Source organism: Juglans microcarpa x Juglans regia, chromosome 7S, assembly GCF_004785595.1.
Source record: "Juglans microcarpa x Juglans regia isolate MS1-56 chromosome 7S, Jm3101_v1.0, whole genome shotgun sequence".
NCBI classification, from domain to species: Eukaryota; Viridiplantae; Streptophyta; class Magnoliopsida; order Fagales; family Juglandaceae; genus Juglans; species Juglans microcarpa x Juglans regia.
This window is the reverse complement of record NC_054607.1, coordinates 6611549-6753305: the sequence shown is the minus strand read 5'-3', so window position 1 is coordinate 6753305 and position 141757 is coordinate 6611549. Positions and strand designations below refer to the sequence as shown.

General features: G+C 34.2%; 15 protein-coding genes across 28 annotated transcripts; 7 read left to right on the top strand and 8 right to left on the bottom strand.

Annotated features, from left to right (window-relative positions):
• Positions 1 to 9699: 9699 nt before the first annotated feature.
• LOC121240764 lies at positions 9700 to 10131 on the bottom strand. The gene has a single exon (XM_041138301.1). It carries the CDS (start codon positions 10129 to 10131, stop codon positions 9700 to 9702), a length of 432 nt encoding a protein of 143 aa, XP_040994235.1.
• Positions 10132 to 10472: 341 nt separating this feature from the next.
• On the top strand, positions 10473 to 16597 carry LOC121240571. 5 transcript variants are annotated; one of them, XM_041138043.1, is made up of 6 exons: positions 10473 to 10980; positions 11090 to 11296; positions 11387 to 11759; positions 12806 to 12916; positions 13095 to 13218; positions 16298 to 16596. In XM_041138043.1, exons 1-5 carry the CDS (start codon positions 10651 to 10653, stop codon positions 13199 to 13201), a joined length of 1128 nt encoding a protein of 375 aa, XP_040993977.1. In that variant the 5' UTR covers positions 10473 to 10650; the 3' UTR covers positions 13202 to 13218; positions 16298 to 16596. The 5 variants fall into 5 exon arrangements, with proteins under 5 accessions (XP_040993977.1, XP_040993974.1, XP_040993978.1 ...); XM_041138040.1 differs by having other exon boundaries at positions 12806 to 12913; positions 13086 to 13218; positions 16298 to 16595; XM_041138042.1 differs by having other exon boundaries at positions 10474 to 10980; positions 12806 to 12913; positions 13089 to 13218; positions 16298 to 16593.
• A 3130-nt stretch (positions 16598 to 19727) lies between these two features.
• LOC121240570 (copper transporter 1-like) lies at positions 19728 to 20788 on the bottom strand. Its single transcript, XM_041138038.1, has one exon. The coding sequence runs from the start codon at positions 20510 to 20512 to the stop codon at positions 20021 to 20023; it is 492 nt and encodes a 163-aa protein (XP_040993972.1). The 5' UTR covers positions 20513 to 20788; the 3' UTR covers positions 19728 to 20020.
• A 1571-nt stretch (positions 20789 to 22359) lies between these two features.
• Positions 22360 to 23055, bottom strand: LOC121240569 (copper transporter 6-like). The gene has a single exon (XM_041138037.1). It carries the CDS (start codon positions 22969 to 22971, stop codon positions 22546 to 22548), a length of 426 nt encoding a protein of 141 aa, XP_040993971.1. The 5' UTR covers positions 22972 to 23055; the 3' UTR covers positions 22360 to 22545.
• A 2466-nt stretch (positions 23056 to 25521) lies between these two features.
• Positions 25522 to 28364, top strand: LOC121240763 (cation/H(+) antiporter 4-like). Its single transcript, XM_041138300.1, has 3 exons — positions 25522 to 25641; positions 25796 to 26803; positions 27037 to 28364. The coding sequence occupies exons 1-3, from the start codon at positions 25522 to 25524 to the stop codon at positions 28189 to 28191; spliced, it is 2283 nt and encodes a 760-aa protein (XP_040994234.1). The 3' UTR covers positions 28192 to 28364.
• Positions 28365 to 36667: 8303 nt separating this feature from the next.
• On the top strand, positions 36668 to 42296 carry LOC121240567. 5 transcript variants are annotated; one of them, XR_005935562.1, is made up of 4 exons: positions 36668 to 37025; positions 38726 to 41244; positions 41338 to 41886; positions 42018 to 42296. XR_005935562.1 is itself a non-coding variant. In XM_041138036.1 (3 exons), exons 2-3 carry the CDS (start codon positions 38782 to 38784, stop codon positions 41380 to 41382), a joined length of 2508 nt encoding a protein of 835 aa, XP_040993970.1. In that variant the 5' UTR covers positions 36668 to 37025; positions 38726 to 38781; the 3' UTR covers positions 41383 to 41929. The 5 variants fall into 5 exon arrangements, 2 of the variants coding, with proteins under 2 accessions (XP_040993970.1, XP_040993969.1); XR_005935564.1 differs by lacking the exon at positions 42018 to 42296 and having other exon boundaries at positions 41338 to 41587; positions 41674 to 41929; XR_005935563.1 differs by lacking the exon at positions 42018 to 42296 and having other exon boundaries at positions 41338 to 41587; positions 41651 to 41929.
• A 12598-nt stretch (positions 42297 to 54894) lies between these two features.
• On the top strand, positions 54895 to 59585 carry LOC121240566 (serine/threonine-protein kinase BSK5-like). The gene is made up of 10 exons (XM_041138034.1): positions 54895 to 55308; positions 55430 to 55650; positions 55807 to 55942; positions 56437 to 56570; positions 56668 to 56773; positions 56861 to 56946; positions 57186 to 57374; positions 57640 to 57804; positions 58514 to 58627; positions 59059 to 59585. The coding sequence occupies exons 1-10, from the start codon at positions 55233 to 55235 to the stop codon at positions 59299 to 59301; spliced, it is 1470 nt and encodes a 489-aa protein (XP_040993968.1). The 5' UTR covers positions 54895 to 55232; the 3' UTR covers positions 59302 to 59585.
• Positions 59586 to 61130: 1545 nt separating this feature from the next.
• On the bottom strand, positions 61131 to 64191 carry LOC121240565 (mitochondrial import inner membrane translocase subunit TIM10-like). The gene is made up of 6 exons (XM_041138033.1): positions 64034 to 64191; positions 63900 to 63950; positions 63634 to 63686; positions 62659 to 62697; positions 62400 to 62469; positions 61131 to 61517 (listed from the first exon to the last, which is right to left on the bottom strand). The coding sequence occupies exons 2-6, from the start codon at positions 63942 to 63944 to the stop codon at positions 61467 to 61469; spliced, it is 258 nt and encodes an 85-aa protein (XP_040993967.1). The 5' UTR covers positions 63945 to 63950; positions 64034 to 64191; the 3' UTR covers positions 61131 to 61466.
• Positions 64192 to 71129: 6938 nt separating this feature from the next.
• On the bottom strand, positions 71130 to 77423 carry LOC121240564. Of its 2 annotated transcripts, none has more exons than XM_041138032.1 (2): positions 76775 to 77423; positions 71130 to 71582 (listed from the first exon to the last, which is right to left on the bottom strand). In XM_041138032.1, exons 1-2 carry the CDS (start codon positions 77161 to 77163, stop codon positions 71579 to 71581), a joined length of 393 nt encoding a protein of 130 aa, XP_040993966.1. In that variant the 5' UTR covers positions 77164 to 77423; the 3' UTR covers positions 71130 to 71578. The 2 variants fall into 2 exon arrangements, with proteins under 2 accessions (XP_040993966.1, XP_040993965.1); XM_041138031.1 differs by having other exon boundaries at positions 71130 to 71544; positions 76775 to 77414.
• Positions 77424 to 84475: 7052 nt separating this feature from the next.
• On the bottom strand, positions 84476 to 86819 carry LOC121240563. The gene is made up of 3 exons (XM_041138030.1): positions 86477 to 86819; positions 86127 to 86169; positions 84476 to 84880 (listed from the first exon to the last, which is right to left on the bottom strand). The coding sequence occupies exons 1-3, from the start codon at positions 86753 to 86755 to the stop codon at positions 84729 to 84731; spliced, it is 474 nt and encodes a 157-aa protein (XP_040993964.1). The 5' UTR covers positions 86756 to 86819; the 3' UTR covers positions 84476 to 84728.
• Positions 86820 to 92633: 5814 nt separating this feature from the next.
• Positions 92634 to 104962, top strand: LOC121240562 (neutral ceramidase 1-like). 2 transcript variants are annotated; one of them, XM_041138029.1, is made up of 11 exons: positions 92634 to 93013; positions 93492 to 93901; positions 94342 to 94550; positions 95778 to 96122; positions 97503 to 97767; positions 97889 to 98165; positions 98296 to 98421; positions 99514 to 99577; positions 99864 to 100021; positions 100625 to 101192; positions 104761 to 104962. In XM_041138029.1, exons 2-10 carry the CDS (start codon positions 93495 to 93497, stop codon positions 101171 to 101173), a joined length of 2400 nt encoding a protein of 799 aa, XP_040993963.1. In that variant the 5' UTR covers positions 92634 to 93013; positions 93492 to 93494; the 3' UTR covers positions 101174 to 101192; positions 104761 to 104962. The 2 variants fall into 2 exon arrangements, with proteins under 2 accessions (XP_040993963.1, XP_040993962.1); XM_041138028.1 differs by lacking the exon at positions 104761 to 104962 and having other exon boundaries at positions 100625 to 101387.
• Positions 104963 to 106706: 1744 nt separating this feature from the next.
• Positions 106707 to 108819, bottom strand: LOC121240561 (proliferating cell nuclear antigen). The gene is made up of 4 exons (XM_041138027.1): positions 108262 to 108819; positions 107592 to 107744; positions 107397 to 107494; positions 106707 to 107171 (listed from the first exon to the last, which is right to left on the bottom strand). Exons 1-4 carry the CDS (start codon positions 108578 to 108580, stop codon positions 106941 to 106943), a joined length of 801 nt encoding a protein of 266 aa, XP_040993961.1. The 5' UTR covers positions 108581 to 108819; the 3' UTR covers positions 106707 to 106940.
• Positions 108820 to 119859: 11040 nt separating this feature from the next.
• On the top strand, positions 119860 to 124142 carry LOC121240559 (mitochondrial uncoupling protein 2-like). 4 transcript variants are annotated; one of them, XM_041138024.1, is made up of 9 exons: positions 119860 to 120154; positions 120493 to 120711; positions 120802 to 120880; positions 121074 to 121207; positions 121287 to 121385; positions 121481 to 121585; positions 122336 to 122410; positions 122919 to 123005; positions 123794 to 124142. In XM_041138024.1, the coding sequence occupies exons 1-9, from the start codon at positions 120074 to 120076 to the stop codon at positions 123821 to 123823; spliced, it is 909 nt and encodes a 302-aa protein (XP_040993958.1). In that variant the 5' UTR covers positions 119860 to 120073; the 3' UTR covers positions 123824 to 124142. The 4 variants fall into 4 exon arrangements, 3 of the variants coding, with proteins under 3 accessions (XP_040993958.1, XP_040993959.1, XP_040993960.1); XM_041138026.1 differs by lacking the exon at positions 119860 to 120154 and adding an exon at positions 120356 to 120385; XR_005935561.1 differs by lacking the exon at positions 123794 to 124142 and having other exon boundaries at positions 122200 to 122410; positions 122919 to 122992.
• A 1924-nt stretch (positions 124143 to 126066) lies between these two features.
• LOC121240558 (zinc finger CCCH domain-containing protein 49-like) lies at positions 126067 to 130211 on the top strand. The gene is made up of 4 exons (XM_041138023.1): positions 126067 to 126408; positions 127597 to 127866; positions 128404 to 128627; positions 129075 to 130211. The coding sequence occupies exons 1-4, from the start codon at positions 126304 to 126306 to the stop codon at positions 130006 to 130008; spliced, it is 1533 nt and encodes a 510-aa protein (XP_040993957.1). The 5' UTR covers positions 126067 to 126303; the 3' UTR covers positions 130009 to 130211.
• An 846-nt stretch (positions 130212 to 131057) lies between these two features.
• LOC121240557 (alpha-glucan phosphorylase, H isozyme-like) lies at positions 131058 to 138895 on the bottom strand. Its single transcript, XM_041138022.1, has 16 exons — positions 138570 to 138895; positions 138240 to 138474; positions 137397 to 137576; positions 136551 to 136727; positions 136385 to 136470; positions 135998 to 136187; positions 135501 to 135593; positions 134837 to 135021; positions 134575 to 134692; positions 134365 to 134493; positions 133993 to 134211; positions 133672 to 133875; positions 133423 to 133581; positions 132853 to 133116; positions 131957 to 132147; positions 131058 to 131453 (listed from the first exon to the last, which is right to left on the bottom strand). The coding sequence occupies exons 2-16, from the start codon at positions 138450 to 138452 to the stop codon at positions 131327 to 131329; spliced, it is 2535 nt and encodes an 844-aa protein (XP_040993956.1). The 5' UTR covers positions 138453 to 138474; positions 138570 to 138895; the 3' UTR covers positions 131058 to 131326.
• Positions 138896 to 141757: the final 2862 nt, after the last annotated feature.

Here is a 141757-nt window from a genome sequence, read left to right as displayed (position 1 = left end):
AGCTTCAAATTTTGTTCCATGGGAAAGCGAGCAATCCGACCACCAAGTTGGCCACTATCAGAGAGAATATCAAGGGCATATTTGTGCTGACTGAGAAAGATGCATGTCTGAGAATAAGCAACTTCGAGGCCAAGAAAATATTTAAGAGAACTAGGATCTTTTGTTTTGAAATGGGTGGATAGAATGCTCTTGAAAATCTCAATCTGAGAGATGTCATTGCCAGCAACCAAGATGTCATCAACAAAAACAAGAACAATGGTGATGCTAGTATGGGTGACAAGACTAAATAAAGAATGATCTGCCTGAAATTGATGAAAACTGAATCAAGAAGCATAGTGATTAGTTTAAAAAAACCAGTTTCGGGAGGCTTGCTTGAGGCCATAGAGGGATTTTCTGAGCTAAAAGACACGAGTCTCTCCCTTAAGGCAGTACCCGGGTGGTGGAGTCATATAGACTTCTTCATCAAGATCGCCATGCAGAAAATCATTGTTGATGTCGAGTTGATGAATAATATAATTTTTGGTAGCAGCAACTGCCAATAAGCAACGAACAGTAGTCATTTTGGCAACCGGAACAAATATCTTATGATAGTCAAGGCCTTTAACCTGAGTGTAGCCCTTGGCAACTAGCCAAGTTTTGTACCTCTCGATAAAACTGTCGGCCTTGAGTTTAGTTTTGGAGACTCATTTACAGCCAATGAGTGTCTTACCAGAAGGGAGTGGCTTAAGCATCCAAGTAGAATTTTCTTCAAAAGCACGATGTTCAGCAGACATGGCTTCACACCAATAAGGGTGGCGAACAACAGTGGAATAACATGAGGGTTCAGAAGAAGTGGTGAGGGCAATTAAAAAGCAAGATGAGAAGGTGAAAAGCGAGAATAAAAAAGAAAATCAGATAAAGGGTGGGCAGTACCTGAGGTTGAAGCAGCCGATGAGTATGCAGTGGGCTCCATATGTATGGTCGGATAAACATAATCCTAAAGATATGCTGAGCGAGTAGTGGTGTGACGAGGATGGAGAGAGAGAGATGGTGGCTAAGGGGTGGGCCGGGAATAATAGTGGAGGTAGGAGGATAAAATGATGGTAATATGAGTTCATAAGCAAGGAGAGGAATAACAAGAAGAGATGTATTTGTGAGATCAGGGGTATCCTGGAATAGAAATACTTGTTCATGAAAAGTGACACCACAGGAATAGAAGATGACTTGAGTGTCGAGATTATAAAGCTTGTATGCCTTATGGGTACCAGGATAGTCGAGAAAGACACATTTAGAGGCACGTGGAGAAAAGTTTTCATGAGAAGCATGGAGGGTTTGAGCATAACAAAGGCACCCGAACACGCGTATAAAGGAGTTTAAAATGCGATTTATTTTGGAGAATGCGAGTCGGGATGCGATTAATGAGATAAGTAGCGGTGAGAACACAATCACTCCAAAATTTTAGAGGTCAGTGTACTTGAAATTGGAGACTACGAGCAACATTTAGGAGGTGCTAGTGTTTACGCTCCACAACACCATTTTGTTGTGGAGTTTCAACAAAGTACGCTCGTAAATGATATTGTGGTCATGGAGATAATTTTGAAATTTGTGGAAAATAAATTCTTGCCCATTATCAGTTCTTATTATTTTAATCATGGTGTTGAACTGATTTTGGATAAGTGCAAAAAAAAAAAAAATGCATGAGATGAGTATAATCTTCAAATTTATGTCCATGAGATATATCAAAGTGGTGCGAGAAAAATCATAAACTATTGTAAGAAAATAATGAGCACTACAAATTGAAGAAGTATGATAACCACCCCATATATCACAAAAAATGTGATTAAACGCAAAAGTACCTTTATTAGCAAGTGAAAGAAAATGAAGTCGAGTGTGTTTAGAATGAGCACAAACATCACAATTAGAAATAATTCAAGGATTATTATTAAAAATACTAGGAATATTTAAGCGGGAAGAGTGACCTAGGCGTTGGTGCCATTGGATCTTATTGGCAGTGATTTGAGTAGAAAGAGCCGTAATGGGCTTGGATCGGTACACATAAAGTCCATTGCAAAGCTCACCTACTCCAATCAACCTCGTCTAGTGTGGGTCCTGAAAAAAATTAGTAGAGGAAAAAGAAATAAGGCAAGAATTATTAGTAGTAAGCTAAGGGACAAAAAAGAGATTAAAAGTAAATTGAGGGACAAAATAGACATTGTGTAAAACTAGGGATTCGGTCAAGGGACATGTGCTGATTCCTTCTATTTGGAGAGCTTGACTAGTGGTTAAAGTAACATGCTACGTATGATGGGGTGGGGTGAGCTACATGAACAAGGTCCGATCATAACACATGTGATGGCTTGCCCCACTATCAACCACCCATAGTTGGCAACTAGTAGAAGAAGAGGGTGAAGAAACATTACCCACAAAGCTAACCGATTGTGTTTTCAGGCTGAGCAGATCTAATAATTTTTTGTAGAGATCGAGTGGGAGGCCAGGGACCAGCGACGAGAGATCGAAGGAGGAAGCTTGATGAGCCATCAGCAGCAACCTAGTGGGAGGTTTGTCAAGAATAGAGGGTTGCTGTCTATTGCGAGGTTCACAGCTTGCGCGATATCCGAATATGAGCCAACATCGGTTGCGGGAATGGCCATTTCTGCCACACTCGATGCATCGCATAAGGCCTTTCGTGGATCCAATGGACTAGGCAACAAAGATAGGAGCGTCTGATGCTGGTGGCTGGACATGGAGGAGGCGCTACTACTCTTCCTGAAAAAGAATGGAAATATTTTTTGTGATGGGGGTAAGGATTCCACAGCTAGGATTTGGGTTCTGAGTTGGGAAAAAGAATTGTCGAGGCCAAGCAAAAATTGGTAAACTCTTTCATCTTCAGCTTGTTGTTGCAACTCTTTGAGATCGTTGCTTTTCTGTAAATGACTGAGTTCATCCCAAAGTTGTCTGATTTGGTTGTAATATTCATGGACAAAGTGGGTGTGTTGTTGTAGGGAAGCTAACTCTTGTTTGAGGTGATATATGTGGGCGTTGTTGCAATGGCAAAAACGTGACTGAAGATCAAGCCACACTTCTCAGGGATCAGTATGAAATTCAAGGGAATTGACAATGGAGGGACTAATGGAATTAAAAAGCTAGGTAAGAACCGTATCTTTTGGTTGGTTCCATTATGCATAATCTGTAGAGGTGGGTTCGGGTGGGGAGAGAGTGTCATTAACAAAACTAAGTTTGTTTTTTGTGTTAAGGGCATGAGTCATGACTTTTTGCCATTTGAGAAAATTGTCCCCTGTAAGAAGGCCAGAGACAAGGATAAGGTTATGTGAGTTTAAGGGGTGGAAGAGATATGGGGAGGAATGAGGGTTTGAAGAGGAGGCCATTTAGGAGTGAGAAAGAGGATCGGTTAGGCTGATACCATGTCAAAATTGTAATTTTTGTATTTCTAAAACTTAATTTTTACAATGGAAGAATAATCAAATAAATACATATAAAGTCTAGGCTATCTGTGGTAACTGATGAAGTATGGAAATAAGTTACAAATATAATTTTATGACTAATTTCCTAAAATCAAGATGATGTTGATTTGGTAGTGATTTTCTTGATTTGGTAGTGATTCTATCAATACACACACACACATGATAATCTTATGAGGTACCCCATTTGTTTGTAACATTAAATTGATGAAGAATATGCTCTTTGATTTTGCAGAATAATCCAGAACACCTTCATGGCTTGGATGCTCAAGTGGTGAAGCAAGCAATGCTAGCTTGAAGCTATGCAAGAATTGGAGTGAAATAAGTGGGCATCACAAATAAATTTCACAGATATAATTTGCATCACAGTTCAATAGACATCACACCACAGATAAATTCACATACAACCATGAAAAATTTACATTTGAAAGCATAACCAAAGTGTAGCATGACCAAGCAAGTTCGCAGATATAATTTGCATCACTCACATACAATTTGCGGTGGAGAAGAAGGTAGAGAACGCTGTGGAGGCTTGGACTCCGATGGCGTCGGCTTCTATAACTAGTGCTGATACGAGGGAGGGAGGGATACGATTACAATGAAGACCGTTGAAATTAGTTCCTAGCTCAAAGAGGAAAGGGAGAGAGTAAGGGTTTCAGTCAAGGGGTTCTCACGAGGAGGGAGGGAGACAGGGGTGTCAAAATTCAAATACTAATTTTCATATAGTCCATTTTATAAAAACACATTTTAAAATTTAATTTTCATCAAACCCCTTAGTAGTTCTGCCCCTGGAGGGAGAGGAGAGAGACAGAGGGAGAGGGCTTCGGTGGAGGCTGTCGAAGTCTTTACTGGGAAGGAGAGAGGGAGGGAAGAAGGATCGGGAGTGAGGAAAATAGAATGTGGTGCGATGAGGTGCAAGATTGAGGGAATGTGGTGTCTACATGGCAGATCACCATTGAAGGCTACTATTTGTAGGAAAAAAACAAATGAGAAGATATTCTCTTTTATCAAACTTGAAGGAAATGAGTTTGCTCGAGAAGCCACTTCCACGGGAAAGAGAAATGGAACAAACTAGGAAAAGAGATAAAAATGAGAGAAGGAACGCCTGGGATAATTAGGACTGTTCATCCGAGTTCTGGCCTGGAAATTTAAGTATATCCGGACTGGAACCCAGTTTTCAAATCCGAATCGGAATTCGGATGAATTCGAGTTGTAAATCTAGAATCCGGATTCACAACCCGATACCCAGACTTTTTTTTTTTTTCATCTCAAATAAGCAATGTTTGCTTGTGACGTTGGTGTCATGGTGAAGTTGCCAAGAAGTTTTTTTTTTTTTTTTTTGGGTAAAAGCAATGTTTGCCAGTGATGTTGGTGTCATTGTGAAGTTGCTAAGAAGCCATCTTTCAATAAAAAATATAAATAAACAAAGCTTTTCTTTCTGACTCTTTTTGCCGTCTAATAGGCTAATAGCCAATGCCCTTGTAATCAGAGTTTTAAAAATCGTTTCGTACCGGCCGGTACGGTCGATATTTACCGTACCGGCCCAATCAAAGTTTTAAAAATCGTTTTGTATCGACCGGTACGGTCAATATTTGCCGTACCGGCCACTGGGCCGGTACAGATACTACCTGTATTTTGTACCGGCTTAAATACCGGCCGGTACCGGCCGTTTCGGCCTAAATTTCGGCCTGTACCGGCCTAAATTTCAGCCTTCATTTTTTTTTTCCATTTTTTCAAACTACAAGTTTATTTTTTGACCCCCAATTTAGACTAGACTATTTATAATTTATATATATCTATGTTTTTATATATAATTTATTCATATATAAACTATTATTTTATAATATAATTATTATATATATTTATATATATAATTGATTTATATATGACTATTCCGAAACGGTACACGAAACGGTACTGGTATCGAAATATTTCGTTCCAATATCTTGACCGGTATGCCATCCGGTACGATATTCAAAACATTGCTTGCAATCCTATCACACCTTTTTACTGTAATCTATTATAGTGTTTAAAGGTAATGACATTCACATGACATAAATGTACGATATATTATATAATAATATTATAAAATAGAGTATTTTTATAAAATTATATTATTTTTATAATATATTTTATAAAAATATTTCTCATTTAAAGTACAGTTATATAAAATATTATAAAAAATATTGTGTATAAATATTTTTCGTGATCAAAACTTCCTAACTTTTGTCATAAGAGAGTGTCTTCGGGCCGGACGGTGTTTAAGTGGAATTTACACCCTTCAATGAGACACAACCATGTTGCTTCTTTAATTTTATTACCATAGACACAACTGCAGCAGATAAAACGAAATGCGGAGCAACGTAGTCACGCAGCTTCACCATGAAGATTTCTCTCAAGCTCTCTCGCTCTCCTCAAGCCTATCGGCCTTTCAATAAAACTGCAAATTTATTAAGACAAATCCAAATCACCTAAACAGTTGAATAAAACTAAATGACCAGGAGGAGAAGGGATGCCATTTCTCCCATTCTACCCCTATAATACCACTCGTTCACTCTCTTCACAAACCAAAACACAAATACCCAGCCACCCAATAATAAAGTCCCAGTAATCGCCCACAACGAATTCAACTCTATCTATGAATTTCATATATTTTGGCTTAATTTCTCACAAAGTGAGAAGAGAGAGAGAGACTTTGTTGAGGAGAGAGAGACCAACAGAAAATCGAGGTTGAAGGGAGAGAGAGAGAGATTGCTTAGAGTGAGGAGAAAGAGAGCTCGAGAAAGAGGGAGTTTGCTGAGGAGGGAGAGAGCTTGTAGAGAGAGAGAGAGAGAGTTTGCTGAGAGCAGGAGACGGAGAGAGCGAAAAAAAAAAAAAAAAATTTAGTATTGACCAGTTTTAGAGTAAATTTATGAAATCGCTTACATGTCTATCTCTAATTTATGGGTGTAAATCTTAAATTTGCAACTCATCCGATTTGAAGCTTTTCTCTTATCATAAATGTTCTTGAAAGTTGGAACAATGTGGCAGAAGCAACAATGTCAGATTATATACAGATGATCATGCATAAATCCAACGGCTATAATTGATGTGATAATATCATCTTAGTCATATTTTCACAAGAATAGTAATTACATGGCACCATAAGTAAAGAATGCATGCATGATTTACAAACTTATCCGAAATGTGAAAAAAAAAGGAAGATTCAAACTAAAAAAAAAAAAAATTCGGGTATAGGGTTGTATATTCAAATTTTGGATTTACAACTTGGTATCCGGACTTTACAATTTGGTATCTGGATTGGGTGTATTTTGAGTTTTGCAACTCGGATTCCAGTTCGGATTTGTTCCGGGCCCAAACCCGAAACTGAAATTTGGTTTTCCGATTTCTGGATTGAGCTGGGAAACTTTGAACAGTCCTAAGGAGGAGGTGGATAATAATATTAATAATAATAATAATAATAATAATAATAATAATAATAATAAAAGTAAGATGATGGATAAATAGAACTAGCCAAATATGTTGAGCTTGGTCGACTTAGTGGAGCTAAAAGGTTGGATGGTACTAGAAACTAGAAAGTCTTAGGTTGTTTGGAAGATTGGATGATTTCATTTTATTTTATTTTATTTTTAAAAATCATCTAAATATAAATATTTTTCAATTTTTAATTTTTAAATTTTTTCATCTAATTATTACCTAACATTATAATTTTTTCAAAACAAAAAAAAAAACACAAAAAATAATTTAATTTTTTCAAATCTCAAAATAAAAATTATATCAAAAAAGTTATATTCTAACATTATTTTAACTTTATAATATTTTTATTTAACTTTTTCTCTCATATTTTTCAAAATCCCATAAAACATCATAATTCAAACCATTTTACCACTATTAATAGATTTCTCATCTCATCTCATTTTCCAAGCATTCCTATGCAAATTATTTTAGTTCATATTAAGCATTTAAGGGACTAAACCCACGTTTGGCTAAGCTAAAATTGCCAATCCTCTATGCATACTTGAGTAACAAGTTCAGATGAGATTATAATTTTGTAAATAGTAATAAAATGCTTTGTTAATAATAATAAAATAGTCTGAGTTAAAATGTTTTATTAGATTTTGAAAAATGAGAGAAAAAGTTGAATAAAAACATTATCAAGCTAAAAATTTGTTTGAGTATAATTTCTTAATATAATATTTTTTTAAAATATTTGAAAAAAGGGTATTACTTTTTATATTTTGTTTAGAATTTTGTGAAGTTGTAATGATTAGATATAAAAATTAAAAATTAAAAACTGAAAAATATTTTATGTTTGGATGATACTTTAGAATGAAAAAGTTATTCTACTCATCATCCTTATATTACATATCTGCTAAGTAAAAAAATAAAAATAACTATGTAGTATAGAGATAATGAGTAAAAATTTAAAAAATAAAAAATAAAAAATTTTAAAATAAGATAAGATATTCTCAATCTATCTCACTTCAAAAAATAGGGCCTAAGTTGCTAATATCTCTCACTTCAGTATCCTCTTTGAGAATACCGAAAAGTCAAATTTAGTAAAAAAAATCAACCATACAGTTAAATGGTCACCATGCATCCCTCGCACCAAACTAACGCATGCAGCGAACAAAAAAGCGAAACTAAACGCATGCAGCGAACAAAAAAGCGAAACTAAACGCATGCAGCGAACAAAAAAGCGAAACTAAACGCGTGCAGGTAAGTTCCAAACCTAGAACAGGACAGAGCTTCGGCGGCTCGCCCGTGCCAGTGGCACCCAACCGCACATCTGTGTGCAAAGGCATATGTAAATTTAGAGTAACGTATTCCCTACGTTCTTATCGATTATATTAAATAATATATGATATATTTATTATTATTAAATAATAATAAAATATATAATAAATAATTATTTTATAATGATAAATATACCACATCTTACTTAGTGAAATAATAGTATGATATATAGAATATTCTATTAATTTAAAGATAATGATACACAGGGCTAGTTTAGACAGTGAGACGAGATAGAAATAATTTTAAATAAAAATTAAAAGTTAAATAAAATATTGTTAGAATATTATTTTTTAATGTTATTATTATTTTGAGATTTGAAAAAGTTGAATTAGAATTTGAAAAAATTGAATTGTTTATTATATTTTATGTAAAAATTTAAAAAAGTTATAATGATGAGATGAAATGAAATGAAACCCTCTGAATCTAAACAAACTCATCTTTTTTATTATTATTTTATTAAATAATAAAATAGTAATAAAAGAAGTGTAAAAATATCATTATCTAAATTTAAAATAAATGTTATGAGGATAAAAAAAAATATTATAAAAATAAATTTATAAGTTATTGTCATTTCACATGATATATTATATCTATTTTATAATTTAACTTGCTATATCATTTTATAGAATCTCTTTAGTTAAAATATTTCTCTAAATTTAGAGTGGTAAATTTGGTATGTCTTCTGAAAAATATAAGACTTATTATAAGAATAAAGAAAATGCTTAGGCGACCGAGAAAGATAACTCCTTAAAGTGACCGATTTTATCTTTTTTATTTTATTATTATTATTTTTTAATGAAATATTTTTTAATGAATTTGTAATTTTCTTTAAAAATAATGTTTAAAGAGATTTAAAAATTGAAAAATGCTACTTTGCTCACTCAATTTGTCCTCTCATTTTGACACCTCATTTATTTTAATTTTTTTCTTTACTTAATAGTTAAGGAAGTGACTATTAATGTATTGATATTTTTTTTATATATTTTTTAAAAATGTTTGAAAATATTAAAAATATATGAAAGAAATTGAAAAAAAAAAAAAAAGAAAAGGCCAATTTGGCCTAGTTGTCAAATGGAGCTGTCTTAAAAAATATATATATTTTACACTATGGGTACAATGCTAGGGTCATTGTCCTAAAAATAATAGAATCTGACTAGTGGATATGCAAGGGACTTGCACGTAGTTAGCTTAAGCTTGCACAAATATTTTTTTCTGGTGTTACTTCGATTGTTCTCCTTTAAAGCGGATATGACATCTAACCTAAAGCCCTCAATTATTCAATAGTGTTCATAGAGAAAGTTTAAAGAGTATTTTCAATTAAAAAAACTATATTAATTAATCAAATCTTCTCACATGTAGTGAATCATATGCCCTTTATGTCAACCTACTTAAAAAAAAAAAAAAAAAAAAAAAAAAAAAAACAACTGATTTCATTAAAAAGAGCTTACAACATCTCCAGGTTTACAATTGATTGAATGCAGAAAAAACATTCTTCAATATCATATAAATCTTCTGAGAAATTTAGAGTAGACTTGGCAAGATGATGAGCAGCCATGTTGGCCTCCCTATAAGCATGAGAAGATGTCCACTCACTGCAAGAATCCATTAGTTGCCGTGCATCTTCAATCAGCAATCCCCCCATACTCCAATTAGAACACTGCCTCTGTAGCAAATCTATCACTTGCTTGGAATCGCCTTCTATAACGACATGCTTTAATCCTAGCTCCTTGCAGAAAACTGTTGCCAGTAAGAGGCCGTGAGCTTCAGCATCAAATGAGCTACCTTTCAGACATTTGGAGGCCATGAGTGCTCCTATAATCTGACCTTGATGGTCTCTAATTATCACTCCCACCCCAATGTTGTCTGTACCAACCATCAAAGCAGCATCCCAGTTTGCTTTATAAGATCCCTCTACTGGTTTTTTATGTCAACCTACTTAAACTATATTCATGACCATTGAGCCGAGTAAAAAATCGAAGAAAATTTTTAATTATAACTTATCTATATGAGTTATTTTATTTTTAAATCAATATATAAAATACATTTAAATGATGATATAAATTATATTATATTATTAAGCAATTTATAGAATCTTTTCACGTACTAATAATATAATAGTCTATCCAAAAATGGAAGGAAACGTTAAAAATTAATATTTTAATTATATTTTAATACCAACTCTCTCTCTCTCTCTCTCTCTCTCTCTCTCTCTCTCTATAACACACTGAAGTGAGGACTCTGTGACAAAGAAGCAAGTACTCTGGCTTATATATAGAGAGAGAGGGGTATCTCAACCGGCAACAACCAGAATTACAGCGAACAAATCATCAAGAACTCCACCTGATTTTCTCTGATCGCCGTTGGTGCAAAAAGTAACAGGTCCACAGTATTGACGATGGCTGTTGACCGACACACTCCAGATTTACTTCTTCCCTCTCAGTTTGATCCCTACGATGAGGAAGATCTCTTTCCAGAGAATCTCAAACCTTCCCACCTGCACAAAGACTTCTCGAGCAATTCTAAACCTTGGGAAGCTGATCCCCACGGTCACGGAAATGAATCGGTTTTCAGTAATTCCCCTGTTGAGTCGGACCTCGGTTCGGCCGATACGGAGAGTGACAGGGACGACGATTACATTGCCGAGTTAACTCGCCAGATGTCTCACTACATGCTCCAAGAAGATCATGACCAAAACTCCCTCCCATGCACTGAAAAAATGGAAAAGGTATGTTATTTTGTGCCCTACAAAATCGAATATTTTTCCCCCTTTTTGGAGCTGGGGAAGTACAACTACTACTGGAATTCGTGGTTTACTTATTGTTATGGTCTTTTAGACATGGGGTTTGGCCGGCTCGCCACAATCAACGCTATGGCCACCGCTGGGCTCGAGCCATGGAAGCCCACATATTGGTTCTTCTCAAGAAGACCCCTTTCGGGATGGCACCTATGATGAGGAGCTTCGGAGCTCTTCATTCAAACCAGGTGTTGGGTTGAACTCAAATCCAGCTCTCACTGACGATCAACTTCGTGCTATTCAAGTAGTAAAAACTTCTCATTTTCATCTGCTATACCCTTTCTATTTACTTATTTTGCTGGGTATTAATTTATGCTTGCTTTGTATTTGTCTAAAGTTCTATACGCTTAAACAGCGTGCTATGAAGCAACAAGGCTCTCCAAACTGGCCGGGAAGACAAGCTAAAGCGCCTACTCGCCAACCAGTGCAATCAAGAGAACAGCCTGATCAGCAGGTTCATGAGCAGAAAGGTGGATCATGTATTAATATTGGCCGGTCTCTTGATGGAGGAAAGTCTCGTACAACAAACCCCTGGACTCAGTCTCCGACTCAGAGAGAGCTACAGGTGAAGTGTAACCAGCAAAAAGGGTCGTCGGCTATGAGGATGTTTGTACTGGGAGGCGAGTCAAGTAGTGAGTCATCATGTACTGGGACAGGTGTTTTCCTGCCTCGAGGAATCTGGTACTCTTCGGAACCACGCAAGAAACCAGGTACTACGTTTATGTTTGTTACTTTGGCTGGCTTTGATTTGTTGGGTTTCAGCCCGAAATTCGATTTTCTCTTTTTGGGGTTCTTTCTTTTTGGTTCCATGGTTAAATGATTCCCTTATGTTCTGAAAATTTTCTTTTGGATGGTTGTGGTTCTGATCTGAATGTTTTCAGTATTCTTAGGATTCCTTTTCCTTCTGATCTCGGCCTGATAACAAGTTTGGTTTGTGACCAAAATTTTATTCTAACAACGTGTGAACTGGAATCTTCCTCTGTGGTTCATTTTGTTTGGTTCAAAATTGCATACCTGGAACTTCATTGAAAAAAGGAAAAAAGAAACAAGTGATGGCGGCGGAGGAAGCCTATTAATTAGTGCTTGAATTATTGATTCGGAAACGTGTCATGAGGAATAAGATATATCCAACTTGGGGCATCTTTATCACTCATTTCATTATCGAAATGAGATAAAATAATTTTAGATGAATTAAATAAAATATTATTAAAATATTATTTTTTTAATATTATTATTATTTTATAATTTAAAAATTTTGAATTATTTATTATATTTTATGAAAGAATTTAAAAAAATTATAATGATAAAATAAGATGAGATGAGAAAAGATGATGTGAGATAGTTTCTGAATTCAAAATTAGCCAAACTTGAAATTTTGATGCTAGAATAAAATGAGGGAATTTGTTGGATACATATCATAGAATTATCTAATTTCAAATATAGATGAATATATGGTATGCATCTTATAATATTAAATACTGTCCATTAATAATTTATGAACTAGAAATATTTTAACTATAAAAAGATTACATAAAAGTAATTTCACAGATTGATATAATTTGATGTAATTCATTAAATTGTAAAGTTATTTTTTTATAAAATAGATTTAACGAATCACGTGAAGTCACATTAATTTATAAGATTACTTTTATATAATCTATTTATAATATGTCACTTCTACTAGCTGTGATCTTGATTAGAATTGGTTGAAATCCCAATAGATTGATGTATTGGGTTTTATGGGATTTTTGGGTAGGTTGCTCCACTGTTTTTATACCAGCAAGAGTAGTGCAGGCCCTGCAACTCCACTTTGACCAGATGGGAGTGAAGCCTCGAACCAAATCTGGTGGTTGCCCTCTGCAGCATGGTACCTAATTTTACCAAAAACAAAACTTCTATACACTTTTTATTATGAGGTGGTATTATTTATTAATTTTTAAATTATTATTAAATAATAATCCAAAATATGATAAAAGTACTGATTAATTCAAAGAATTTACTCTGTACTTTTCTTGTTCATTTCCATTATGCTGGTTTACTATCAGATGGTTGGATTGGAAGGAGAGATGATTCAAAGCAGAAACGACAGCAGCGGACCGCACCAGTCATGAGCCAGCATGACATCGGGCTGCCTCAAGAATGGAAGTACTGATTTTTGACGCTTTAACAGTAAATTTATTCATAATCTATTTTTTTTATTATTGTATAATGTGATATTAAATAATAAATTTATAAATAAAATATAATAAATAATTTTTAATAATTTAATATCACATCATTATTTTTAAATATGTTTGTTTTTAGCTGAAGGGTGGAAAGTAAGGAAAAGAGGAAAAGAAAGGTGTTGAAGTCAGAAGGAACAGAAAAAGTGAATGAATGACACATGTTGGGTGAATACAGAGAATCTTCCCTGATGATAGGACAGATACAAAGCATTAGTCTTAAAATAAATATTAGAGAATATGTGTTTTTCTCTTGATTTGATTGGGGTCTTTGTTTTTTTATAATATAAGAGGAGAAAGTACTCAATAAAACCATGTTCTGGTCGTTTTTGTTGCTGTGTCTTGTCAAAGTTTTTGAGTAGTAGTGGTAATGGCAAACGAAAATGATGTTGGAAAATGATATACAACCGACAGTTGGTCCGACATGGATCCGGTATTTTCAACTTCTAAAAATGTTCTAAGGATATTAAAAAAAAAAAAAAAAAAAGAATTTAGACCTATCGAGATTCATCCTCGGACTACACATTCGGTGGTTTTAACACTACTCAATGTTATTTGGTCCTCTCAAAATTATCATTTAAAATTATTTTTCGAATATTTTATTTTATTATTTTAATATTTAAAAATATAACTATTAATGAAATCATATCTATTTTTATTTTTTTAATGATTAAAGATATTTATTTATTTTTTAAATTACACTAATAATGCGTGTCCAACGATAAACGCTGAACGACAAACTAGCACTGTCAACCGGTAAATTTGCAATGTCAAGGATGTCTTTGAGTAGTAAGGCAGCTTTCCGGTAGACAACTGAGCCACGGCTTGACTAGGAATAAATAAAAATAAAGAAAACATCGAGCCCACAGCTTAAAAGGTTAAGATGGTCTTATCTCACTACATTTTCTTAACATTCAAACATTATAAATATAAATATTTTTTAATATTAAATTTTTAATTTTTTCATCTTATCGTTATAATTTTTCAAAATTTTTAAACAAAATATTGAGAAATAATACAATTTTTCCAAATTTTAAAATAAAATAATATTAAAAAATTATATTCAAATAATATTTAACTTTATAATATTTTAATTCAACTCTTGTTCTCTAATTTTTTTAAAATCTAATAAAACATCTTTACTTAAATAAGTTCACTACTATTTACAAATCATTTTACAAAATTCTCATATCATCTCATTATACAAGCATGTCCCAGAACCTATTTGAGAACACAATTATTCTCAGATATTTTTAGACTATTTCTTACTATTTATAAACTATTTCACTACTATTTATAGATGATTTGATATACGCCTAACATTCAAACGAAGCCTCTTTTGTAAGTCTGAAAAAAAAAATTATGAGATTTGTTTTTATTTTAGTTTTTGTTTTTTCAGTGTAAATGTAGAGAATATAATACTAATACTTTGGTATATATCATGTTAGCCTATGGGTGATATTCTTAAATTTCTATGTTTTTTAGAAAACAAATTGTAGTTATTTCATTAAGTTTTGAAATAATAGAATAAACAAAGAGCTTGCTAGGCTAAACCAAATATACAATTTGGTGAAAAGGGCAAATAGGCTTTTTTGAGGAAACATTAATTGCTTGGGAGGAGTACTTAAATATATTAAAAAAGTAAGGCTAACCAATCTATGATTAGGTGGTCTTTCATTATAGTGATGAATAAATAGTCAAATTGGTGTAGCTAAATATTTAAATATGAGAAGGGGACCCCAAAATCTGTTTAAGACTGATAAAGAGACATTTTATACCCAAGACTATTATCATTAGAGGATTTGACATATTTTTCCAACTCTTTAATGCAAATTAGCCATACAATTAAAAGGATATATATATAAATATATATATATATATATATATATATATATATATATATATGCACACACCAATATCCAACTTGATGCTGATATGGCAAATGTCAGCATTTAAAGATTTTGATCTGATTTAAAAAAATAAAAATAAAAAAGAAGGTAAAAAATTATACAATAATGAGATATAATAAAGATAAAGAATTTTATATATATCCACTAGGATTATAGGTTTAGGGTTTTTCTTAGCAAAATGGCCTGAGAAGTTTTAGATTAGATGTAGGAGGTGAAGTAGAGTAGGTAGATAAAAGAATGTAGACCCCATAAATGGTAAACCAACGAATTGGCAAAACAAACCCATGGCAATAAATGATCATCAAAAGATGTAGACTAGAGCAACCATATATAGTCCAAGGATTAAGACCATAATTATAAGCTGCATATTAGGGGTGGGCTCCAACTTCGGAGGTAATGTCAGACTCCAACAACTCTAATCAGAGTTGGAGTCGGAGTTGGAGGGTCGAAGCCACAGAGAGAGAGAGAGAGAGAGAGAGAGAGAGAGAGAGAGAGAGAGAGAGAGATGGATCAGTCGGTGCATTTGTGACACCGTGCATCCTCAACACTGCCAAAGGCTTAAAGCCATCGTGCATTTGTCCATTTGGAAGATGCCTTGACAAAAATAGAATTTTAAAACTGAAAACAGAGGAGACGAATAGATGAGATCGAATATTTATATATTTGCATTGTATCTAAAAAAAAAAAAAAAGAAATCAAGTCATTGATGAAAAGGAGCGAGTAGTGGGGATTTGTACCTAGAACCAAATTTTTTTTTTCAAAAAAAAAAAAAAAAACCAAAACGACGGTGAAATTTGAACCCAAAACAAAGAAAGCAAATGTGACAAACGGCTAGCACACAGATTGACAGATTGATACAGATTGAGATAGATACAAACTGACAAATTGATGAGATAAACAGATAGACTTAGACAGACACACATCTGAGTTAGACAAAAAATGAAGACTTTCTTTGTGTGGAGTAGGAAATCGTAGCAAATATTATTTTGTTTAGTGGGAGTTCGGATTTTGGAAGTCGGAGTGAATTTTTCCTCTGACTTCGACTTGGATTTCAACTATTTTTTCACAATAACTCAGATTCTGACTCCAAACTCTGTTTTTTCCTACTCTAATGAAGTTGAAATCAGAGCAGATGTTGATCAGAGTTGGAGGTAGCAGAGTTTTTGCCCACCCCTACTGCATACATAAGACAAATTAAAAGGAAGTAGACCAAGGATACATGCATAATGCTCCAATCCCTTGATCGAAATTGAAAAGGAAGAAGATCATGCTTGAAATCCTCATTGGATACCTTGAAACAACGTGTTATAGTTTGCTCGGTGGTTCAATCTCCAAGCAAAATTGAAACGTGCATAAGCTTGAACTGACGATATTTAAGATACTCCATTTGCTACTATCCTAAGCGCGCGAACTCAATTGTGTAGGCATCTAAAATACTTGACATAAAAAGGATGAGATTGAGATGATATACAAAACAATCCCCTAGTTCAAAACTATGAAGAACGGGATATATAATAATATTCGATGCGCGCCCTAACCAGTGTCCTCGATCGTTGCCTTACCCTAGCCTCCAACCAAAGTGTATGACAAAACAGTGCAAGACATGATGGCTAGTTAAGAATGGCATGCAAGCATGCAACACAATCCAAATCAACATGCCCATCCAAGAAATTAACATGAGGTAAGTGCTCAGATTTGTTAGTCACTTAAAGAGTTTGCAGTTCATGTGCGTCAAATACAACTAACTAATTAGAACATATATACCTGAAATGAAAAGATACCGCTAATCATGAATTTTCACTACATATGACAGTACACATGATTTGTACAAATATTTTTCTTCCTTTGAAAAATATACAAAGTACATATGTTCCCAAAAAGATCGATAAACTCTATTATATAAATAACTTCCTTTTATGATCTTAACCAAGAATTTTTTTGGTCTGATTATATAGAAATAATTATTTTTATATAAGTGGGCTAAAATTGGGCTTATCATCCAACCCAACCCAAGACTGAGATAGCCCATATACATATTATATATGGCTAAACGTATTTGTTTCTCTTTTACTTTGAAGAGATACATATCTTAGAAGGACAATGCTATAGCTCCCGTTGGGGCCTCCCGTTGGAGTTCTAGCGTGTGTTTTCAGGTGTTTTTTTAAGTTATTTTTTTTATATATATTTTTAACACTTTTAAATATTTTTAAAAAATAAAATAAATTTAGAACATCATTAAAAACACTTCCTTAATTAGAAAGTAAAAAAAATTATTTAAAAATACTTCCTTAATCACAAAGTAAAATAAAAAATCATAAAAAAATATTTTTTGCTTTACTTCTTGATTAAGAAAGTATTTTTTAATAATTTTGTAATTTTTTTTTTCAAAATATTTAAAATTGTTAAAAAAATCTATATAAGAATATACTTTTTAATTTTTCATAAAAAGTTAAGCTCATCTCAATATACTTCATACATTCAAATACATATCTTAACCTATTTACATTCAAACACATCTCAATGAGACCCACAAACCACTAGTACTATTTACATATAAACTCAGATCATCTGAAATCACCCCAACATCCAAACGCAGCTAAATGATACCCTAATGAAGATGATTTTGTAAAAAAAAAAAAATTAATTTTGTGCTATTATGGAAATAATATTCATCTCGGATATTTGGATTATTAACTTCTGAATATATGATTTAAAGTTTTAGTTTAACATACCTTCTTAAATTATGAATGATAGGGCTTGGATCTTTTAGGAATTTAGCTCCTATTTTAACAAAACCCTTATGTATTATAAGAATAATTAAAAAATGTCTGTACTTCGATGCTTTCCGGATTAGAAAAAGGCATTAATAATGTGATTTCTTTGGAAATAAAAATACTCATCCAGCACAGAGTCGGCGTGTAGAATATATTATCCACATCACTTACACGCAGTAAGATTTGATTTGTAAGATTTAAATTTTAATATTTTTTTTTTCAATCAAATTATGTCATATATGTAATTTATTAGGTATATTATCCAAACCAACTTATAAATAAAATCTTCATTCTGCATTTATACATGCAATTGACATCCATGCACAATCCAAATAAGATGTTGATCTGCCCCTCCTAATTGAGACTTTCGCCCGAGCTGGCAACCCAATCTACAGACCAACCGAAGGGAAGTCCCTTAAGATCATTTGCAACATCTCAATCTAATCTTTTTCAATTTGAGTAACAAAATTAAAGTTATTTTACGTACTGACGACGTTAAACCAAAAAGAATTAAAATTTCTTACAATTTTCGATCTACTCCAAACATCCGAATTGTAGAAAGTGTTAAGAGTCAAGAAATTATAAGAAATCCTTTTATTAATTTATATGTATTTTCATGCAAATTATGCAATGAAAAGGAAGGCTTTGCATTAAGTCCTGAAGATATACATACATACATACATACATACTAAGAAATAAAGAAAATTCACATCTACTAAGGCATGATTATGGCCTTCAGCTTATAATGATCAATGTATTATTATACATAGAAGGCATTGAAGGGATCGATTAATTATTGTTTTTAAAACTAATGAATAATTTGACATTTTAGGATTGACATCGATGATCAGCTCATTATATTGTAGCTATTTATTTTATCTATTTATTTTATGGTATTGATAGGACAATCCTTGCCCACAATGGAAGGCACAACCACAAACATGGAGATTTTTCCAAATAATGATCTTCAACCTTATGATAGCATATTTAAATATCAATCATCTTGTAGGAAAGCTAATTATTTCTACTTCATGTAATGCTTATGTTCACAACTTCTTTCTCTTTTTTTATTTTTGTATATAGAAGATATCTTATATGTGAGATAAGATAAGTACTGTTACTATCACAAAGGGATTTTATAAAAATAAACATTACAAATTTATATATAATTTTATATAATACGTTAGATATATTTTTTAATAAAAATAATTTTACAATCTAATGTATCACATTAAATCACATTAATTTATAAATTTATCTTTATATATAAGCTAAATGATTAATCTTTGTATAATATTTTTCATCTCAACGTTTTTTTTTTTTTTTTTTTTTTTAAGTGGGAACTTGTTGATTTGGAAAAGGTATACATTGGGCCTATTCTTGAAAATATCTTCTTTGTTTCGGATAAGAACCGATCATGCACCAATTAATATTACCTTCCTGCATTACTGTTGTCAGGTCGACAGACGTGCGTACGTAGCTAGCAGGCCACCTTCAGATCCAATCGCTAATTTGGTCTTTGCTTTAATCATCTCTCACCGAACCGGCCGAGACGTCGCTTCCGAGAGATCAATTTCAGGCATATAATTTGGGTGCATAAAAATCTTATTAATAAAATAAAAATAGTTTTTTTTTTTCAGATTTTCTTATATATGGAACAATTCTAGCCTGAATTAAGATTAGAAAAATACAAACTTATCTCAACAAATGTATAAGAGAAATGATAATTACAGTACTATTAAAACGTACAAGTTTTATCAGACTGTATATAGTATTACTCTAAATTTAATTCCAATTCCAAGCTTTAATTCCTCCAATAGATCCATAATAAATCTCGGAGGAAAAGAAGTACATACAAGATTCATACAAGTTTTTTTGTTTTGGTGGGAGAAAAGCAATACACAAAACCCTAATTCCAGATCCCCTATATAATTATAGGGTTCTGCAGAGGGAGATTAACAGACGCTAATTATACCTCAAAAAGGAAGACAAAACACATGATGCACATGAGATGCAGTCTCAATCCCAGCTTGTTTGATCTTTTCTTGCATGTCCATCATCAGGATCAACAGCTTGAGGGAAGAACATCACCGCGCTTTCCAGTATCAGAGTCCTTGAAAACCCTACTGTGAAACAATAAGAACCCCACACTATGCCCAGCAACAGCAACCAAAAACACACCAACGTTGAAAGACATCACTGCCAGCATAACCATGAAACCCAACCCCACCTTTAAGCCATGCAACAGTGTCTGCAGCAGACCGGCCGTCACATGCTTTGGCCCGGTTTTGATCAGTGGGTAACGAGACAGCCACTCGACGATGATGCAGAGGACAAAGATAAATATCAAGGCCAACGCATACATGCCTGTGCTTGTGCCGGGCCACCCGGAGAAGAGTATGTAGGCGTTTTTGCTCCAGAAGAAGGTCATGTGCATCATGGCCATCTCATGATGGCCGTCCATCATCCCCATGGGGGTGGTATTCGTCGGTGATGATGATGGTGCCATCCCATCCATGCCGTGCGTATCATGAGCTCCATGATCCATACCATCCATGGCTTGCTCCTCTTTGTGTTTCTAGCACAAAGTCTTTGGCCTGATCCTTAATTATAAATTTGTGGTTGAATTCGGTGGTTGTGTGGTTGAGAGTCCCCTATTTATAAAAGAGGCTTTCTAACGCTAGCTGTTTGATGGCCTTGATCGTACAATGAAGGTAATGAGATTGTAGTACACATAAATGCTGAAATTGATTTCCTCTCGCGTCTCCGCCACAATATGTACAGTTGTTTAGTATATACGTTTGTCGTCACCATAGGATTAATAATTATGAAAAAGTCTACTTTCAATCGATTTGACGTATTAAATTGCGTATAAATATTAAATTTAAAACATTTGTTTTATGAAATAATGTGAATTAAAGTATATAATTATAATAAATAATTTTATACACTACACTCAGATCTTATTTTTATTATATTATATAAAATATGATATTTTTATTACAATTAATTGATAAAGAATCATCTAATAAAAGATTCATTTATTCATATTAAATGTGTTATATCTTACGTAATAAAATAAAAATAAGACGGTAATGTGACGTAAAATTTTCCAATTAAAAGTAATAAGAAGATGGGGAATATCACGTACTCTCACGTTGCAGACACGTAGTACATTCATCATATTATAAGATGCAATACCCATTAAAACAAATATTTATATAATATATGTTCTAAGTCTATAAAAGAATTTTATAAAAGTAGGTTCACACGTTTACATGTCTTGATCATGGGGCATATCAAATCTTCTATATATATGGTAAAAAAAATTATAATCTAATGTATCACATTAAATTACATCAATTTATAAGTTTACTTTTACGAGATACTTAAGTTAATAATAAAACATGAAAAAAAATTATTTAAAGTAGTCTACACCCTTCAGCTTAATTATTTAAATTCAGTTTAGGAGTAAAAAAAAAATAGTTACCTAACTCAGCAATATTAACGAATATAGCATGAATAAATATTTTATCCAGCCGGCCAGTGGCGTTGGGACTTCGTTAAGTGGGCACATGGGCCATCCTTGCAGGTTGGCTTATTCGTACTCATGTTTGTTCCTCTAATTATAGTCCCAATGAGATCGAGTAATGTTATATATAACTTATAAGTGTATTGTGTACTCTTTTTTTTTTTAAAAAAAAAATAAGTCTATTATTAAATATTCTTTTTTTTTTTATGTAGATTTCATATTAATCACTTTTTTACAAAGAGTGTACGATATTTATATACTCTATAATTATAAATATTATTTTTATTTTTAAAATAAATATACGACGCTTTATCTAGATGATGCGATTGTTTCATCCAATAAAAAAATATTATGCATAAACACAAATGTCTAATGATGTACCATCCTTCCTCGTTTGTTTTTAAAAAACATTTCATTTCATTTTACTTCATCATTATAATTTTTTCAAATCTTCACACAAAATAAAATAAACAATTCAACTTTTTTAAATTCTAAAATAAAAATAATATTAAAAAATATATTTTAACAATATTTTATTTAACTTTTTAATTTTAATCTTATATCATCTCATCTCTGAAAATAAATGAAAAGAAATAAGAAATATCCCGTGTCCGTATTCAAGGATCACCTAATAATTGTTGGTTCATGAATACTTGAAAAGTCGTGGTTGACGGCATTTATCGATGAATGGTAGTACATGAGTGATATATAACTCTCAAGATTTGGGAATACTACGTACAATTCGAATAGTAAAACAAGTTTTTGATCTTTTGCTCGTAAAACTCCTTAATGTCATATTCTCTTCTGAAATCTATTTAAATCTATTTTATTTAATTTTAAACTTTAATTTCAATTCATCTGATTTCATCCGTAAAATCAAATGAGAAATTTTTCTTATCATATTTATACAGATTATAATTAACATAAAATCTAAATTTGAATACCCCATGTCAATTTGAGTTTGGAAGCATCATGCATACAGCTTTCAGGTATAAAATTCACAAAACTGCAAAGGTAGCTAATCATGTACGTGCATAAATATTTCCTGATCATGATGATCAGCAATTGAAAGGAGGAAGATCGGGATCATCATGGAAAGGCAGCTGCATCGAAGTTGACGACATCTTAGCATTATAATTGATCACAAGAACACAAGTACTGCCAAAGATCAAGAACCCTACTGTATATCCTGCAATCGCAGCAAGCAGCACCCCAACATTCATTGACATGACAGCCAGCATTGCCAAATACGCCATTCCCACCCGAATCCCATGCATGCCTGTTTGCAGAAGTCCCGCCGTGATCTTATCTGTGGTGCAGCTGGATTTAATGATCTTCGTGTGCGAAAGCCATTCTACTGCAAAACCAAGCACAAAGACTAAAACCAAGGCTAATATGTAGGAGCTGAAGCTTTGTCCTGGCCAACCTGAGAAGATCACTTCAGTGTAATTGCCCCAGAAAAATGTAATTTTCTGGGTTTTCATTTTTCAGTGTATAATTTTGATTTATACCCTCTCATGAGCTCTTTTCTTCCCTATATTAATAATGGGTAGAGAGGAGATAATTAGAAATATAAGGAGGCCATGATGGGTGTGGGTTTTGGGTGGTGGCTTGTAGTACCGAAAGCTAATATCTCTGTACTTACTTGCTGGGATGTACTGCTTATGTATTGTTACTTGCTTGGATGTACTTCAAACTTCAATCTCATAGTTATATATAGCAAAACTCTATATAAAATGGATAGCCAATACCCACATACTATATATAATTTTTAAATTTTTAAATTTTTTTTCTTACCAAATATATAGTACATGGATGATGAGTACAATAAAAAAATTTAAAATAAAATTTAAAATAAAAATAAGTGTGTGATGTGTGGAGATAATGAATAACAAAACTCTTTAAAATTTATAAATTAACCATGTTAATTTGTCCGATGAGAGATGGTAAAAATTAGAATTAATTTTTCCAGACCAAACTTCATTATTACAAAGAGTAGTACTAGACCCACCGAGGGTGTAGTTCGGGGATGGGTCTAGATAAGGTTATTTGACCTTTTATTTTTAGTTTTTTTTTTATATCCTTGGACCTTACATATTTTTTTAAAAGAATTCACATTATTATTGAAAAAAAATACTTTTTTAACTACTAAGTTAAAAATTAAAAAAAAAAAAAAAATTGTCAGACCCATTTGCTGGACAAGTCTGTTACGAATAATTTTTTGTTTTATCGACCACTTTTTTCTCTGCAGTAAGCGCACTCTCTCGTAGTGTTGAGGATCGTGGTGCCGTCTGCATGTGTTGTACTACCCAAGAAATCCAGTCTTTATATAGTACACATTCAATTTTTCAACGTCATTTTTTCCGTTTTTCTAGATCTTTTATTTTTAATTTTTGTTGAGTAAGAAAACCGATATTGGTTTATACAAATTAACTGAAGGGAGAGAGGGAGAGAAAGGAAATAGACGCCTACGTGTTTAAGGGGGGGAGAGGAAGAGCGGTTTGGTGTTGTCGGGTGCAAGAGAAATGTGTATAAAATGTCTACGTGTCACGATTTTATTGATTAGTGTAAAAATCACTTTTAAACTCATCTGACTGGAAACTTTTCTCCTAATAAAGCGCTACTTATATAGTATAATATTTAATTGGTCGACCCTTGGTCTCTGGCACCAACTTCGCCACGAACACAAAGGTTAAACCACATATGCTTGAAAAAATTAAGAATGTTGAATTCAAAAAAAAAAAAAAAATTAAGAATGTTACTGTCAAAAATTAATTGAAATTAATAGTAGTCCAAACATAAAATAAATAGTAAGAGTGATGAGTACTGTACTTTGGTTGACCGCAACGACAGGTAAAATGAGAATGTAGTTAATAACAACGACAGGATTGTTTTATGGAAGGGTAAAATGGAGTTTTCAAACTATATATTGACATGGGTTTCGTGTTTTTCGTGCCTTCTCTCGTTCATGCGTTCTAGCGTTTTTCATATCTTTTAAGGAAAATGTTACGATGTTACTAATTTATATCATTCACGTTGATATTCACTTTGATATGCTTAATTAAAAAATTTTAAAAATTAAAAAATATATATTTAAAATAAAATGATATTCAAAAATATAAAAATGAAGAAGATCATTAAAAAATTAAAAAATTTCTTTTATTTTTTTATAACTATATTTTTAATTTTTTAATAAGTTACGTTGCACAAGGCAAATTGAGCTGTAGAAATTAGTTAGGGGGACATAGCATTATCCATGCCTCAAATGCTAGCTTGCATCTGATCAACCTCCATGCCGATGATTTCGTTCTGAGTAATCGTTTTATAGGAGTTTCGGTTGAAAACCTCTTAAACAGCTTTAGGATTCGGTACAACCAATTTCCCATGATACAATTCTTCTGGTTGCAAAACCCTTTCATTTCAGCAAAAATACCGCAACCGTATATATAAATGACAGATCTTGATGGTACCTGTGAAACATACATGAGTTCCATAATATTAAAGGTACTCGATGATCTGAACTCCAAAACAAGCAATGGCGTTCGGTTTAATCCATGTGTTGTGCAATGAAAGAAGACAATATGCCACTTTTCAGAAGCAAAAAGATCGCAGTAATAATATCCATGGCAACCTACGGTTGAGGTTGAACTTTTTTTGGTGTCTGAACTGATATTGTTGTTGTTGCCTGGAATTTTCCAGAAAATCATATATATATATATATATAAAACCCAACTATATATATATATATATATATATATATATATATATATATATATAGAGCTTTCCAGCTTGTACATACGTTCTTTTCTTTCTACGTATGGACGTAACCCTGTTATTATTCATTGTGTGGCCTGAGAAAAGAACAGGAGGAGAGTTACACGTACAGTAGTGCCGGCATGGCATTAAAATCTCCTGTGGCCATTGATCAAAGCCTATTTTATCATAAAAACTTCACCACTATCATAAAAGAATGTGTTCAGTTTCCCTACCAGGTCAATTCACCAGGCATGTGGCAAAACTTTCGTTCTGGAACCATGTCGTCGTTTTCATTGCCAGTGCTTGAGATGCAGTTGGTTCTTATATTCGCCATCACACAGGCCTCCTATCGCATTTTTAGGCCTATGGGAGTCCCTCCGTTTGCTTCACAACTAATTGTACGTACATGCATGTTCTGATCTTCTACTTCTGCATGATCTTTATATATTTTTTGTTCTCTTCCCAGGCCTGCAGTGTGTCATGATCATGTGTGCGTGTGATATGTTATTTCAAACTAGTACTGAATTGACTGTTAATTATGTGAATTACCAGACGGGCATGATCCTCAGTCCATCCTTCCTTGGTCGCTTCACAATATTCAAGGACTTGTTTACCATTAGAAGTCAAGAAATAATTGGTATTCTGGCTGGCTTTGGCCATGTGCTCTTTCTGATTCTGAGTGCGGTGAAAATGGATATCGGAAACATTAAGAGATTGGGAAAGAAAGCTTTGTTTACAGGTATTGCCTCCTTAATGGCACCTATGCTAATCGGCTCATATTTACTCCAAGCAAAACTTGCAAAATCTTGGCTAAACGGTGAAGAACTTCTGAACTTGTCTTTTCTATTGGCAATACATTCTCTAACCTCGTTTCCGGTCGTTATCTACCTTCTTGAGCACCTAAAGATGCTCAATTCTGAGCTGGGACAATTTGGCCTGTCGGCATCATTGGTTAGTGATTTTAGTAGCCTGACTCTCATGATTCTTGGCACACTTGCTAAACTTGCTAAGGTGAAAGGTTCTATGTACGCTATTAAAGAAGCTGGATCAATCATTCTGTTCCTTTTGGTTGTTGTATTTGCATTCCGACCCGCAATGTTCTGGATAGTGAGACAGACACCAGAAGGGAAGCCTGTAAAAAATATATATATTTACATCATCATGGTTGTAATGCTCTTTTCTGGGTTGTTTACTTTATCGCATGGCATGTCTATTTTCCTGGGACCATATCTTGTCGGATTGGCGATACCATATGGGCTGCCTTTAGGACCCGTTATGATCAAGAAGCTCAACTCCTTCACTCATAATGTGTTTCATCCACTCTTTGTTACAACATGTGCGATGAGGACAGATTTGCGTTTACTCAATTTCAATGGCAGACCCATGATATATAACGCAATCCTCGTTTCTGCCACCTTTTTGGCCAAAATGCTGGGGTCTTTCGTTCTTTCCTTGTACTACTCCAAAATGCCCTTCAATGATGCTTTAGTAATCGCTCTAATTATGAGTTTCAAAGGCGCCGTCCACCTGGGCTTCTATACATTCTTCGGATTTTACCCGGTACGCGAATATCCTTAATTAATTTCTATATCATGTTTTTTCTCCTGGAATCATCTCTTTTTTTTTCTCTGTTTTGATTGCCTAGCTCTGTTCTACAGCATAGAGACAGATCTAGAGGAAAGAAATTAACCACGCACTATATATGTTGAATCATTGCTTTTTTTGCCAATTTGATGGGTTGATTTTTCCTGCTAATGGTTTCATTTTCAACTTTTTTCTTTTTTGGTATTTAGACGGTGACCTTAAGAGACCAATCTCTCTCTTTCGAATGTGTTGTCTTGCTATTGAATGTGATTATTTTGCCAATTCTGGTGAAATTCTTATACGATCCTTCAAGGAAATATGCTTGTTATCAGAAAAGGAACATTTTGGGTTGTCGAAGCAACCAAGAACTCCGAGTCCTTGTGTGCATACGCCGGTCCACTAACCTTAGTGCTGTAATCAGACTGCTAGGAGCTGCATCCTCGTCTCCGGCAAGGCCCCGCCTTGCCATTTATGTGCTTCACCTTATTAAACTGGCTGAGGAAGCCTCTCGGCCTGTTTTTATTTCTCATCAAAAGCAGAAAAAGATTCCGTTCAGAAATTCCTATTCAGAGATTGTCATCAAAGCTTTCAGTCACTTCAAACGAGACATTCAGGGTACTGCAGTTTCAGTAAAATTCTTCACAGTAGTCCGTCCATCCAAGGTCATGGCTGAGGGCATCTGCTCCCTTGCACTGGATAAACTCGCATCCTTCATCATACTCCCATTCCACCGAAAATGGTCTGTTGATGGGTGTGTTGCATCCGAGGATAGTACTATCCAGACCTTGAATCGCAATGTCCTCGAGCATGCTCCTTGCTCCGTAGGGATCCTTGTTGACCGTGGAGATGATTATAATTTGGGTCGTTCGTCGACATTAATGCTTTCATCAGATTCATCTACTTACTCTGTTGCCATGATCTTCTTAGGAGGAAACGATGATCGAGAAGCATTGTCTTTTGCTAAACGCATGTCCAACAAGTACTCGAAAATCTCCCTGACTGTGATTCATCTTGTTTCTCCTGGCAGTAATGAATTAGATGTTACCAACTACCTGGAAAACGTGCTCGACTCTTTGGCATTGAAAGATGTTATTCTCAACAATGGGGATGATGAATACGTGAGATACTTGGAGGAGATAGTGCAGGATGGACCTCAAATGACATCGACGGTTTGTTCTATGGTGGATGAGTATGACCTTATTATAGTTGGTAGACGGCATAAGATGGAGTCCCCTCAAACATCAGGGCTTGCAGAATTGAGTAAATTTCCAGAGCTAGGAATTATTGGAGACTTGCTCGCCTCCTCAGATCTCAACACTAGAACTTCTGTTCTTGTGGTGCAACAACAAAAGAAGAGCATCTAAGTCCTTGTCGTTTTGACGTTGTAGCTAGTGGGGAGGTACTTCTCAAATATTAAAATGTACGAACATCGTCCTCTGCAATTTTATAATTTAAATACCCTCTATAATTCAATAGGAGATAGATACAGTTTGTAGATTTCACATTATTACATAGAGCTAGTTAGATTTCACAGTTTGTAGAATGTGTGTATGGTCTTCCTCCTCGTCTTCGAGGAAAGATAAAAACGCAAAACCTCATTTAATTACTTTGGAGCGTGACTCACGTGCTGTCTCGTCTCGATGTAGCTACATGAATAATATTATACATAGTCATAAGTTATACAAATACAACATATTTTTTTCTAAAAAGAATATGATCTATTATTAAAAAATTAATTTTTTTATATAAATCTTATATTTATTATTTTTTTTAAAAGAATATATAATATTTATACAATCTATGAATATAAATATCATTTCTTATTTTTGAAAGTAACGGCGTTCTCTAGGCCGATTTGCATTCTCCTCCTATCTCCCCTTTTATTTTTCTATTTTATGTTAGTTTTGTTTTGTCATTATTTTGTCTTTGATCTTCATACTTGTAAGTAATTAGGGTTGCGTTTAGATGTTGAGGTAATCTCAGTTATTTATGAATAATAATGAGTTGAATAGTAGAGAGAGTTATATGAGGCTCACCTAAACTAAGTTTAAAGTGTATTTAAATATTAAGATAAATTTAACACTTTTTTATAAGAAGTTAAAAAAGGTTATGAGTTTCATGTATAAAAATATATTAAGTTGAAAAAAAATTATGGATCCCACGTGTAAGGAGACCGTTTTGAATTGAGATGAGTTTAATAATTTAATAATTAAATATTTAAATATTAGACTCAATTTAAAATTAAACTGAACTCAATCTTGCAACCAAACGTAACATCTAGCACTATTTTTGTCCATGACCGACCATCAATCAAGCACCCCACCACCTAGGCATGCAATCCGATCCACCCATGGCTGATTTGGGACCGACCGGACACAAAATATTCGGGTCGGGTAAAAAACGAACGGTGGGTTTCTCTTTTATATTTTATATTTTTATTTTTAATAGAAAAAGGGAGTTTCCTAACTGTTCTCCACTGCGGTGTCTTCTAGAAACCGCAATGGTTGCACTGCCTCGGTAGCTGGGCCCTAACAGAGACTGAGGCTAGCTCCCCCGACATTGGTTTTTTCTTTTACTTCGCTAGTGGTTTTTCCACCGAATAAACTGTCCGGATCAGTCCCACCTTCAGGGCCGCCATGGGGTATATGAGCCAAGTACTTGAAGGAGATGAGGTAGAGGTTGAGGAGGTTGAACTCGAGGACGACTCGGTCAGCAAAGGGGACCTAAGGGACCAAACTTGACCTCCGGTTCTAGTGCGCTTGCTTCTAGCCTTAGCTGGAACAAGAGTCTTGAAACACTACTTTACCAGTTCCGATTCCGGCTCTTCTTTCTTAGGCTTTTCCGTTAAACTTCCGGCTGGGCAAGGTGTGCAGAATTCGAGAAAAGAATCCATGACAAGTAGTCATTCCAAGGGCTAGGGTTTGATATAGAAGTGAGAGAAGCTTAAAAATGAGTTTTAATAGATGGGTTCCATTGACATTCATCAGGTCCGATGGTTTTGAAACCGATTGTTATGTTAGTCCGATTTTATCAGATTGAATCTACTCGGGCTACACAGGTTGATCATCGGGCTTCTTGCTCAGGCCTACCACCACCAATGTTGTAGCTGTCGAATCCACCGGCTACTTCCATCCATTGTGCATGGATGTCTTGTGCCATCACTTCTAGTAATTTGTACACATATCTAGAGCTTCAAACTTATCAAGTACAATACTTTGTGTGAGATTGAATGCCTCTAATTTTGTTCGGAGCGATCTCGCTTTACCACTTCAACACAAACAGTTTCAATATCTATCCTATTGTTATAGAATTCTCCATCAACCACAAAAAATAGTACTTTTCCAATCTAGCTCTTTCTAGATAGTGAATCGATAAATATGAGACCGAAATAGTTAGATTTGATTTCTTATTTCCGTTTCTATTATATTCACCGTAACATGATTTACTTATTAGTTTGATGGGATCTCTCTCCCCATCTTAAACTTTTAATCTTAGTTAAATTCACTGTTAACACACGAAAATACCACGTCATCCGTATTCAGAAAGTAACTAATAATAATTTTTTTCTTTTTTCGATTAAGTCCCGTTTAGATGGTGAAAGTATTTCATTTCATTTTATCTTATCATTATAACTTTAATTCTTAAATTTCATTTTATCTTATCATTATAACTTTAATTCTTAAATTTTTATATAAAATATCATAAACTATATAACTTTTTCAAATTTTAAAAAAATAATAAAAATTAAAAAATAATATTTTATTTTATTTTATTTCAATTCATCTAGCCAACTCATTTTATCTTAACCTTAAAAAAAAAAAAAAAAAAAAAAAGGCCTTAACGCACGCCGCTTGGAAAAAGAAAGCGAACGGATCTCTAAATTAATATTTATTCTTATAGTTGGTCAAAGTTTTGCAGTGATCACGTGCTTTGGTTCAAAATTTTCAACTCGAAATTGATGTAACGTTTTGATTCTAATCGGCCCTCATTTCTTGACCAAATCCCCAAATTTCAAACCTAATTATTGCCTATCACAGTCATTTTCTTCATCACCATGTGCGTGCATGCATGCATGCTTGACACATATATAATTCATATATTAATATTCTTTTAAATCTAATACGCGTGCAAGAAATTGCCAACACTCTGATCATTTTCTTGAAGTTTTGCATTTTACTATATTCAGTTGATAAGTTTAATTTGCCAACAGTCCCAATGCATTCAAGTTTCGGTGCCTCTACAGCCCTCCCGCTGGTGTATTTTAAATTTTTTATTTTTGTTTTTTTTTTACATATATTTTTTTAATATTTTTAAATATTTTTTAAAAAAATAAAAAATCGACAACATCATTAAAAAATTCTTCATTAATCATTAAGTAAAAAGATTAAAAAATTAAAAATCACAGCAAGAGCTCCCAACAGGAAGATCAGCATTTTCCTTCCAGTTTTGCCCCAAATTGATGGTATTTTATTATATGTGTATATATTAAATATGAGATCCTTTTTATTATGAATAATGTTATATACATTTACAGAGTGTTTAAGTCATGCGCATTCCTTTTGAAGAAAATGGAGTTCACCTTTAAAAAATAATTTTTCACGTAGATTCCAGATTTATTTTTTTTTTTTAAAAGAAGTACCGTGTAGAACTTGCGCACTCTAAAAATATAAACATTTCTAAAATTTATCTTTCAAATCAATTTATGTCATATAAGCATTTTATTAAGTATACTCTACATACCAACTTGAGAATATAATTATAATTTTTATTTTTAAAAGAGTTATTATGTATTTTAAACTGGTGTATAGAACATGTCATCCACATCATTTAAATTGTAAGATTTGATTTGTAAGATTTAAATTTTAAAATTTATCTTCAAAATCAAATTATGTCATGTAAATATTTTATTATGTGTATTCTACATATTGACTTGATAATAGAGTTTTTCTTTTTAAAAAGATGGTTGCGTTTAGATATTGAACTGAGTTGAGTTGAGTCGAGTTGAAATGATAAAATATTGTTAGAATATTATTTTTTAATATTATTATTATTTTAGAATTTAAAAAAATTAAATTATTTATTATATTTTATGTTAGAATTTAAAAGAGTTGTAATGATGAGTTGAGATGAGTTTACCAAAAAAACCAAACTGATAGATAAAAGAATCAAAACAACTCATGTTTTATCCGAATGGATTATGTACTAAAGGTGAAAAGTCATCTTCCCTGTCCTCTTTCACCGTGATAAGATCATATAATATTCTGATAATTATCAAGAGCTTAGCACGAGATCTGGATGAATATACTAAAATACTAACTACTACAGAAATTATCAGAACTAGTAATTGGGGATATAAAAGCATCGCTATTACTAATCTATTGTATTTTAGAAGTTTCTGTAAGGTTGTCACCCTGTTCCATTCCGACAATCAAGTATTTCTTAATTTCCTTGATCATTTATTTCTTGCATAAATTTTTAATGATCATTTAACTATGATTACCATACATGTGGTAACAACAATATTTATTATTAAGTTACAAAAAAATTATTGAGAAAGTATTTTAGCAATGATAAGTAGAAGGTCTACATACAAGTCTTACACAATAAATTTTATATGTTGACGTGACTTAATCTAATACATTAGATATATCTTATAATTAAAAAAATTACAATCGGTTGGATTGCATTAAACCATATTAGTATATAAATTTATTATATAAGATTTATGTATAGAATAAACACTTATTTTGTTAAAACAAAAAATTATAGAAAACATTAGAGGTGTGCATCTGGATATTTGAAAATATCTAGATCCGTACCCGAATTTTAAAAACTAGATGAATATTCGCCTGGGTAAAACCAGTTACAATCTGGGCAGGTATCCAATTTTTAACTCTACTATTTTTTTAACTCTAGTTTTTGTATTTTGAATGTACAAAAACGATATTGTTTTTAAATAAAATTTTAATGTTTAAAAAAAAAACCCCAATTAGGGATGACCGGTTAAATAACCGAATCCATAATCGGATTCGGGTGAGGTAGAGTATTTTACCCACTTAGATCTAATTTGGATAGATAATTGTCCGAATTTATTTGAATTTTTGAGTTTTAGACTGGACCAAAAAAAAATCGGATCTGGATACTCACTCCTAAAAAACATTGATAGACAACATCGGTGGAGAACTATTTTGGAACTTTATTAAATCAGAATTCGGAGCATTATTGCATAATTGCATTAGAAATAAAATAGTCACTAGCAAAAAAATAGAGAAAGTTGATCAAGTCCCACAATCACCGTCCGATCATAACCAATCATGTGGTTGTAAAGTGGTGATTTGAGCACGAGGGGATCATTGAAATCTTAGATCGAACCTCGGAATGATGATGTCTAGTCTTTTAAGTTCTTTTTATTCATTCTATGCCCCAACTTTGTCCTGTTTTTTCTTTCTTCTTTTTCCCTTTTAATCCATGCTTTCTTTTCTTCTCTTTTTGAGCCAAAAAGTATTAACTTTGAACTCATCTCCGTCCCCAAAAAAATAAAATCATCTTTTTCCTTTTGTTTAAAAAGATAGATTAGGCCTCGTCAGCCTATTTCATCTCAACTCATTTAATCATTATATTTTTTAAATTTTTACACAAAATAAATTAAATAATTCAACTATTTTAAATCTCAAAATAAAAATAATATTAAAAATATATATTTTTTAATAATATTTTATTCAACTTTTTACTTTTATCTAAACTTATCTTATCTCATCTGTAAAAATAAACGAGACCTAAGAATTATTATTTTGTAATAACAAAAAAAAAAAAGTGCTACAGCTATGCACGAAGCCAGGATTATAAATTTTAGGTTTACAATAAATAATTGAACTGAAAATTTTTAGGAATACCTTTAACAAATTGAAAAAAAAAAAAGCGCTTGTAAAAAATAAGAAAGAAAAAAATAAATTCCAAATTTACATTCTTCCATGAATACCTATATTTTTACATCTAAACTTTTCATATTTTGTAATTAAAAGAAGATGTAGAACTATGTAAACGATCTATATAAGAATTATAAAAAACAAGTAATATATATGTAAATCATAAACTAAGTTTTGTATTTTGCTAAATAATGTATAGTATTAACGTCATATATTTAAAAGTTTTTAGGTAGAGCAATTGCATATTACGTATCCAGCTATCTAATAAACGTAAGCTTTTTTGTTAAATATATTTAATCCAAATAATTACAGACTTTAAAAGAAAAATAATTTAATGTGAATATTATATTTTAATTTAATATCTTGAAATAAAGCAGGAAACCAAAATGTAGTTATTATAAAATTTTAAATGAGACCAAATTCTACTTTGATGATATATAAGAAAGATTTATTAAACAATTATTGAGAACTTGCAGATCACCCCCTTAAGACTGGCCATTTAAGAGTATTGACCAATGCTAGTTATAAATTGTAGACAAAAACAAGATCAAAAGTATAAAAATCTAAGGAAGATATACAAATTATAAAAGGTTATAATATATATATTATATCTTTTTTTTTTTTTATTGTAAGACTCTTGACCTCCTTAGTCTCGCCTCTCGTTATAGTTATAAAGAGATCTTAAATTTAATTTATAATAAAAGTAATTTTACAATCTAACGTATCACATCAAATTAGGTTAATTTATAAATTTATTTTTATAAAATTTGGTTATAGTCAAAACATTTCTAAAAATACAATAATAATGCATGGGTATAAGAGCAACGTTGATGCACTTAACAATTGATATATGATAAAAATGAGTTTCTTAATTAAAAAGATTAATTCTAAACACAGGTTTAGGCAGTAAGTTCAATATAGATCATTTTAAAAAGTGAGTCGTATTACCTACAATTATTTTATAATTTATTTTAAATCAATCGATATAATTATGACATTTCATTAAAAAATAATTTATATTTTGTGAAAGTAACCTTCATCAATGGTAAAATAATTATCATTTTCCATTTATTTAACTAATTGCTGGAGAGTGGTTGCCATCAAAGCAACGTCAGCCACACGTCAATTGTCAGAGAATCGTACATAGAATCAAAGCGACAAATAGTATCTCAAAATTTGCATCTCTCCCCCAAAACGAAAGAAAATGAGACAAAACCGTAAAATACAAAAAGATTATTGAACGTAATCCAGTAGTCGTCCATCAACCTGCAAATGACATTTCAGCTCACGAAGGGGGAAATGGTAGGGAAAATGAAGAGAAAAGGATGTGAAATACGAAGGGAAAAAGGAGATTCAGAAGAAGACAAAAGGATTCGGTGGACTGAATGCATCGTTTTGACCGGTTGAATGAAACGGTGGCGTTTTAATTTGTTCACATCAATCACGGTTTCCCAACAATTCTCCCTCCCAATTACCTTCACATTTTTTGTGCATGATTATTATTAATGAGATATTTGTAAGTTTTTTACAAGATTTTTGTTTCTTAGAGTAATGTAATATGTATTTATAATTTTACCTATAAAACTCATTTTGTCAATTTTTTTTTTTAAATTTAAAATTTTATAATTTTCAACGTATCAATAATTAAAATATCAACATATTCTATTATGTGAGTAAAGATTATATACAAATAGCATTTTCCTTTTTATAATACTATTTGTCAATAGTACAATTAAGTTTTTAACAATAGATTAGAAGAGAGAGTGAGGTTTGGATAGTGAGATGAGATGAGATAATTTTAGAATATTGTTAGAATATTATTTTTTAATATTATTATTAGTTTGGTATTTGAAAAAGTTGAATTGTTTATTATATTTTGTGTGAAAATTTGAAAAAAATTGTAATGATAAAATGAGAGATATTTTTTGTATCCAAACCTAGGCAAGTATGGTTTGGTTTCACCAACTTTTGAAATCATCTCATCTCATTTCAACATTCAAATATACAATTAAACACAAATATTTTTCAATTTAGGATTTTTAAATTTTTCATTTAATTATTACCTAATCATTACAATTTTCCTAAACTTCCAAAAAATACAAAAAAAATAATTTAACTTTTTCATATTTCAAAATAAAAATTATATTCTGATACTATTTTAATTTTATAATTTTTTATCCGATTCTTTCTCTTATTTATCAAAATTTCATAAAAATATTAACTTAAATAATTTCATTACTATTTATAATTATCTTACTATTATTTACATATTTTTTTTAAGAATGCTAGGTACAGTCTCCAAATGGAGACTGTAATACAAGTTTAAGCAATTTTATCTTTAAAGTTTTTTAAAATTACAAAATTATCTTTCTTAAAATAATGTTTTTTTTTCATTTAATAAAGAACCTTCACATACAGTCTCCAAGTGAAGATTGTAAATAATTTTTATTTTTTTTATCTCATCTTATTTCTCCACGGACGACTGGATACTAAACACCTCTCAACTCATCGTTACAATTTTTTTAAATTCTAACACAAAATATAATAAACAATTCAACTTTTTTAAATCTCAAAATAATAATAATATTAAAAAATAATATTCTAACAATATTTTATCATTTCAACTCAACTCAACTCAACTCATTTTAACATCCAAACGCAAACTTAATTGTAAATTTATTAGAATTCAAGTATTAATTTTACTAAAAAAATAAAAAAAAAAAATACTCGGATTATAAAAATGTAATATCTCACGGAACCCAAGAACATTCCACGTCGTCCGCGCCTCTCTGATGTGACCACCTTATTATTCGTTCTCCCTTTTCAGCCGTCCGATGAAGGAGATCGTTTACCCCCCTCTCTCTCTCTCTCTCTCTCTCTCTCTCACACACACACAGATACACTGCTTGATTTGACTGAATGTTGCCCCGTAAGGAAACAAATGAGCTCCAGCCAGAATCACACTCACTCACTCACAGGCAGACTCTCTCTCTCTATCTGAAGGTTCTGTGGAGCTCTGGGTTTACATCTTTTTGCTAATATTCTCTACGGCTTTGGAGTTTGGCCAAGAAAAAGAGTCGCATTGGGATTACCAGCCGTTTATTATTTCTTTCATCTTTTTTCTTTACGACTCTTTTACTCGCTTCTGATCTCTGTAACGTCTCACCTTTCACTGACGCACATATGATGTACCGACGCGTTTTTCTTCATCGAGTTGCTGGAGCTTCCGTTAATGGTTGTTTCTCGCTTCTGCGTTTCCTACGCTGAGTCTGGTACGACTCTATTCTTAGTCTTTCTGAGAAATCCAGGGGAATGTTTTTCTGTTTGCTTGGATGGAAATCCCGATTGCCATGCCTGTTTATCATGTTTATTGCTCATTCAAGGTTTGGATTTGTTGTTTCTCTGATGTTTGAAATGATATAATTATCATTATTTATTCTACTTTTTTATAAGCTCTGGATTCGCATCTTTTTAAGTTGAATTTTGATGCAGAGATCTCGTTCTTTTTGCCGTTTGAAATTCTTTTACACTGTTTTGTACTCGGGAAAGTTGGGAGAAAAAGAAAAGAAAAAGCCTTTTGTTCTTTTTTATCTTTATTTTGAAGACCCAAACGATGCCTTGCTGTTTAGGATTTTGAAAAATGAGTGCGCTTTGGCTTTCGTATAGCTGGAGGATCTTTGTCTGTTCTGATACTTGTGGTAGTAAGAGCTAAGCAGCTACGACGATGACAGGTCGTTTTTCCTTATCGAACTACTTGAAAAATGGGTTCTCATGGACCACTCGATTTTTTTTCGTCTTTGGATGTATTTTTCTCCCTTGTTATCTTGGTCCATATACTGCCAATTGTCATCTTGTATCCCAAACTTCCACGCGGTGCGAGTTGAAAAAATTTGTTTCAACATTTGGATAAAAGTAAGACTAATGTAAGGGTGTTCACTAGATTGTAAGAGTCGCGTGGTTCTGAGCATGGATGAGCTATGTGGATGATAACTGACCGTACATACTTATTTCTTATGCATAATGAAGGGAAAAAAGCCCTTTCCCCAATGGTTTTGCGTTTTCTGTAGATGGGGGTTTTCCAGCAGCAATTTGTATTCTATAATATAACAAATTGTGGGATTTCTTTGTGGCTAAAGCATTTCTCTATAATAAATTGTGTTGCATGTTTTTGTTTTGATAAGTCATAAAAAATTCTCAGGCATATTGCAGTTTTTATTTTTTTGACTAAAGTTCTATTCCAATTTCATTAGGATTCTGTGATTATAACGCTTACATGTTTTCACTTTCTACTTCTCTCAATTATATTAAATGATCGATCCTTTAACCACTTATGATTAGAGATATGCTGCATTACTTTATGCGCTGTGGAAACTTTCAAGTACGGTAGAAAGAAGAATTCCCAATTTCCTTTTTTCTTTTTTTTTTTTTTAAACTTATTGTAAGGTGTTTCCTGAATAACAAAGTTAATAGAGACTTTCTGTTGTCAACTTATCAAAAAAAAAAAGACTTTCTGTTGTCGTTTTATATACTGTACAGTGAAAATGTGGTTTGGTAGTCGTGATCTATTGATGAGGTGAATTTTGGATGGTGGTTTTTTCCATGTCCTAAGAAAATTTTGCTTCTTGTTAAAGGGGTTGTGATCAGTTTGGTTACTTAGCTTGTTGCCTCACGAACAAAAGGAAAGTACCTTTTTTGTAGGATGAGTAAAAAGTAGGTACCCACGAGACGAGATTATCCATTCAATGAGGCGCAAAAAGGCCTAGTTCTTCATTTTTAGATGCATGCAAAATTATGGATGTCAATTTATTATTTTGTTGTATCTTTTTATCCTGTTCTTTTTTCTTAGAGAATGGTATTATAGTAAACCATTTTGCCTTTTATCTCCAGAGAGATCTGCTTCATTGTGAAACTGGTTTGACATTTGCAGCTGAAAAAGAAATATTAAAACATTCCTTGTTGCAAGTTTCTGCAGAGAGAATAAAACAATAATTGCAAATACTGGTGGAGTCCCCTAAAGATATCTGGTCTATGGAATATCCTTCAGAGCTTAAAAGCACCTCAAGCAATCGACAAGCTATAGGAACTTCTGAGAAGCCCTTATTGCCCCAGACATGTCGAGGTAGAAAGCTGCAAGGAAGATTAAAACCTGAAAAGCCTATTCTGTCATGTCATGATTTTCAACATGAAATTACCAACAATCCAAAGGAATTCCCACCTAAATCTTCTGAGAATATCCGAAAACAACAGAGTGGCAGGATGGCAACGGAAGAAGATGAACTAGTGAAGTTCATGTCAAATTTGCCTAGTTATCTGGAGAGAGGAGAGAATCTCAAGGAGAAAGCTTTAAATGTTGGGGTTCTTGACTGGAGGAGTCTTGAAAAATGGCACTATAGTAATAAGCAGATACCTGGTGAGAGTAGCCGCTATTGGCAATCTTGTAGCAGTACATCAAGATCATTTTCAACAGATGGGTCATCTGCTCTTTCTAGCAAACATCACAGTCGCTCTCCTGCTCATCCTAGAAGGCGCCGTCCTTCATTGCAATACCATCTGATGGCATCTCCAATAGAAGGTCATTCTCCAAGTCATGATGTCAAAGCCTTTGGGAGAAAGTTTGGAAATTTTCAAGATCTTAATCCTGCAAAGAATAACATCTTGAGCGGGCAGGGGAAGTTCATCAGAACAGATCAGCCTTCTTGTAATCCGGTAATCAAGCCAGCAGAGTACAAGAGAAAGGATTCAGGCACAAAGATTAATCAAGAAAGTGGTTTTATTGGAAATAATCAGAATTATGAGGCGGCGTCATGTACAAACTTGAAGACAAAGATTCAAGATGGTGAAACTAAGAAGAGAGTAGAGAAGTTACGACAAACAAATTCAATTGGTATGGACCATGATGTCAATGCAAAACCTGAAACTGCTGTTCTCATTTTGCCAAAAGATCTCCCCCAAAAACATCATTCTAGAATGTCCCAGTCTTCTTATTCGACAGCATCTTTAAGTCGTAAATCAGCAGAAGCAAGCCGAAGGAGCTTTACAGAGATTTTCCATGCAGAACTTTCTAGCATCCCACACTCGTGCCCACTGCCTTGTGAAGTTGACAATGAACACTCTTACTTAAAGCAGCCCTGCATTAAATCTGCGGAGAGTGTCAACTTTTTATCTGATACATCTAGCCCAATGCCATGGTCAGCTAAAGTAGGAATCAGTTCATCCAGATCCAGGAATTATGGAGAGAAACAAACAATCTTAACACCCACCAATAGAATAAACCAACCTTTGAAAGGGTTGGATGTGAACATAAACAAATCTATGGACGAAAAGGTACAAAACTCTTCACCTTTCCGGCGGTTTAACATTGGTTTGGGCAAGATAAGTAAAAGTTTCAGCTCCAAAGAGGGTTTAGATACGCAGCATATGAGCTCAACATATACTTTATCCAAATCTGGTTCAAAGAAAATTGGGGCTTCTACTTACTTGGATATGTCGAACAATGATAAACTCATTGCTACAGGCAGAGCCAGGTCCAGCCCTCTGAGAAGATTACTCGACCCATTACTGAAGCCAAAGGCAGCCAGCTGCCATCACCTTGTGGAGCCATTACAGGGAGAATCAATATCAACGGATAGAACTGCTAAAAATTCCAGCAAACAATTTGATTCCCAAGCCGTGTATGCTGCCAAACCAAAATTAGATACAACTGTTCAAGCTTTTCTGCGAGTAGCAATTAAAAATGGCCAGCCTCTGATCACATTTGCAGTTAGCAATGACAGTGATATTCTTGCAGCCAAGGTGAAGAAGTTAAGTATCTCAAGAAAAGGCGACTACAACTTGATTTATACCTTCTTCAAGATTCAAGAAGTCAAGAAGAAGAACGGGAGTTGGATAAATCAAGGAGGCAGAAGCAAAGGAAAAGGTCCTGATTACATTCCTAATGTCGTTGCACAAATGAAGGTCTATGATTCAGAGTTTTCCAATTTGATTGGACAGCCTTGTATGGATCATTTCAGTACGAGAGAATTTGTTCTTTTTTCTGTAGACCTAAAACAGGCAGATCATCAAACCTGTGACTTCCAGCCAAATAACGAGCTTGCAGCTGTTGTTGTCAAAATTCCAAAAAGTACCAATAAAACTCCAATCAGAGATGGGTGTAAAAGCAATAACCGCAATGACTTGTTAGGGGTTGGTTCAAAAGAGTGTGGGATGGGATGTTATTACAGCACTGGGGGACATGTCCAGAAGCTGCCTTTCAATGGTACTAGGAACTTTGTTACCCCAACAGTCATACTTCCAAGCGGTGTGCATAGTCTACCAAGCAAGGGAGGACCTTCATCGCTGATCGAACGCTGGAAAACAGGGGGATTATGTGACTGTGGAGGGTGGGATTTGGGTTGCAAACTTCGGGTTCTTTCTGAACAGAATCATATCAATAACAAAATGGATTCATCCAAAGCTTGTTCCATAACAGATAAAATTCAACTATTCTGTCAGGTACTAGTCTTTTACTTGGACAGAGCTGATGCCCACTCTATTATACCATCGACTGCCAATAATGATATCTTTTGTTTTATTACTTGACCGCAGGATGGTGTTCAAGTAATCCAGCCTTTCTTCAGTTTGGCCCTTTGAAGAACGGGATCTATTCAGTCGAGTTCAATTCTTCATTGTCGATTTTACAAGCATTCTCCATTTGTATAGCTGTATTAGACAGTAAGAAACCATGTGAGCTTTCCAAACCCAGAGACTCTATCAAAGAAAAAACTTGGGAGGAAACAAGATTGACACAAAGTGATAGAATAAGGACTCCAAATCGAATTGAAGTTGTTCCTGCAAGGTATGCCTCATATCCACCCCTATCTCCAGTTGGGAGGGTCTAATGTGCATAATCATCTTGCAGTTTTGGTCAATATTTTGTGTTAGCTTGATGGGCAATGTACAAAAACCTACAAGGGTTTTGCTGTGGATCAAAGTCAGTCTATCATTGGTGCGTTCAGCCAAGTAGAGAACGATCTTTATACTCATCATGCACACTTTAGTAGCAGGAAAAGTATCTGGAGCACCTTAGTTGTTTTGTTACTTTTGACTGGAGAAGCAACAGCAAATGTAATATAAAAGAAGCAGTCTTCTTCGATTGTAAGTGTGCATATTATGAGTAAATGGTATTTTGCTTTTCCCATTTGGACCCAAACCTTTAAAATTCTTGGTTTTACCATTGCATTGAGTTATAAGTTAAGAGAATAATAAATTCATGCATTATTCACAAGCTGGAACAGAAAAAGAAGTGCATTGCCGAGGTTGAAGTGTGGAGTTGCCGAGAACTTTCCTCTCTTATGGAAAGGTCAAACGTGCTGCATTTCGTGGGACAATGTGCTTTGTTTTCTACTTTGCTTGCTTCACGGTAAAAGCACCATACTCGTTTTACAAAGAAGACTGGTGTCAATGTCACGTAGATACAACTATTTTGTAATTTTTGTCCAATTCTTTAATAAAATAATAAAATGGGCCAACTGTGATTAGGCACGGTGTTGCCTATCTACGAGTTATTCATGGGCCACAAACATTTCAGAGCTCTAACTCTTCTCTTAGTGTGGATTGGATATTGAGTTGAGTTGAGTTGAAATGAAAGTTAAATAAAATATTATTAAAATATTATTTTTTAATATTATTATTATTTTAAAATTTGAAAAAATTAAATTATTTATTATATTTTGTATGAAAATTTAAAAAAAATAGTTGAGATTGCTTCTTAATCCAAACGGTCCGGCATGTTTTTAAATTGCCTCAATTTAATTAAATCCGCTGTATTTTCAGTATTTTTTTAATTCAAAAAGTAACATATCATTAAAAATGATGTAAAAATTGTATAATAATTGTATTTGTATCACTTCTGGAAAAATATAACTAAACTATCAAACCAAGCTTCAACTCGACAATAAATACAATCGGCTGGTTTGGGTTGACGGTTTCAATCCATTTTTCTCATGGACAGAAGGATTTAGAAGCATAAAATTTGAATCAATAAATCATCTATGTGATTGCTCTATGTATTTTTGGAGGTTTTCTTCCTGAGAAAGAGTTACAGCCACAAAAATATTCCATAGAAATAAATTCACAAATTTACATGATTTTATATGATACGTTAAATCTATTTTATAATAAAATTAATTTTATAATCTGATGTATCAATTCAAATTACGTCATTTAGTAAATTTATTTTTGTAAAATCTTGTTAGGATCTGTCTCGTTTAGATACAAAAACACTCTCAACTTATCTCATTTTACTATTACAATTTTTTAAATTTTCATACAAAATATAATAAATAATTTAATTTTTTTAAATTTTAAAATAATAATAATATTAAAAAAATATTTTATTCAATTCATTTTAAATCATCCCATCTCACAGTCAAACCAACCATAAAAGCTAAAACATTTTTTTTTCAGGCTTGTCAAATTCTTCTGAGCAAGTTCATGCAACTCAGCTTGATGGTCCAAACTACTCATCTCTGTTTGGTAAATTAAAGAAATTTGGCATGTTGCCATGATTTCTGGTCGGTGATGTGATCTTGTAATTAATCAAGTACATCTGTTGAACGACTATTTTTTGCTTTTTTTCTCCCTTACACCATTTCCATAATTCTGTAATCATTACACGAGCCCCTACGTGTTAAAATTATTCTTTTATAAGTTATTTTATAAAAATATGGCTGTTGAATGGCAACAGAAGGTTTCTGTTCTTTTCTTGAATGGAGTAATCCTATTTTTTATTTATATAATTACTAGTTGGAACTTGGAACTGGTCTATTCTTGTGCAGCCTGCAGGTGTACTGTAAATTTGGTAACACTTTTGAGTACTGCTACGGGTCCAATTCGGACCCAAAAAGTTCATCAAACAGTATAAATTTTTTTTTTTATATTTTTTAATCATTATAAATATTTTTTAAAAAAATAAAAAATTTATAATATTATTTAAAAATATTTTTTTAATCACTCGATAAAATAAAAAAAAAATTCCATTCGGGACATTTTTTGGATCCCAAATTCGGGATCCAAAGTATTTCTGAGAAATACTGTGACTATAAATGAAATTTATAAAAATAAATTTATAAATTGATATAATTTGATGTGATTATATTAATCTGTAAAATAAATTTAACATTCTATATTAATACACATAATTTATAAATTTATTTTTATAAACTTTCTTTATAATTAAAATATTTATCTTCTTTAATTATACACGAGTATATATACACACGTGCACCACCGTTGTCCAATGATTCACTTTTTTTTTTCTGGCACTGAACGGATGAACTTCAAAAACAACTATTTTAGCTGCGGCTATAGAATATACATATTCTTTGAAGGGAAATTCTTTGAGAAATAATCTTATATTGTCTGTAAATAAGATTTTTGACATATTTATAAAGAATGAGTAATCTTCTCTTATAGAATCGGTTTTATAAGATGAGTTAGATCCATAAATTTTTTCATGGTATCAAAGCCTGTCATAGGACGAATGTGATCCATACTACTTATCTCGTGATAAGGATAAAAAAAAAGTTAATGGCATGCACGTTAGGGAGGATATTGAGGAATAATCTCACATTGCTTGTGGATAAGGTCTTGAATATGTTTATAAGGAATGAACAATTATCTCTTAGAGAATCGGTTTTATAAGATGAGTTAAATCTATAAATTTCTTCAAATACTACTGTAGAATATTTAAAAAAATATGCATGTGTAAAGTTTAATTCTCAAACGATTTTCCTTAAAATTGATAAGTTGACGTAAGGATGAAGCAAGCAAGGATGGACCATGGTATTTCATGGTGCATGACACATAGGGGACCAGAAGGGGAGAGCATGTCATGCCTTTAATTGCCAAATGGAGCTGGCCATGGCAGGTCCAATGATGCAAACTTAATAATGGTTCTAGGATGATGTCCCCACCACGTCCAAACACCAACCCCTACTGCTTTTTATTGTGTTTTTGTTCGATGCATGTATATCCAGATCTTTTGGCAGCTAAGTTGAAGCATGATGTCTGAGACAGCATTTGTTTGCATCACATGCCTTTCCTACTTAATTTCTCCCTGTCAAAGGTACTGTTCCCATTGCCTTTTTGCTCTATCTTCTGTGCCAACGTGACATCTGGGTTGCTCTGCCCTACCACTGTCATGTATGGAGAAAAAAAAAAGGTGAAAAGGGGAAGAAGAAAGATGTCATTATGCCTGCAGGGGGCGCCTCCCTTTTGGTGCAAAGTGCAACCCAAAAGTATGGGTAAGAAGCTGCTGCACCAAGCTCTGAATAAGTTGCTGTTGCTGCGCTGCGCTGCGCTGTGGTGCTAGAGTGCAGCCAGCACAACAGGCAGGGCCTAAAAGGGGGAGCCATCAGAAGTATTCTTTTTGTCCTGAATTGTTGCATTTTATACCGGATTTGGTTTAACTAATAGAACAACAACACAAATATATTCCAAATTTTGGCCGACAAGACTATGCTTAATTTCATTTAGTATCCAAAAGAAATGTTTTCAGCAATCCATGTCAGGATTTAGGGGTCATGTTTACCGTATAGACTTAAGGCTTGATACAAAAAATATTTAATTGATCTAATCTAATTATTATAATTTTATCAAATTTATATGTAAAATATAATAAATAATTTAATTTTTTTAAATCTTATAATAATAATATTAAAAAATAATATTCTAACAATATTTTATTCAACTTTCAACTTTTATCTAAAACCTTATCATCTCATCTCACCGTTCTAACCTGCCTAAAAGTCTTGCTTCCGAAAGTTTTATGCACTCTTTTCTAAAAAAGTGATATTTATTATTAAAAATAATATATTTTTTTTATGGGTATCATATTTTTAAAAGAAAATACGCAAGTTTACATATCCTAATACTATAAATATCATTTCTCTATCTCAAAATTTTGGCACCTCAGAGTTATTGTTCAACTTTGTATGGATTTCAACTCTTATTTTGTTGTCTATTGTGGAGTGACAATAGCCACTTTATCTACTTTGATTAAAAATAATTCAACTCATTTCAAACCAATCATTGATGAAACTTAGATCTTGTTTGAATAATAAGTTGATCTAATTTCATTTCATCTAATATTACAATTTTTTTAAACTTTCAAACAAAATATAATAAAAAATACATTTTTTAACCAGGTGGTATGGATAAGAGGCAAATGTGCAAGAATGCCTTGCACATAGCTCCCCACTAGTGTGTGTGTATATATATATATATATATATATATATATGAGATTTATTATACATCAGTCATTATTCATTCTCACACTTCACACGTATAACTTTTTCATAGTATCTATGTTTTTTATCGGGTATGTGGATGTTTTCATAGAGTATAGAGTGTAGAGTGGTAGATAGTGACTGATAAGAAGAAAAATTCTTTTCCTCACACCTGACACGTGATAATTTTTTTCTATAAAATGTGAGGAATATGATAAATAGTGATTAGTATATAGTAAAACTCACATATATATATATATATATATATATATATAAAAGTAATAATATATGAGTAATAAATATTGTAAGATGAACTTTATGGAATCTTTTTACAGTACTTGAGGTTTCCGCCGAAATCTTGTAAAAAAATATGGACAGTAAAGGAGCAGAGAGCAGTTTTTGTTGCCCACGTGGGTTATCCCACGAGTGTGCTTTTGGGGTCGGGGCAGGCTGGGCAGGGGGGTATCCATGTTGGGTTGCAGTTTGAGTGAATGGAGGCATGTTTTCTTGAAGACACTCATTATTTAACAATTCATTTATTTTTATTTTTATTATTGTTATTATTATTACATATAATGGTCTTAGACACGTGCAATGTGCATAAATAATTTAATTTATTATCTAAAAAGATGTTTTATATAAACTTTAAAAAAGTTTCAATGATTCAATGTTAGTATTATACTATATTAATTTATTTTAATGATATACGTCATTTTATTTTTACTTAATAATAACAAAAATGAGAAAGTGGCTTAATAGTGTTAATTTTCATTTAATAATAATACTCTACAATGGGGTGGTTGAAGATGAGATTTTACAAGGGTAAAACTTCTTACTCTGAAAATTGTATTATATTATGTATATAGAAATAAAAAATTATTATTATTATTATCAATTTGGAAAATGCTTTGTGTCCCAACAAAGCATCACGACAACAGTCTTGACATTTTTTTTTTTACTTAATAATTAAGTAAGTATTCTTTAATAATATTGTGAATTTTTAAAAAAACATGTTTTAGATGTCTAAAAAAATGCATAAAAAAAAAGGCCAAATGGCTTTCTCGGTAACTTCTCTTGGGCTACACTCTCGGTGACTCTAGCCATCATCAAATCAGTGTCTTTTCATAGAAAGATCTTAGGTACTAGAAAATGATCAAAGTGTCCAAAGTTTTATGAACTTTAGAGACTAGAGGAGAGACATATATATATCTATATATATAATAGATTCATATTTGTAATTATTAGTGTAAACTTTTCATAAAGTATTGAATGTTTGATAAATTCTTTTATTCTAAATTGTAAAGTTTGGACAAACTTTTTTTTATAATCAAAATGGTATTTATTGATACTTATCTCCGCAAAAGAAATTCAATACGATGAGAAGAAGACTTCAAATCAATGATTACATTTGAAATAATCAATGCATCTTTGGCTAGAGCATGAGCTATTTTGTTAAGGTCCCTTCTAACATGATTGACAGACCAACTAGTAAATTTAGAAAGCAAAAGTTTAATATCAGATATTAACAATCCTGTGTTGTTCCAGCTGTCATGTTGCCTTGAATAGCATTGATTACTTGTATTGCATCCCTCTCAAGAATGACCTTCTAAAATCCTAGTTCATTGAAAAATTTTGTGGCCTGGAGTGCTGCAAACATCTCTACTAGTAAGGGATCTGAAACAAGGATTTGTTCATCCTAATTGTTGCCATTATATCTCCCTTCCAATCCTTGATAATGACTCCAACCCCAACTTCGCCCTTTTTTTTATCAACTGCAAAGTATCAATTGATCTTGTATACATCCTTCAAATGTGCCATCTAGTTGCATTTGTTGTCTATTTGAGTTGCACTCTGCAGAGTAGGCTTCTGATGCAGAAGTTTGAGGTCCTGCAGCTTCTCGGAGGTTAGTTTCAAGAGTGTATTAGGGTGTGTAAAAACCTTATGAAAAACAACTTCATTTCTTCTCTTCCATAATCTCCAAGCCATTACTGCAAATTCCTCCAAGCACTCTTTATTCATAGATCTGAGCATAGAAAGAATATTGTCTTCAAAATGCTGGGATATGATACTGCATTTATGAAGTGGCCTTGAACATTGTCCCCATATATCTTTGATTGTTTCACACTCCCACAGAGCATGTTCTATTGTTTCTTACTCTTGATAGCATATGGGACACATGTGATCATCCACCACATTCTTTATGAACACATTCAAATTGGTTGGTAAGGCCTCATGACAAGTTTTTCAATGGAACAACTTTTCTGCATTTGGGATTGATAGTTTCTAAAACTGCTTCCACTTCTCCTCTTGAGTAATGTTTCTTGATGGTTGTCCTTTAAGTCTATCTTGAATTTCCCCTTGTAAGTGGTATGTACTTTTGATCGAAAAGATTCCATTGGATGTGCACCTCCAAATAAGTTTGTTTACACTGCCACATTGACTTATTGGAGTTTTGCTTATTAAATAAGCTTCATTACTCGAGAAAACAACATTGACAAGAGTAGCTACCTTTTCCTCTTCCTGTAAAATATTTACTTCACTTTGGATCGTGTAAGAGGAAGGTTGAGGCAACCATTTATCAACCTAACTTTTGATTGACTCTCTATTCCCTACTCTCTAGATCAAACCTTCCTTAACCAGGGGTTTTGCTGCCATGAAACTTCTCCACAAGTATGAAGGTCTTTACCACAACTTGGCTTGAAAATCCCTCTTTGGATAGTGTTTGAGAGTAAGAACTTTTGTAGCTAGAGATTGAAGAGACTGTATCAACCTCCAACACTACTTAGCCAACATGGCCAAGTTAAAATTCTCCAATTCTCTGAATCCTAGACCTCCCGTCAATTTAGCCTTGCCCATAGGTTGCCAATTGACCTAATGAATCATCCTCTCTTTATCTTTTTGCCCCCACCAGAAGCCTTGCATCAATCTGTTAATCTCTTGTAGGATCGCTTTTGAGATTTTGAAAATTCCCATCCAGAAGTAGGGAGTGCTTGAATCACAGACTTCAATAAGATTTCCTTTCTTGCTTGAGAGAGAAATTTCATCTTCCAATTGCTAATCCTTGATCTCACTCTATCCAAGATATTATTGAATGACCTTACTTGAGATCTTCCCATTTGAGCAGGAAGCCTTAGATATTTATCATATGAATGTGTAGGTCTAATACTTGTTATTTGAGTGATTATGCCCTTTGTTTCTTCCCTTGTATTGCTACTAAAGAAAATACATGTTTTCTCTTTGTTGAGTCTTTGACCTGATGTTGTTTCATAGGCCTCCAATAGCTTTAATAATCTGTTCCACTTCAGTGACCTTGCCTTGCAAAATAACAAACTATCATCTACAAAAAAAAAGAAAATATGGTTGATGTTGATTTGTCCTCGAGCCAATGGAACTCCAATTAAGTGACCTGCAACTTCATCTTGATTAAGTAAATTACTAAGAGCTTCAGAGTAATTCTATTTCTCTAGTGGGATTGGATTTCTTGCAAGTTATTCTATTGATGATAATTAAATAGGATACTGCTATTACACATCTCATGGTGAGGTCAATCCATTTGTTTGCAAATTCCATCTTCTTCATTATCGCTTCCAAAAAAAGCCACTCAATTCTATCATAGGCCTTACTCATGTTCAGCTTCAAGGCTATAAACCATCATTTTCTTTCAAATGACATTTCATGGAATGTATTGACTCATAAGCAACAATCACATTGTTAGTAATTAGCCTACTTGACACAAATGCACTCTTAGTAAGAGATATAATAGAAGGAATGATAGACTTCAACTTGTTGATCATGACCTTAGTTAGGATTTTGTACAACACATTGCATAGGATGATGAGTTTAAATTTAGTAACTTCGTGAGGCTTTTTGACTTTTGGAACCAAAGCTATATGAGTATCATTGAGATCAAGAGTCCATGACGCTGTGTTGAAAGCTTCTATGACTACTTTGCACACACCATTTCCAACAGTCTCCCAATGACTTTGATAGAAAATCGTTGGGAATCCATCTGGCCCAGGTGAGCTTAGGGGGTTCATTTGAAAAATTGCTATTTTTACCTATTTTGTAGTGCATTCTTGAAGGAGTTTTTCATTCATATCCTCTGTAATAGTAGAGCCAAGAGTTTGTAAACATTTTGCTATCCTTGTAGGCTGAGATGAAGAAAACAGATCCTGTAAATAAAGTTGAAACATATAACTGACGTCTTCCTGTGATTCTATTGTATTGCCACTCCCATCAGAAATTGACTTAATGGTATTGACTTTGCTTCTCTAATTTGAACACGTGTGGAAAAATCTGGTATCTTATCCCCTTCTTTGATCCACTTTTGTTTAGCCCTTTGTTTCCACTTTAGATCCTCCTCCTCGAGTAATCCCTCCACCTCATTTTTCAAGTTTTTGATCATGTCAGTGTGTTCACCTTCATTTGCCTCTTGTAGATCTTTGATAAGGGATATTTTGGTATTAATGAGCTCCTTTTGACTCCTAGAAGCCATTTTGCTCCATTTCTGCAAAGATTCTTTGCATCTTTTTAGGAACCTAGTAGTTACTGTCATGTCTGCTATAAGAGTTGGATTCTGGGTCTATGTTTACTCTACAAGATCAATTATCATGGAATTCTTCTTTTTTAGCCCAACTTGCCTCATATCTAAAAATCCTCATTCTCTTCCTTTTATTAATCATCATGTTTTCCATTTCAATAAGGATAGGATAGTAGTAAGAACTTTGAGCAGCAAGAGTATTAACATTGGTGCCATTAAAGCTGTGGAGCCATTCAGAGTTACCTAGACCTCGATCTAATCTTTCTTTAGTGAAGCAGTTACCTTCCCTAATGGCTCTCCAAGTAAACTTAGCACCTTGATAGCCAGGTCGCCAATAGTTTCCTAAAATCCTCCATTTGTTTATAAGGTATTTGAGTAGCTCCTACGTTCTCGTACTAATGAAAGATCTCATTGAAGTCACCCATGCATAACCATACCATATTCTCAAGAGGTTTTAGTTCTTTCAATAAGCTCTAACTTACAGTCCTTTTTCCTGTTACTAGACTGCCATAAAAACTTGTAAACGACCAATTTTTATCTATGACAAGTTGTGTAGTCTTAAGGGATATATAACTCTTAGGGTAGGAATCAAGATCCACTGCCATCTGGTCCTTCCAAAGAAAAGCTAAACCTCCACTCCAGTTAATGCTATCCACTACAAAACTTATTTCATGACCCAATTTGTTTCTAATATTCTCCACCTTACTCCTGTTGCACTTTGTCTTTATAAGAAACAAAGTGTGGGCCCTTTGTGATAACCATATGGTGAATTTCTCGAACTGTTTGAGGGTTTCCAAGCTCTCGACTGTTCCAACGGGGACAAATCATTGCTGCTGGTGGTGCTACAAAGCAACCTCCGCCAATAGTTCCTGAGTTTGACTCCTTACAAGTGTGAGTTTGTTTTTTCTTAACAGTTGGACCTTTCTGAATGTCTCCCTCCACTACATATGAATTTATTAATTTTTCTGAGAGCACATAACTGACTCATTGTTGGCAAATAAAACTCCTCTAGCTCATCTCTTCCAACTGGACATTTTTTCCACCATTTCAGCACAATCACTAGGATTTAAGCCAACTTTATCATTGCTGACTTTGTTGCTGACATGGGCATCTTTTTTGGAGTATGGGCTGAGGAATCTATAATAATGAAAGATTCTATATCCATATTTACAAGAAGAATATTACCAGTTGGGTTGTCGGTTGCCAATGCTTGAAGGCTCCAAATTGTGCAAGTACTTCCTTTTCATAAAAGTTTCATTCGTTTAAGTCCCTCATCATTTTTAAATTCACACCTATATTGCTCTTTTTCCATCAAGTATCTTTAATAAGAGTTTCCCCATGACAATTGGCAGAGTCATCAACATCTTTAGTTACCTTATTAATCAAAGATTCCTTTCACTCCTCTAATTGCTACACTGATACTTCCTTTCATTTTTTGGATTCATTGTTTCCTCCTGTGCAGGAAAACTACCGTCTCAAGGTCTCAAATTGGTCAACTTCTGGCCTACCACCATATCTTTTGGAGCCATGAGAGCTGGTTAAAGTTGGTTGTGCTTTGAGCCATGGTCCATACTATTGTTAACAACCTGTTGCCGATTGATTGCCATGCTTTAGCAATGAACATCTCTTCCCCTTATGTATTAGCACTCCACATTGGAAGCAGAAGTTATGTAATCTTTTATATTTGAAACCAATCCACTTTTGTTATCCTCCAACATTCAATCACCTTCCTCGAGCAAGTGGTTTAGTAATATCCAAAGCAATTCTTACCCTAAGAAATTTGTTCCATCCCAGACCTTCTTTATCCACATCGACCATTACAGCCTTACCAATTAAGGAGCCTATTTGTTCACCCATCTCTTTTGTCATTCCAGCTAATGGTAAATTATGAATTTGTACCAAAAAATATTCATGTGAGAAATTAAACTCACTTGGAGAGTTATTATCTTCAAATTCCTAAAATACCACCAAGGATCAATCAAAAAACTTGGGTCTGCCTTCCACGATCCTGTATTTTTCAGTCACTTCTTGAAAGCCTATGATGAATTAGTTTTCTCCCACCTCTTTGTATGTAATCCAGCCTTTTGGTTTCTACACTTAAGACATGGTGGATTGAAAGGCCTCACAGTTCACACCTCTATGTGCTAATATCATAACTAGTATGCGATGTCTTCCTCGAGCAACTGCCCCAGAAATGGTCTCCTCTAATAATTGTATTACTTGTTCTTCATCCTCAATTAGTTTAAGGCCTTCCCCATATATTGGAAATGTCTTTATCTACCATGCTGGAAAAAACTCTACGGACACTAGGACTAAGAGACTAGTAATCTTTGCCACGGTAAAGAGACTCACACCTCACTCTTTAGAGAAGAGAAGGACTAGAGAAGGACTCCCATTTCTAGTCTAGACGAAGACTCACACCTCACTCTTCAATTCAGACAAGGATTTTAAGAAACCTTAATCCCCACAAGAAAGTAATGCTTGGGAAATAAACTAGATTGAAGAAATGAATATAAGTTATAACTCTTAGAGTTATTCTATTTTCAAGCCGGTATCTAGAGCATACTATTCACATCACTTAAATGATAAGATTTAATTTGTAAGATTCAAAATTTAAAATTTATCTTTCAAATCAAACAATGACATGTAAGCAATTTATTCGATGTGCTCTATACATCAGTTTGAAAATAGAATTTTTTTAACTAATCTTATTCTAATCATATTTAAGATTAAAAAAAATTATATTTATAAACCGTGGATAGCACACTTAGTAAAGTGTTTACATGATATAATTTGATTTAGAAGAAAAGTTTTAAAACTTGAATCTTATAAATCAAATCTTACCATTTAAGTGATATGAATGGTATGCTCTATATACCGTGTTGAGAATAGAATAACACTTAAGATTATAAAATAGTTAGTTCTAAATTCATTAGAGTTTGTATCCATGTTGTAAGGCCTAAAATAGGATAAAAATAAACACATAAAATAACTTTATACTATTTATAATTAATTAATAAAATTTTCGAATATCATTAAATATTTAATGATATTTATTAACTATTACATGTTATCTCCCTCTTACTAACTATTTAAAAAAACATATCCAAGAAATTAAAATCTAAGGTATTTACTTTTATCCAGCCATCATGCTCAACGATAGTAGCCTGAAAAAGTGACATCGTTTTCCACTAACCCATTACTTGATAGGTGTAATTATTATATAGTAGCCCATTCCATTATTTAATCCGAAAGATGGTAGTAGGAGTTATTATTATCAACCTATAGTCTTATTCCACACTCAATCCCTATCCCCCAACCAAGATAAGGTTAATCATTAGTCACGAATGGTCATTCTCGTTCGGCAAACCAAACGGGATAACCTAGGATTTTTAGAATGATAACATAGACTTACTACTTTCTATCACTATTTATTACTTCATGGTATATTTAAAATTTTAATTTTTTTATTATTTTCTTTTAAATATTTTTTAATATCTTTAATTATTAAGAAAAAATTAAAAAAAATATACAACTTCACTAATAGTCACTTTCTTAATCATTAAGTAAAAATAATAATAATAAAATTAAAAAAAAGTAAATGGAAATAGTGAATGAGTGGTAGAAGTTAGTAAGCCTATTATTATTCTTTTTAAAATTATGCATGTTTCATAAAGTTTTTTTTTTTTGAAAAATTTTATTCCTAAGCCAGTATATAGAACATGCTTAGTAAAATACTTATATAACATAATTTGAATTGAAAAATAAATTTTAAATTTTGAATGTTATAAATTAAATCTTCCTATTTAAATGATGTTGATGATGTACTATACATACCGACTTGCAAATAAAATAACTCTATTTAAAAATAAAAATAAAACTCCCAATAGTCAAATTCATATAAAAAAATTCAATAATGTAAAGAGATTTTGTGTATGATTTGTTTGAGTTATGTTATGCATCATACTCACATCTCAGTGTCCTATTTTCATTCTATTATATAAAATATAATATTTTTATCATTTTTAAATCATCATTTATTCTTTTAAAACAATTTTCTCGACTTAAAACACTTTTACGTGCAACAATTTCAAACAAACGTTGAATAACGTAAAAAACTACAAGCTCATTAAAAAAATAAAGAAAAAACTCATAAAATTATAACGTAAAAAACTCGTAATATTTTCGAAAATTAATTCAATTTTGACGAGACGACAAAAACACGTGAAACTATTATTAATGCAACCTTAGCTAAACCTTGCTTTTGTTCTTTGTCCTAAGATGTCGTTGTGATTTCCTTTCTTTGACTTTGACCCCTCCTATCCCCCGGCCCTCCTTATGTCTGAAAGCGATTAAAAAAAAAAAAAAAAATTCCGGGGGGAAAGCAGAAAGTGAGGAATGATGAGATCGTAAGATTTCAATAAAACATCGGTATCCAAAAGTTTCTTTTCCTCTCTCACTTTTTTCTAGCTGTCCAAACAACAAATCAAGTGCAGTAGCTGACTTTCTCCTGCTTTTTATCTATATCTCTACCTTGCTTTCCTCCCCTATCCTCGTCTCTCCGCCAAACAACCTAGTATCCCAGCTAAGTGAGAAATAAAAAGAGCAGCTTTAAGTGTGAGAGGAAGAGAGGTATTTATATTTTAGCTTTTTTCTCGGTGTAGGATTTGCAATGGGAGTTCGTTGCTCCAAGTTGTCGCTCTGCTTTTGGCCTTCAAGTACTAATCTCAACTACTCGTCAGACATTGGTAAGATCTTTGCTTTTTATTTTTTTATTTTTTTATTTTTTTTTTCTCGCTTTCCGGAGAAACTGTTGCTGCTCTAGATTTGTATGAGTTTTGGGGTTTATATTTGGCGCTGTGGCTGCAGAGAATGGGAGCAAGAATGAGAACGACTCGTTGCCTGGGTTCAGGGAGTTCAGCTTGGATCAACTCAGGGTTGCGACTGGGGGATTCTCTTCGGAGCTCATAGTCTCGGAGCACGGAGAGAAAGCTCCCAATGTTGTGTATAAAGGAATGCTCCAAGAAGATCTCTTTATCGCCGTTAAGCGCTTCAACAAGTCGGCCTGGCCCGATTCTCGCCAATTCCTAGTCTGTTCTCTTATTCCAATTCATTCTCCACGTTAATTCTTCAATTTCTACATATCTACATACATAAATGCATATATATATATATATATAGTGTATACGTCTCTGTGTATGTGTGTTTGTTTTGGTTTTGAACGGGGATTTTGATTCGGATTCTAGGAGGAAGCGAGGGCGGTGGGGCAGCTGAGGAACGAGAGGTTGGCGAACTTGTTAGGTTGTTGCTGTGAAGGCGAGGAGAGGTTGCTTGTCGCCGAGTTCATGCCTAATGAGACTCTATCTAAACATCTTTTCCACTGTAAGTATACCCGTTCTTTTGTTTCGTCGTGTACTGTATTCGAGATTCTTATTTAATTTGAGCAGATTTCTGTGCTACATTTGTATGTTTCTAAAATGGATGGGTTTTATCCACTATCTGGTTTGTTGGCGAGGAACGGCCGAGGCAGATATCATTTGGGATTTTGGGTTTTCTGGAAATGCTGGGCAACGATCTTGGAAAATGGAAAGCTTTTTTTATTTTTATGGGCTACTGAGTAATCAGAAGTGTAGACTCAAATTTTGTTTCCTTTTTTTAGAACTTCCCTGGAATTTTTTGAGCAACCAAACGGGGTGTGAATTGTAAGCTATTATTGCATACCGAGGGAAATGTACCTCATTTGTGGAGTTTATGGACTTATAAACAATTTAACATCTTATTTCTTGATTTGATACTTAGTTGATTCAATATGTGTCTGCACTTCACCTACTCAAAACCTTACTTTGCTCTTATTGTATTTGGGCAATATGTTCTAGGGGACACCCAGCCCATGAAATGGGCAATGAGGCTGAGAGTGGCTCTGTATTTGGCACAAGCTTTGGATTATTGCAGCAGTAAAGGCAGGGCACTGTACCATGACCTTAATGCGTACAGAGTTTTATTTGATAAGGTACTCATGGCTATTGCCATTCTTCTGGTTTCCTACTCTTTTTCAAGGTGTGCTTATTTTCACACTTCACTTCTTACAATGAGTCCTTACTTGACAGGATAGTAATCCCAGGCTCTCCTGCTTTGGCCTTATGAAGAATAGCCGAGATGGCAAGAGCTATAGTACAAACTTGGCCTTCACTCCTCCAGAATACTTGAGAATAGGTATTAGCTGTGGTTTACTTAGGGTATCCATGCATGCCTTTGTATATTTCTATAACCAAGTTTATTTGATGTTGTTTCTGTTTGCAGGAAGAGTGACAACAGAAAGTGTAGTTTACAGCTTTGGCACCCTATTGCTCGATCTTCTTAGTGGCAAACACATCCCCCCAAGCCATGTACATTTACTTACAGTCAATTTTATCTGTCTTTGAACTCTGCATAATTCTTGACCTTCCAAGAAAAACTCATGGGCTCCAAAATTAATTTATGCTCAACTGTGTTTAGAGTTGCCACTTTATGGATTCAGTATTTTCTAAGTAGTCAGCTATTGTTTCTTTTTAGCTGAAACATTATCACATGCTAGTTAATTGTAACTTTAGAAACTTTTGGAAGTAAACGCTTCTTTTATCTACAGGCACTTGACCTCATACGTGGGAAGAATTTTCTGATGCTGATGGACTCATGTTTGGAGGATCATTTCTCAAGCAATGATGGAACTGAATTAGTGCGATTAGCTTCACGCTGTTTACAGTATGAACCTCGTGAGAGGCCAAATGCTAAGTCTCTGGTGACTGCTCTCGCTCCTCTTCAGAAAGAAACACAGGTATGCTCAACTTCTTTCTACATAAATGGATCTCAGTAGGTTGATATAGCTTTTGAAAATATTTCCTTTATATACTTATAAAAAAATATATATATATTTGCTTTATATAATATAAATATTATGCATGACATTATGTTATTATCTCTCTGCAGAGTTTGTTTTCTAATAATGAGAGTTTGGTTAGCTGATTTCTGCTTTACAATGCTGGCAGTTAAAATTGAGTACCTTGATGATATTGTGTGATCGCATTCGATGGCATTTGTAGGTTCCTTCATATGTTTTGATGGGCATACAATGTGGAACGCCGTCCCCAAAGGAAGCAGTGCCATTAACACCTCTGGGTGATGCTTGCTCAAGAAGGGATCTTACTGCAATACACCAAATATTGGAAAAAGCTGGATATAAGGATGATGAGGGGGTTACAAATGATGTTAGTGATCTCCAATCCTAAATTCTAAAGGTTTCTGCCTTGAACATGTCAGATGGGGAAGAAAAATTTAATCTCTCATCTTAAAAACTATGCTTTTTGGATCTGTGTGCTCCTTAGTCTTTTATCATTTGAAATTTATTTAGGCAATAATGTATGTACACAAACCATTGTATGCTGAAATACCATTGAATGTGTTGTTTTCACTGTCTATTTTTTCAGTACTCCGAGAAATACTTTTGTGTGTTAATGAGTAATACTTCTCTAAGTTTTATTGCTTTCATCAATAACTATCAAGAAGGAAGGTTGTCCTTGATTCAGTTGTCAGGTGATTTGCCTTAATAAAATGGATAGTTTAACTGCTCAGGATCTCCCACATTATCATGGTGCTAAAGAGTGCTATTATGGCTTTTAACATAAGTTCTAGCTTTTCAATATAAGACCATGTGCACTTATAAACATATATACATGCACACACGACCATGCATATTCAGATGACCATTTTTTTGGTTGAGCGGGCTCTTTTGTAATAGCACTTGAAAGATCTAAATGAAAAATGCCTGCCAAAGATGCTGAAAATCTCATTATAGAAACCAGTTATATGACGCAACCTGCTTCGATTTCTCACATTAGTATTAGTTCTAGAATCTGATATTCCTCATGTACATATGCACTGTTGCTCAGTACCATGGAATTTTGTTTTGCCTTGCAGCTTTCCTTCCAAATGTGGACAAGTCAAATAGAGGAAACACTGAACTCTAAGAAGCATGGAGATACTGCTTTTCGATCTAAGGACCTAGCCACTGCCATTGATTGTTATACCCAAGTAAGTAATTTCTTTAAACTTGCAGAATCTTCCAGCTAATTGGTCATCAGAATCAACATGCAAACAAATGCACGGTAGTGTTGGAATGCTGACAACCTGACACATTGGTGCAGGTTGTCATATATTGTCAAACTCTAAAAACACAGTTTCATATACTTTCAACTTGGTGGATTGTAGGCTTAAAAATTGAATTGTAAGTTGGAAAAGATACAGTTATGTTTTAGTCAAAATGAAATTGGAGTGCTTATTTTTTAGTTAACCATGGAAGGAAATTGAAATGGGATGATAGCGTCTTCAGCTAACAAACCGATTTGGCCAACCAATCCCAATTTAAACTTAACAGCCTAATCATCTGTATTATAGAAATGGAGAGTTCTTCTGAACTTGCTCCAATTTAATTGTGTGATCTTATCCCTTGCTTGGATGTGTAGTTCATCGACGGCGGGACTATGGTATCACCAAGTGTGCTTGCTAGGCGCAGCTTGTGTTACTTGATGAGTGACATGCCACAAGAAGCTCTAGGAGACGCAATGCAAGCCCAAGTAATATCTCCTGATTGGCCCACTGCCTTCTATCTTCAAGCAGCTGCCCTCTTCAGCCTTGGGATGGATAATGATGCGCGGGAAAGTCTCAAAGATGGCACATCCTTGGAAGCCAAAACACTTAGAAACTGAAAGTGTATGACATTTTTTCTTCTCATTAGGGATAACAAAAGAAAAGAAGGAAAAGACAAAAATAAAGAAAAAAGCACTCCTTGTATATATGCATATGCATTTCTTCTTTGGCATGAGTCCCCCAGCACCTAAGGTGTGTTTGCTGGCTCATTTTTATGTTTTGATGTTGTTCTGTAATTTTAATCATCTCCTTAAGTTGCTTCTGCATTTCTTAGTTGTCATTTGCTATATTCAGATGGTGATAATAGCAATGAAAGGTAGAGTTCGTATTTTCAAAAGAAAAAGTATTGGCATAAGCCAAAACACACCCCACGTGTCAACTGGTTTTACCGTTTGATTTTTTTTCTCTCGTTACAATCGACAGTTTGATGTGAGAGAGAACACTGGAGAAGAGAGAGAAGTGAGAGACGTTGACGAGGCAGAGAGTGAGAGCTTGATGAGAGAGAACACTTGAGGAGGACTGATGAGAGGGGTTTGATGAGAGAGAGCTTGAGGAGAGAGGGAGAGGTCGAAGAGAGAGAGAGAGAGAGAGCTTGAGGAGTGAGAGAGGTCGAAGAGAGAGCTTGATGAGAGAGAAATGATGAGAGAGAGAGCTTGAGGAGTGAGAGGTCAAAGGGAGAGAAAGTTTGATGAGAGAGAGCTTGAGGAGTGAGAGAGATCGAAGAGAGAGAAAGCTTGATGAGAGAGAGAGCTTGAGGAGAGAGAGATGTAGACTAGAGAGATGATGAGAGAGAAGCATCTGACATTTAAAAAAAAAAAAAAAGGATATCACGTAAGGTGTGTGGAGAGTGCAATGCTACAATAGGCTGATTTCTAGTATTACTCTTTTCAAAAATCTGTCGTCCAGATTGTGACTCTAGCGGTTTACTCTGACGGTAATGTTAAATCATTATTTATCTCAAAAGCTAAATTAATAGAAATATAAAGATTTAATTATTTATATTATATATTAACAGGTCCGAGAGGAGGGGCTTTAAAATGGTCAATAGATGGCTTGGTTGAATCACTATTCTTCCTTGTTCCACAAAACAACTTCGTGGAGTAATGATACCCGCATAGCACATTTTATAACATATTTCACAACACATATTTTAAAATAAGGACATTTTTTGTAAAATAATATTAGTTTTATTATTTATAAGGTATTTTACAAAAGTATTATCCTTTTAAAACATTGTTGTGTAAAATATTGTGAAAAGTAATGTATTTATCATTTTTCAATAAATTAAGCCCAGTGCTTTCTTTTGTGTACACACAGAGTTGGGTTGTGTAACAAAATTGACTGACTCGTTAAGAAAGTTTCTACTTTGAAGTGTAAATTAGAGCTAGAGAGATCAAATCCAATGAATCAATTATGATAGTTGGGGTGGTACAAAATTCCTACTTAGAAGTGCATTTATCTCAATCTTATCCTTCGAGTTTAATTCAATGGAAATTTGCTTTAAAAAAAAAAAAAAAAAAGACAAAAACAACAACAAAAAAGCACCAACATCAATCTTAGTGTTACAATAAGTCACGGGTGTTCATAAAAACGAATTCACACCATGCAATTCCCGTCAGTTTCTTTCATATGAGCTGGTAACAGAGATGAAAAAGGAACTTTGTTGGGCAGAGTTGTGCAAGCATAGTGTGATAACAATTTTGTAAGCTCACTGCGAAGGGGGAAGAACGTGGCTTCTTGAAACCCAATAAGCAGCAAGAAGCCAACCAAAACAATTGGAGATGCAATAAAGCATCATGGAATAATAAAAAATTCAGTCATCTATTCTAGAGTAAAAGATATATCCTCAAAACACATAGATAAGATGAATCTATATAATGACATCATATACTATAAACTATGAATGTCTGCCCGTATCCATTTATTTGTATCAAGGATGCTCGCACAAATTAATCATGTGCCAAGAACCAGATTTGAACTGGTAAAAAATGCTCTCTCATTAAGAAAAGCATATACTTTTTCAGACTTGCAACTAGGGGGCAGCATAAATTCAAAATGCTGCCTTTTTTCCCCTCTCAAACGACAAAATGGATATCACCTCATAATTGTTGGGAACAAACAAAGAGACAAAAGAAAATAATTTTAGCGTCCACCTTCTTTCATAGCCAGCCAAGTTAACATGTAACAAATGCAGAACGGCTTTCAGATGAGAGCAGCCTTAATTTCACATTGGAGGCCGACCAGAACCGAGTAGCTGGCCAATTAGATTAGTCACCTGGAACATACAGAAAAGATCTTGCTTTTATCTTCCATTAAATGATAGTCATCTACATGCAACCATAAGTGAAGAATTATGAAAAATGGAACCAAGAAGCAGCTCATTACTCAAATATCTATGTTTCAGATGATCATGTGGCTATAAGTATTTAGGTTTTTTTTTTTTTTTTTTTGATTAAGTGTTTAGGTCATCCTAACGCAAAACCAGGACTGTGGCCCTCACATACAGAGTTAAAAACATTGTTAACAAGACCAAAACCAGCAAAATACGGATACTGAAAAATAATAAAATAAAAGAATGGGTAAAGAAAAGCAAATAAAGCAGCCAGGGAGAACACGAAAGAAAGTAATATGGTAAACCTTTCTTTAAAAAAAAAAAAAATCCAGGCCAAAAGAATTCCCCAATATATTACAGTCATCACGGTAACACAACTTCTTCACCCCTTGTACAGGGATATCTGAGTTATTAGATGTCTATAAACTTATGGAGCAATATTATAGTGTGGGTATGACTTAGCCACAGGAAGAAAAATAGTAGCTAATAAAGGAACAAAGGAAATATCCCTCCGCCAAACCAAGTGCATGTGTATGCAGCTTATGGTAAACTAAAACTTATATTTCCATCAGTTAAGAATCGGCAACTATGCAAACTTTTTTTTCGAAAACAAAGGCCAAGAGAATAATGCAACCATGAGAGTAAATATCATTCCTATCAAAAGATATTTACACCTCCCCCAATAAAACAAGTCAAGAGAATTGATAATAACAATAAAAAATAAAAAACTGTTTCCCTTGTTTGTTGATATAAAAAGAAAAGATAAGAGAATCAGAAGTTCACAGGAAGTACTCTAAACCATGCCTGAATACATCAACAACTTACTTGCCAATATTTTGAAACACAGCGATCAATGCAACTATTTTCGCCCATATTTAGTTCAGACTCCTTGTACCTGAATAGTAAAAGAAGATATTTGATACAGCTTTTTTTGGTACAAGAAGAGCAACTGGGTAGTTTCCGGAATCATTTATTTAGAAAACTTGAACTAAACTTCTTGGGAAAGTCTTCAAAGGAGAAATCAAAATCTACTTAGAAATGTTCATGGAAATTGTTGGAAATAAATGAACACAAATTCTTGTACCTTTTCTCCACGCACTTATTAAAACATGTGTGTGTGAGCCTGAATAGGTAAAAAGAGAAGAGAAAATACATTAGCCTCAAGAAATATTTTATCAAGAATGGAAGCTCATAAGCAATGCAGAGTATTTTCATATACATATCAGCAAGCAAGTTCTTCAACTACATCAGTCCATTCCAATTCTAAATACAGCAATTCAAATCCATTATAAATATGCTTAATATGACAGTTTAGGTAGATTATACTCGTCCAAAACTTAAAAATAAAATCAAGATAGACTGAACCTATGGCAAACCTAAATAATCCAGAAACTAGTAGTACCTCATCCCACCTATAACTAATTAAAGTGTTTTTGGAATTAAATTATTAAATAACAAATTAACCTCTTTCAGTAGAATGTACATTAAGATTTAATTTACAGATATGTTTGCTCTTGTCTTTACTTAACATGAGAAATATATATTTTCTTGATCCAACGAGAGTATGTATGAATGGAAATTGATGATGATTATTTTTCAACAGATAACCACATTTTACTGCAATATTCAACCCAGCTCATTACAAAGCCTTTTTTTCTTTCCCATGAGATGTTTACAAGCACACTGAAATTCAATAACTTGGATCACACCGGGAAAGCAGATTATCATATACATGCACCCATGGTTGCTCGAATTTTGAAGGCAGGTGCCTAATCATGCATGGTACACCCGACAGGAAATAAATGACAGAACACTCAAGGACCGTAGTCCAAGAGACATAAAAAGAATAATATGCTCTGCACTGTGTCTTCTCAAGAAGCTCATAAATCATATGCAAGACCACTGTATAATGGCTTTAGCTTCACAAAAATTTTCAAATATTGACCGATGAGCATTGACAACAGTATCAAATACACTTGATATCAAATCTTAGAAAACCCTATTGTTGAATGGACGACATTTCTAGTATGGAAGGATATATACAAGGCAGAAAACCTACTTGTTGAACAACTCGACCCTATACTCCATCTCCTTTTCCGCCATTCCAAAGATCTGTGGAATTACAATAAGCAGAATTTATAATCTAATTGTCAACAACTTAGAACAAGAGTGCCAGATATACATAGATACTTGATGAATTCGGTTCAGAGAAAAACAGAAATGCCATGCTCAGAAACACTAAAAGATAAAACTAATTTTTAAATTTCATTTCCACAGTTAAATTCAAGATCCAAGTATCAAACAATAGTTAAAAAAGGTACCCACCTGTTCTTTCTCCAAGCCCGACGGCGGATTATTGTTGGCAGCCATTGGACCCTAAAAAACCCAAATATCCAATTTTAAGCCTATGCGCAATAGAAAAAATTAAGTAAAAGCTTCGAAGGTTAAAATAATCTTACTTGGTGAGGGGGAAACTAAGATCCTCCTTATCGGAAGCTCTCTGTTGAGGGTCTAGAGTTTAAAATCTTTGGGCGTTATGAGAAGTGAATACGATTTAGGGTTTTAGAAGTGAGCCTACAGTGTGAATGTGATGGACAATGCTAAATGAATGAGCGGTCATAACAATACTGACTATGCTAAATGAATCAAAATCAACTTATATCAAATCAATCATTGATATGATCTATTATTTTTGTAACTTCCGATAAAAAAGTGAAATTTATTTCAATTTACTTCATATATTTCAACTTAAAAAAGTTAAACACATCTTAATGAAACTTACAAAATATTACTATTCACAATTCAATTTAACTCATCTCAACATCTAAATATAATCTACTTTCAAGAATTATGTAAAAGAAATTTTTTCTATTATTTCCATTGTACTTGGTGACGTGAAATATATTAAGTGATTTTTATTCAAGTATTTGGTAGAAGAAGCCATTTTAAACATGGAAAAATCTTGGTATTAGTCGATCGTTGGGTGCACACCCCACACCCCATGTGGCAGACTAAAGTCCTGCGCCTATCCCCAACCCCTCTGCGTCCCGAGCCCCTCTTTCCTCTACTGCGATTCCCCCCCTCCCCCCGAAGCCCCCAACCACTCTGTTATGGTTTCGAGTTCCCGAAGCCCCCAACCCTTATGCACTGCGATTTCGAGTTCGCCTCCCCCCGCGGAAGCCCCAACTCCTATGCACTGCAATTTCAAGTTCGGGATGCGATTTCGACTTCTTCTGCAAGTGATCCTAACGACTTATTCTTTTGATTTCTTCTTATTCTTCTTCTCTGAGATTTCTTATTCTCCTCTAAGATTTATTCTTCTTCTATGTCAGTTCGATACACACAGATTCTCACCACTCAGTCCACCGACATGAAGCCCTCAATCCACCGACGTGAAGCACTCATATCTGCGGGAGGGGTAATGTATCTTTTCTTGTAAATAATCTTTTTCAAAATTTTCCATGTATTATTCCTTTTTTCTTTGTGATTCTAGGGTTTAGGCATACATTTCTTTTTTTCTCCGTGTCTACATCATCTATTTTTTCCTCTAGGGTTTACTTATATTAGCCATAAATTAATGGTATTTTGCTAGAAATTGGATATTGCTATAAAAGCAATGATGTTTTGATGTGTGATTGATGTTTTTAAAGTAGATGTAAGCAAATGTAAACCATTAAAAACGTCCATCAAACAGGTGCAATGGTGCTGGTATACATTTGTTGTCACAACCTAAGCCGACAACAGAAAACAAATCCACACTATAGTTGTTCTCAATCTAGGACCACTAAAGCCACTTAGCAATACACTAGCGTCATATTAGGTAGCAAACAACATTGAACCCACCCACGTGCAATATTGAACACAGACATCCTCAAAACCCAAATATTTACCATGCAAAATTCACATATAACGAATTGAACATATGTCCATGCACAAATATTAAAGATACACACAAATGGAACAACAAATAGATGGTCTGGAGAGAAGCAAAGGGCTCACTTAAGGTTTCTCGATTTTTCTCTCTTCATTGTTGGGGCCATAGAACTAAGGGGTGCTTTTGTCTTTGCAGGTGAAGAAGTTGCACGTGAGCAGCACGTGCTTGACTTTCCGTGCATTTTACGTTGATGGTAGACAAAAGATGAGATTGATAAGTTTTGAAAGTTAGAGGGTCCACTATGACGAAATTATTAGTTGGGGAGCAAATTGCGAGTCGCGTGAAGGTTCGAAGGGTCAAAGTGAAATTTTCAAATTTCCCCTAAAATTTTATTATTTAAGTGATGAATAATTATATTTGAAGGATTTTACACCACATACCATTTACGTGACATAATTTAATTTGGAGGATTCTAAAATTTGAATCTTACAAATCAAATTATGTCATGTGACTAGTGTATGATATAAAGCCATTCAATTTGCAATATTAGTAATAAATAATTCTATTTTGAGTGATATAAATAATGTACTCTACACTGACTAAAGAATAAAATTATTCGTACAAATTTTTTTTTTTTTATACAGGATTGGAAGATTTGAACATAATTATACTATTTAGAGATAAGACCTTCTGTAAAGTAGCTCGGCAAATTAGTCTTTACATTAATAAATAATGAGTAATGCTAGATTTAAGTTCCAAATAGACAAAGCCTCACGTAGACCCTTTGTAAAAAAGTGGATCATACTAATAAAGAATAGATTTTTAACACTTTTTCATTGTGAGTTTCACTTTTTCATAAAGTGATTGCGTGAGACTTGTCTATTTGAGACTTATACAAATCATTACTCATAAATAAATAATAAGGTAGTGTGTATGTGTGACAATAATAAATTGGGCATAGTAGGAAAGTATGAATGGGTGCAATGCTCTTTCTATTATGCTTTCGAAAAATTCTATTCATCATCCTACACACTATATTTTTTTATTTTATTTTTTTTTCTCTTATCAAATGTGTGATATATAGATGATGAGTAAAAGAATTTAATTAGTTTAAGAAGAATATAACTAAAAAAAATTAAAAAAAGTGTGGTGTGTGGAGATGATGAGTAGCAAAGCACAGTAATTTCAAAATGAGATTTTTTCATCAATCTTGTCCATTTATTTTTCACTAGAAACTAGAAAGTATCAAATGAAATTTTAATAGGATGTAAACCAAATTTCTTAAAATATGTGACATCATGAAGTATAACCAAAGATGATAAAGTTTACAAAAAAAAAATAGCGTTATTCATTTAAAAAAAGTTTCATCCCCTAGCCATAAAAAGATTAAAAAAAATTAAATAAAGTTGTTTTTACAGTCTTCTATTTGCAAATCGATGCAAACAGATCGGAAGTTATATGATATTATAATTACAATGTTGGCATGATAATAGCTAGTTTTCAATTTAATATGTGAGTCGCATCATAAATTTATTTGCCACAACAACTTGCAACTAAGATTTATTTTTAATTTCTTTCTCAAAAGTATGCTTTACCAATCAAAATACTCACTTTTACGAAGATCAAGTATTATTCTTAAGTAAATCAAAACTTCTTGGATTTATTTGAGATATTTAAGATCATAATTAAACAAAAAAGATTAGTATCATTGCTCTAGTTAAAAATTTTAAAAGTTTTTGTAGTTGTAAAAAACTTTGTGATGATGTGGCATCGTGTCACATCCAAGCTGACACGTGGTAGCCTATTTTGCCACCTCACCAACAATAATCCCTTCCTCTAGCACCATGTGGAAAATAACCCTAGCAGCCCCAAACATATATGGTTGTGCCATTTTCCTTCATTTCATCATCTTGACATACACCTGGCAAAAAGATTTTTTAGAAAGAATGAGATGGAACTAGTGGCCTATACCAAGTCTTCTCTTTTCAGATTTTTTTTTTTATCCCCATGATCCTGATGTGTGCCGCCCATCACCACTAATTATATTCGAGAAATTTTATTTATAGTCTCTATTTAGAGATTGTATGTATAGACTCTTTATTAAATAAGAAAAAACATCATTTTAAGTAGAATATTTTTGTAATTTAAAACAATTTTAAAGATAAAATTATCTAAATTTATATTACAGTCTTCAAAATAGAGACTGTATATAGTATTGCTCATTATATTCACACATTTTGATAAGCCATTTAAATAGTTTCTAGACGTCATACTCATTGAAACTTCAGCCCATTCATTCGTCACAAAAGAGCAGGAAAATTGAAAGAGAGAGAAAGAGTTAAGAGGCCTAGCCCTACCTTTAGCATCACTTCACTTCTTTTTGCATAAATTTTCCAACCACCAATGAAACTCACACTATTTGGTCAGTTATTTTATTAGTGTTTGGACAACACAATCATTTGGAACCAAGTCCATACATTTGGTCACAAAAAGTTGGAAACAGCTTGAAGGAGAAGCCATGGAAGAAAATTGAGCCTCTCTTCAGCTTTTCTTCACTCATTTTTCTTCTGCAGAAGTCAACCACCTATCTAACATTCAATGGCTTAGTCTGCACCTCTAGGGAGCCTCAAGGTTAGCCCAACCATTTAAAGATCTAAAGTCATCTATTTGGCATTAAAGTTGAAACAAAAGAGAGAGCTTGGGCGAGTTTAACTCAAAACCAGCAACTCATTTCCTGTTTTCCTTCTTGTTGCCCAAATGACTAACTCAAGAGGGGGTGCATTGGGTTCTTTTAAAAAAATAACAATTATAAATCAAATACATAATATAAAATATGAATAAAATACTAAGTATTAGTAAATATAAAAAGTAAAGGTAAGAGAGATGCTCGATATTTTAACAAGGTTCAGTTCCACTACTTACATCCTCGTCTCAAGCTACCATTTGAGAATTACCAAATTTACTATTCAATCTTTTTTAGGTGGAGATAGCAACATATTACATGTTTGAGCAATACTACTTCAAAGAAATCGTGTAGAATACTTTCTACACTCACAATCATCTTTCGAATAGTGATTCAGTTATTCTTCTTGTAGAACTTCTACTGCACTCACAAGGGTTATACATAACCTTTTACTGTTTATACAAGAGTTGATAGTGGGTAAGTTATTAGTGTACAACCCTCAATGAGTAAAATGAAAACAGTACAATGCAAACTATATCTATTTTCAAAATGAACAAGTGTTAAGGCTCAATGTTAGAAAAGAGAGATTGAAAGGTTTTTATGAATGAGTGGTGTAACGCTTGTAGTTTATGTGTTGTTGAAAATCTCAAATGAGCTATTTATTGACATATGAGACTTACTTTTCAAATTTAAAAAGATTCAAACCTAAAAAATGAGCATCATTCATTTTTCAAAAATTTTAAACAAAGGTTTCTCCTTTTGTAATTGTCAAATACAACATCATTCATTTTTTAAAATTTTTAAAAAATCTTCTATTTTTCGCATTTCTCTAAAAGAGCATCAATTACTTTTCAAATTTTTAACAAATCATTCACTTGTGAAAATCAAATATTTTCATAATTCAAATTTTGAATCATATCATGCACATGTAAAAGATAACAATCACTCATCCTTCAAGTTTTTAAAATTCAAACTTTCAATCATATCATGCAAATGTGAAAGATGACAATCAATTATTTTTCAAATTTTAAATTTTCAAATATATCACGCACATATGAAAAATACAAATTGATGTCTCATGAGAAAAGATTTCTTTTGAGCCTTAAAACTTTTTTCAAATTTGAAACAAACATACAAATTTACTCTAAGAGGTTCATTTGTAAGATTGTTTACTTTCTTGCCCATGCTTGATTTGTTAATGTCCTTAACTCCATTTTGTGGACAACTTGAGGCTCCTCTATGCTTGAACTCGTTTGTTATTATCAAAATCTATAAGTAGATATATAGTTATATGATGCTTGAAACCTTGGGTTCAACACTTCTATATACCGAGAGCTACCTTGTCGCTTGCCATTCCTTTGCTGCTCACTTTACTCACATACCATCTCCAGTTACTTTACACAAGATCATAGCTCACAATCACCAAAGTCCTAGAGCAACCGAGAGAGTTTTTGTTAGTGCTTGGTGTAGAGGGAAATCAGTTTTGCTCCAAGATTTGACCTTTGGTGAGTTAAATACATTCTCTCTTTATTTCAGTACTTGTTAGATGATTATGTTAAGAAGTGGTTTGAAGCATTTTATGGGAGCTTATGTTGGATATTTGAGGTAGATGTTAGTTGAAAGTCATGGTTAGCATTAATGCGGTTAGTCTTGTTACTTTGAGATTGAACTTTGTAAATGATGGAATTTAATGACTTAAATGGTGTGCACAGATCTTTGTTTGGGTTTATAAATGAATTATATCATTCTGATGTATGATTCTTGCATGAGATTTCAAGTATAAGAGTTCAGAGTGTCATTTAGATCTATTGCACGTCTCAATTAGTACCTTGTTGTTGCATATGGTTGATTTTGAGTTTGATCTTCATAAATGTTAAATTTTTATAAATGACATGATGTTAAGGACTCACATTAGGTTGTAAATGATGTGCATGGTCCAAATGTTTAAGAAACCTTCAAAATATAAGTAGATGAGAGATATGTTAAAAGACTTTTCTAAGTGTGTATATATATATATATTTATCTCGGTTTCAAGCCTTAGTCTTTGCAATTGATTTCCTCTCAAAAAATATGTTTTAGTTTAGGTGTTTATTTGGAGTTAGTATCTTCAAGAAATGATTTTGAACCTGTTTATGTTTAGAACTTTTAATGGTTTTGATTATCTATGCATTAAAAGCATAATAGGAACAAAACAAACTTGATTAGGTCTCGGTTCTTGATATTCATGTTCATATACATGTTAGTTGATATTTTCTTTAAATCTTTCATGTATCAAGAATGTAAACATGTATAGAGTATAATCAAGTATTTATTTTCGGTTAGATTGATTGCAAGTGTGAGCTTAGTCATGAATTTCAATTAAGTAGACCTTAATTGCTTATTTTTCTACCATACAATTTATGTTGAGTGCGGAACTTCTCCCCTCAAAGCATCCACTGGCGAGGTAAGAAAGGAACAACAAATGTGTTATTCCTGTTTGAGATTTAGATGAGTTGAATAAAATATTGTTAAAATGTTATTTTTTAATATTATTATTGTTTTGAGATTTGAAAAAAGTGAATTTTTTATTATATTTTGTATGAAAATTTGAAAAAATTATAATGATGAGATGAAATGAAATAGTTTCTAAATCCAAACGAGCCATCCATTATCCCCTCAAAACAATGGATACTGTTTGAGATTCCTGTCAGACTTTGCTGGCAATTTTCTGTTGGAATAATACTAATCTTCATCTAGAATTCTATCCTTCTAAATATTACCGACCAATGTGATACATTTTAAGTGATTTTTGTAAGTCAACTACAAAAGGTAGAAATCCATTTAAAATATGATATCACTACATCACTTAGATGTGACTTAAGAAGACAGAACGAAGAGAAAATCTCTCCTCTTTCCCTTGATGTTTTGCCTGTGCTGGAGCATTATATTCTCTGGAAAGTGCAAAATATTAAATGGTTGTCAAATCGTGTACATTCTCAACACTATGAAAAGAGACAAATAAATACAACAGGATTGCTGTTTCATTTTCAAAAATTACAATACGTGTAATTGAATGGCACACACTCACAGAAACTTTTGTAATTATACATCACATGCATACACGTTCCATACCAATTCTAAATACTGGGGGCAAGTAGGCATAAGTGGAGGTGAAGTGTGTATATATATATATATATATCCAGAACTGAACTCATGTTAGTATTTTAAAGTGAAAAAGCCAAGAAATGACAAAGCCAAGGACCATGCAGGCCAATAGAAAATTCATTATGCGGCGGCCATGCCAAATGGTTCGGTTCTCCACTAGTATCACTGGTGCTGCTAATGCTGAGGCTGAAACAGTAGCAGCATTATTTGCCTCATTTCTTTGCATACTGGCAACATTAAGTGCAGTGGCAACACAGATCTCACAGGTCCTGAAAATATAGATATTTTTATTAGTGGCAGAAATTATCTGAAAATGAATCAAAACTATCAGTTACTGAATTTTGTAAGGCATAAACGAAAAAAATGAGGTAAGAAGCAAGTTTCAAATCTAAAGGACAGCATCAAGCTCTGGATTACTGCTCTATTATGTACATTCAATTCAACTTACCAAAGCATTTATGAACTTATCTCTTGACAATATTTCAAAAGATAAGGATGCTATCTTGAGGGAAACTACACCAAGTAACAATCCTTTGCAATATGACCACTGAACTACCAAAGTTGCAATTTACCCCCTTGTCCTGATCTAACCATTAAAATGGACGAAAAGTAATCGACGTGGCATTTAAGGAAAAGGAGTGGGTAGATTCAAAAGTAGTAGTAGTTTGAGGGATAAAGTGACAAATTTTTTGCTAAGTAGAATACAGTGATAACTTTGGTAGTGCAGTGGTCATATTGCAAATGAGTGGTAGGTTGAGGGGTAAAAATCGATTTTTCACCATCTTCAAACAAGAATTGGAAACTTGGACTGCATTCAAGTTATTCTTGTTCTAGAAATATGTATGTATGTATGAATTCAAATTATATTTGTTATAATATATGATACCAGGGTTTACAAAAATTACAACGCAGTCAAGAGGGATTCAATTGGGTGTTTTATCAAGTCATGACAGCAATATTTGCTTCCACTACAATTATCATTACATAATGGAAACCATCCAGTTTCATAAATAATACAGTTCTCTTGTCTACATCCCGACATCTCGTGTACTTGGACAAGGCCTACTTATATTTATCAATAAAAGTTTTGTTTACCTATAAGAAAAAACAATACAGCAAGCATGCTCATCAATTGCTTTACACACTCCATCACAATTGCTAATTTATGTCACAAAAAACTATCAGCTAACACCTCACTAACTGCGCTCTGTTCAATAGATTTGCAGTCATGCTGTGCAACTCATACAAACTTTGAACGCTTGCAATCTTCTCCACTTTCCTATTAGCAATTTAAAACACCTTGATTTACCAAAATTGCAGATGGTTTTAAAACAAACACTAGCTGCACAGCATATTGCACAACATGGGCAAAATGTAATTGATTAACAATGAACAAGCGCAGTGTCTGCACACCACTTGCCAATATTTCTTTTTTTTTTCCCTCAAAGATAGTCATCGTCTGTCCATATTTGATGGATTGCATTTATTTTATTTAAAAAACAACTTGTCAATTGATTCATCACCTATCAAAGCACAAACAATATCTATTCGAACCACCTTTACTTGTATGAGTACATCTTGGTTCATTCCTATATAATTAATATAAAAGGAAATTGAAGTTGGTGTAACCACCAGGATTGTGAACAGGAGTTCTTATCTCAGTACTCGGTAGAGACAAAAAAGGCAACAGAAAATGAAAGCAAACACAAATCAAATAGTTGCAGGAATTCCATGAGAGGATACCCCCAAGACTTGTTTTTATCTGTATAACTTTACTTTTTACTCGACAAAGGTTCTTCTTTCTATTGTAACCTCTAGCTAGGCATTTTTCATATATACTTCCTGTGTACCTAAGCTTTGCCTATTCTATAAATACAATATCTTTGATTACCTATCAAAAAAAACTTTTTCCTCGACAAAGGAGAGAGTGGATGGATGAAACCTACTTATCATTCGTTTATTGGCAAAACCTCCTAAATAGAGTTGATTGTCTCCAAATTAGAAGTCTCAACTAATTTGGAGATTTCAGTTAATTTTCTCAATCTTCTATGATTACAAGATGGTTATAGAAGTTGTTCGTCTTTCTCACAGCGAAAATATGAGGAATACCGTGCATTCAAATTATGGTGTCATGCGCGCTCGTCCCTTAAACACGCTTCCCCTCCTTCGCTGCGCTCGTCCTCCCCTGAGGAGGAACAGGTGTCTCACTCTGTATGAGCTACATACGAATTAGAGCTCCCCCTCTGCTTTTTAGGGCGACGGAGAAGCCTCATACTCCGTAGCTCTAGAGATGTGAGGCTAGCTCAACCATTCGTGCGTATATTGGGATACTCACTCACTGCTGACGTCCGCTCCTCAACTGCCAATATTCCAAAGCCAATTCCTGATTGTCAATTGCTTCATCGATTGTGGCTTAGCTTAAACTGAACCGTAACCTTTAAGCTACAATCAACAAAAGCAAGAAACTGAAAGCCTGTTTGCTTAACTTATTGATTTTCAAAGCACCTTGCATACCCTTTGGGGAGGTGAAGTAGAGAGGAAGGCAACCCTTGATTAATATACATATTTCCATATAATATTAACCTAAAGCAAGGACTATTCAACATGGAAGATGATGGCAAACCTGGAAGAAAACAAGTAGTTTAACACATCCATAGAAGCAGAAATCAATGCACCAGAGTCAACTGCATTTGGACTTTCTAAAGTCAATCCCCAAAGAAAGGTGACCATGAGAAGCCTCTTATGAGTTCTGAACTTGAAAGAACCTATTGTCCATAATGTTAAGTTTTATATTGGAAAACTCTTTATGTCATTTAACTTGCCACTAAAGAGGTTAAAGGATAATCGAAAACAACAGAACTTGAGTTAGGTAGCTACAACGCAGTTTAATGAGCTCCATGAGTGGGATGTTTTAAGGACTCTTTATAAGGTAAACAGGAAATGTCCAAATGTGGGAGCTGCATCTGTATCATATTAAATAAGACTAGAACTTCAGCTCTCTATGTTTCATCCCTCTTCCCTCCCGTTTTAAAACCTCTCCCCCAACATTCCCCCACCACCCCCAAAATGTCAGAGGAACCTCTCTTTGAAACCAAATCCCCCTCCACTCTACTTTCCTCCCCTTTCCTTATCTCTTTTACCATTTTCTTTCCTTTTTTCATTGTTTTCCTCTTTTGTGTTAGAAGTTAGAACTTCAGAGTTCAGACCACTATTGACTCAACACCCCCACACCGATGGAACCACTTCCAATTCAGCTTCCACCTCCACTTAGCAGCACCCATTTCCACTGGTGCATGCACATGACCATCATTCCCCACCTCATTTTCGTGCTCTCCTCTCCTTCGACCAGATTTTGGAATAAGAGCCTTGTTTGGCTGGTCACTGACTTGTTTTCCTCCACTTGCCTCTCCCCCACTTTCCATTGCAAACACTGAGCGAGAACAGTAAGGGGCACACAAAAAATGCTGTTGCGCGGGGATGCGATTCGCCAAGCTGGGGCAAAAAAAGCTGTCCTGCCCCCTACTGGATTAGGAATGCAAAGGCCTTTCCTTCGAAAGGAGCCCCGGAAAAGAAAGAGCTATGCTATTGACCAACCCTTTTTTAGTGACTTTGAATCAATAGGCCTCGCTTTTTTTCTCATTTTGTTTGAGGCGGGCCAAATAGAGAATGAAATGCAGAAATGGGGAATTGTTCCAAACCTTGTTTTAGGTTTAAGGGCTGCTCGCCCTACCGAAGCACCAAAGGCTTTGGGCTTACGCCTCCCTCTTACACGACCTAAAAAAGGCTTTCAGTAGCACCCCAACATCGACAGCACCGATCTGGCAACCCACCGATCCACCATACCACAAGGGCACATGTGCAGCCCAGGCCTATCTAGCCGCACTCCTAAGGGTTTTCTTCCCTCTCCGAGAAGCAACCTCCAGTCCTCTCTTTATGTCCAAAGTGGACATCCATTCTAACTTCTTTTCCAGAGGATGAGGGTGTGGAAAGCTTTGTCGGATGCTCTAAAGCAGTCAAGTCCTGTGATACATCACCTATCGCAGCTTTCAGATGCAACACGGCAATCACTCAGTAGGATCATATCAAAATTGACCTTTATGGCAGTTCGCTCAGTTCACCAAAGGAATATAGATCTGAACCAAACTTTTAGTTCTATTGTCCTTTTAATTTTTAATTTTTAATTCTATGCACCGTATTAGTTGTAAGAGTGGGGTTTGTTGGGGCTCACTACCCCCACCTTTTGTATTTCTCTTTTTAATTAATGCATTGTTACTTATAAAAAATAATAGTATTAATGGTCCTTGTAGATTACAAGTTGAGAAATCAAATTGGACTCTGCTTGTGATAAGAAGAGAAGTCAAATAGATAGAATGGAACTATTTCCCATATTGTTTACTACTTGATTCAAATATTCCCATATAGTAAATATTCGAATCAAGTAGTAAACAATCAATGCTACCATCTTTCAATTGAATTTTCACTCTCTATGAAAGACTTAGTCCTTGTTTGGGTATTGGAGTATTCTCAAGTATTCTCAGATATTCTCAAATATTTCCTTCCCAAATATCAGTCAAAACACAAAACACTTTTCAATTTCAAATTTTCAACTTTTTCATCTAATTATTACATAATCATTACAACTTTCCCAAGCTTCCAAACAAAACACAAAAAACAATACAACTTTTTTCCAATTTCAAAACAAAAGTAATATTAAAAAATTATATTCAAACAATTTTTTAACATTATAATATTTTTATTCAACTTTTTCTCTCTCATTTCTCAAAACCTAATAAAATATCTTAACTCAAGTCATTTCACTATTCACAAACTATTTCACTACTATTCACAGATATTATGAGATATTCTAAGTGTCAAAACAAGTCCTTAATATTTTAATTGTCTATCTTTCCCCCAGAAGAGTAAAGATGTGCATTTACTTCTAGTTTTATTGATCATAAGACCTCAACCCAGTTTTTCTGTAAAAATCCAAGTTACTAAACCTAAAGGCTAAAATTTTGATATCAGCGTCCCCGTACCCCTCTTTGTTTGGTTACTTATGGCATGACAGGAGTGTGAAACAAATCGAGCCAACACTATTTCATGCTTTCATCAATTTCAAATAATAAAAAAATCACCATCACTAACCAAAATTATTTAATAGGCTTGTTTTGTAGAGATTTTATTCATATTGAGCCACGCGGTAATGCAAAAAAATTTAAGTTTCAATCATTCATATCCTTCCCTTCCTCTTCTCAGCAATCAAACAGAAACAAAAGAAGAAAATTATACAGGCAGCAATAGCATACCCACAAGTAAACAACATATAGAAAATAAGAGTCCCATGATTACATATTTATCACCACTACTCACAAAAAGCAGATACCAACAACGATATTCAGAATTTCCCAAAAAACACCCATCATTAATGAACAATCACATACAGAAACAAATGACTTTCATGAGCTAGTTATATGAGAAAATTTAGAAACTTTTACTCACGTGTTTCCCTTGATCTTGAACCACGTCTCAGCACATTGCTTGTGGGCAGCACCCAAATCACCTTTACAAGCACACCCCAACTCAACTAGCACCCCGGCCTCTATACCATCCTCCAAACCCAAATGGCAAATCCTACAATCTCTTTCAACTTTACCCAAATGCTTCTTCAACTCCTGAACCCCACTCTCCAAGTCGTCTTTAAACAAACAGTCTGACCCAGAGGAATCCCTCTGAGAGTCCAGCACACCTTCAATCTCCAACGGCGAGTGCCACGACTGGTCGTCGGAGTCGCCGGAGATTGAAACGCCACTGCTACCTGTGACAGAATTACGATAACGGCAGCGACTTGCAGTGCCTGCGTCAACATGGGGCCCCTCCACAGTTGCCATTGTGTAGAGTGAAAGGTCATGGATTTGGGAGAGAAGGCATGGAAAAGCTTAAAAGGTGGAGATTTCCTTCTTAAAGTGTATAGGCCATTAGAGATCAAATGATTCAAAGAAGGAAGGAGGTGTTAGGGACTGAGATCAGATGGTGAGGTTGGACCATTGCAGCAGGTGGTGTGGTTTTTGTTTGCTCAACTTTATCAAATATCAGAGGTCTTTGTCTCTTTGCTATCTTTGCTATCTACAAATCTCTGTGTGTCAGTTTTTGAGCAGTGTTGGCGAAAATGAAGAGATTTGTTATGTTTAAGTAAGTTTGTGTATGAATCTGTATTTTAATATTATTGTTTTTATATTTTAAATTTAAATTAATATTATTTTTAATAAAATTTATTTTTTAATTAATTATATTAAATGAATGTACGTATTAATATACAGAATCGTTTATAATTAAATTTTTTTAAAAAAAAACGCTGGCAATTGGCGAACTGTGGGGCAGAGTGCTAAGATAGTTTTGTTTTGCTTTTTTTTGTTTCTCTTTCCCCCCGAAGTGGATGAATCGATAATACTTGTTTTATATTTTTTTAATTATATAAAATTTAGAAAACTTTAATATTTTTAAATTGAAAAATGATAGTACAGTCGTGAATAATCATCGTACAATCTCTTTAAAAAAAATAAAAAAATAATAGATTCATATGAAAAAAAAATTAATAATAAACCTTACTCTTTTTTAAAACGATTGTACGACGTTTACGTATTCTATGATTATATATAACATTACTCTTTTAAATTATACGAAAGTCAGTATCCTTGACATTATATGAAGAAATATGGACCTTCTCAATAAAAGCATTTCTCAATTTATAATTGCTTGATTTTTGCTTTGAGTTATGTTTTGCATAAAGTTTTTTGTTGTATTTGTTAGATATTCCCCCACTGTTTATGCTAGTTTTTTTCTTTAATTTTAATATAATTGTTATCAAATCTTTTTGCCGAGTCAAATGAGATCAGTATCCAAAGTTGTGAGATTTTATTCAGCTCCAACATTCACTCAATTCAATTGAACAGATGGCATGCAATGCCCTACATTTATTACGTTTTAATGGGTGAAATATCATAGACTGAGGTTTTTTTTTTTTTTTTTTTTTTTTTTTTTTTTTGGGGTGGAAGGAGGACGGTACCTTTTTATTGATAATTTCTTATATTTAGTGGAGGAATACTGTGGTTACAAGACTTTCCGATAGAAGAACCTTATTATCAAAGAATTACAACCAACAAAACAAACTCTACAAAAACCAAAAAACTACCCATATCTATACAGAAACATTAAGCATTACGGATGTATGGAAGATCAAGTTTGTCTGTCTTTAAAAGACCACATAATCTCCAAGGCAGCTCTGCAAAAGAATTCCAATTTGAAATGCATCCCTTCGAGGCCATTCTCGCCAACATATCTGCTGGGGCATTCCCTTGTCTATACACGTTTGTTATACTTATATTCATGCCCTTCATCATCTCTTGCAGCTCCTCCCAATAATCTCCAATGTACTAGAGTCCACAAACTGATTTTCACAGCCAGTTTACAACAGTAATGGAATTAAGTTCCAGGTCTAAGTGATTAATACCCATACCTTTTGCTATTTTAAGACCATGAAAAATACTCATAAATTCTGCAAATGAGCTATTGCCTTGTCCTAGGGAAACCGAGAAAGTTGTTACCAATTTCCCATTAGAATCACGTATAAGACCTCCTGCCCCTGTTGCACCCGGATTTCCTCTACTACTGCCATCTGAATTCAATTTATAACGCCCTACAGTTGGTCGACACCAACGAACTGTCTACAAATTTTTTTTTTTCCCAGTTTTAGGAGGAATATAGCAACCCCTTGAGAATCAACTCATCTCATCCAAACAATATGTTCCCCACCTTGAGTTTTTCTCCAATCTTTGCCTTCTTCCAAATATTTCTCGCAAACTCACACTCAGCTAGGACATGACTCTGATCCTCATAAGCTCCATTTTTACTGCAATTGCATTTTGAGACAATTGGAATACCAACCTTTCTAACTCGATCATCCGCACTCAAAGCATTATTGAGCCCCTTCCACATGGTTACCACCTTGAATTTAGGAACACTAGAATGCCATACCCAATCAACCCACAATATTCTAGGCATTTTTACCTGAATCACTTCCCAAGCACTCTAAGTGCAAAACTTTCCATCTGAATTAGGCATCCAAATGAGGACATCAACGCTAGGTTTCTTGCCCCTCAAAGTTTGCATTATCCCCTCCATATGATCAGGTCTAACTAGCCAATTAATAAGTTCAAAGCCTCATCGATCCTCCACCAATAATTCCTTCAATCTCAAATTTGTGTACTCACCATATCATAATGATCATAAAGGGGACCATTCTGCCATTTAGCAAACTTTATTTTCCAGACTTTATTTTCCATTTAGCCTGTTTGATAACATCCGGGATACAACCAATAACCATTCTCCAAAAGCTCGATCCTGAGAAAGGATTGACAAGGGAAATAGGAGAATTCTTAACATACTTTGCTTTGAAATATCGAGACCATAAAGAATCATCCGCAAGAAGTTTCCAAGCAAATTTCATATGCAAAGATTTTTTTATATCCTGCAGATTTCGCATCCCTATTCCACCTTCTTTTTCTGGTTTGCAAATTGCCTCTCATGCCCTCCAATGCTTCTTTGGTTTTTCCTTCATGAAGACCCCAAAAAAATTGCTAAAAAACATGTTCATCTTGATAAGAATCGACTTTGGGACCTGCAGAATAGAAAAAAAGGTGAATAGACATGCTTCCAAGAACATGCTTTAAAAGAAGAACCCGTGCGCCACTAGATAAAAGATTTGCCTTCCATCCACCAATTATATCTCTAATCTTCGACAACATCTCATCAAAATGTATTACCCTAAGCCTCCCTGAAATAATAGGTGACCCCGAGTATTTAAAAGGCAAAGAACCTTCAGAAAAACTCGTAATATGAAGACTAACCCGTCGCCTTGCAATTGTGAATTGCTTTGAAAACATAATTGAGGACTTTTCTTTACTAACAAATTGACCTGACCATTTTTCATGTCTCTAACGTTGCCGAGATGCTCCTCAAGGATGACTTGCTTCCATTTGCAAAAATGACAATGTCATCCGCATATAAAAGATGTGAAATAAGGAGAGTGCCCCGAGGATGATAAAAAGCTCCAATGTTTTCTTGATCAAAATTTTTCTTCAACAATCTAGACAAAATTTCTTCCACCACAATGAAAAGATGAGAAGAGATTGAATCTCCCTGCCTAAGCCCCCACCTAGCCTTAAAGAAGCCCTTAGAAACACCATTCATAATAACTGAGAACCAAGGGGAAGATATGCAATTTCTAATCAACTCACATACCAGATTCGAAAACCCAAACGCCTTCAAAACATGTATCAAGAAATCTCATTCAATATTGTCATAAGCCTTAGCCATATCAATTTTAATAATAACATTACCTCACCGGGTTGGCTTATGCAGATTATGTGTCAACTTCTGTGACAAGATAATATTATCAAATATACTATATCCATGAATGAAAGCTCTTTGTTCCTAGAAAATAAACTGGGACAGAAGAGAGGAAATTCGTCGAACCATAATTTTACTACAAATTTTATAGAACACAGAACACAAGCTGATAAGACGGAATTTATCAAAGCTCTTAGGGTTGTCAATTTTCGGGATAAGAACTAGAGAAGTTGCCGAAAATACTCTTGGCAAAGGAGATCCTCGAAAGAAATCATGTACCGCATCCACTACATCCATAGAAATAATATCCCAACAATATTTATAAAAACTAGCTCTAAACCCATCAGGTCCCAGACTACTATCCGATAGAATGGAGAAGATAGCATCTTTAATCTCTTGGATCAAAGGGAGCTCAATGAGCTTCTGATTATCACTGTCAGTAATGACCTCCATAGACAAACTAGAGAGATCCGGTAATGGATTAGAATTCTTATACATCAAGAAATCCGAAAAATATTCAACCGCCCCATTATGGATCTCCTCTGGACTCTTTAAGCACCGCCCATCATTTAGAGTCATCTCCCTCACTACTTTACACTGCCTAGATACAAAAGCATTGAAAAATGAAGCATTTGCCTCACTTGTCGTAAGCCATTGCTACTTAGCTTGTTAAGCTAGGTGAAGCTCCTCCTTATGCATCCAAGTATCAAACTCCTCTTTTGTTACCAAAAGGTCAAGATCGGAGTCCTCATTAAATTCAACTTGCAATTGTTCTTCCAAACGCATCACCCGATCCTCAAGCCTTTTAATATTTTCAATTGTAAAACCGAAAACATTTTTATTCCACGCCTTCAGGCTTTGCTTCAACTCTTTTAACTTCCCAGCTAACCGAACCATACCTTGACCTCCCCTCTACTTTTCCCAAGATCTATGAACACAATTTCGGAATTCCGAATGGGTCTCACACATTCTCTGGTACTTAAAGCTCGAAAAACCATATTTAGTATTATCGCTCTCCATCCACACAACCATAGGAGAATGGTCTGAAGATGCCTACAGTAAATACTTCATGGAAGCCTCAGAGCAACATAAAAGTAAAGGAGAATTAATCATCACCCTATCCAAACGAACCCAACTTCTTGAAAGGCTATGTTGTCCATTACACCATGAAAGCATATTACCTTCATGATTCATATCCAGCAAACCAGTGTCATCAATAAAAGAATTGAAATATGTCATAGCCACTGCAGATCTTGGTCTTCCACCCTTACGTTCCTCATCATTGCGAATTATGTTGAAGTCCCAAAAACCATCCACAGATCATTTCCTGGGTTAATACTTTGGAGATTAACCCATAAGCTTCTTCTTTCCGACTATTGACACTTTGCATAAACAAAGGAGATAATATAATGGTTATCCTCTTCCAGTCTAACCGACCACAATTGAGGACAACACTACGCACCATAACCTTGACTCCAGAAGCCCATAATAACCAAATCTTGCCACCACATACCTCATAAGAAACACTACCCTCCATACAAAGTTTAACTTTTAAACGACTCAAATGACTGTCATTCAAAAACGGTTCCGCCAACGCAATAATCATTGGCCTATACATGCAAACTAACTTATTCAGTCTCCTCTTAAAGGTCCCAAGGCCCCTAAGGTTCCAAAATAAAATTGGCTTAATCATAGGTTCAAACGTAAGGGCTTGCTCTTAGCCCTTTTGGAACTTCTTGGCTTAAATTCCTCTTCCTTTTCTGACTGGCATTCTTGGCCTTCGTTTTCTGATAACGAATTTGTCTCATTTTGTAAATGAGCAATGTCAGACTCATCCTCTTCATCTTCCGAGACAGAAGAACCATGTTCTAGATGTTGGTCAACACGAAATAGTCCAGACCCCTCGCCAACACCCACCTACTCCAGAGAAAGAGAAGTTTCAGGATGATCAGCACAAGGCTGTCTCACAGACCCCATGCCAACACCCTCCTGCACGGGATGTCTATCCTAACTAGAACTTGTTTCCTGCACATCAAACCTTTCATGCACCCTTTCCTCATTGGTTCTCTCCATCTCCTTTCCTTGCAACTGGGCCTGAAAATGATTTATTATCATTTCCTGCTCCTCAGACACATCTTCAATCACAAACAATGTCTCTTGGTTTAAAGGTAAAACATCTTTGTTAGCATCCTCAATCACTTTCTTTGGCTGGAAAGATTCCTAATTGTCATTGTTGGCAACTTTGTTTTCAACTTCCAAAATCTTTGGATCCTCCATGTCCCCTAAACTCAATTTTCCTCCTAAATCCTGATTCTCCTCCTAAATCCTGATTCAAAATTTCCTCCAAATTATTTTCTAGGATTTTGGGAACCCATTTTTTCATCACCTTGCCTCCTTCCATTTTTTTAGATCACCTGACTTCTTTGCATCGATCTCTCGTTTGCATGTTTTAGAATTATGGCCCTACATATGACAATGAGAACAATAAGCCGACAAAGTTTCATAAACTACTTCCTGATATCTATAGGCAGACTTCCTTGGATAACCAATCCAAAAACTAGGGATCGAGTCTAGAGCTACATCCATCTCCACACAGACTCTTGCTCCATCCGTTCGTGTAGCGCAACGCGTGCTATTATCCCTCCTAATATATTTGCCAATTGGAAGCACCAGACTCCAAAGGAATGACTCATGGTAATTAGCGGCAGTCCAAGGAGGACCACCCAAACTAGAACCATGGAAGGCTCATATTTCTCTGAAAAATCTGGGCTCCAGATAAAAATCTTGTAAGGCTTCCCTTCTACCTCACAAGCCTCTCTGAAAAAGGTTTTGACGAAATCAGCTTCAATTGAAAACCGAAGGAAAATGTTACGAGGGCGTCGCATACTTGATACAACTGGTTGCTTATTTAAACCCCACCGATTTTTTATAAACGCACGTATCTCATCCAACGATGGACGTTGGCAAATGAGCTCCATCACCAAAGAAAATCTAAAACACTGAGCAGATGTTTTTATCTCCTCACGTGAATAAAATACAAGATGTACCGTCAATAATTTTCGGCACATGAATCAGCACTTCCACTTTAGGCAACGGAGCCAGTGACTGTGAGACCATCTCTACAAAGGAGCGCAGTTTCCCTGACGCCGACGAGCCCAAAAGGGGCCCCGCGGTAGCCATATTGCATACACTCAAGAAAATCCATTTTTCCTGAATCATATCTTATTTCTCATCTGTTATAGCTGAGTCTCCGTCTCAAGGGCAAGTTTGGAAGATGGGCAAGTTTGGAAGATGAGATGAGAATTTTATATTTTATTTGAGAGTTTAAAATATTTTATTTTAATATTGTTATTATTTTAAAATTTAAAAAATGTGAATTTAATTTTTAAATTATTTATTATATTTTATATAAAAATTTAAAAAATTTATAACGATGAAATGAAAAGTTTATACCTCATCTACCTGCCAGATTGAACCGAGCAAAAGGGGAAATCGCTTTTCGGATTTCGAGGCACGAGAGGTACTTGAATGAGTCTTCCATTGGAAAACAGATATCAATGGGAAAAGCTGGTCCCTACAAATTAAATACTAATTTAAGGACATGCCTTCCTGCCTCGGGTAAGCATCATAGAATGAAAGAGAGTTGGACCAAACGAGGACAGAAATTAAAGATACATCCTGCCTCAAGCCTGTCCTAATCAAACACCCATTGAATCTCCAGATTTCTTCAGATACCATGAAAACTGAATTAAGCATCACTCCAAAAACATGAAAACTGAATGCGAAAAAAATCCATCATGCTCAACCTTCACTTGTGATGACATATTTTCATTTGCATTGCCGAAAGGCCGTTTCTTTTGCTTCCAGTGCACAAGGATGCTACAAAAAAGCATCAAATACATCCAGAAAGAACTGAATAGAGAACAAACTACAGCCGACATCGGTGCCAATGGAGTGAAACTCTAAAATAGTGGGGCATCAACGGCTGAAAAAGGACATCAGGGTATAACACGTCAGGCAACCAGTATCTATTATTAGTCGATACGATTCAAGATGCTTGAACTTCAGCTTTCGGGGCAGTTTCAGCACATTTGGTCAAGTTGGGTGCAATCTCCGTTGTTTTTTTCAAGTTTGGAATATACCTCCAACAACGCTTGTGGACTCCACTTATTTTCTTTGGTGCATCTGCAGCTGGCAAGCCTGCATCAAATTCTAGCAAATAAGCTTTTTTGATAGATCAAAACACAATAAACTACAGAAATAGATAAATCGAGCCTTGAAATCAGATAATTCTTCTACCTTGAAATACACTAATAAATCTAACCTTTATAACAAGCTCCAAATATTGTGAAATAACTAGCAACTACAGAAAACAGGCATTTAGTGAACCAACACATAACAACAATGCTCTTGCAACTAGAAAAAGTAATCACGATCTGAAGCAATTTGTATAATCCTTACTCTTGATACCATAAAATGATTTACTATTATAAACTTTTTTATGGACCTGAGATTTGGATGAAAGACCAAAGATCGAAAACAGTAACAAAACTTTCTTGGACCATAAACACTGAAATAACTAATGTAACTTTTTTAGATGACCTTCAAGTCAATTATACATTTCAGTCTGATTTCCCACAGAAATGCATATCTGATAATTGGTCAGCCAAAATAAAACAAATCTAAGATGAAATCTACATGTTCCATTCCAAGTCCATAATTATAAGTTACTTAGGATCATCAAAACAGGAGATTAAGTTACTAAGGTCAACCAAAGAAGACAAAAGCGAATTAGCCTTTTTGAACCAACTACTCTACAGAAGATTGCAAAATGAGATAACTGATCCCCATAATGCAAAACTACTTTTAATCTGGTCTTATTGTTTGAATACATAGACACAGCCAGTGCAAAGAGACATTTGAACCCTTAGACACGACTAGCGTGAAGAAACAACTAATCAAAGATTATGAGTTTTCTGGGTCACACCTTTTCAGCATTTCAACATTGAAAAGATTAATAAGCACGACTGAGACTTGGCGCAAAGAAATCCTTGAGCTTAAATAATAATTTGTTATGGTGGAAAGCAACAGTCTTTTTTAATCTTTTTCTACGAGTAGAGCGTTACAGATATATTAAAGTTTGCAGCATCAAGGGATTCAAGAATTGCGAAGGCCATACTAAACCCAATCAAATAATTCCAACAAGGTAAACAGCTCACTCCCTAAACCGAAACTCTTTTTAGATTCATTATACAGTAAAACAGAAAAAGCAACACCCGACGTAATGACACTGAGCAATAAAGCATGAACTTACCTCTTTTTTTAATTAAGAGAAAAAATCTCTAGATATATTAAGTAACAGCAGCAGGTGCAGTGTCAGCAAATCTAATACCAATATCGAAAAACAAATTTCAATTCTTTAAGAAGTATGAAACCAAACACTGACCGTCCTTGTGAACGATTCCCCATGCCTTGCCATGCCTACCATCCTGCAACAGAACCCAGCAACCACATAAACCCTATACCCTTAAACCTATAAGAGAGTGGCGGACAAAAGAAGCATAAAATTGAACCAAATCGTTGTTTGGCTGCCGAGAAACTGTAGGAAAGAAAAATTGCGGGCATGCACATCACTCAAGATAAGACAATGGTTTAGGTAAATTCAACGAAAAAATTTGGATAACCGGATTTTGGGTTTTTTCCAATAGGCATGGAAAACTTCCAGTAATTTTCCCACATTTTCTCGCAAAAAAAATAACAATGGAAAATCAGCGAGGCAGAGAGAAAGAAAATGACCTTGTATAGATTGATCTTCGTGATCTCGTAGGAGACCCCGGTCCAGTGAGTCTTGGCCATGTGGTACCCGAGTCCCCAGCTAGGTAAGAACTGAGCGACCTCGAACAGGTTCTTCTTCTTTCTTCTCTTGGGTTTCTTCGAGGCCGAGGAAGAAGCATTGGGATTTGGCGCAGAAGGAGATTGCGAAGCAGCACTGAAGCTTCTGAGGAAGCTGAATGGGAGCTTCAAGAGGCTTAGAGCTCGATCGCTCGAAGCTCTGTTCGCCAGAGCGGTCGCCATTTCTGGAGTTCGGCTGTGTCTCTCTTCTCGGTGAAAAACTTTCGGCTTTCGTGCTCTTCGAAGCGACTGAGAAGTGAGGGTTTTGACGTTTTTTTTTTTTTTTTTAAAGACCTCGATAGTTTTAATATTTGGTAAATTGACCCCTTAATTTTAGTTTTAAGTTTTTGGCCGCATTTTTTCTATTAATTGGTAAACGGTGCTGCAGTTTAGTGAGTTTGCCAACTTATCCAATTGCATATTTTTTTTTCTTTCAAGTATTTTTTAAACATCTTAAATATTTAAAAATAAATAAATGCACAATTTTACTAATAATCACATCCTTAACTATTAAAAAAAATTAAAATACTCAAACAGAAATTTTGAGAAGACAAAATCATGGGATTAGTATCATTTTCCTTTGATAAAAGTTATGATTTATTGTCAATATCATTTGGATCAATTAAAAACACCTTAATTTTGAGAATCAATGATCGAATCCCTCATTTTTCATGTCTAAAAAAAAATTATGATTTATTGACAAAGGAAAATGGTAAACCCATCGAAAAAGTCTGTCAATTATGTGTACCAAAAAATTAACACTATCAATACAAAGTGTCTGTGGGATTTCTTGGTGTGAGTAGCACAGTCCATTAACAAATATTTTGCCGAATAAAATTAAGGTCATGTTTGGAAAGCGAGATCTCTTATAATTTTTTTTTTCAAATATCACTCAAATATAAAATATTTTTTAATTTGAAATCTTTAATTTTTTCATCTAATAATTATAATTTTTTCAAATTTTTAAATAAAACACAAAAAATAATATAACTTTTTCAAATTTCAAAAGAAAAATTATATTAAAAAATTATATTCAAACAAATTTTTAGCTTTATAATATTTTTATTTAACATTTTCTCTTCCAGTTTCCAAAATCTAATAACATCTTAACTTAAATAATTTCATTACTATTCACAAAATTCTCATCTCATCTAATTAAATTTAAAATTTTAAAGAATGTCACGTTATCTTGAAAAGTGTAAATGGTTACCTTCAATTTTAAGAATTTAGAACTTTCTCATCTGTCCACTATAGAGATGACTCAAACTTCTGGATCCATATTTTCATTGTTCATATGACAATTAAAAAATTTAGATTGTGTTTGGATAGTGAGGTGATATCAGATATTATGTAAATAGTAATAAAATTATAATAATAGAATATTAAATAATAGTGAATAGTAATAAATAATAATAATAAAATAATAAATAATAGCCAAACTAGCCCTCAGCACTTTCATTTCCAATTAATTTTGTTTATAATTTTTTAAATTTTCTTAATAAGTATATGTTTTTAAGCTTTTATAATTTTTTTATGGGACGACTTGCATGGCATGGAGAATGCCATGTCTCATTAATGTTAGCTAACAATCTTATAAAACAAACGAAAAAGATGGATTAAAATGATGGAAATATGCAAAAAAGTGATATAAAAATGCTATAAGAAAGCATTACATCACACATCTCTATCTAAACAATATGTGATTTATTAATTTTATCATTATATTTAAACACAAACATATTTAAGGATGAAGATAAAAATATAAAAATGACAAATTACATATTAATTATATGAAAGTATGCGGTGTAAGGATTTTATGTAATTTCTCAAAATTATAAAATTGAAAATCCTATATGCTTGACCCTCGGAACACGTCTTGTTTCAAGATGAAAAACACACCACGATGTCATGTGTGAACACTTCTTTTTACTGAGTAAACAAAAGAAGAAGATAGTTTTCGAATGAGAAGTAGAAAATTTTAAAATAATCATAAATATATTTTCTTAAAAAAATTATAATTCTTAAAAATTAAGAATTGATAATGAATGTAATTGTGTTTGTTGAAGATGAGAAACTTGTGAAGGTGATGCCTTACAAAAATCATTCCGTACCAATCAATTTGAATTCTTATATCTGTTAACAAAAAATCACCTCCAATATAAATAACAACATTTTTCAAAATTAAGGTTGTTCTAGTATTTATATTTATTTCTTATATGTATTTGGGCAGACAAATCATTTTATTTCATCTAATCTCATTTTAAGATTGGTGTCAATAAAACGTTTTAACTCAAATCATTTCATTACTATTTACAGGATTATCATCTCATTTAATTCTCCAAACATTCCTTAGGTGAGGTATGGATAATAAGTCAAGATGTGATGAAAGCTGAAAGTTAAATAAAATATTATTAGAATATTATTTTTTAATATTATTTTGTTTTGTAATTTAAAAAAGTTGAATTATTTATTAAATTTTGTGTATAAATTTTAAAAAAATTATAATCAGAAGATGAAATGAGTTAATAAAACAATTATGCTAGTACAGTCTATTTTGTGCATGAAATTGTGGATGAAATTGATGTGGCAGATGTAAGTCCATTAAAAAAAAAGGAGAAAAAAAAGAAGAAAACATCACCTGGAAACCTCTTCCCACAAGTAACCCTTAACACTTTCCCTGAAGCTCCATCCATGTCCGACCGTATCTTCGAGAGTGCCAAAGTTTCCTGTTGTGGTCACCGGTTTCCACCGTAATTACTTTGGTCACCTTGCCTTTCTCACCGGAGTTTGATCTAACGCCGCCAGCCTCGACGCCTTGGTGAGCTGTCACAGTCACTGCCATGGCCGCAACCACTCATCGGAGCTCTCCAACAACCTAGTACCCGAGTCCTCATCCAGCATAGGACTCTCTACAAGTTTCTTTTTTTTTTTAAACAATTTGACAAAAATAGAAAATAGTTGTGGGAAAATATTCTTTCCACTAAAAATTGATGATTACACATCAACCACTATGGCCGTTATATACAACTGTGTGTCCTCTGCTCAACACTGATGCAAAGAATAAAAAAAGACAAATACTAACAAACCTATTGACGTGTATATGAAAAATTTACATGTGTGAAAAATGAATCTTCTAGAATAATTACTACTAGTGCTTTTAACACTTCCCCCTCAAGATGGACTATATATGTTTAATAGTCTCATCTTGGAGATTAAGGCTTCAAATTGCTACTGCCCCAAAGCCTTGGTGAAAACATCTGCCAACTGCATATTACTCTTGACATGCAATGTCTTGATTAGTCCTGCTTAAAGCTTTTCCCTCACTATATGGCAATCGATGTCTATGTGTTTTGTCCTCTCATAAAATACGGAGTTAGCAACTATGTGTAAGGTTGTTTGGTTATCACAAAACAACAATGCAGAATGTGGATGAGGAACATTCAAATCCTTAAGCAGTTGAACTAGCCACATCAATTCACAAACTATTGATTACATTGATCTATATTCAGCCTCTGCAGAACTTCTAGAAACAGTGGATTGCTTTTTAGATCTCCATGAAATAAATGAATCTCCAAGAAATATGCAAAAGCTAGTAACACTTCTTTTGGTATCTATACACCCAGCCCAATCTGCATCTGCAAAGCCTTTTAGATACAGCTTTGACTTAGAAGATAGAAAGAGACCCTACCCTGGAGTTCCCTTAATGTATTGCAGTACTCTATTTGTTGATGTAAGGTGTGTTTGTCTAGGCTTATCCATAAATTGAGAAAGCACTTGAACCACATATGAGATATCTGGCCTTGTAATAGTGAGGTATATCAGTCTGCCTATCAACCTTTTGTATGTTGTAGGATCATCTAGCAAGTTGCCTTCTGTTCTGCTCAACTTTAAATTCTGCTCCATAGGGAATTTCTACACCTTACTCCCTAACATCCCACTATCTTCAAGGATTTCTAAAGCATATTTCCTCTGACTAAGAGTAATGTCATTTGTTGTTCTAGCTATCTTAATATTCAAGAAATATTTTAGAAGACCCAAATCTTTCAACTTGAACTTGCTATCCAAAAACAATTTGAGTTCCTCAACTGCACTCATGTCGTTAGAGGCTATTAATATATCATCTACATACACAAGCAAAGCTATAAATGATGATTAGTAATTTTGGTGAAGAAAGAGTAATCTGCAATGGAGAATTTGTTAAACCTTTATCTCGAGGCTTGCTTTAAGCCATAGAGAGACTTGAGTAACTTACACACTTGTTGAGGCTCTCCCTATTTAGCAAAGCCTAGTGACAAGCTCATATACACTTCCTCATGAAGCTCACCATGCAAAAATGCATTGCTAACATCTAATTGGATGAGGTGCCATTTATAAACTGAAGCAAGAGCCAAAACTATCCTAACAGTTACCATTTTGGCAATAGGTGAAAATGTCTTATAATAATCGAATCCCTCTTATTGGGTATAACCCTTGGCCACTAATCTGGCCTTGTACCTCTCAATGGACCCATCAGACCTAAGTTTAACCTTGTAAACCCATCGACAACCAATAGGAATTTTACCAGTAGGTAATGTAGTGAGTTCCCAAGTCTGATTGGCTTCTAGGGCTACTATCTCATCTGCCATAGCCTTTCTCTAGTGAGGGCGACACAGTCTCATGAAAGAACTTGGGTTCATAAATCCTTGATAATTTTAAAGTGAAGGTTCTATGAGAAGTTGAAAGATTATCATAAGAGAGAGTAGAAGCTAAAGGGTGAGGATTACTTGCTTGCAAATTACCATTTGGCATAAGGGGAAGGTTGGAGTGAGGTCTAAGATGTAAGGAGCCTGTGATGAAAATCAAACATGTAGCCTGAAACTTTTCTAATTCTAGTGAAGGTACGAGTAGGCATGGCATGGGGTATAAAAAGGGAAGATGAGGATGCATCAATAGAATCAATAGGGGAAGCAGCATGAGATGAAGATGTAGTGTCAATTAGAGATACATCAGTAGGAACAACACGAAGATCAAGTACGGATAAAGGGAGAACAAGTGAGGGATTTTCAATTGATGGGGGAGGTGGTAAAACAGAAGTTAGAAAATGAAATATAGACTCATGAAAGACCACATCTCGAGATACAAAAACAGTTTTAGTAATGGGGTCAAAAAGTTTGTAACCTTTTGTGGCATAGAGATAACCAATGAAAATGCCATGGAAAGGATGAAAATGAAGAAGAAAGGGAAAACTCTTTTCTCAAGAGTTCCCTAAATACCATGACAAAAATAGAAAACAGTTGTAGGAAAAATATTCTTTCTACTGAAAATTGATGATTACATAGCAACCACTATGGCTGTTATATACAACTTTGTGTCCTCTACTCGACACTGATGCAGAGAATAAAAAAAGGACAAATACTAACAAACCTATTGACGTGTATATGACAGATTTACATGTGTGAAAAATGAATCTTCTAGAACAATTACTACTATTGCTTTTAACACAATCTCTACAAGCTATTACAATATAGCTGAAAGAAATAAAGAAATAAAAATAAAAATAAAAATACCAAACAGAGGAAGAAGGTGAATTCTCGACGATTTTTTTATGATAGATAGGTGTATGGTGAATTTGTCAAACTTGAGAACTTTTGTTGGTTTCATTGCTAATTGATGGTTGCTTAGTTTCGAAGTTTTGCAATCAGATAGGATATTGAGAACTTTTTCGCACTTTTCACCATTTTTCTGCAGATGAATAGAGGTAGGACCCAAAACAAACGAAATGGTAATGGTAGATACAATAGTGAAAAAAAAAAAAAAAATTTATTATTAAAAAATTAAAATTTTTTAATATAAAATATTTATTCAATTGCACGATTCTTTTGAATGTTCAAAATCTCAACTCATCATTATAATTTTTTTAAATTTTAATATAAAATATAATAAATAATTTAATTTTTTTAAATTTTAAAATAATAATAATATTAAAAAATAATATTCTAACAATATTTTATCATCTTAACTCAATTTAACTCAACTTAATTTAATATCCAAACGCAGCCTATAAGGCTTCCTCAGTCCGAAGATCAATTGTTTTTTGAATGCATAAACCCCACAAAGCTTGGAAGGGAGGTTTGAATTCAATATTTTCAGCACAGAAAATGTGGATTAAGATTCGGGCTTTCCCAATCTAGGTCTGGAGTAGACTTCGGCCAGTAAGTATAGGAATCCTGGTGGATAAAACTGGGAAACCGAGCAAGCCTCGCCAAGCTATCGGTCTTCATTTTCCGCTTCCGACACGTTTTCTTCACTTTCACTCTACTGCAAAGCTTAAGGGTGTGTTTACTGTCAAAGAGCCAGAGATACACTCCGCATTCTGGAAATTCAAAAAACTCGATCAAATTTGCAGCAACTGCTTTAAAATAATGACCGTTGTGTGGAAATCGCAAGTCGTCGTCTGCTAAGGTACAGAATCTCCGCTGAAACTGAAAGGGTTTTACCTTTGTTAATCGCATTTACTTGGCTCTTTTCCTAGCTAATCATAGGTAGAATGATGCATTACAGTACTCTCGGTCTGGTCAGAAATCAGAACCTAAAATTGTAATACGTAAAAGAAAATTCGAGAAAATCTGTTTTAGTTTCGACTGTGATAGTGTATGTCTAGCTATCAGCATTGATCTAGATATTTGAATTATATGAGGTAGCATATGTTATTCTTCTTCTTCTTCTTTGTGAAATCGGTTATAATCAAACGATTCGAGGTTTCTGAGAACCGAGTTAAACAAGAAATAGATTGTGCATTGACACGTGCCTTATCTAACTTTGATAGAGAGATAAATTATACAGATTACATTTTAGCATATATTAGATAAAATAGAGTGCAGCTTCTGTGACTCGTTTTTCATACGTTTGGAACTATTATGCAGTACGGCTGCTGTCGCAAAATATGTTGTCTGTGAAGGAAAATGAGAAGAACTGGTTGATTTCTGATAGATCTCGCTTGAGTGCGATGGAGTTTTCATCTCGTTTTAATCTCAAATTCCAGAGGCCATGTGCAATGATTTGGTTATGGATTGCTTTGGTACTCCTACTGCAGAATAGTAGAGGACTGGTCTCAGCATCCAATTATTTGATTGGGCTTGGAAGCTATGACATTACAGGACCTGCCGCTGATGTTAATATGATGGGATATGCTAACTCAGAACAGATCACAGCTGGGATTCACTTCAGGCTCCGAGCTCGCACTTTTATCGTTGCAGAGCCAGAAGGGAACAGGGTAGTATTTGTAAATCTCGATGCTTGCATGGCTTCACAAATTGTAACAATCAAGGTGATTGAGAGGTTGAAGGCAAGGTACTTAATATAATATGTCTCAAGCTATGGCTCTACATTTTCTTATCAATATGTATATTTTGATAGCAAAAATAATTTATTTGTCATATAAAGTCCACCTATAATGTAAGAGTGACATTTATTGTAATACATAAACTCTTCTATTCATGCGGGTATGAACAAATTTGCTTTGTTGTTTAAAACCTATTATGATTGGCGGGTGACGAAGATAGGGGGGATCGCTCCCCAAACCTGCAATTTTTTCTATTCCTCCAAAAAGAAATTCTAGTGCAGACCGGCCCCTTCAGTTTCAATTCCTAGCTCCATCCCCGGTTGGTGCATGGTGTTTTTAAAATGGATGGACTTCAATTTCTGTTGCTAAATGCCAAATTTTGAGTTTATTGGGCATTTCAACATCTTTGTCCAACAAACTGAAACTATCCAATCTTTTTATTTGGCAGGTATGGGGACCTATATACTGAAGATAATGTAGCTATTAGTGGAATTCACACGCACGCTGGCCCTGGGGGTTATCTCCAACATGTGGTGTATATTATAACATCCCTTGGATTTGTACAACAGTCGTTTGATGTCATTGTTGATGGGATTGAGAAAAGCATTATAGAAGCCCATGAAAATATCCGGCCCGGGTCAGTTTTTGTAAGTAATGGTAAGGTAAAGAGCTCTTATGCTTCACCACATCATTTGGATGTTAAAATGTTCCTGTTGGTCTTGTTTTTCTGTGTCATGTTTCTCCCTCTCTCTTTCAACATTTTGCACTGTATTCTAATTTCTTAAGAACATCGTGGCATGTTGATTGCTATCATTTTTCTCTTAGCTATTAGATCTAAATCTCATGTCATATAAAATTAAAGAGATGTAGAAATTAATATTTTCAACTTTATGATATTGTGTATATATATATATATATATGTAATTTTAATTAATAATTTCAATCAAATCTCATTAGCAGGAGAAAGAATATGATCATTTGAAAACAATAAACCTTAACGAATCTGTATATATTTTTCTTAGGGGAAAAAAATCTAAAAGCATTAGTGTTTAACAAAAAATTAAGTTTTTACTGGTGTGGCTAAAGATCATATATAATTGACGGTTAACCCAGTAAAAAACATGTTGCATTTGACATCTCTAGGGTTCCTTGTCATAAAAAAAGAAAAATCAAGGTTAATCATCACCTTCTCCAATCAAGTGACCCAATATTACTTCAACACAATATTGAAATTAAATTTACTATCTCAATCTAGTTTTTTTAGTGAAAAGCATTAAATTTCATGCTTTTTAATATATATTTATATTATATTTTTAATTTTCTCACTTTTATTCTTAGAGTTATATATTCCCATCCTGGTAAATAAAAGACCTAGCTTCACCCCTACTCTGAAGCCTCTTTCAGCTTTCACTGTAAATAACTCTAGATTTTTATATGGTTGATGCCATTGACGTGACAGGGTTACCTGCAGTTTTAGGGGGACGCTGTGGCTCATCTTTATTCCCATGTACTTGCTTTTCATAATTACGGATTTTTATCTCTGTATCTGGTTTTGCACATATATAGCTAATGCCAGCTCTTCAGCGTGCATAGCTAAAAGTTGGTTTCTTTAAAATCAAGGGCTGTGTCCTTGCTTTCTAGATAAGTTCAACCATCTGCTACTTTTATGGATGCACGAGTCACATAAATAACGGGATCAGTAAGAACCTAAACAGGACAAATAGGGGTTCTGAACTCGGATCCAATAGTTAGATAACAACTTATATTGCAATGCTTTCATCCTGCCATGAACTATTGTATGGTGTTTTGAGAAAGTGGTGGTCTATGTTTTATTTGTAAATCATCGTCAAGATGCTGAAATAGATTTTGGTTGTCAACTTACAGGAGAGCTCTTAGATGCTGGTGTTAACCGCAGTCCTAGTGCTTATTTAAATAATCCTGCAGCAGAGCGAGGTAAATACAAGTATGATGTTGATAAGGAAATGACCCTTTTGAAGTTTGTAGATGACAAGTGGGGTCCACTTGGTAGCTTTAACTGGTTTGCGACTCATGGAACTTCTATGAGTCGTACAAATTCATTGATAAGTGGGGATAATAAAGGTGCTGCCGCAAGATTTATGGAAGACTGGTTTGAGCAGAATGGTACTGAAATCTCATATTCCGGTAGACTTGGAGCTGATGGAATCCCACGAAGAGTCTCAAACATAATTCCTAACCTTCATAGTAACTGTAAGTTGCTAGCTCTCGCTTTTAATTACAGTAAATTTATTTGACAACAGACTGGAAACTGTAGCCTTAAAGAAGTAACATATTCGTGGTATAATTTCTTTTGGGACCCAATTTGATTACTGTAATAGAATAGAAATAACAAGGCAACAAATTTATATTACAGTTCAGTTACTTGGTTTATTTTTGGCTTTGTTTAACAATTTTAAGTTGTCAAACTTTACTGGCTTTAACATATGCTTTCGCAAAAGGCATTGGCATTTTTGCCTGTACTTAATATCACTTGCTCATGGTTGTAAGAGATGTTACACAATTTGACAGGCGCTCCCCTTGGTTCTCTGGATTGTCCCTTTTAAGATGAAGTCAACATTTTCAGAGATCAAGGCTCTTCAAAGAGATAACAAGGAAAAAACTATTTCTTGGGCATGATTTGTAATTGAGTAATTCTACATACAGTCGTGGAGTGTGCAAGCGCTGCGCAATTCTTTTGAAAAAGAGTGGGGTCCACTATTAAAAAATTATTTTTTTTAATGTGAGTCCCGTATTTACTCACTTTTGCAAAAGGATTGCGCGGCGCTTACGCACTCCATGACTGCAAATATCATTTCTCTTTATAATTATCCTTTTGTCTCTCGCAGAATTGCGCATAAATTTCTCTCTACCAACTCTCCACCATGCTTTATATTGAGAGTAATAGCCTAATAGGTGCTGTACAGCAATTAATAGGTTCAAAAAGTATCTGGTGTATTTACATTGGGTCTTGTTGCTTCTTGTGTCGTGGGTTTGGTGAGGAATGTCTGCCTACAAAGGTATTGGTACTTGAATGGATATGATTCATGCCAGTAATCAAGCTATGTCAGCTTCTGTGTTAATATATGTGAAAAACAAGCAAAAATGAATATCTTAATATGAAAGCTAGCAAAAGTACAACTAATAGGCAGTTTAAAAGAAGAGAAGAGAATTGAGGGAAGGTTGCTATATGGCATCTACTACCTTTAATAGAAAAACAGTGCAACTAAAATATAGAAATTACATTGAGTGACTTGTCAAAAAAGAAAAAGAAATTACATCGAGTGAAAATATTAATGACAGGAATAATACTAAGAACTGCAAAATGAAAGGCAAAGGGTGGTTTTTCTTTCCATAATATCAACATAAGTTAAGTTCATAACAACGGTAGTGAAGTATGCAAATTTGAATGTGATATATAGAGTTTTAAGGACTTGGATATGATATAGGATAGTTTACTGATAAACCTTGCGTCAGGTCAGCACATGTATAGCTTGGATTTTGAAGGATTGCAGAACTTAATTTTTTTATAAGAAAATAAAAATGGAACTTACTTCCATTTATTTATGTTTTGTACTTTTTCTTCTTTTGCAGACCATGAATTACTGGAGCTTGCTGCTTCCTTCCAGTCTCCTCCTGGTAGACCAGCAGACAGCAATATGAGCGTTGCAAGACGTGTCAGGGCTGCTCTCAGGCAGGCTAACAAGCCTGAATTTGTTTCTGCCTTTTGTCAATCAAACTGTGGTGATGTTAGCCCAAATGTTCTTGGAGCATTTTGCATAGACACTGGGCTACCTTGTGACTTCAATCAAAGTACTTGTGGTGGGAAGAATGAGTTGTGCTATGGTCGAGGACCGGGGTACTCATCCCTCTGCGTGCTAAGATCCTTTATGTTTTTATTTTATTTTTATTTTTGCACTGTAACATATGTATCTGCTGCTTCTGTGGATATTAAGTTGCGCCCACACATAACATGGCAGTTTCCCGGATGAATTTGAAAGTACGCGTATAATAGGAGAGAAGCAATTCAGAAAAGCTGTAGAGCTTTTCAACAAAGCATCTGAACAATTAATTGGGAAGGTTGACTATCGCCACACTAACATAGATTTCTCACAACTTGAGGTGACACTTCCAAGAGAGGCAGAAGGAGGGGGTTCTGAGGTGGTAAAAACATGCTCTGCTGCAATGGGATTTGCATTTGCTGCCGGAACAACAGATGGACCAGGAGCTTTTGACTTTAAGCAAGGAGATGATAAGGTAATTGGTAATAGCAGATAAGGTAATTGGTAATAGCAATTTTTTATGGGCTGGGCATTATGAAATGTTCTTGTACTGTTCAGGTCTTACATGTATTGCAAGGCTACCGTTTACTCTGATGTTATTTCAGGAAAATCCTTTCTGGAAGTTGGTGCGCAACATACTCAAAACGCCAGACAAGGAACAAATTGATTGTCAACAACCAAAGCCCATTTTGCTTGATACTGGGGAAATGAAGCAGCCGTATGACTGGGCTGTAAGTGGCAGACTTGGTTTATATGAGCATTCATGTTTTTGTGTAGATTGTAATACTTTAATACCTAAACTTGGTCGAATTTTTTATTTCCCAAATCAAATTATCTTAGGCAGCAGGTGGCAGTGTATAACAGCATTAGTTCTTGTAGTGCCATCTTGGTAAGCTGTGCCTGGATGTACTTTTTATAATTTAGGTCTGAATTCCTTTATGCTTCTTAGTCTATTTCTGTAAGTTTTAATTACATATTGCCTTCTGTGCAGAAGATGCCCTGTTTAAGATATAAAAAGTTACTGGTGAAGGGTCTAGCCTGAGTATTAAACTAGTCTTTCTGGCCTAAAAAAACATAGTATTTCTGATATCAAACTATAGGAACATGGTATGGCTAACTGTGTAAAGTTTCATTAGAATGTAATTATTTAGTTTTAGGTGCAGTTTAAATAGTGAGATGAGATGAGATGGTTTTGATGAAAGTTGAATAAAATATTGTTAGAATATTATTTTTTAATATTATTATTATTTTGCAATTTGAAAAAGTTGAATTGTTTATTATATTTTGTGTGAGAATTTGGGAAAGTTGTAATGATGTGATGAGATTAAACACTTTCACTATCCAAACAGGGCCTAAAGAAATGCTTCACAGATGATTTTCCCAGAATTGACTGATTGCTATAATTCATTTGAGCTCATAGATTGGAAATTGTGGTTTAATTTTTAGGGATGCTAGATTGTTGAGGTTCGGGATATCCACATAGTCGTAAAAAAATCTCCCAAATACCCTGAGGGTAGCCATAAGGTCTATTAAATGCATTTTTATAAACTGGTATTCCTGCCTGAGAAACAATGCAATGGCGTCACATTGGGGTTTTGTAAAAAGATATTATTGGAAGATTTTGATCATTTGAGTATAAAGTGGTTTTGGGAAATTTACTATCATCTCTGTCAAAGTGTTTTTTTTAAATAATATCTCGTTGATTTATAGAGACCGCCATTCAGTCCTTTTGACTCCCCCCCCCCCCCCCCCCTCCCCAAAGAGGCTGCGTAAAGACTGATAGCAGTAGTTACTAAAAATTTTGTTTGTCCATGCTTATGCAGCCTTCAATACTTCCACTCCAGATCCTACGGATAGGACAGCTAGTCATTCTGAGTGTACCTGGAGGTAGTGGGTTGCCTTGTTTATTCTTCCATTCTTCTATTGTAATGTTAATTATAATATAGGAAGATTCACGTTAGTCTTCTCAACCAATTCTTAAACTCCATTTTTATGGTAGACTGTAACTTTTGCATTCATTTCTCATGGAGAAATTAAGGAGCACGTATATGTTTTCCTTGGAAATCACTTTTTACTGTTGCTTCTGGCAACTAACTACACATTTATGCTTCTTTATGTTAGCGGATGTGTTCCTTTACACTCGTGACTTTTCTGATTGTTTTGGTTCTTATAGAATTTACAACAATGGCTGGGAGGCGTCTCCGTGATGCCGTGAAGACAGTGCTCACAAGTAATGGTCATGGCAATGTCCATGTTGTTATAGCAGGGTTAACTAATACCTATTCACAGTATGTGACTACCTTTGAAGAGTACCATGTGCAAAGATATGAGGTCAGTCTTAATATCAAGGAACAGATATGCATGCGGAGTTCTATATTCAAATGCTATAATCAGCGAACACTTAGTTGAAACTCTTTGATATCAGCAGTGTAGATGATATTACACCCAGCAGGAGAGACAGAGGGAGAGTCAACAAATGTTACATGAGACACAACTTCGTTATTCGAGAACTTTTTTCTGTTGTTCATCGACCATAATAGATTGCTTGCCAATGTTGCCATTATTGATATTTTTCCTGTTTGGTTAGGTTTGAACCTAAGTGCTTTCCCTAACCCCTACCCATCCCCTATTATAGCCAACGCCCAAGGACAGTTGGTTAGGAAGTTTTTAAAGGCAGTGAACCTTGAAATAGTGTGATTTCAAAAGATAAAAGGCATGCCATACTGCGATGACTTTAAGATGGCCCTGAATTCTTATTTACTTTTTCTACGTAGCTGCTAGGATCAAAACACTGCTACTCACACACAAAACTAAAATAAATAATTAAATTGCAGGAAAAATAGTGATCCTTACAACATTTTCTACTTTTATAATGTGACAACTTTTTGCCTATAATTATTTTCCCTTTTCATTTACTGATGTTTTACTTCTCAGGGAGCCTCCACACTATATGGTCCACATACACTCAGTGCCTACATGCAGGAGTTCAAGAAGCTCGCAAGTGCTATCATTAGTGGTGAAGCCGTTGAAAAAGGGCCACAAGCCCCAGATCTCTTGGATAAGCAAATAAGCTTACTTACCCCTGTTCTGATTGATGAAACAAGTAGTGGAGTAAATTTCGGGGATGTCAGCTTTGACGTTCCTAAAAATTCAACCTTTGAAAAAGGCGACTTGGTGAATGTTACCTTCTGGTCAGCTTGCCCCCGAAATGACCTCATGACTGAAGGTACGTTTGTCCTCGTGGAGATCCTCCGTGAAAAGGATACATGGGTTCCCGCTTATGATGATGATGATTTCTGCCTGCGTTTTAAGTGGTCAAGACCCTCGAAACTCAGCACTTGGAGTCACGCAACAGTAGAATGGAGAATACCAGAATCCACACCAACCGGTGTGTACAGGATCAGACATTTTGGTGCTTCAAAGAGTATCATGGGATCAATACGCCATTTCACAGGTTCATCAAGTGCTTTTGTGGTAGCATGAGGATCTCCATACTGTTTAGGTATGTAAGTCTTTTAAATCTATGTATGTGAGCTATATGATACATGACTGGTTAGCTTGGGAAGGTCTCTTTATTTGCGTTTCTATGTCAGGCAGCGGCTTGCCATTAGGTACTACTGCATCATATTCCCGTCTTTGTAGCATTAAATTCATTGCATATTTTTGCCCCACTCAAAAAAACATACATCTAAAGTAATTACTCCCGACAAATTGGTTAAGAAGCACGATCATGTCACAAGCTGAAGAATGAATGTTCGAGTAAATCAGCTTGATCAGACCATCGTTTGATCATGTATTAAAACCATGTTTCCACGGATTTATCTTGCATTCTGTTGACCATGGATATGAGCGCACAGTGCTGCTATCTTTGTTCAAGAACAGGTTTTCTTTGTTGTCGTCTCTTTACCTAGTTTAGAGTATCTTCATAGGTTAAATGTAATAAAAAATATATATATATATAGATACAAATCTATTTATTTGGCACACTAAACATAAATATGAAAACCTATCACATGAATTGGTAGGATAATGTCACATCCCGAGATGGAGGAATAAAAATCTGGGCCTCACTTTGAGGTGACCTCCTCTAGAAAATTGTAGAAGAAAGATGGAGAGAACGATAATAGAATTTGTATGAACTTTTGCTCAAAGATGTTTTGGTCCCCACTTATATATCTGCCAACACATCCACCGAGCACTACCAAATAACTAACAACTAAAGATTCCACATTCCATAACAAAAAAGGGTAAAAAAAAAAAAAAGGAAAAGGAACAAATATCTAACTTGGATTCATATTGGGCTAATACAAAATTAGAAATAACTAATGGGCCAGAGGCCCCTAATCACGAAAGGGTGTGGATTCAGCCCTCTGGTAGAAAGCCGATGTCTTCAAGCCCAACTATCCGACCCAAGAACCTATTCTTCAACTTTACTCGTGCGTGTGACAAAGCCCCCTGGTTAGAACACCTTGCTCGCAAGGTGGGGGCAAGCTTCCTTTAGCAACACATATGGTTCTCAAGTAGCATCTTTCGCTTGTTGATCTTGTCATCAGACCAAGAGCTCAACCAAGGGTTGGTTCTTCGACTTCTTGAGTCTACAAAACGAAACTTCTTCTGGTTCGAGATTGAGAAGGCCCTTAGAGTCCATTGGAGGCAAAGTTGGAATGATCGTGACTTGTTGCCCGAGCTTCTTCTTCAACTGCGATACATGAAAGACGAGATGGATGGAAAAGGAAGGTGGGAGTTGAAGCCTATAGGCCACGACACGTATTTTTTGAATGATCTCAAAGGGGCCAAAGAATCGAGGTGCTAGCTTCAGATTCTGCCGGTGTGCCACCAATAACTGATGGTATGGCTACAATATGAGGTACACCCACTCTCCAACCTCAAAAGTTTGCTCATTTTGTTTCAAATCCATGTACCCTTTCATGCGATCCTATGCCTTTTGTAAATTATGTCGCAAGAGCTGGATGATCAAATCCCTAATTGAACTCTCCTCTACTGCTTCTACTTTGGTAGTTCCAGACACATAGGGAATTAGTCGTGGGGGGTGCATAGCCATAAAGGGCTTCAAAATGTCTTGTGGATATTGTGCCACCACTCAGCCCAGGATACCCAATTAGCCCATTCTTTAGGTTTGTCTCCCACAAAACTCCTTAGATAATTCTCTACACACTTGTTGACAGCCTCGATTTGACCATTAATCTGGGGGTGGTAGGAGGTACTAAAGGTCAGTTGTGTGTCCTGAGCCTTAAATAGGTCCTACCAAAAAAGGCTAGTGAAAGTGCTCCCTCGATCTAAGATGATGGAATTGGCATTCCATGTAATTTCAGAATGTGCTTCATAAACAGCTGAGTCACTGTCTTAACTAAGAAAGGGTGGGTCAGGGGGATGAATAGAGCATACTTGGTGAGCTTGCCTACTACTACCCCATAAGCTATTATACCCCTGAGAAAAAGGGAAGCCTTCCACAAAATCCATAGTGATGTGAGTCCATGGTAGTGAATGAATGGGGATGGATTGTAATAGGCCAATTTGTTTGGATTGATCTGCCTTAACACCCTAACAAATTTCACATTCCCTAATAAACTTTTTGGTGTCTGTCTTTAGCCTTTACCAGAAAAATTCCCTTTCGATTCGATGTAGGGTCTTGTCATATCCTGAATGTCCTCCTAAAAGGTTGATGTGAGTGATCTATAGTAGTTGTTGCCTCAAGTTTCCATGGTTAGCTATCACTACCCTCTGTTTATAGTACAATAATCCACCTTTAATTGAAAAATCTTGGGATAAAGTGTCGTTTCATGCTGAGAGATCAAGCCCACTGTATAAGGATCCTTAACGTAGGTTGCCTTAACCTTCTCCCACCATTTAGTAGTGGGAATAAACAATGTTGTCATGCTGACCTCCACTTCCTGCCTAGCACCCTCATTCATTCTAAAAAGAGCATCAACAACCTTATTTTCCTACCCCCTTTTAAATTCCACCACCATACCATAACCTAGCAACTTAGAGATCCACATTTGCTGCATAGGGGCTCATACCTTCTGTTCCAACAAGTATTTGAGGCTTTGATGATCAGTCCTAATTGTAAAGGACTGTCCAAGCAGGTAAGGCATCCATTTCTGTATGGTAGCCACTAAAGCATAAAGCTCCTTCTCATAGGTCAACCAAGTTAGAATTCTTTCCTTAAGAGCTCGTGGGTATTATTATTGTTTTGAGACCTTAAGAGCCAATTAAGGCATATAGGTAGATCTCAAGTTGATTGTTTTCTGCCTCAATTCCACTTTATCCTCCACAACTGGGCCCTCTTCCATCTCAAGTTCCTCAAAAACTTATTCCTTAACATCATAAATTAAAGAATAATTTGGGATTTGAACATTTGTGACTTGGATTCCACTTGGAATCACAGTAGTAACCCAACCCCTTATCCCTCATTTCCTTCATTTGATGTTGGTTAATCTTTTGAGTGGGCATTAAGGCCTTGGAAGCTCCCTTAGGGGTTATTACAATAATTGTAAGTGAATTTTTAAGCAATCCCTGGTCAGGGGAATGTGGCACCCCCTTCTAATTCCTCCTAGCAACTCCAATATGTTCCTCCTGAATTTTAGCTAGGCTATAAGTAGTGAGTAAGTTGTCAAGATTAAACATCCTCACAAGCAATTGAATATCATCCCTTAACCCACTAAGGAAACAACTCAACTTGTAGGAATCAGATAATTCCCTTTGTCGATTGGGCAAGGCCTCAAACCTGGACTTATACTCCTCCATTGTGCCATTTTGTTTTAGACGAGTTAGGGACTCCATGAGATTATCATATGAGCTAGGTCCAAACCTAGTCAACAATGTCATAGTAAATTCCTCCCAATTACTCAAGTTCCTTGATTCCTCTAAGTCTTGGAACCATATCAGATCCTATCCTTCCATATAGAAGGAGGCTAACCTCAATTTCTATTATGGTAATGTGTTATAGAAAGTAAAGAAATGGTTGGCCTTTTATAACTACCTATTAGGATCTTCACCATTAAAAGCCAGGGAAGTCAATTTTTACCTTGAATATTTTTCTCCTCCAGGTTCAGATTTTTCCTCTTGACACTAGTGCAAACTTGAAGACTTACCACCGTGAAGGGCTATGGTTCTTTTGCAACTCCACGATTAAGATAGTCAGTTGCTGGATTATAGATTCAGGCATGTGTTTCAGAGCCAGCATTTTAGTCTCTATAGTTTTGAATTGGGAGTCTGTTGTTTTCTTGAGAGAGGCAAGTCCTTCCTACAGTTGGTTCATGCGAGTCCTTTTTGTCATGGGGCTTCCTCTTGGGTCAAAATCTCTAATACCATATTTGTCACACCCCAAAATGGAGGGATAAAGAACTGAACCTCACTTCGAGGGTGAGCTCCTCCAAAAAATTGTAGAAGAAAGAGTGAGAGAAAAGATAACAGAATTTGTATAAAACTTTGCTTAAATATAAAATGTTGTAATTTTGGTCCCCACTTATATCTGCCAATACACCAACCAAGCACTACCAAATAACAAACAACTAAAGATTCCACATGCCATAATAGAAAAAGGTTAAAAAAGGAAAAAATATCTAACTTGAATTCAAATTGGGCCTATAATGCGCTAATACAAAAGTAGAAGTAACTAATGGGCTAGAGTCCCCCCAACCACGAAGTGGTGTGGACTCAGCCCCGGTGGTAGAAGGATTCAATGTCTACGAGCCCTACTATCCAGCCTACAAACCTCTTCTTCAACTTTACTCGTGCGTCTGATAAATAAATTTCACATTTTAATTTTTTTAATAATTGTTATAAATCATAATAAACAATGTATTTACGCACCAACTTATAAGTTCAATAACTAGTTAATTTCCTTGGGAGAGATCAAGCTAGAGCTTATCAAGAACAGCTAGAATTCGTGGTATAGCTGGTCTCTAACTCCAATTGAAATCCATGTCTCTTATCTTTCCAATGCACTTCTGTTTTTAGCTTTGGTGATCTGTTTAAACTTTTTATGTTCCCACTTGAGTCAGGAAAGCTTCATACATTGATCATACACCCCCGTGTATCAATAGGGGGATAATTTTAATAGCTCACAAATTCAGTGTTACCTCATCAATCATCACCAGTATCATAGTTGGAGTAACTCCTTTTTTCTCTCGTCTCTTCTACATAGACTTAGGCCTCGTTAGATTTTTTAGATGAGTTAAAATAAAAATTAAAAATTAAATAAAATATTGTTAAAATATATTTTTTTAACATTATTTTTGTTTTAATATTTGAAAAAATTGAATTATTTATTTTATTTTATATGAAAATTTAAAAAAATTATAATGATTAAATAAAATAAATTGAGATGAACTATCAAAACAAACGAGTCATTAGTGTCCAACTTTCTTTTGTTATTTGGTTTTCATTTTTCTTATCCTCTTTTTTATTAATGAGGAATTTGAAAATTTGAAGTTCATATCTACCGCCCTCTAGCAGCCACGCATCTGTCTCATGTGCCATTTGCTCGGTGACAAATCTGTTCTGACTTCCATTACCCGTGAGACGCTTTCGCTTTCAGCTAGAGATGCTCCAACAAACAAGGTAGGTGGGAGTGAACATCTTCACCAACAACCTGAGTCCAATCAATTTTTTCGGTAGTACCTGCTTTCCTCTCACAACTTGCAAGATTCTTTGTGGTTGTAACTTGTAATCACTCTCTTCTCTGCCAAAAAAATCACATTCTTGGTGACCTTTTCTTCACCAATATGGCTATCCATTGGCTAAAAAAATCGTGAGGCTAGACCGCTCCATCGATGCCCATTTTAGGTCATCTAACCTGTAGGCTGCCTAGCTGCTAGCACTATGTTCTAATCGTTTTTGTGATTAGAAAAATAATATTTACAGTTATAAAGTGTACAAGCACAATTTCTTTTCTTTAAAATTAATAAATAAATATAAAACTCACATAAAAAAAATCTAATTTTTTAATAATAAACCCTTTTCTTTTTCAAAAGGATTGGACAAACTTGCACACTACATAACTGTATATAACATTAATCTTGTGATTATAGAGCCCACCCGCGATTTGACAAAAAAGTTCATAAAACAAGAACAGACTCCATCACTTAACATATTTAGAATTCCTCTAAAGAACAAATAGATTGCCCACAAAGATTAAAAATTAGCCAAGCTGAGAATGCTAAACAAACATCCTCAAAATGGGTTTTAAAACACAACAATTGAGTTGCGGGCAAAAGCGTAGCACCTAAGCTTGAGGCCTCGTCTCGTCTTCATCCTCTTCTATCTTAGGAGCCAAGTAGAACCTAATGTAACCCATCTCTGCAATCTTGTATTCAACCACGACAGGCAGCTCTGACGACAAGCTAATTGTAACCATGTTCGATAAAGGTGTTCCCTTTGTAAAGGAATTCATGTATCTCAGCGCAAATGTCAATGATACTGGCTCATTCATCTCAATGATCGTTGCTTCTTCTGGCTGCATTTTTTTCAAATAAATCAACAACCCCACCATTAGATACAAGTTTCACGTTGCAGTGCAAAAGTCTAAAAAAGCAGTATAGCCATGTTCAAGAGGTGCTATAATTGCAGTAATCGCATGTTCAATAGACAATTTTCATTTTTAATCCATGGATTGGAAGAAGTTTACTCAACCCAATTCAGAATAAAACTCTTTCCTATTAATTACACTATAAGAGCATACCTTGTCTACTGTGGTGTTTTGCCTGCAAACAATGTTTGCAGTTCCAATATCACCTCTTGTGGAGAACTTCACACCTTCCTTAGTCACAGAGATGACAACTGCAAGTACACATTGACCCAAAATGTTTAGTGATTCACTAATGGGAAGAACTGACAAAACAATGAACCAATTAATCCAACAACAAAGCCACAGTACCAGTATCACCAATGCTGCTGAGATCTTTGCAAATCCTAGCAAACTCGGCTGAAGGCATTCTAACAATAGCATGGTATTCTGCCTCTGGAATTCCAAGATGCTCACTATCGATGTCCATCAGTTTCATTTCAAAATCAGAAATTTTGTCTTGAGCTTTAATCCATTACCCAATTGGAAGCAGAACAGTCCATCAAAACAAGAACATGTCGGATAAAAAAAAAAAGGACAAAGTTAAAAAAAAAAAAAAAAAAAGGGCAGTCTCAAGTTATTTAAAACTTTTTTAAAGAAAACAATGTTTTTTTCTCATTCCAATTGCAATAAATGTCCATCCTTAAATTTTCTCAGAAAACCTTTCAGTGCTAAGAAAGGGGGAGAGAAAATAGAACTTGAGCTAACAGAAAGACTATAGCCATAATTTTTCTCGCAGCATAACTGTAACATAAATATAATTAAATTTTATAGCTCTTTCGTTTCCCAACATTTTTACAGCAACCAAACATGGCAATATATGTCTAAACGTCTAAAAATAAACCACCCAGCTACTTGAAAACCGTAATTAGAAGTAAAACCCCAGCCTAACATTTTCAAATTCGAACATCACCAGATTAAGAATTTAAAGAACCAAAAGAACACTTACTAGGGTAATTTAAAGAACCAAAAGAACACTTACTAGGGCTCTCAAACATGAAGGTGACGGTGTCGCTGCCATCGTCGGCCTTGATGGTGATGATGTCATCGTTGCCAGCGCACTTGAGCATCTTGGACATGTTGTTGAGGTTCATGCCCATGGAGATGTTGCGGTCGCAGCGGTAGTGCTCGAAGCCCTCGGATCTAAGGAGAAGAGACACCAGCGCGACGTGGCTCGAGTCCATGGCCTGGAGCGAGAACCCGGTAGCAGAGCAGTCGAAGTTGGCATCATTCACCAGGTCCTTGATGGCCTCCATAACTTTCTTCAGGAGCGAACCCTGGACTAGCCGGAGTTCGAGCATTTTTCTTGACTTCTTCGAGAGCTAGGGTTAGGGTTAAGGCCTGGTCTTTTTTGGAGGACAGCAATGGTGGGCAAATCGGTTCGGTCGGTCGGTCTGGTCGGTTTATATAGCCGTCGGAGGGGTTAGTGGGAAAGTGCTTTCGAATTTGTAGGGTTGAATTGGCGGGTATCAGTTGAGAGTGGACATTTCGTTCCCGCCAGACTAAATTTCGGAAAGTATGTGATTTTTTGCGGAGTAATGCTGCCTCATGCTATCGTCTTGAAAAATAGTAATAATAATAATTAAAAAATTAATTAATTTTTATATAAATTTTATATTTATTCATCTTTTTAAAATAATTGTACAGTATTTAGATTGCGTTTGGATGTTGAAATAAGTTGAGTTGAGATGATAAAATTATTAGAATATTATTTTTTAATATTATTATTATTTTATGATTTGAAAAAGTAAAATTATTTATTATATTTTGTGTTAAAATTTAAAAAAATTATAATGATAAATTGAAATGAGTTGAGAATTATTTAGTAACCAAACGTACTCTTATGCACTCACGAGTCACGATTGCAAGTGTCATTTTTCTTCTTTGTATGCATGTACAGTGTTCAGTTGTCAATTTAAGGATGTAATCAATTCATCTGAGGTAATGGATCCATCATTTTTGCTGGATCGGTCAGTCCATTTAGTAAAATTCGGTCTATGAACATTTTTTTTTTATTTGACAGAAAAATTAATACAAAAGATTAATTAAATTAGTATAATTAAAATTAAGTGATCATTTTAATATTTTATATATAATTACTAAATATTAAATAATTTTATTATATATATGGTCAATGGTGATCTTTTATATAAAAATTACATAATTAACTTATACAACTACTATATATATAATATTTAAAATATATATATACACACATTCGGTCAGCCTCGGTCTGATCCAATCTAAAAAAACTAAACTTGAGACTGGTACGTTTGGGTAGTGAAAATACCTGAGAAGTGTTGAGAATGTTTGTAAATAGTTATGAGTAGAGATTGGAGTGAGTTTGTGGGTCCCATTGAGAGTATTTTGAGTTATTTGGATGTATAAAGTATGTTGAGTTGTTAACTTTTGGATATATAGTTGAAAAATGTGTGGGTCCCATAAATATTATAGTGATTTTATTTTTAGTAATAAATATTATAATGATTTTATTATAGTGATTTTATAATAGTGATAAATATTATAGTGATTTTATCTTATTTTTATATATAATAGTGATAAATATTTTAATGATTTTATTTTTAATTTATATATAATAGTGATAAATATTATAATGATTTTATTTTTATATATATAATAGTAATAAATATTATAGTAATTTTATTTTTATATATATAATAGTGATAAATACTATAGTGAATTTTTTTTTTCTTTCCTCACTTTCTCTCTCTCCTCTGGTCTGATTCACCCCACGCTCGAAATGGGTTTTGAGCCTAGCCCAACGCCGCCGTGCACCGCCCCTTCTCACCGCCACCATCGGCGACTCCCCTTCACGCCAGCGACTCTCCCAGCCACCACCGATCTCCCCTACGCGCAGCGTTACATCCCCTACGGTAACCCAATCAAAATGGGTGAAACCCATTTCTCTCCACTTGTGCCGCTGTACGCTGCCACCCAACCTCACCGTCACCATCGGCGACTCTCCCTCACGCCGGCGACCAAGCCAACCACCACCGATCTCCCCCATGCGCAGCTCTCTCTCCCTTGCGATAACCCAACCGAAATGGGTTTCACCCATTTCTGTCCACTTGCGCCGCCGTACGTGGCCACTAGGCCACCGCACCTCCACCACCTCTCGCAGACCCAGCCACCACGAACCTCTCTCTCCCTCTTCCTCTCTGTCGCACATTGTCATTCGCACGCAACTTTGTTCAAACTACTTCGGCTGTGTTTCCGACTTTGTTCAAACTACTTCAAACGTGTTTGGCATGTGAAGTCTCTTCATCCGTACGAAAATATTTGGAAAGTGTTAAGAAGTAGTGGTTATCCAAACACAGCAGACTATCATTCCGGTCTGATCGATTTTTATGATCTAGACCGATAATCTTACTGCCCTAATTGTTATCTCTCGTTGTCTATGTTTTATTACTTACTAAAAAAATAAATGATAGTCTTAAAACATCTTACAAAAAGTAAATTAACAAAACTAAATAATTTAATATTATACCTTAGATTTTGTTTTTACGTGATCGTAGTTGTAGCATTTTCTTCGAAAAGTTTTCACAAAACAAACAATTATTTTACTTTTATCTCATTGTAATTAAAGGATGGTGCTACAGCCACCTATAAAGTCTATCGAGACTTTGTACATTTTTTTTAAAGCATTTCTTTGTATACTTTTTTTAAAAATACAAAAAAAACAAACAAACAAACACAATACTATAAAATAAAGAAACACAAATGTTAAAACAAATGGTCGGTACAAATGATATCACTTTCCATTATTAAATATTGGATCTTGCCACTCACCGCTGGACATGCACCGTTGGGCATGCCCCCTAATGTATTTGCATCTTTTTTTTCATACATTTTTTAATTATCTTTAAACAATTAGAATTCTTACACAAATATACTAGTATTGAAAAAAATTAAAATACATAAAGGGTCAAATCCAAGAATAAAAACTTGGGACAAACTAGCATTTTCCTCATATATTATTGTCCAAACCCTAACCCATGCCCCTTAAGGCAAACCTCGACCATGCTTGGGTTTCAAACCACTTATGGTTATACAACCCAAGCTCTATTTGAGTTGTCCAACTCATGTGCGGCCTGAGTTACCCAAACCAAGGCACTTGCTAAGTTCCATTTGTGAAACTTTCCCCGTGCTCATGAGGGGGCTGCCCGCCCAAGAGGTGCGGGTAGCACCTCTATTAATTGGGTTAACCAACCTATGAGCTTGGGTTGGGCAGTGACCACCTCAAATTCTTTTTGTTTTATTTTAATATATTTTCATTTTTTTTTAATTTTATATTTAAAGTTATGTGTGTGTTTTCTAATTTGAGTTTTATACTTTATGTATTTTTTTTATTTTAAAAAAATTTATTTTAGTTTTTTCTTTTAATATTCTAATTTTCTTAATATCGTATTATGACTTATTTCATTTAATATTTTTCCTTTTTTTAATTTTAGTTTTCAAGTTTTCGCTTATTTTCTTATTTATTTTGTATCTTTTTATATTTTAAAATGATTTTATGTTTTTTATAATAATATCTAAATTTAAAATTATTTTTGTTAAAATCTAATAAAAGATTCTTATTGAAAAAATTACAAATATGAGAATTAAAATGATAAAATTAAAAAAAAAAAAACCGATTAGCTAAAAGATAACTACATAAAATAAAACTCAAGGATTGATGATGTGTTTAATTGTATTTAATATTATTTTCCTAAAAACATAAAATGTCTTGGGTTAACACAATGACTAAACTCCTTGTCTTTGGGTTAACACAATGATGATGTATTTAATCCTATTTTCCTAAAAAAATAAAATGTCTTGGGTTAACACAATGATTGCATTTTCCTAAAAAACATTATTGGGTTAACAAAATGAAAAACTTACAAACAAAAACTTATTTCTCCACGTCTTAGCCATTGATTTGCTGAAAATTATGAAATTTAAAATTTGATTTTAAAAATTAAATTGAAAAAATGAGTATTATACGTAAAATTGTAAATATATATAGTACTACTCATTTATTTATTCCTTTTATACACAATGATGATGTATTTAATCCTATCTTCATTACTTTGACGTGCATTTGGGTTTGTACAAAATTTTGATATTTTACATACCTATCATTTGTTTGTTTATAATCAGGGGTTACTACACTGTAACTATTTCAAATGGGTAAATAGCAATGAAGAAAGAGAAAAAGAACTTGTGAATATAGAAATTGAATTGTTAAGAAATGAGGAAGAGATTGTGAAGAGGGAGTTGAGAGTCTACAACGACCGACTAGATATTCAAAGGCAACAAGCAGACATCTGGCGTGAACGCACACTCTTCATATCTTGGGTGGTTTCTATATTAATTTCATTGTACTTAATATGATTATAGTAAATCCCCACTGAACGGAAAATTTGTACATTGTATTTTTTAAACCTTCTTGTATATAATCTCAACCAAAATATCGCTCACTTTGTTCTAATGGGCATAGTCTTTGTGTTTAGCATATTAACATGTAGAATATGTTTAGCATATTAATATATAATGGACGTAGTCTCTGTGTTGAAATCTGTTTGTTTTAGTGCTCCATAAAGCAGCATTTTGTTTCCAAAATTTAAGTTTGTTGAGTGTTGCAAATACCACAAATCCATTTACTTGCAGGAAAGTTGTTGGGAACATATACTAAAAATTTTAATTTTACTTTGTGGGGTCTTATTTTTACTCATTTTTATTTGAAAAAAAAAATAATTGGAACAATAGAAATTACAAATAGTATTTGGTTATACTAAATATGAAGCCTTCCCTTCACTAGAGAGTTGGGACATATATTTGACAAGCATGAGACTCAAGATCAGCATAGAGTTGTCCCTACACAGCTGTATTTGTTGAATGATGCACAATTCAATTAAAAAAAAACTCTTGATTATTTGAAAGAACAAGACGCCCCTTACTTGATTTTTGTGGCTTACTGCCCCCAAAAGGGATTTAAAAAAAAAACTTCACACCCATAAATCTCGTGCACTAATAAAGGTTGTTGATTCGAGGCTTTTTTCCCACTAATCAACTTGTTCAAAGTGGCTCAACCACTGAAGTATATATATTGAAGCTATACAACAAGAGGTTCTCTAATTCCAGAAATATCTACCGCATAAAACAAGGGGTTCTCTACTTCTACTCATGAACCGGATTTTCCCCAACTACATTGACTTATAACCATGGTTGTGTCCCAGGCAAACTATCCGGCTAGGTTTCATCTATCCCAAGTTGCATTTGTGAACATAATATAACAAAATCAATAACTTTAGAAAGAGTGGCGGAGTTAAACAAAATTAATTACACTTTCTTGAGTCTCAATCACTATAACGCCAAACTGGATTCCACTAGAGTCCAACACTTTGGTAGTGTTTTGGAATGGCTAACAATAGATAAAAAAGATTAGACCAAAGTCACCTGTAAAGCAAGAAGTCATAATCATATAATTTAGCCAAATATAATAACATAATATAATTTAAAGGCAGTATGAACTATGAAGTATGTAATCTAAACGGGAACACTCTCTTGAGTCCTAACAACTGTTTGGCCAAATTAATTCCTGCCCATGTTAACAACTTTTCTATCTCTTCCATGCGACTACGAATCAATATAAAATCATATTACATCTAACAAATAATTGCACAAGATAAAACTCAAAAGTGATTGCAACATTGCATTGAGTTTACCTGTTTATGTTTTCCTTTCTGAGCAACCTTCTTCTTCGTGGGTTTGCATACTCTTTCAATCACTGATTTTTTTTTTCCTGAGAGATGGTGGGCTACCTTTGCCTTTTACAACATGGAGGATGAGTACCTTTTTCGAACTCACAATTGTATTTGTATCGATAGTTGTAACTGAAACGTTGGAACTTATTGGTAAAGTAAACCTCGTTCATTGCAGATAACTTGGAAATCATATCCTCATCATGGTCATCATATGATGCTACATTTGTTGCCACGTCGTAATACATCTTGATTATAAGTGCATATTCACTCACTTATAGCCTCGTATCAGCTATGTTATAATTACTTTTCATAACAGTGTATCTCGCTTTTATGTCATTCCTCCATCGATCCAATATGTACTTCTTTGGCATAGAATGGATACGATTAGTTTTAAAAATGACTAATACATGTCTACACAGTATCCTCTCATCTCTAACAATCCGTAGGAACATTTGGTTTCGCACTCAGCCTTATTAAAGTACACGTGATGGGTGACCTCATTGATGAAATCATCAACACAAATTTTGTCTTCTACATAGTACGTTACAATTACACCATCTTTTTAGTGTAAAGTTGGAAGACAATCAAGCATCTCCATTATCTTTTGCTGAACTTATCTAAATCTAGAGTTTGTATTGATCGACAAACTCTTTTAAGTTTGTTTTAGCATGAATATACCTATCAAAGAAAGCATTCATGCTGTCATTTCGTTGTATTATACTCATTCCAGCCCAGAAGAAATCTTTTAGGAATACCGGTGCCCAATACGTATACTTCATGTATAAATTCTGCAACCAAGTATTCTCCTGCAAGTTATACGCCGTAATTAACTCTTCCCAACATGTCTCAAACTTGTCAATTGTTTAAGTCATACACACACTTTAGCAATTGATTTTTTAACCCGATTTTGTATGCACCATGGGAATCGAACTTCTCAAGTACTTTTTTCAATATGTATCAAAGGTAAAATCTATGTCGGGTATTTAGAAAGACGAGCCTAATGCAATTTTTTATTGTTTTATCTTGATTTGTAATAATAGCCTTCAAAGTTTTACCATCCATACAATTCAACTAAATCTGAAACAACTATATAAACGTTTATGTATCCTCGTTAGAAATCAACCTTGCTCTTAACAGGATTGACTAACCATGATGGTTTACACCCAACTCACAAACGGTGCAAATGGTATCCCATTTCTGCTTGTCAAATATGTAGTGTCGAATGTCAAGACACCACAGAAATATTTGTAAGTCGTCCTACTTCATGCATCCATCCAGAAAACATTCCACAACCTACAGTCATCATCCAAGTCCATCATTGCAAAAAACCATCATTTTGTATTCCATCTGAGCAAAATAATCACGAAGGACTCCAACACCACATTTCCCAAGTCGAAAGTGAAATGCCTTGTCTATGTAATAGCAGAATTGTAAAGTAAAGCAGTGGGTTCCAACCAGATTTGACAAGTACAATGCTTTGACTGTATATAACGGAATTGTAAAGTAAAGTAGTGGAGGTCCAACCAACCAGATCTGACGACGACGAGGAGTGGCAGGGGGGAAACCCAGGATATGACGACCCAAGAATACTTACAATCTGAGAGAAAGACATGAGTGCCAGCAGATGAGAGTAGAGAAACCTAAATATGACGTTAGTGCTGGTGGCAAGTGCGTAAATGCAAAGACATGGGAGAAAAATGGTGGCGGAGACGATAGAGACACCAACAAGCGGCTACAATGGATAGTGCGTAAATGTGGGAGTAAAATGGAGTCTGCTGTTTGTGGGTTTGCGACGTCGCTTTGCGTCTGTCGTCTTCTTCTTTTTCTTCTTCTCTTATTCGTATTTTTTATTTTTTTTTAAAAAAAAAAGTTCCGCCACGTTAGCGGGGGTGCACAAATTTGTGCGTGAAATAGACTATATACAGTGGCGGTGCACAAGTTTGTATTATGACTTATTTCATTCAATATTTGTCAGTTTTTTAAATTTTAGTTTTCAAGTTTTCACTTATTTTCTTATTTATTTTGTTTATTTTTATATCTTAAAATGACTTTATGTCTTTTATAATAATATTTAAATTTAAAACTATTTTTATTAAAATCTAATAAAATATTCTTTTTGAAAAAATACAAATATGATTATTAAAATTATAAAATTAAAAAAAATTAGCTAAAAGATAACTACATAAAACCCAAAGATTGATGATGTATTTAATCCTATTTTCCTAAAAAAAATAAAATGTCTTGGGTTAAATATAAACTCATTGTCTTGAGTTAACTCATTGTCTTTGTCTTTGGGTTAACACAATGATGATGTATTTAATCCTATTTTCTTAAAAAAATAAAATGTCTTGGGTTAACAAAATGAAAAATTTATAAAAAAAAAATTACTTCTCTACATCTCAACTATTAATATGTTGAAAATATTAAATTTGGTTTTAAAAATTAAACTGACAAAATGAGTATTTTACGTAAAATTATAAGTACATATAACACTACTTGTTTATTTATTCTTTCTATACAAGCTTAAATATTCATTAGAAAAATTAATTATTTTAAATACTACTTTTAACTACGAAGAAATTTACAATATCTTTATGTCTTTCAACATCTGCAACATTTGTTGTACACCAATGCGATTTAAATTTATTTATTTACACATATAGTAAAATTAACCCAAATAAAAATAAAAAAAGGAAGTTAAAAGATAGGAGTATGTTATAAGAATATTCTCAAACATGTGGATGGAGGGCTGAAAAGAAAATAAATGAAGAGTGAAGATGAAATGAGAGGAGGAGAGAGAAATCAAACATTAAAATATTTTTAGATTAGCCAACAATATAATTTAGGTCTCGTTTGATTATGTAATTTAAATGAGATGAGATAAAATAAGATCTTTTGTTAAAAGTTAAATAAAATATTTTTATAATAAAATTTTTTATTATTTTTATTTTTATTTTAAAATTAAAAATTGAAAATTTTGAATTATTTATTATATTTTATATGAGAATTTAAAAAAATATAATAATTATATAAGATGAGGTGAGATGAAATAATTTAATTTTGCGTGACAAAACTTTTTTTAATATAAATAATTATTGAGAGCTGATATGACAACGTAGCTTAGCACATCCAGCAAACGTAATGATCGATCATAGGAAGGTTAGAAATTAGAATTTTTTGAAACCCAGGCTTAAATGTTCTCTATTTTTAGTAATGTCGAATGTCATTGGCCATCTGCTTGAACTCAATTTTCCTCGTGAGTGGGATCGAGGATAAAGAGATAATAAAACAAGAAAAATTATATTCATCATTTTTATATTTTTTTTTTCTTATCAAATGTGTGATATATAGATGATGAATAGAAAAATTCAATAAATTTAAGAAGAATAAATTAAATTAAATTAAAAATAAATTAAAAAAAATGTGGTGTGTTGTTGTGTGTAAGAATGATGAGTAGTAAAACTTATAAAATAATATCTGATTGTGACGTTCGGTTCGAACAGTTGGGAGGTAAGTTCGGAAACACATTGCAGTTACACCAACACCAAATCAAAGTAATTCCTGTATTAAGTTTACGTTTAGGTACCAAGAGTACCTCAAGTATTCTCACCACTATTCTTTACTTTATTATTACATTTTACTTATTTTTTTACTATTCATTACTTTTTACCTACTATTCATTATTCTATCATTACTTTTTCATTACTATTCATAAACATTCTCACACTTCTCAAGTATTACTACCCAAATTGAAAATATTTCAATTTTACTTGCATAATTATGCGTGCTAATGTATCGATTATTGAAAATAGTATTTTTTTTAAACTTTAAAAAAATACTGATAAAATGAAGTGCACATAAAATTGTAGTTACGTGTAGCACATTTTGTATTTTTTAATATAATTTTTATTTTGAGATTTAAAAAAGTTAATTTTTTTATTTATTTTATTTGAAAGTTTGTGAAAATTGTAATGATTAGAAGAATAAGTTGAAAAGTTATAAATTTGAATATTGAGATGAGATTAGATAATTTGAAAGGTTTGTGAAACCAAACTAGGCCTTAAGTAATAATTAGATGAAAAAATTGAATATTTGAAATTAAAAATTATTTATGCTTAAGTGATGTTTGAGAATGAGATGAGATGAGTTCCCAAACGAGTCCTAAATCTGCACAAATCATTTTTATTTCGAATATCCTTTCCCATTTTTAGTTCTAGGGTGTGCAAACCCTAAAACTGCAAATATTTACATCGCACGATTTTACATGGTAAGTCTTATTTATTTTTGAATAGAGTGTGTAAGACTTGCATACCGAGCATTCTTAACAATTTATGTATTATACAATAAATGTAAATTATTTGAATAATTGTTCAAAAAAGGAGTTCAATCCAATTATGTAAAATGAAATGTAAAATACAATTAACTACAGTAACCTGCTATATGTAGTGAATACTGTTCATGTTGTAAATATTTTTTTATTATTTATATTTTATTTACTCCCTCGTTTCTTTTACACTGACTTTTAGAATGTAAGCAAATTCATTTTATTGTTCATAATTTAAAATACATCTATTTCTTTCATTTTTTTTCTAAAAAATATATTGGAAATATTTTTTAACCAATTTTTTCATATTTTGGTTTTATTTTTTATTTTGATTTGGCTTATATATTTTGATTTTGTGTGTATAGGACTAAACTATATTACATTGTATATAAAAATATATTACAAATATAAAAAAAATATGGATATTGCAAATTTATTGGTATAAAGGAAATATTTAAAATAGAATAAAAAATATTATTTGAATGATATGAAGAAAAAAAAAAAGATAAGTTGATATATGATATATTGTAAAAGTCATCATGTAAAAAAAAAAATTTGATAATATATTTTAAAAGATAAGATAAAAAAATTATTATGAATGCTCTAAGACCGTCTAGCGTTACTCCCAATAAAATTCCAAAATTTTCATAAAAATGTGTGATGTAAGTATTGAGACTGTTTCAACATCTCAAATTGAAAAACCCTAGGCGTCTCCTTCCCTCTGTCTCTCATAAAAAATTAAGGGCTCCAGATCTGATTTTGGTTGGAGGGAGAGGAGGTCTTGGCCTTGTCCTTCTCCTCCCTCTCTTTCCCTTCTTCCTCCATTCACTCACATTGTCTATTAAGATTTCGTTATTTAGTTTTATTTACTTTTTTCAAAGTTGAAAAAGACAAATATATAGTTTTCCGGCGACTCTCGAAAGACACGTGCATCTTAAGTAGATTCATAAGTCGAAAATCATTCGGAGGAAAGTGGTGGTTTTGTAAAAATCATCGCACGTGGTTCTCATGTGCTACCACTTTCGGCAGCTCTTCTCGACATACGCATCAGATTCGAACTTGCTACCACTAGACCTTTCAGATCTGACATTTGTGGCTGAAAAGATACAAGTGCGTTGCCTTCACGGGCCATCATAGATTCTGAACTCTATTGGAATTGGTCTGAACTGTAATATATCATTTTCTGCATCTATTTTACTGTTTTTATTTTTTGTTTCCTTTTTATTAATTAAAATTAAAAAAAATAGTTCATCTCTCATACGTTTGTCTGTATAGAGTATCAACAATAGTGAAGACCAGACTAATCATAAAAAGAAATAATGTATTGATGGAGCTCTAAATGTAATATTTTGAATCATGATATTATGTTTGATACGAGGACATCTCAGAATATACTCGGTCATAGATGTAAGTTTCTCTTAAAGAAGTGATATTAACAAATGAGATTAACAATTAAAATCAGCTTAAAAAATGATTAAGCATCCACCAAAATAATTGAAACGATGGTCACGAGGAGGACGTGTGAAAAACCAGTTGCAAGGCCATCAATGGTGGCCAGCCATTGTCGGCGTTTTTTCACGTCCCTTTCCATTCATTATGACTATTGAAATCATTCCATAAGGCCCTGAATTACCCTTCACCTCTACCGAAACTGACTCTCCATTACCCAATCCCTGCTTTCCAGCCTTTCTTCGCAGCTTTCAATGGCCGATCTCAAGCCCCAGATCGAAATCTCATTCGCTGAGATGTTCCTATGCAGCGCTTTCGCGGCTTGTTTCGCTGAGGTACTTTGATCTTTCTGGTTTTGCTCAAGTTTAGTAGATTTGTTAATTTGATTCGTATTATGGGTTAGTTTAATTTGGTACAATTATTTTGCGTGCTAAGCTCAAAGAGTTCACCTACTAATCCTTTAAGACTAGCCGGTACTTGAGGAGGAGGAGGAGGGGGGAGGGGGTGGGGGGGAGTTTGGAAATAAATACACGGGAAAAACTCGGAGGGATGTTGGATAGTTATAGTTATTACTTATCAGGCAGCAATGCCATAAATTTTATGATACTCCTGGAGAGTTTTAGTTAGTGAATACTGTTATTATTCTACATTTGTATTCGTGGATCTTTTGCAGTTCTGTACTCTTCCTTTGGATACTGCTAAAGTCAGGCTTCAGCTTCAAAAGAAAGCAGCGGGGGTAGATGGAGTGGGTGTACCCAAATATACAGGCTTGTTGGGTACTATGACTACTATTGCTAGGGAAGAGGGCTTATCAGCACTCTGGAAAGGTCTTATTCCAGGATTACAACGCCAGTGTCTTTATGGAGGCTTAAGGATTGGCTTATATGGTCCTGTGAGTTTATAATAGGTTATTTTCATGAATGTGATTAGTTATTTAAGATTTTTTTGGTGAAATTTTGTAATATTACTGCATATTGGACAGGTAAAAACATATCTAGTTGGCAGTGAATTTATTGGAGATATTCCTGTATACCACAAAATACTTGCTGCTCTTTTAACGGGTGAGTATGTTTGGTGACTACCCTGCTTGCTGTTCAAAATTTTATGCAACCTGATTAGCTTTTTGTTTTGCCTAGTGCTCAAACTATTGCCACAATTCCCTTGCTGCTATATTTGCTAAGTTGGTATGTTACACATCAAACTCTTATTTAGAGTCTTTAATTTGAAAATTTTATTCTATTTTTACCTTGATAGGTGCTATAGCAATTGCAGTGGCTAATCCAACTGATCTTGTCAAAGTTCGACTTCAAGCTGAAGGGAAATTACCAGCCGGGGTTCCTAGGCGTTACTCTGGAGCTTTGGATGCATATTTCACCATAGTGAGACAGGTTAGTTTGCATGCTATCATATATCTGCTTTCATATTTAGAGTCTCTGCTTATCAATTCTAATTATCTTCCAAAAATAGGAAGGATTAGGGGCCCTGTGGACTGGCCTTGGCCCTAATGTAGCACGAAATGCTATAATAAATGCCGCTGAACTAGCTAGTTATGACCAATTTAAACAGGTAATATTGTAATGCTAGGTCTTTTAAGTTGAACTTATTCTAAGTAGTTGTGTTAAGTTAACTCCAAAATGTTCTAATTTGCTATGCTTATGCAGATGATTTTGAGAATTCCAGGGTTCATGGACAATGTTTTAACTCATGTGCTGGCTGGTCTAGGTGCAGGTTTCTTTGCTGTCTGTATCGGTTCTCCCGTTGATGTTGTAGGTGTTCTTTTTCTGCTTCATTTCATTTTTAGCCATGGATTATAAAGCTTAAAGTCCTCAAATAGTTCATTATCACCTTCATATACCTTTTAAATTTACGCGTGTAGATTGTAGGAAATCACCTTGCCACAATGTCTTTAGTATCCCATTCATTTCCATATTTCTGGAAGATCAGGCTTTTTTTCTGCTTTTATATCTGACTCAGTCCTGCACGTCTGGTTTTGTTTCTGAAAGCTTACATCAGGAGTTTATTGAAATTTCGCAACTCTTACGGGCAAACATAACATCATAGACACGATGCATATTTTGGATATTATATATTGTTTTAATTTTGAAAAAGCACTACACAATCAGTGTACATAACCAACCTTTTTGGGCTGGACTAGGGATGGACAAATTAGAGAACAAAAGTATCATGTGCTGTCTCTCGTGCATGCAACCTCGTAAACAGTATCGATAACTTCCAGGCATTCTAATAAGTTCATGTTGATGGTGGTGGTGATATTGTCATAGAAGTGAATCTGTTCAAGTTATCTATGCTTTTCTAATTTTTAGTTGTCATTGCATCTGGTTTCCAATTGTGGCATAATCTGCTAAATTGTTCGCTGCAGGCTTTAAAGCGGCTGTGCTAGTGAAAGATTATGGTCAAAATTTGTTTCTTATCGTATGAAGAAATTTTTTTTATAGTTTTTAAGGACAAGTTAGTCAGTCAATGTTGGCTTGGATGCCATGCTTATTATGTTCCAGGTGAAATCCAGAATGATGGGAGATTCAACATACAAAAGCACGTTTGACTGTTTCATCAAAACTTTGAAGAGTGAGGTATGTTGATTTGCCTCAGAAAATAGTACTTCTATTAACATACTTATAAATAATATTTGTTCTCTTTCGGATCTACAGAGCAGGAAAACACCTCATATTGACTCTTAAAATGATTTTCTATTCCTAGAATGAAGATCACCTGAGAAGAAAAAAGAAAGAAAGAAATAAAATAATGAGAAAGCTGTATTCTATCTTGTTAAATTAGAGCACAGGCATTTGCTATGGGCTTTTAGTAATAGGCTAGAAACAAGCTTCTGACAATAACTTCCCTTGGGTTCTAATAGTTGTCTTCCAGATTGCATCTTCTACCCTTAAAAACAGGGGATGGAGGATGAAGTCATGAGTTCCATCCACTTTGAGAGTGTGTGTCATTTACCCATAAAAGAACTAGTTGAATTTGTGTTTTGCCATAATCTTGGTGAAAACCTTTACATAAATGTTTTAAAGAAAGTTAGAAACCGTCAGCTGCAGTGATAACTACTTACTCATGGACACTAATACATTGCAGGGATTTTTTGCCTTCTATAAAGGGTTCTTCCTTAACTTTGGTCGGCTGGGAGCTTGGAACGTGATTATGTTCCTAACTCTTGAGCAAGTAAGATATACAGAAGATGCTCATACTTGCCTCTTGGTATTGATTTTTTGCTAAATGTTGGCACTTGCATTCAACTGATTCTGGATATCTTTTTTTACTTCCAGGTTATAAGTTGCTATAGAGTATACTAGTTCATTCTCTTTTGCATTGGGAAATGGTACTAAAATTTGGAACGTTGAATCATTTTATGCTAGATTAAAAGAATTGCCTATGCATGCTTAGCTAAATGCTAGCAAGGTTATGGTAGGTTTCATTCTTTTGTACAAAGCTAATCACTTTAGCACACTTGAGAAAGTAACATTAGTAGACTTGAGGAATTAACAATTGAATATGATGAATTTGCCTAGATTTTGGCAAAAATTTGACCATGGCCTCGTGCTTTTCTTATTCGCATGCCTGAGAAAGTGGTCCGAGCTTTGCTTTTCTGCTTTGGAGGGTATCATTCATAGAGTATGGATCTGCTACTCGAAAGTGTGTCCATTGTGTCTGCCAGTGAGTTTCATTGGTCCAGATTTGCACACTGGTCTTCCATTTTTCTTGCAGTTTTGAATTGGACCAATGAGGCTCATAGATAGTGAGCACAATTCTATAATAGCATGCCCATGTTTGCATTTTAGTTTTAGCTGCCCTTGGAACTTATAAATGGTTCTCAAATTTGAAATATCCTCTACTTTTAACATTTGAGGCTTTTGTAGTGGCTTATACTGTTAAGCTACCTACTTAGATGTCATTTAAACCACTCGTATAATTGAAAATTGAAAATGCTCATCATTTTATCTGCGCGACAGGCCAAGATATTTTTCGGAGGGGCAGCATAAATCTATGGCTTTCCTGGTTGAGATTTAGCAAGCGAAAAGGCACAGCTATTGCTTGGAAATTGGAATTTTATTTTTTCCTGAGAGACGAGATTTGTCTGTCTCTCTGCATTTTTTGCTTCCCACTCAGTTATATACGAAGTCTTCTTGTAACAGTGAAACAGATTGGCAAGCTATATTTGCGTGAAAGGGTATTCATTATCATTAGATTCATTACTACAACAGACCTTTTGTTGTTAGTACAAAAGCTGCTTTCTTCACCATGTCCCCATCAAACAACATATTAGTATATGATTACGTTTTGAACTGATTGAAATCAACCCTTTTCCTCTTCAATAGATTCTTATCCATCTTTGAACTGATTACGTTTGGGTCTCATCCATCTTTAGATTGATAGAATTGTCTATTCATATTAGCCCAATGGCGATATCTCGAAAGTGCATTTCCTACATTTATCTCGTAATGATTGGTGCAGGTCTAGGGAATTCAAGCCATTTGAATATATATATAGATATATATATATATATATATATGATTGATTCACCAAAAAACTCATTTATTTTATAATGGGTCCCACATTTTTTTTTCTAAAAAGACTTACATATCTTAGAGAAATAATATTTACAATCGCTGCGCATCGCGTAATCTTTTTGAAAAAAGTGAATAAATAAGGAGTTCACATGGAAAAAAAAATAATTTTTTAATTGTGAATTTTACTCTTTCTCAAAATGATTGTACAAAACTTACGTATTCTATATAGCATTACTCCACGCTATAAACATCTAGTGACTTTATAAATATCTTTGTATTGTTTATATATACATTCATACAAATCTATATAAAGATTATTAATAACTATCACATTATGAATATGATTCATTCTTATCGTTTAAAATGTATAACATGTTCTTGTCGTAAAATTAAAGTTAATACTATAAAAACAATAGATATAAATTTATATAAATAGAACGAATTTGACCCATTCTAAATCTTTGTACCCAAATCAAACTCATATAAAAGGAAAAAAAAAAAAATTAAAGCTGACTTATTAATATGAGAAATGATATTTACAGTCTCAGGATATATAAGTTTCGTGCATTCTATTTAAAAAAATAGATAAATTTGAAACTCACATAAAAAAATCATTTTTTAATAATAGATCATACTTTTTTTTATAGAAAATACATGAGATTTGCACACCTTATGACTTTATCTAACATTATTCTATTAATACGACAACGTAAAAATCTGTTATATCAATTAACATGAAAAATTAATATTTTATTTATTTTTAATTATTATTATAGAGATAATAATCACTATCCGAAGGTATATCCCTACGTGTCTTAAAATCCCATCACACACACATATATATACCAGTGAGGTGATGCCCCTTGCACATAGCACCTGGTTAAAAAAGAAGAAGGCATATTTTAATTGGTAAAAAAAAGAAAAAAAAAAAGTATAGTTTAGTGGTTAAAAAAAAGGAAATTTTGAACTTGATTTTTCTTTCTGACGAAATGGAGACTCTACGAAGGTAGAAATTAGCTAACCGTCTGAACTGTACAATGTAAAGAAAAAAAAACTAAAAATGAATGAAAAAAATTTCAAAGAACTACCAATGAATTAACCTCATTCTATTCATGTAATATTAATTTTATAGATTAATGGATTTATTTGTTGAAGAAGGATATATAAATTAATGTGCCATTTCATATATAGAAAGATATATATTAGTCTAACATGGTCAATATTAAAATAAAATATGAAATCAAGTTTGAATTGTCATGAATACAATTAAACTCATATATATCTACGTATGATCGGCTTGTAAAAATCCTTTACGATAATAAAAAATATAAAAATATAAAAATTTGAAATATATTTGTTAAATTTTTAGGATTTATTTATGGTTCTTAAATATTAGACATTTTAGAATTTAGACAAGATACACTTTTGAAAGTAAGATATTGATAATGATATAACATATATTTAAAATTATATGAAGATGTTACAATTTATTTATTTATGAAATTTATAATATAATCTATAATTTAACATGTGAGAAGTTAATTTCTCTTGATAAAAATATTATCGATTTAGAAGGAAAAAAAAATACTATAGGATAAAATTTTTAGATGGGCTACATTTTGAAATGATCTATTTTTCATATCTAAAGCCAGTAAGTTTAAACCTCAAGCACAACCCGTGTGGAAGCCCAGCCCAAAGAGAAAAAGCTCAGCTCCCCTTTGTTAAAACGCCACCGTTTTGGCCAGCCCTAACTCTTTTGCCTCATCTTTTTCTTCTCTCCCCTCCCTTTTTCTTTCTTTTCTCCCCTTCCCTTCCTCGTCCTCTTATTTTTCTTTTCTTCTCAGACAGACAAAGCTCCCCGTTTTCTGCCCTCGCTTCTTCGTCTTCTTATTTTTCTTTTATCTTCTCAGACAGACAAAGCTCCCCCGTCGCTCACTTCGTCCGAGTCGAACATGGCCCATAGATTGCTTAGAGATCTGGAGGCCGATGGCTGGGAACGCTCCGACTTTCCCATCATCTGTGAGTCCTGCCTCGGCGACAACCCCTACGTTCGAATGGTATGATCTTTTTTCAATTTCGTTTAGCCGTGTTTAGGAGTTTTATTTGTAATTTGAAAACCCTAAGTTTTGGATTTCCATATAAAAGCTCTAAGAATCCCTAAGTTTTGGATTTCCATATAAAAGCTCTAAGAATTTGTAGTTAAATAGTTCGTGTGATTCAGATGGTAGTAAATTTTTGTAATTTGTAAAGCATGAAAATCAAAATGGTTGATTTTTTATTGTTTGTGTTTCTATCCAATATCGCCCGCTTGTTAGAGTTCAGACGTTGCTTGCAACATGTATGTATGAAATTGTTTTGAGATTTAGAACATGCTTGTTGTTTGGTACTTTACTTTAGTAAGGAATGGCCTAAGAACGTTTAGATGCTCTAGAATTCATTTTTGAGGCTAATAAGTAATATGGTGTGAAAATATTAAAGTCGCACATTGCAATCTGATAGTTCATTATTCTTATTGTTAGAGTTTCTGGAAAGTGTATTGTAACTTCATTCAAATTTGACATGTTTTATTATACAATAGGATTAAGCCCTTAAAATGGCGGAGTTCTTAACAATCAGTAGTTATTTGCTCTTTTCAGAAATGCTGTAAGAGGCTGTAGAAATTTGTTCCAGTTCAAGCATGAGCCAGATTATAGGGAAGGTTCAAGAAAGAGGCATACAATAATCAAGAATATATAAAATTTAAATTGGATACTCCACATAACCCCTCCCCCCAAAATTTACCACCCAATTTGCAATCACCCATCCGAACTTTCAATTTTGGCCATCACACCTCAAATGACTGATACATTCCCTTCTGAAAAGAATTTGACATAAATACTTTCGAATTCAAAAATTCGAAAAAAGGATAATCCAAAATAGAAATAAAATTTATTTAATTAAACATAAAAAGAGCACAAATTTAAAAAAATGCAGCCACCTTTGGGGTGATTGGAATGGTTGGAGCCACCCTACAAGGGTGAATTTGAATGTGGCCAGCCACTCTAGGCACTAGCACTTGGGTGACCAAATGCTACTTGGGTTTTGTGACACCTAGGTCGTGTGATTGCTAATTGGGTGGTAATTTGAGTGGGTTGTGTGTAATTTGTGCATACATAGATGTCATAATGGTGGTTTCAGTTTTGAAACACAGTTGGAAATATCCTTCAACTATTATTAAGTGTTGGTACTTGCTTATCTGGATGCAGACAAAAGCAGACTTTGATAAGGAGTGCAAGATTTGTACACGGCCATTCACAGTTTTTAGGTGGAGGCCTGGTCGTGATGCCAGATTTAAAAAAACTGAGATTTGCCAGACATGCAGTAAGTTGAAAAATGTTTGCCAAGTCTGCCTTCTGGATCTCGAATATGGTTTGCCGGTACAGGTCCGAGACACTGCTCTTTCCATCAATTCCAATGATGCCATTCCCAAGAGTGATGTGAATAGGGAGTATTTTGCTGAGGAGCATGACCGCCGGGTACGACTTTTCATATTTCCAGATTCCTCTTACACGTGCTATTATAGTTGATTTTCATCTCCAGCTTCTGCTTTTTGCTGGCAGTTTGTTCTTCTACCTAGTACCATTGTCTATCTTCTTTCTCCATGACCTAGTTCTTTTGTCTTAGTAACAACTACCATTCCTTTGATGCTTTGACTTTGGGAAATTCCTTCTGCTTTCATATTTAGAGCTCCTTGGCCACTGAATACCTATTTATCTGTTTCGAGATCATACGTTCTATTTATTTTCTCATTGTTACTAGTATAGTTAATTATAAAAAAGCAGTTTCTAGTATAATAGCATTGACATGAGACTTCAAATTTTCATTCCATTTGACAAAAGCCCGAGATGAAGTATATGCTCTCTCTCTCTCTCTCTCTCTCTCTCTCCATCCCCCCCCCCCCCCCTCTCTGTTTTTAGTAGAATGCCAGAGCTTTTGGAAAGTTGAATGATAAAACCATATTGTCTGTATTGTCCTGTGGCCAAAAATTGACATAGTGTTCATACTTTATGCAGGCCAGAGCAGGGATTGATTATGAATCATCATATGGAAAGGCTCGCCCAAATGACACCATTCTGAAGCTTCAAAGAACAACACCTTACTACAAAAGAAACAGAGCGCATGTCTGCAGTTTTTACATAAGGGGTGAATGCACGCGAGGTGCTGAGTGCCCTTACCGACATGAGATGCCTGTAACTGGGGAATTGTCACAGCAGAATATTAAAGATCGTTACTATGGGTATGCCTAGTGGTTATAATTTCTTCCCTTTTTTGGAATAATGAGGCGTATTTAATCTTTATATATTATGAGGCATATTTAAGCTTGCTTATAAAAAAATGGAGGCATCTTTAAGCTTTATATTATTGTTTTCATTTAAGCTGAACCCCCCTTGTCTCTCCCCCCCCCCCCCCTCGTTTGTGTGGTTATCCGTGTTTCCTTGTTGGTTGCATTTGATTTTCTCAAATTTAACTGTCATACAACCTTCTTTGTGCCCATTAGGTAGGTAGTTTTTTACTCTATTCCCCGTTGTGCCCAGTTCCAAAAAACCAACATCAAGTCACTTGCATGCTTTGCACAAATGCGTGCACTTGTGCAGTTGCAGAGAGAGACATCTTTCCTCATGAGCATGTGATATGCATAAGCTCCATAAGTTCGTTGATGTTTTATAATCTTTGAAAATTTCAGAGTGAATGATCCGGTTGCACTGAAGCTACTCAACAAGGCAGGAGAGATGCCATCTCTGGAAGCTCCCGAGGATGAGAGCATTAAAACTCTCTATGTTGGTGGGCTTAATGAAAGGGTCACCGAGCAGGATCTGAGGGACAACTTCTATGCTCATGGTGAAATTGAATCCGTAAGGATGGTGCCCCAGCGAGCTTGTGCTTTTGTAACCTACACAACCAGAGAAGGCGCTGAGAAGGCTGCAGAAGAGCTCTCAAACAAATTGGTCATAAAAGGCCTGAGACTGAAGCTAATGTGGGGTAGACCTCAAGCACCAAAACCAGAGTCAGAAGGCGCAGACGAAGCAAGGCAGCAGGCGGCAGTGGCTCATAGTGGGATGTTGCCTCGGGCAATTATATCCCAGCAGCAGGGCCAATTACAGCCACCTGGCAGTCAGGCCCAAAACCAACCGATGCATTACTTCAATATTCCTCCACCTCCACCTCAGCAGGAGAGAACCTTTTACCCATCAATGGATCCTCAAAGAATGGGCGCCCTTATTCCATCCCATGAGGGTACTTCTAATGGGCCCTCAGGGTCAGGTGAGAACAAATCCGGTCCGGAGAAGCAGCAACAAGCCCAGCATTATCCTTATCAAGCTATGCCGCCACCACATGGGCAATATCATCAGCAGTTCTATCCCCCATACGGATATATGCAGCCAATGCCTCCTTATCAGCAATATCCTCCACCATATCATTCGGGAATGCCACCTCCACAGCCTCCACCTGCAAACCAGCCTTATCAGCATTCTGCGCCTTCTGTTTCTCACCCTGGGTCTGCACCACCAGCATCCACTGCGCACACAGGTTCTACACCAGGATCTGCACAACAGGGGTCCAGACCTTCAGGATCTGGACCTTCGGGGTCCTCAACACCAGGGTCATCGCAGCAGTGAAACTATTTTTTCCTGTACTGTTTTTAGCTTTGGGATATATGAAACGTACTTCTCATAAAGTTGACTGTAACTTGCTCGCATCCAGGATACAAAGATATATTTGCTTGCGGTTGCGAGTGATTCTATATTCAAGAGTTGTATTATTTCTTGTCTCAGGATTTGTGCATTATAACTAGGGATTTCTCCGGTTTTGTTGTCTTCCACACGAGCCCTAGAGGTTGGCTGGTCCTGGTATGCTCCTTCCAAGATTGAGCTTCGAATTTTTCCAATTGGCCATTGAATTGGGAGAATTTTCTTTAAATTACTCGGTGTACTTGCATAAAACATCTTGTCTGAGTGTCTATGTACTTCTAAAATTAATATATAATTGAACGACAATTGTAAAATAATCAAAGTTGACAAACTGCTGTTATTCTCTACCTTAAATTGATGCTGAAGCGGGGATCACAACCAAACAGAGCAGCAATATCTCAAAAGATTGACTAGAGAAGGCTGGTGCCTACACAGTTAATGTCAGTTTTGCTGAGAATCGGCTCACCACGTCGTGGTGTAGGAAAAATAAACCGGCTTCGGAGTAAATTTATTCAAAGGATCTGAGATTAACGAATTACATGAGTTCTCATCTCAAAATACAAGCATCCTAGATTGTAGCAACAAATTGGGGAAAAAAAAAAAAACCTTATGCTAACAATGTGTTCGAATCCTGCAATGGCAAATTAAATAGGTAGTTGAAAGAGATCCGTACACTGTAGGGATTCCTAGAAAAAGTCTTATATTGGCACTAGTTTGAGTAATGAGGTATTTTCAGATATTATGGTAATATTTCACTATTATTCATTATTTTATTATTATTTTTCACATACATTTCACTACTAATTACTATTCAATATTCTATCATTACTTTTTCACTATTATTCACAAAATACTTGAGAATAACTCACTACCCAAACGTAACAACTCAGCATTTCGTCCTCTCCTCTTGTTTCTCTCTTGTGAAACCAAATAGTTATAACTAGTATACGAGCATACTCACAACAAGGACAAGTTATTCAACAAAATAAGATTACAGACCCCTTACACTGTTTCTCAATAAATAATAGGAACTTAGGTGTATTCGGATACCCGTTCCAAGTAAAACAATCATGTGGTGGAAATTTATTAGCAAGCACCTGAGCGACTTTGTCTCCATTGTTGATAGATGTGGGACCTTTATTTATTTTGTGCTTCTTTATTTCCCATCCTTCTGCTGCTGCTTATTTCTCATGCTACGTTGTATTATATGAAGACAGGAACAAGATGGGGCTGTCGAGGAAATTATTTATGGTACGGGGCATCCCGTAATGTTCCAGATTTCTTTGGCATACTGAGCGATTGTCCGGTCGCTGCTGAATTTGCCACTCCCAGCTGTGCTTAGTATAGACATCTTTAGCCACCTTTTCCTATCCCTGCAGCCAAAGACATTGATTTTATAGCATTTGTTACAACCTAGATGTCAAAGTTCAGTGCTGAATGAAGATCAAAGTTACACTAACATTTACAGGTCTGCTTATTTGAATGGCATTAAGATTCCAAGTTCAGAAATGGTCTTTGATAATAAATTACTGTTGTTTGCAATAATCAAATGAAAAGAAAAACAAATAGAAGCTCGGGCTAGGCTTGCATATTTAGTACAGACACTAATATGTTCAGGACATTGGATCGAGGTTTGCATTTAGTACAGACACAAATGATAGGTCGTCAGTTTAACGACCCATACAGAGTCTGTAGTTTCGTAATAAGGGTGAGATTGATTTATTTGGTGGGACTGATTTACTTAAGATGGTGAAGGGAGCAGCCCAACCAGCCAAGTTTGAGCTGTTTACTAGCAGCTTACATATTAACAAGTCCAAGTTTCATTCTAGGTAGGATGTATAGTGATGTTATGACAGAGGGGTGCTGAAATCTTTACTTGTAAGCTTCATCTACTTTTGCCTGAGCATCCATGTAGCTTGGGAAGTCGTGACCTACAAGAAAATAATCACCACGACCATAACCGGTGTTTCCCTCTAGTGACTCAAGGAGTGGGTTGTAGTCATAGCATCCAAATGCTCCGCTCCTAATAAAGTGCTTGGCCTCCTCAAACCGGGGGTCTGGTTTGAACTGTGTCATTGACAAAAAGAGCCAATCCATATAAGGAAAGGATTGGCGGGAAACCGGTAAGCCTATATATTAAAATACAGATAAGGAGAGGAACAGTAGAATATACCGTAAGAAAAAACCATTAACTAATGAAAATGAATAGGGATAAACAAACGCTAGCTTTTTCTGTTTTATACGTCTGTTTATAATTGTTGCTTGGCTACACTTTCGGAGCAAGTTAACAGAGTATTAGCACCCCTATAGGATAGAAGGACTAGTATTTAATCACAGGTCACTTTATGGAAGTACCATGTGTAGATTTAATATCTAACGCATGAAATAACTTAATTTGAAACCATGTCACTAGCAATTCTTTGTGGTATTTATATGATTATGGATCTCAGAATACCAAAAGTTGGCTTTACTAAGCCATGGGCTTCAATTTATATCAATTAGGTTTTGGCAAGTTTTTTAGCCATTCAAGTTCTGTGGCACTAGTACCATTTCCCTAGTAGGAAAAAAGCATGTTCATTAACCTATAAGAGTGAGAAGCTTTTATATAATTTACTTCTCCTGATATAAAAATTGGGGCTATCGGACTAGGGGGATTTTCCCTTGAATTACCCGACGTGTACTTTCGGGAAACTCCTTGTTGAGAGCAAAAAAAAAAAAAAAAAGATTAAAAATTGACTTATACCAATTATATGGAAATTGCAAAATTCATACCTGTCCATTCTCTCTTTCCTTACGCAGCCTTGGAACTTCATCTGCTGTTGCACCAAAGAGGAAAAAGTTCTCCTCCCCAATTTCCTCTCTGATTTCTACATTAGCTCCATCCAGAGTACCTATAATGAGACAGCCATTGAGTGCAAATTTCATGTTGCTTGTACCACTTGCCTCCATGCCTGCTGTACTAATATGCTGTGACAACTCACTTCCTGGAATAAGTATCTCTGCTACAGATACATTGTAATTTGGAACAAAAACTACCTGCAAAATTTTTGTCAGTTATGAGCAGACAAGTCTATAATAAACCTTGAGAGCAATAAGCGCATATGCAGAACATGTAAAACGTGCAGTGCAATCTAATAAGAAAGATTGATAATACTGAATTAAGAACAGATAGCATGCCAAGAACTTAACCAAAATCATTTGTCCCGAACTGTTAATCAAAGTAGGTAATAATTAATCAGGCCCTGATGCACACGGGTTCATAATGCTGCTTATTATGAACCAACCTTGTCAACAGCATGGGTATGATAACTTTATATGGAAAGTCAAATCGAATTAAATTACCTTCAAATATCTATTTATATCGGGATCATTGTTGACAACAGCACCAACATCATTAACCAACTTGACTATTCTTTTAGCATTTGTATATGTTGCAAATGCCTTTCCCCCGAACATGATGGTGCGAGGAGTTGTGTTCTTTCGCTCTTCGGAGCTCATCTCCTACGAGAATGCAGTTCCAAGAAAGTTCTCATAGATAGTACAAGAATAATGCAAAATCAAGGATGATTGTGAGTGGGATGTCTTTTTTACCTTTAACTTCTTGTACCTATAAATTGCTCCCAGAATATTCAGAAGCTGTCTTTTATATTCATGGATGCGCTTGACTTGTATGTCAAATAGGCTATGTGGGTCAATGCTCTCCCCTGTTACTCGTTCTATATACTGTGCCAAACGCTGCTTATTAGCCATCTTGGCAGCAAACCATTCATCTTGGAAGTCTGTGTCATCGGCAAACTAATTGGAGAAAGCATCAGTAATGAATGATGAAAATTTGACACCACAGGAGGCAGTCCTAAAATAGAGAAAAGAAAAAAAAATATTCCCATGTTTGGAATATTTCTTTATATGTACCTGTTGAAGACCTGCAAGTAGGTCAAGGTTGGTGACCCATTGTTCAGATCTTAACCTTTTGGTTATTATGCTACTGAGCTCAGGACTGCAAAATCGAAGCCATCGACGAGGAGTAATGCCATTGGTTTTATTTTGGAACTTTTTTGGCCATATAGAAACATAGTCTGCAAATAACTCAGACTTCAAGATATCACTATGTAACTGGGCAACCCCGTTTACCTACAGAGGGGTAACCAACAATAAATTACTAAAATTTTCAAAAGAAAAATTAAGATCAACATAAGAAAGATGAGATCAATAGAACAAGGAGTATATTCCATAGCCAACAATATGGGATATACTCTGTAGATTCTCAAACAATGGCCCTCTTACCGTATGTGCAGAAACCACGCAAAGATTTGCCATTCGCACTACTGGCTTTTGAGGATTATCATCCACAATGCAAATACCGGAAAGCTTACTTTCAAGGTCAGTTCGTGTCTTACGTATCATTGCAATGAACTGCATGGCATTTGCAATTCAGGAGTCAACATACAAATATTATATGCGAAACAGACAGTAGGGGGGAAGTAAGCGATATACTCTCTTATCAATTTCTTCTATGATCTCCATATGGCGAGGAAGAAGCTTCCACATCACAGCTGGTGACCATTTCTCAAGAGCTTCTGGAAGGACTGTGTGATTGGTGTAGGCAATAGTCCTGGTTCAATCATTTCAATCAGTTAATATATAAAATTGAGCTACAAACAAAACTGCACTGCAAACATGCTGAAGGATCAGAAAGAAGGTTGTGCTGCAACAACCCCAGTTAAAAACATTCTAACAAACATAAAGCACGATGCACCTTGTTGTGACATCCCAAGCTTCATCCCATCCAAGTCCTTCATGATCCATTAGTAATCGCATCAGCTCTGGAATCGAAAGTGTAGGATGGGTATCATTCAATTGTACTGCAACCTTGCTAGGAAACTCAGACCATTGCCATGATCCCTTCCCTAGTTTCCTCTCCTTAAATCTGAATATAATGTCCTGCAATTCATCAAAATATTAGAGCCAAAGACTGTAAAAACCAACTGAATACAAGGAAAACTAATTTCCAAAATTCCAACTAGAAGGCTGCCCTTGCCGACATCAGAGAGTTAAATGCTCAAGGCATCCATTATGCACTACAAATTTGCATCATCTGAGTAGAATTCCCTGATATCACAATTTAAATGTTTTGGCCTCCATTGATTTCTTATGTTTAAGAGAGGTTATCGTATGCATCTTCGTGCACCATAACCAACATAATATGAGTTTGTATCTGTCTCAGATGTATGTTTTTTTTTTTTTTTTGCAAGCATCTCTCCCTTACATAAATGGATTCTTCTTACTTCTTGATTACGTTACAAGGAGAAGTATCTTATTATTTTTTAGATTTTTGGTACCATGTCAGGTCAGCACAGTTGGAATGAGAAAAGTCATAGCGATTAGAGAAAGAATGATTTAAAGAGAAGAAATTAGATAACCTGAAGTGATGCACTACAAAGAAAGAATTGTTGCTTCAGCCTTAAGAGCTTTCCATTTTCTGTGGCATCCCCAGGATACAGAACAGCACAAATCTGCAAACGAAGAATTTAGCACCAATTCATTTCAGGACAACAGAAAGAAACATGTATGAGTGCTAACTATAGCAACCTTAAATAAGAGTAGCTTTTGCAAGCATATTAATCAATTCAAGATCTCGTCATAATTATAGATTTAATTCAAAGAAAACCAAAACTTCCAGCAAAAGGAGAAAGGCAAAGGCTTACAACAGCATGAAACTTATTTTTTACAAACTAAATGGCACCTGCTCTTTTTTACAAGGGTTTGGTCCACAAGTGCTTTCTAGACAACTCTTTTCATTAAAATAAAATTATTAATCAATTATCCCATCAATTCAGGAATCAGTACTGTTGTGCAACCGTCTCTTCTTTTGGTGGGGCAATTATATTTTTCATTACAAACAGTAATTGATACCAACCTGTTGAGCTTGAGAATGAAGCTGTGCAGCGGCTTCATATTGTCCATCATTAAACTGGAATAGGTTGAAATCCTCAGCACAAGCTTTTGCTTCCCAGAGACGAAGACTAATAGTATTCTTGGTTTTGTATCCTGGTATTGGCACATCGTAAGCTAGAGCTTGCACCACTTCTCCACCTACCCATTTTCGGCTGTAACACACAGAAATGTCATCAGTGAACTTAGTTTATTATTTTGCCATGTTTGGTTATGAAGATATAACGTCATAACTAGACTAGAGTGTATGATTTTTGGTCATACAAAACGTCATAACTAGACTAGAATATGTGTGTGTGTATGTGCGTGTGTGTATATATTAACTAAGAAAAGAATTAATTCTCCAACTTACGATCCATCAGGATTAACGTCAACGTGGCCAAAGAATCTGACAGGATAGACTATGTCATGCCTAACAACTTCCCATGGACTAAACTTCTGCATAATTTCCAAAAAAAGTATCATGAGCATTCCACCAATTACAAACTATTTGACAGAATTTGCAGGTTAAATCAAACCTCAAGCCAATCCTCGGCACTTTCTACTTGGCCCTCCTTGGTGATCCTCTGCTTGAATAGTCCATATTTGTACCTCAAACCATACCCCCATGCAGGCAAATTTAATGTTGCCATTGAGTCTAGAAAACATGAAGCAAGCCTTCCAAGACCACCGTTTCCTAGAGCTGCATCTTTCTCCTACAGAGATCCATTTATGATGACCATAAACCTATGGCATGTAAAACTAAATAAAACCATACTAGTGGAATCAGATTTATGTTTTGGGCGTCCACAAGTTTGGGATGAGGCTCTATGATTATTGATTATGCCCACAAGGTATTAGTGCCACTTCATTTTCTGTGGAGAGTGGAACCCATTTTAATCTCCTTTCCTCTCTCCATGTTGATGAGAGGAGAAAATCTTAATTATGTGGAATGCTAAGGCTTCCATATTCACAAGAAAATTAGAAAAAAGGGTGAAATTACTGATCTTTTGTGCCAAGGATTATCCACAACCGGATAAGACCAGTTGCATTTCATTACCAACTAGAATTGTAAAAGTGTTTTGCTGCTTATAAGATAGTGTGTGAATACACCAACTTACTAATCACTACAGGAACCATTACAATTATAAGAAAATAAGTCAAAACACCAAAACTTTTTTATCTCAGCTGAAGTGGTAGGCTTCTACATTAACGGTGTGTTTGGTGTGTTAATGAACAGATTTGCAAAAAAAAAAAAAAAAAATTGTTTCATTGCAAATGCTCCATATTGTTGAACAGACTGAATAGAAAGAGGCTCCATAAAACAAGTCTTACATGTTCTTTTGTTTTTGGAAGCTTAATTACTGGAGAAAAAGGAAAACTACCTGCTCGGCTATTTCCTCAAGTTCATGCCCCAACTTTTTCAGAGCATCACCATATGCATCTTGAATGTTCAGATTCCCAATAGCATTAGTCAAAGCTCGTCCTTGGAGATACTCCATTGATAAGTAGTATGTTTGTTTGGGATCAACTTTGTGAAAATGACGGTAGGTCTCATTCCATTGCTGTAAAAGTGATTAACAATGACCAGCAACACCATTAGTTCAGCTTTTGCGGATGACTAGATAAAAGTAACCCTATACTTAGTGCTGAGAATGGACATAATCATTAGATTAAACTCAAAACCAGCTGCAAACTTCCTTCATTCACTCTAGAAATTTCAATGGTATTATCCTATTAACAATATAAGATCACAATTTACACATAAACGTGACATCAACATACAATTAGAATCCAAGAGCTTATTCACAAGGCACAGGTCAAAACTTCACCAAGAGTAATTTCAGATTTTTGTAATTTGGAAACATATTGAGCTATTCGATTGAACAAAATGACATAATGCTATAGTCAAATGATTACGGACTAGACTTAAAAAGCACCATGTCATGCAGAAATATCCATAACAAAGTCTCCATGCTCGTTTTGAGTAGTTTCTCCTACGCTAATATAGGCTAAATGCTTGAATTTATATATGATATCAAGATATACTCAAAAGACGAAAATGACAACACAAACAGAGGTAGCACCTATACTAGCTATCACAAAAGGGAGTTCGAAATTACATTTATAAAACTAACACTACGTACACGAAGAAAGTAGACTTGAATGCAATTTAGGAAATTAGAATGATATTAACTATAATAAAAGCAGAAGTTCAGAAATCGTACTTGTACAAGACGATCGCGAACGCTCTCGGCCGTCGCGTAGTACGCTTGCTCCGGCTCGAACTTGAAAGGAGAGAAATGAGGGCTGAACTGCGCGTGGTAACTGATATTTGACGCGATTTCAGCTGGCTCCTCGGCCAGAGGCTGCGCCACGGCAGGGATTTTAGCAGAAACGTCATAAGCAGGGGAACCATTAGCTTCTGCGGTAGACGCCATGCCTAACAATCGCTACTATAATCTGTAAAACAAGATTTCTAACAATTGAAGGACAGCCGTATATCAAAGAAAGGTAACGAAATACACTGAACCGAGTCTTGTAGCTGTAGAGCTTACACTTGCGAAAAAAGAAAAGAAGGAGATAGTCTGGATTGAAAGCGCAGGGAGAGAGGGATTAGTAAACTGAAAAATATCAGAGTAGAAGCAACTTGAGGGGAAGATATTTCTTCTTTTCAGGTACAGTCCGAGAGAGAGAATATGCGAGGTTCTATGATATTAAAGGGGAAATGGACAAAGAGAGATAGGAAGAGAGTGAAAGGAGAGGTTTTGGAGCGTTTGGAGGAAAAGAAAAGAAAAATATCAGGGATGGAAGAAGACAGGTACTGAAACGAAGGTGAAAGGCAATCACATGGGAATGGAGCCAAAGAGAGTGCGTGTGTATGGGAGAGAGAGGTGGTAGACATGGCACCTCACGCTTGGTGGAAGATTAGGCGGAATACACGTGGTGGCATTCAATTTAAAGCGCGAACAACGAGAGTGAATCTGAGCTGACGGCTGATCACAAAAAGTCCGTTTGATTACGGATTTTAGCGTTGTTTAAATTTCAATAAAATATTATTATATTATTATTAAATAATTTTATATAAAATTAAGAAGTACATGTGTAATTATTTTAAAAAAGAATAAAGTCTATTACTAAAAAATTAATTATTTTTTTTATATAAATCTCATATTTTATTTAATTTTTTCAAAACGATTATACGACAGTTATACAATTCACGATTGTAAATATATTTTCTCTTAAAAAAATTATAATAATAATAAATATCTTTTCTCTTAAAGAAATTGTAATAAATTATGCAAGTTTGGGGGATGGGATGGGATGAGATACAAAAATTTGATTTCATTTTATCTCATCATTACACCTTTTTTAAATTTACATACAAAATATAATAAACAATTCAACTTTTTCAAATTTCAATTCACATTTTTCAAATCCCAAAACAATAATTATATTAAAACATAATATTTTAAACTCTAAAACAAAATACAAAATTATCATCTCATTCTCCAAACCTGCGATGAGATAGTTTAATTTTATGTAATCAAACTAACTAACGCATTTCGAATAGATTCGCTAGTAGAACACTCTTTTTAATAAATTTTTAATAACATGTTTCATTTTTTTTTTAAAAAAAAAAGTGTACCGTACTTACATATTCTATAATTATAAATATCATTTCTCTTTTGAATATATATCCACAATTATTTTTATAATGGTATTTAGGGGATGTTTAGAAAAAAATTTCATCTTATCCCATCTCATTTCATTTCCAAACATCATTTAAATACGAATATTTTCAAACTAATCATTACAAATTTTTCAAACTAATCATTATAAATTTTCCAAACTTTTCAAATAAAAAATAATTCAACATTTTCAAATTTCAAAATAAAAATTATATTAAAATAATATTTTTTATTTAATTTTTTCTCTCATTTCTCAAAAGCCAATAAACACTTAACTCTAAAAGTTGAATTGTTTATTATATTTTGTGTGTAAATTTGTAAAAGTTGTGTTGAGATTTGAAAAAGTTAAATTTTTATTATATTTTATGTGAAAATTTAAGAAAGTTGCAATACTGAAATGAAATGAGTTGATGTAAGTTTTGAATTCTGAGTTGAGGTGGGTTTTGAATTCAAACGAGGCCTTTGGTATCTCACTACTATTCACAAACTATTTCACTACTATTCACAAAATTTCCATCTCATCTCATTCCCAAGCATTCCTAAAACTATATTTTAAATTGAGAGTTTTCTATAAAATAATATTATTTTAATAAGTTATTTTATAAAATATTTATTATTTAAAATAAAATTATGTAAATAATTATAAAAATGGTCGAATATATCATCTTCCTTCATAAAATCTAAGACTTATCAATCATTTTCTTAAGAAAAAATCAATTGGATTTTCAAAAGTTTTAAGATGCCATGTTATTTTTTCTAATTTAAGAAATATTAACTTCTAAAATTAGAACTCATTTTCAATGGAGTGGCATGCTTGTATTAATTGATTGTAAAATAAGTTTAAAAAATAATTATAAATGAGTTTTGGGTGTATCAATACCGTTTTACTTTAATAATTGACCTATTATTTTTAAATATATTTTCTTTATAATTTTTAGTGTATTTTTCAATAATTGACCTATTGCTTAGTAATACTCAAAAATCATTATGGTAATCAAGATACTTATAAAATGATCATCATCCATTACAACATTATCATATGATGGTATATATGATAAAAAGTCATTATTTCTATTCAAAGATATGAGTTGGCCAAAATTAAGCACTTTCACCTTCCAAATTCCTCCATGAGAACCATCATTCTATAAACCCCAAGGTGTATGGTTGAATTTTGTACACAATCAAGCCAAAATGAGCTGAAGGAAAGTAATTTATACTCAAAGGAACTAAAATATCAGTTTTTCTAGTTGTTGACAAATTATCACCTTTAACTACAATTCTTACACAAAAAACGATACCAAATATACTAACTAATGTCTTGACTTCAAAATACCTAAAGGCACTAAGACAAGAGTTTTACTACTTATGAGTAGGTGGGTGGATACATTATTTGTTATAATATTCATTATAGTTATTTAAAAATATCAATGAGTAATATTAGATGCAGTCTTAGAATATATAAACATTAAAAAAAAAAAAGGTTCATCATGAAAAGGTTATTTTTTTTTATGTGGATCTAAGATTTCTTATATTTTTTTTAAATGAATGCGTAAAACTTGCATACTCTAAAATTGTATAAATAATTTTCTAATATTAATATTCCTTTCATACTAATAGATGCGATATGTTTTAATGTTGACAGTGAATTATATAAACTTTTTATAGAAAAGAAATGTGGAATCAAAGATAATATGGTTTGTTAGTCGAATATACAAAATTATATAAAATTGTACCATCCTAGAATAATTTTTTTTTTTTTTTGGTCGGATCTCTTCAAGACAGGACTTTTCGAACTCAACATTTCGAGTAAATTAGAACAATTTAAACTACATTATGGACATTTCTGTGATATCCATATGCTCTTCTCCTCCAATCCAAATTTAATAGTTTCTTTTGATATTCTCTTGTGAGATGAAAGTGACACATCTTACATAATAAAATAAAAGTGAGATGTCAGTGTGGTAAATAATATTACTTTATTTGAATAATTGCTTTCAACCCAATTAAAACCTATACACTCAAACTCTCCATGACACATTCCACCACCAAATTAA

What these genes read in the sequence shown, in the direction of transcription:
- LOC121240764 (XM_041138301.1), bottom strand. Translation starts at nt 10,131, where the DNA reads ATGGTTGGTACAGACAACATTGGGGTGGGAGTGATAATTAGAGACCAT.
- LOC121240571 (XM_041138040.1), top strand. Translation starts at nt 10,651, where the DNA reads ATGGCTGTTGACCGACACACTCCAGATTTACTTCTTCCCTCTCAGTTT. An exon ending in AACTTCGTGCTATTCAAGTA is followed by an intron (nt 11,297 to 11,386) that starts GTAAAAACTTCT and finishes ATTTGTCTAAAG; the next exon opens with TTCTATACGCTTAAACAGCG. An exon ending in GGAACCACGCAAGAAACCAG is followed by an intron (nt 11,760 to 12,805) that starts GTACTACGTTTA and finishes ATTTTTGGGTAG; the next exon opens with GTTGCTCCACTGTTTTTATA.
- LOC121240570 (XM_041138038.1), bottom strand. Translation starts at nt 20,512, where the DNA reads ATGGATGGTATGGATCATGGAGCTCATGATACGCACGGCATGGATGGG.
- LOC121240569 (XM_041138037.1), bottom strand. Translation starts at nt 22,971, where the DNA reads ATGAAAACCCAGAAAATTACATTTTTCTGGGGCAATTACACTGAAGTG.
- LOC121240763 (XM_041138300.1), top strand. Translation starts at nt 25,522, where the DNA reads ATGTCGTCGTTTTCATTGCCAGTGCTTGAGATGCAGTTGGTTCTTATA. An exon ending in CGTTTGCTTCACAACTAATT is followed by an intron (nt 25,642 to 25,795) that starts GTACGTACATGC and finishes GTGAATTACCAG; the next exon opens with ACGGGCATGATCCTCAGTCC. An exon ending in CATTCTTCGGATTTTACCCG is followed by an intron (nt 26,804 to 27,036) that starts GTACGCGAATAT and finishes TTTGGTATTTAG; the next exon opens with ACGGTGACCTTAAGAGACCA.
- LOC121240567 (XM_041138036.1), top strand. Translation starts at nt 38,782, where the DNA reads ATGGAATATCCTTCAGAGCTTAAAAGCACCTCAAGCAATCGACAAGCT. An exon ending in AAATTCAACTATTCTGTCAG is followed by an intron (nt 41,245 to 41,337) that starts GTACTAGTCTTT and finishes ACTTGACCGCAG; the next exon opens with GATGGTGTTCAAGTAATCCA.
- LOC121240566 (XM_041138034.1), top strand. Translation starts at nt 55,233, where the DNA reads ATGGGAGTTCGTTGCTCCAAGTTGTCGCTCTGCTTTTGGCCTTCAAGT. An exon ending in CAACTACTCGTCAGACATTG is followed by an intron (nt 55,309 to 55,429) that starts GTAAGATCTTTG and finishes CTGTGGCTGCAG; the next exon opens with AGAATGGGAGCAAGAATGAG. An exon ending in TCCAGAATACTTGAGAATAG is followed by an intron (nt 56,774 to 56,860) that starts GTATTAGCTGTG and finishes TTCTGTTTGCAG; the next exon opens with GAAGAGTGACAACAGAAAGT.
- LOC121240565 (XM_041138033.1), bottom strand. Translation starts at nt 63,944, where the DNA reads ATGGCTGCCAACAATAATCCGCCGTCGGGCTTGGAGAAAGAACAG. An exon ending in CGGGCTTGGAGAAAGAACAG is followed by an intron (nt 63,687 to 63,899) that starts GTGGGTACCTTT and finishes GTAATTCCACAG; the next exon opens with ATCTTTGGAATGGCGGAAAA. An exon ending in AATAAGTGCGTGGAGAAAAG is followed by an intron (nt 62,470 to 62,658) that starts GTACAAGAATTT and finishes TTTACTATTCAG; the next exon opens with GTACAAGGAGTCTGAACTAA.
- LOC121240564 (XM_041138031.1), bottom strand. Translation starts at nt 77,163, where the DNA reads ATGGCAACTGTGGAGGGGCCCCATGTTGACGCAGGCACTGCAAGTCGC. An exon ending in TTCAAGATCAAGGGAAACAC is followed by an intron (nt 71,545 to 76,774) that starts GTGAGTAAAAGT and finishes CTATATTTTCAG; the next exon opens with GACCTGTGAGATCTGTGTTG.
- LOC121240563 (XM_041138030.1), bottom strand. Translation starts at nt 86,755, where the DNA reads ATGGCGACCGCTCTGGCGAACAGAGCTTCGAGCGATCGAGCTCTAAGC. An exon ending in CGAAGATCAATCTATACAAG is followed by an intron (nt 86,170 to 86,476) that starts GTCATTTTCTTT and finishes GTTCTGTTGCAG; the next exon opens with GATGGTAGGCATGGCAAGGC. An exon ending in GGGAATCGTTCACAAGGACG is followed by an intron (nt 84,881 to 86,126) that starts GTCAGTGTTTGG and finishes AATTTGATGCAG; the next exon opens with GCTTGCCAGCTGCAGATGCA.
- LOC121240562 (XM_041138029.1), top strand. Translation starts at nt 93,495, where the DNA reads ATGTTGTCTGTGAAGGAAAATGAGAAGAACTGGTTGATTTCTGATAGA. An exon ending in ATTGAGAGGTTGAAGGCAAG is followed by an intron (nt 93,902 to 94,341) that starts GTACTTAATATA and finishes TTTATTTGGCAG; the next exon opens with GTATGGGGACCTATATACTG. An exon ending in AGCAGCCGTATGACTGGGCT is followed by an intron (nt 98,422 to 99,513) that starts GTAAGTGGCAGA and finishes ATGCTTATGCAG; the next exon opens with CCTTCAATACTTCCACTCCA.
- LOC121240561 (XM_041138027.1), bottom strand. Translation starts at nt 108,580, where the DNA reads ATGCTCGAACTCCGGCTAGTCCAGGGTTCGCTCCTGAAGAAAGTTATG. An exon ending in CAGCAGCATTGGTGATACTG is followed by an intron (nt 107,495 to 107,591) that starts GTACTGTGGCTT and finishes GTGTACTTGCAG; the next exon opens with TTGTCATCTCTGTGACTAAG. An exon ending in AAAACACCACAGTAGACAAG is followed by an intron (nt 107,172 to 107,396) that starts GTATGCTCTTAT and finishes AAAAAAATGCAG; the next exon opens with CCAGAAGAAGCAACGATCAT.
- LOC121240559 (XM_041138024.1), top strand. Translation starts at nt 120,074, where the DNA reads ATGGCCGATCTCAAGCCCCAGATCGAAATCTCATTCGCTGAGATGTTC. An exon ending in TCGCGGCTTGTTTCGCTGAG is followed by an intron (nt 120,155 to 120,492) that starts GTACTTTGATCT and finishes GATCTTTTGCAG; the next exon opens with TTCTGTACTCTTCCTTTGGA. An exon ending in ATTTCACCATAGTGAGACAG is followed by an intron (nt 121,208 to 121,286) that starts GTTAGTTTGCAT and finishes TTCCAAAAATAG; the next exon opens with GAAGGATTAGGGGCCCTGTG.
- LOC121240558 (XM_041138023.1), top strand. Translation starts at nt 126,304, where the DNA reads ATGGCCCATAGATTGCTTAGAGATCTGGAGGCCGATGGCTGGGAACGC. An exon ending in ACAACCCCTACGTTCGAATG is followed by an intron (nt 126,409 to 127,596) that starts GTATGATCTTTT and finishes ATCTGGATGCAG; the next exon opens with ACAAAAGCAGACTTTGATAA. An exon ending in CTGAGGAGCATGACCGCCGG is followed by an intron (nt 127,867 to 128,403) that starts GTACGACTTTTC and finishes TACTTTATGCAG; the next exon opens with GCCAGAGCAGGGATTGATTA.
- LOC121240557 (XM_041138022.1), bottom strand. Translation starts at nt 138,452, where the DNA reads ATGGCGTCTACCGCAGAAGCTAATGGTTCCCCTGCTTATGACGTTTCT. An exon ending in TTGAGGAAATAGCCGAGCAG is followed by an intron (nt 136,728 to 137,396) that starts GTAGTTTTCCTT and finishes GGATCTCTGTAG; the next exon opens with GAGAAAGATGCAGCTCTAGG. An exon ending in TTCATTCTCAAGCTCAACAG is followed by an intron (nt 135,594 to 135,997) that starts GTTGGTATCAAT and finishes CTTCGTTTGCAG; the next exon opens with ATTTGTGCTGTTCTGTATCC.